General features: G+C 27.5%; 6 protein-coding genes across 6 annotated transcripts in view; 4 read left to right on the plus strand and 2 right to left on the minus strand.

Annotated features, from left to right (window-relative positions):
• Positions 1–22,423: 22,423 nt before the first annotated feature.
• On the plus strand, positions 22,424–58,914 carry LOC113380567 (helicostatins; the record flags this gene model as incomplete). The annotated part of the gene is made up of 5 exons (XM_026619753.1): positions 22,424–22,626; positions 43,249–43,441; positions 46,884–46,972; positions 51,517–52,158; positions 58,902–58,914. Coding segments are annotated over exons 1-5 (1,140 nt in total), but the record flags the coding sequence as incomplete, so codon positions are not given.
• A 3,081-nt stretch (positions 58,915–61,995) lies between these two features.
• On the minus strand, positions 61,996–98,856 carry LOC113364062 (solute carrier family 22 member 13-like). The gene is made up of 9 exons (XM_026606520.1): positions 98,014–98,856; positions 87,125–87,335; positions 83,601–83,859; positions 66,751–66,943; positions 65,980–66,085; positions 63,230–63,557; positions 62,986–63,161; positions 62,740–62,912; positions 61,996–62,669 (listed from the first exon to the last, which is right to left on the minus strand). Exons 1-9 carry the CDS (start codon positions 98,412–98,414, stop codon positions 62,162–62,164), a joined length of 2,355 nt encoding a protein of 784 aa, XP_026462305.1. The 5' UTR covers positions 98,415–98,856; the 3' UTR covers positions 61,996–62,161.
• Positions 98,857–105,481: 6,625 nt separating this feature from the next.
• LOC113380576 (facilitated trehalose transporter Tret1-like) lies at positions 105,482–109,400 on the minus strand. Its single transcript, XM_026619764.1, has 4 exons — positions 109,283–109,400; positions 106,850–106,954; positions 106,058–106,731; positions 105,482–106,003 (listed from the first exon to the last, which is right to left on the minus strand). The coding sequence occupies exons 1-4, from the start codon at positions 109,398–109,400 to the stop codon at positions 105,482–105,484; spliced, it is 1,419 nt and encodes a 472-aa protein (XP_026475549.1).
• A 6,549-nt stretch (positions 109,401–115,949) lies between these two features.
• LOC113380585 (facilitated trehalose transporter Tret1-like) lies at positions 115,950–120,169 on the plus strand. Its single transcript, XM_026619771.1, has 3 exons — positions 115,950–116,050; positions 117,755–118,428; positions 119,636–120,169. The coding sequence occupies exons 1-3, from the start codon at positions 115,960–115,962 to the stop codon at positions 120,167–120,169; spliced, it is 1,299 nt and encodes a 432-aa protein (XP_026475556.1). The 5' UTR covers positions 115,950–115,959.
• A 2,950-nt stretch (positions 120,170–123,119) lies between these two features.
• On the plus strand, positions 123,120–132,449 carry LOC113373257 (solute carrier family 22 member 13-like). The gene is made up of 9 exons (XM_026613560.1): positions 123,120–123,545; positions 126,630–126,840; positions 128,506–128,764; positions 129,792–129,984; positions 130,303–130,408; positions 130,566–130,893; positions 130,962–131,137; positions 131,198–131,370; positions 132,116–132,449. The coding sequence occupies exons 1-9, from the start codon at positions 123,247–123,249 to the stop codon at positions 132,312–132,314; spliced, it is 1,944 nt and encodes a 647-aa protein (XP_026469345.1). The 5' UTR covers positions 123,120–123,246; the 3' UTR covers positions 132,315–132,449.
• A 5,898-nt stretch (positions 132,450–138,347) lies between these two features.
• LOC113380596 overlaps positions 138,348–144,179 on the plus strand; it is a 10,293-nt gene continuing 4,461 nt past the window's right edge. The window contains exons 1-2 of the mRNA XM_026619777.1: positions 138,348–139,047; positions 140,403–140,638. Coding sequence (XP_026475562.1) covers positions 138,481–139,047; positions 140,403–140,638 — 803 coding nt within the window. The 5' untranslated portion in view covers positions 138,348–138,480. The remainder of the gene's footprint in view (positions 139,048–140,402; positions 140,639–144,179) is intronic.

The following is a 144,179-nucleotide window of genomic DNA, read 5'->3' on the forward strand; positions in this document are numbered from 1 at the left end:
ATTATCATCAACACAATTCTTGGTTATGTAATAATGGAATGGATATATGGGGTCGCAGGATATTAATTATTTTTATGGATAATGGGAATTAAATTTAATGTTGCTTATTTATTTAAACAATATTTGATATTGGTAAAATTATAAGAAAAATAAGTGTATAAATATTCAAGTATGTCCTAATTGTGCTGCATAAAATATTTCAAATAAGTAAAACAATATTATGCATATTATTTGTACACCATAGAAAAAAATTTGTGGAGTACGGCATAGTGCCTTAAGGCGAATTGCTAGAACTTCCCGTACCGTAACGAAATGTTCGAGGAAATGCTTTCAAATAGATTTAGAAACTTTATTAGTATAGAATGTAAATAAATGTTGTAGGTGGCTAAATGCTCAGAGTAAGCGAAGCCAAATAAAATTTTAAAATTAAAAAAAAAATATATAAACTTTATTGCAAAGTTAAAATTGTTTATTTAAAGTATACAGGTGAGTTTTAGAACTTTAGCCAGAATAAAATTAAAATCTAAATTATGTTCGATGTACAAAAACTATGTTTTTTTTTAATATTGAAATATTTTTTTTCCAAAAGCAATTGTTTCGTCAGCACAAGCAAATAGTTTTTTGAATCATTCAAATCGGATGTTTAGTTCTCTCAAAAACTATCACTTTTTGCATATTTAGCTCCGTATCTTTGAAATGTCTGTGTACCTACCCTTGTTGAAAACTAATCACCACTTTTCCAAATCATTACAAATTGAATGTTTTCTGGATCATTCAAATCGGATAATCTGTTCTCTCAAAAGCTCGATTTCTATTTTTTGCACTCTTTGCTAATCTATTCAGCACATCTCCTTATCAATAGGAATCGACGTTTTTTTTAAATGTATTTTATTCAAGTGGGGGTGTCTACTGTAATCAGTAGCTTCGTACGAAACACACACAAGCATACTTATTCCAAATTTGACTTCATTTGATTTAGAATGACTTAAAATTTCAAGAAAACATAAAATTTCGTGTTGAGAACATAAAATGAACTGTCTTTCGAGCAGGTAATGAAATAATAAGAAAAGGTTATTATAAAATTTACTATTTAATTTAACTACGAACTTAAAAATTTGAAGAGCAAAATATTAAAAAAACTAAAAATTGAAATAATAAAAAACAGCCCAAACTTTAAAATAAAGAAGATTTTATTAGCTTCCCATAGGGCAAGCTTTGTAATCAACCAAAAATGGAAATTGAACATTTTTACTCTAAACGGCTCTTTTCTAAACATTTTGGTATACCTTATGAAAAATGGATGTGTGCGTATGTATATAGAGATACAATTTTTTGTCGAAGTTTTCGGGCTGGATTGATAGGGAGATGTACTGTTAATTTTTGGCAAAAGTCTGTCCAGCCGTTTTGGAGTTACAGAGCGGAGTATCTGATTTAAATGATCCAAAAAATATTCAAATTGTAATAATGTGGAGAAATGGTGATTAGTTTTTCGCAAAGACAGGTAGAGCCATTTCGGAGATACGGAGCTAAATGTTCAAAAAATGGCAGCTTTTGAGAGAGATAAGCATCTTCGAATGATTCAGAAAACTGTCTGCTTGTGTTGACAAGCTTTTTTTGAATATCGGAAATAATTCGAATTTCCAAAATTTTATTTCAGTACGGGAAGTTCAAGCAATTTGCCTCAAGGCACGATGCCATATACCACTAGTTATAATTCAATTCAACAGATTGAGAGGTTTACCATGTCATATGTGTTACTACGATCCTTTACATTCGTATTACAACATTTCAGACATAGTTTTCTATTATTATTTCAGAATCAATTTATAGAAACCTATCCCTTATTACCATCCCCATGCGTTATAAAAATATATTCTCACCTCGTACACAAAACGGGTTGTATAAGGAAAAAAAGTTGACCGTAATAGGGCATGGAAAATAACTTTTGTATTCGACTTTATCCTCCTACGGAAAATTGTCTTCAATTGAGTTAAAGACACCTTTCATGAACAAATTTCAAACAGTTCAATTGTCTATAAACTTCGCTAACTTTCACTGTCATGAATTCAAAACACTTAGGGAAATAAATAGAGAGGAATTTTATGTACTTATGAAATACAGGAAAATGACAGTTTTGAATTGGAAGTTTAACGGACGTGGTTATTTGTTTATAAAAATGATAAATGACCAGATAACTTAATATGTATGACTGAAAACGACTATATATAGTATTTAAATATTTGGTATAAAATCCAAAAATCAGTCAACCCAAACATTTATAATAACTGTTGAAAATTATTTAAAAGTTCGAGGATAAAAAGTTCATTACAGAGATATCTCAAAAACAAGAAAAGTTAAGAATTTTTTAACAACAATATTTGAAAGTAAAGGGCAAACATTGTATAACCTGCCACCATCCTAATTTTTGCGACGTTGCTATCAGGAGTTAAGCGGCAATGTTCAAAAATCCATAACAAAAGTATTTTCTTTCGTTGTTAGTTTTTTGATTGTGAGCACTGTTGTTTAGTTCACAAGACCTTAATATAATTTTTAGGTCTACGTTATTTAAATGTTTTATAAGATGCATTGCTATTTTTAAGTAAGATTCAATAGTTTTTTTTTTATAACAACTATAAAAGCTTACACGTGGGTGGGGTAAAAAGGACCAGATAAACTTTTATTCTGGCAAATGTATAAACAAGAAAAAAATAGCAAACAAAAGAGTAAATTAAAATGAATTAAGCAATTTTAAAAAATATAAATTAATTAATAGTTATTCCAAGTATGCCCATAATTTTTTTGACAAAGTACTAGATCAAGGTTATATACAGTGTTATTTCTGTAAAAATATTACCCATTAAATTTATATATTGCATTGGTTGAATAATGTAGATTGTAGTTCGTAAAATTTCTTTGAAATTAAAAATAATATATTGCACCAGTTTGCCTGTTGGTTGTTCCATTTTATCACGCCCATGGGGTAAAAAGAGACATATGGAAAATTTTAGAAAAATAATAAAAAAACACATTTACGACAATAGTTAAATAATGTGAAAAGTTTATAGGTAATGCAAGTAACACCAGTATTTTTTATTTCACCCATTATCGAACACTTACACTTTTATTATAATTGCTTCATTTAATGATTCCATTAACAATCTCAGCTTGAATTGACAAACATTAAGTAGTAATTTTATTTTATTCTAAATGCTAAATAAAGCAAATAATGTAATAGAAATATAATACCCCATGCCGATAGTAAAAATTCCGCAATAAATCTGTTATTGAAATACAGAAATGATTTTCTTGTAATTCAATTAGCAGCACAGTGGCAATCGCTAATGATTCATTAAATGGATATTTATAGAATCTATAAATATATTTGATGGAGTAGATAAATATTTATTCCACAACATCAAAAAAGATTTGCCAAAAGTGTAATTTATTTATATCTACGTTTGTACGTGTAAAATTTACAATCCAAAATAGAAATATCAAAAGGCACTAAAGCTTTTTCCGAAGCAACAAAGTAGAATTAGAATGGATTCTGCAAAAACTCTAATGGAAAACAGATAGATTCCAATGAAATCCTGCTGAGTGTGGAAATCAGTGGAAACTGAACCCTGATTTGCCCTGCGAAAATTTTGCATACAAATGGATGCAGTTAAATTGTACCCGAAAGGAATTCTGCAATGGAAATAATAGTTAATTTTGCATATTTTACCAATTTCATCCAAAATCTGTACTTTAGGATTTCATTACTTAACTAAAATATTTTAAGTTGGAAGAATAAACTCCTGAATAATTCGACATATAAGATATTTAATTATTAAATAGTATAATTATTTACCATTTAGATTTTTCTTGTTCTTTTAAACAAACAACTACTTAATATATAATTCATATTTGATTATGTTTTATGTAAAAATTTAAATAAAATAACAATGAGGCTGTGGATAAAATTCTCGTTCAAAATTATATTCTTGCACTAGATATTATGTTTCATTCGACTGATTTCTAATCCAATTAAACAATTTAATAAATTATTATATTATATGTTTTTAACAATTATTAATTATATAATTAATTATTTCTCACAAACAATAATATATTTTAATTAAAATTTATATTCGTTGTCAAATCTAATCGTTTGTATTAGTTATTGATTCATATAGTTCGTACTACATGAACCAAAAAGATTTTTCTATAATAGGATTTTTGACTAAGGTATGACATTTTGATTTATGGTAAATGTCTATGATTAATTGTTATTATATATTATATATAATAAAATATAAAAACATATATAAGATTAATAACAATTTAATTTGTTGCACATAAAAATGGTTTGTAATTTCAATCGCAAAAAACAAAAATAACTAAAATAATACAGGTTGTTGCAAAACTTTTAAAATGCCAGTTTGGAAAAAGTTTCAAACTTTTAAAAATGCTTTCATGCGGAAAATTCTTTAAAATATTGAATTTTGTGTGTAGTTTAACTAACAACATAATTTTAACAAATTATCTAACAAAAAAATTTTTGAGTATTGCAAGAACAGATATGATTAATACAAGGGTATGATTAAAATAGTCTATTTTAATAGTAACTTAAAAAAAAAAAACTTTTTATATAAATGCTTAATTTGCATAATTTGCTTAATTTGCATAATAAATAATATGCAAAATTACAACATTATAGCTAAAAATTAATTATATAATTTTATTATGCGAATAAAATTTGTTTTGAGATACCTTGTTCAAAAAAACAATGATAATAAAATTCATATAAATTGAATCAGATATTTTAGAATCATCTATGAAATTTTAGAATTAATAAGATTAATATTATTATTATTATTATTAATTTTTAAAATTATTATTAATTATTCAGAGTATTATTTATTTAAAAGATAGTATGATTTATTTTTTAATCCTGATCACATGTTGAATATTATTAAATTAATTTAATTTTCCCATTTTCGGATTTCATAATTTTCAGCTCATATTGCTTTCTCTCGGGCAAAAACATCAGGTGATATAATAATGACTTAAAATGGAACATAACAAGACCATTTTAAGTGGATAATGACCTAACTTTGGTATAATATTACAATTCTTCACCGTTTGTATAGTAACTTGAGTAATTTTAATACTAACAGCACTGGGTTATGTTTTGGATAAATATGTATTAGTTTTGTAGGTAAAATTTAATTTGCTCATTTTTGGTTCATCCAAATATTAAGTACAAAGTCTTGAAAAAATTAATTTGTCTCTTAAACAATAATTCTCAATAATAAATATATTTTGTAATAAAATTACTATATATTTTGTGATTTTTATTTTATATTTCTCATTATTCTTATGAATCATTTTGAAGTAATTGTAATGTAAGTGGACAGTTTATAAATGCAAATTATTTTTTTCGTATTTTTATTTTACTTACACAACCGAGCGAACTTTAATAATACCAATTATTAAAACTTAAGGTCCTAAAATATTTTAGTCGGATTTTTGGACAAAGGATTTAAAATTAGTAAGTTTTTAAATTTATCAAAAATTCTTATAAATTACAAAATGAATTATATAACTAAAGTAACTGTAAAAAAATCTGTAGAAAAACTGTTAGAAAAAATTTAATATCCTTATTATTGAGATCCCTGTAGAGAGTTTATTGAACTTTACCCCAAGGCCCAATGTCATACACCACTAGTTTAAATCCTATTGATTAATTGCCTAAATTCCTTTACTAAACCTCTGAATGGATCCTTCATTTAATTTTTCATCCATACAACTCTCTCTTGTAAAATTTTCTTTCATAATATGCAAAGTCACGACGCCGAATTGAGTAGGTGTATGAAAAGTTCGAAATTTTACAATACAGGTTGTAGGATATATCTTTATTTCATATATTTATCAAAAAATAAAAAATAAAAAACAAAAATTCATCATACCGTTGCGTTTTGTTTCATATGAGGCATTTAGAAAAATTGTGTGATGTTTTTGCTCTATCGGTGAACAAGATGTAAAAGTTTTTTGATGCTTTTGTCGTATATTTTTAATTGAAAACGTTTTTGTGTGAAATATGTTGCAAACTAGAAAATATAAGCGAATAGAAAAATCAGATTTATATAGAAAATAGCGGGGTTTGAAAGTCCGCGGGTACTAAGGTCCGCAACCAATATTTCAAGTAAGGTTTTAAAGACTTTTTAACAACAATATTTCAAAGTGGAGAGTAAAATATGTGTTATGAGCCATCGCCTTGAATCAAGCATCGTTGCTATCAGTAGTTGCAATTAATATTTATAACAAAAGTATTTTTTGTTAGTTTTTTGGTTGTGAGCACTATTGTTAAGTTTTTGAAACCTTAATATAATTTTTGAGTATACTTTATTTAATTGTTTTATTGGAAAATTGACTGAAATAATTACAGAACACAGATGCAGTTGAACAAATTAGACAAAAGGGATTGATGATAGGGGTAGTAAAGTAAATTAAGCACATGACCATACATAATAAAATCTTCAAAATAGCTGGTGTCGATGAATAATTTTAAATTTAAAACATGTGGTGCATGGGTTCCTGCTTTAAGGCACATTGCTGGAACTTCCCGTATCGTTATGAAATATTCAAGTAACAATAAATGCTTTCAGATAGATTATCATTATTTGTATTTGACAGACAACATACAAAACGTGGAGATAAGCAAAAATTTTCAAATTAGATTTTTGAACAAAAGATAAAATAATCTCTAAAAAGTCACAGAATGCCGATGATGGGACGACTTGAAACTTTCGAGGTAATTTTTTACTCTTTCTAAAAATAATATTAACTTCCCGAAGGAGAAGTTTATGTTTTCATGAAAAAAAATCCGATTTGCTAGTTTTATGTTATCTTGACGTATCAAGCTATTCTGAATCGAATGAGTCCAAATTTGGAAAAAGTATGTATGTGTGTGTGTACGTGAACAGATTTTTTGCCGTAAATCGACGTTTTGTCAAAAAACGGCTGGACCGATTTCAATAATTTGAAAGCCATTTGATATATCGCGGTGAGGACTAGCGTTTATCAATTTTTCGCGACGATCAGCCAAGCCGTTTCATTATACATAACAGAAAAGTGAAAAAATTTTCGTCCACGTTTTAGCCCGCAATTCTGAATCGATTTTCAAAAGCCGTTCGAAAGATACTGGTTGGGAATCGTGCTGAGGAGTTTCTGGTATAGATCGGCCGGGCCGAGAAAAGCCCGTTTCTTGTAATAAAGTGTTGAAAAATTTTTTTTGACTATTTTTATTAATATTTTTTTGACGGTAGATACCACAGGCTTTTAAATCATACTAAAATATTACAGCCTTACGACAAGTCGTTTAGCTTTAAAAATTCGTCAAAGCTTGCTTAAATTAGTATTGTTTTTTTGGAGTTTGTAAAAATTGGACCTTTCATCAACGTTTGCTCAAAAACGCCTGAACCGATTTTAGAAATTTTAAAACCATTTGATGTGCCTCAATGAGTACTATCGCTTGTCAGTTTTGTGCGACTATCGGTCGAGCCGTTTCTTTCTAATTTGGAGAAAAGTGTTAAACTTTTCATCCACATTTAAGCTCATACTACCGAATCGATTTTAAAAAATCAAAAACTATTCGGAAGTTATTAGTTGGGAATGATACTAATTAGTTTTAAATGAAAATCTATCAAGCCATTTTCTTCGTAATTAACTGTTGAAAAAAGTATTTGAGCCGATTTTTTGATGATATATATCATTGTCTTATAGAACCTACTGAAATATTGCGGCCTTACGACAAGTAGTTTAATTTTAATCAAAGTTTGAGAAATAGGTAGTTTTTTGACGCTTGTTAAAGTTAAAATTAGACGATTTACGTGGTATAACGATAGAGTACTTGGACTTTATGGACATACTAAATCATTAAAGTTCTATGGAATCTGATTCAATTATAAAAATTATTGATTTTGGAAAATTTGCTTCTAGAAAATACTCCTAGTTTTAACGTGTTCGTTCGTTTTTAATTACGTGTAATAAATCTACTTCAAATACTTTTAACCGCTCATAAATTAATTTATTTTTTATTGATTAAGTCGATTATTTACACATAACGGGAAGGTCATGTAACTTACCCCAAGGCAAAATACCAATACCAACTAGTTTTCTATCTATTACCACTATCCCAACCGACTTTTCCATTTTTCCTATTTTCCATTTTTCTCGGCCCTGTCCCCTCGAACGCCTGTTGAACGCGCGGCACGACACAGAGGACAGAGAGCCATCCGCCGCCGCGGAGCTTTCCCTACGCCCCCTACGATCGCCGCTTCTTATATAAAAGCTTCGGGCGGGTTGTTCGCCGTGTTTATACCGCGACAGCTTTCACGCGAACATCACACGAAAACTGTGAATACTGGATGATCCCAATTATATTATAATACGAGTGATTAAATAATAATTATAATAATAATAGAAACAGTTGAATTATTGGTTTGGACTTGTTGGAAATTTAAGTGGTGAAGGAGAGTTGTCTCTTTGCTGTTGTGCACTGGAGTAAAGGATTTCAAAAAAGGTTGGTGGTACATGTAGTTTTTTTAATTAAATAGGGATAGGTGATTAATTTTTATGTTTTATTACTTCAAGAGTTATCCGAAATCACTGATAGTAAATCGAATTTTGTACAATTATGTTTATTTTTTTTTAGTTCCACAAATAATATTTATTATACTAATGCATTATTACAGGAGTAAAGGAATTAATATAGTTTTTGTAATTAATTAGGGAAACGTGGTTTGTTTTTTCAATTTACCCCAAAGGTTGGTGGTAATAATAGTTTTTTTAATTAAATAGGAATAGGTGATTAATTTTTATGTTTTATTTATTCAAAAGCTAACCGAAATCACTGATAGTTAAATAAATTGTGTGCACTTGTATATTTAAATAATATATTTCTTTCTAAGTTCCACAAATAATATTTATTATACTGAGACATTATTATAGAAGTAAAGGATTTAAAAAAAAGTTGGTGATTAATACAGTTTTTTTTAATTAAATAGGAAAACGTGTTTTATTTTTTTATTTTATTTAGTCAAAAGCTAACCGAAATCACTGATAGTTAATTAAATTTTGTGCACTTATATATAAATATTTTTTTTTTTAAGTTCAACAAATCATATTTGTTATACTAATACATCATTACAAAATTAAAGTATTTAAAAAAAGATTGGTAGTAAATATAATTTTTTCTTTCATTTAAATAGGAAATCGTGATTTTTTAAATTTATTTATTGAAAATCTTACCGAAATTTCTAAAAAAATATATTTTGTGCACTTATATATAAATACTATATTTCGCTCCAACTTCCACAGATAATATTTATTATATTAATACATCATTACAGAATTGAAGTATTTAAAAAAAGGTGGGTGATGATTATAGGTCTTTTATTTAAATAGTAAAACGTGATTTTTTAAATTTATTTATTGAAAAGCTATTCGAAATGACTAACAAAACATTATATTTTGTGCACTTATATATAAATAATATATATTTTTTAAGTTTCACAAATAATATTTATCATACTAATACATTCTAATAGGAGTAAAGTATTTATTTAAAAAATGGTTGGTGATGAATATAGACTTTTCAATCAAATAGAGAAATGTGTTTTTTTTAATTTATTTATTTAAAAGCTAACCAAAATTAGCATTATGATAGCACAAATTATTTTGTTCACTTATAATGAAATAATACATTTTTGAACCATTTATTTTGACTTTAAGAAATAATAGTTATTATATTATTATTTTATTTATTTATTATTTTTATTATTTTTCGTTATTACGCTATTATACCTATTTATTTATTTAATTATTCCTTATTTAATATCAGTTTCAATGTCAAACAAAAAAATCGAAAATATATTTTTATTATAAAGCTCATTTATATTATGACGCTAAAAATATATAGTTTTAATTCAATAGTTTTGTCATAGTATATTTTCAGAAATTTTGAATTATAAATTTTAAATTTTACACATTTCCCTAACGAGTACTTATATTTACAAATAATAGTTTTAATTTTTACAATATCTTTAGTTCTTTTAATTTATTTAGAGCAAGTAGTACCTACTCAAAATAACAAATATTAATTCATACTTCATGCTTTTGTCAAACATGCGATTTTCAGCATACTTAAAGACAAATTTAACAATCATACTGATTTTTTTCTTGTATTTTGTAAAATATATGTTGTATGATTTAAGAAAGTTATACGCCATATAGTTTTTAATTAATTTGTTAACTTTTAGTTTCAATACTTACTTTCCTATAATTTAAATAAAATAATTTCAAATAGAATGTTTTTTATTATTTTTATTATTTTTTATTTTAATCATTAATTAGCTAGCCGAAATCCATACCAGTCACTTGGTACTTGTCAAGAATATAATTTTCAGAATATTCTTAATGAATTTAATTGGTTTTAATCAATTTCATATACTATAACTTAAATTCCTTGTAAATACAGTATGCTACATACATATTTAATTTTATAAGTAGTACTATTTCAATAGCTCCAAAATAAAACAAACTTTTAAATAATTAATAAATACACAAAACATTCTTCAGTTCAGTCTCAACTTAAATATATTTTCATTTAAGATGAGAAAATAAAATCTTTTACTAATATCATAATCGGATTATGATAAGAACGTTCGGTAATTTAAATATATTCTGTTGTATATATTTTGCACCATTATATAATATATATATATATATATATATATATTATAAAGATTATTATTATATGGTGACAGATGGTTTTACAAAATATAGATTTTTGTTTTATTTCAAATCAATTTATATCCAATTTAGTATTGAAGACTCACGACTTTAATATGACAAATTTATTAACATATATATATATATATATATATATATATATATATATATATCACATGCTTATTTAAATTTAATTGCATGTTTGTATACTATGGTTACATGTCAGTACAAATAAATATTGTTCTTGTTTCTGAAAACATCTTAAATTTCAACCTATGATTTTACAGACGTCAAAATATTTTCGTTCGGATGCGAATATTTTTATTTTTTGAATATAAACATAAACACACACTATATATGTATATAGAAAAAAAGGAGATATATATTCAAGTTATGTGATTTTAAGTATCTTTTATATAAAATCTGTCGTCTTAACGAAATGCCTTTTAAAGATATTTGAAAATCGCGCTATCAGTAATAAAAGCTGACGAGAAAATGAAGTGACATGATTAATTGAAAAATGTCCACGGATGATTTATCTTGACTTTAGGGATTTATCAGAAAACCAAATATGTATTAAGTGCTTTTTGAGTTCTTTTACTGCAAAATATTGGAAACGTATCATTTTGGTAAAATACAAGCTTATTAACCTATAGTACAGTTGTTGAATAATTTTTGATTCTGTTGATCATATTACTCAACTTTTTGTTTAAGACTAAAATATAATTGTTAAATTATAAATGTAATTGGTACTAAATTTAATTCAAGAACACAATATAGTTTAAAAAATGCAACTGTGACTATATAATTAATTATTATTAATCAGAAGGCTGAATTATTATATTGATTTTACAACTGAGCCTCCATCGTTTCAAAGTTTCCAAGAGCCAAAATGGAAATTTTCTCGTCATGATTTAACGCAAATCATTATAATGAACTACCTTATTACAATCTAAATGAAACCTCAAATCTATCCTTATTTCGTATGAATGAAACTGTCTGATTGATCAAAGTTAACCCTTTACTTATGTTATAATACTACGAGTCAAATTTCGAATAGGAGAATTATTTTAGATGTCTACGAAAGGTAGATTTTGCCTAAAATTGTGCTAAAATTAAATACATTAGAAACTAGTGGTATATGGAATTGTGAAGATAGAAAGCCCTGTTAATAAAATATTGGAATATCATTATTAATCCAATAAAGAAATATTGGATGGATAAACGAGCAAAGTGTAAAGTTAGCATAATATTAAGAATTATTAAAGGAATTTAAAATATATTTTTGTATCCTAAAATTACTTGATTATAATATACTTAATATTTTTTACTTTGTGCAATGGTTCAGGACCCTGAATTATTTAAAAAAATTAGTGTTCAGTTACAAAAAAAAATAAATTTTTCTTTTAAAAATTTTACCACCTCGATTTTGCGTATGAAATTGAGCTTTACAAGTTATCAATATTTGTGTGTCACCATTTATGGAATCACCATTTTTTTTAATCAACTTTCTTGAAAAGAATCAGAGTTCAGTTACAGCAAATTTTAAAGTTTTACTTAAAGATTTCACTACCTTGACTTTGAGCATTAAAGAGAGCTTTACATCTTTTAAATTTCTGTATAAAACGATTTATGAAATCAGCATAATTTTTTTAATCCAACTTTATTTAAGAAAATATCCAATATAATTAAAAAGAATCAGTGTTAAGTTACAATAAATTTTAAAGTTTTACTTAAAAAATTTACTACCTCGATTTTGAGCATTAAAGTGAGCTTTACAACTTTAAATTATTTGTGTGAAACGATTTATGAAATCAGCATATTATTTTTAAACCAACTTTCTTGATTTATTTTATCCAAATTATGCAATAATACAGGTCTCCAAATTATTAAAAAAGAATCAGTGTTCAGTTATAACAAATTTTAAAGTTTTACTTAAAAATTTTACCACCTTGAATTTGAGCATTAAAGAGAGCTTCACAACTTTTAAATATTTGTGTGAAACGATTTATGAAATCACCATAGTTTTTCAATACAACTTTCTTGATTTATTTTTCCAAATTTTGCAATGATAAAGGACTCTGATTTATTTAAAAAGAATCAGTATTCAGTTACAACAAATTTTGAAACTTTACTTAAAAATTTTACCATCTTGATTTTGTGCATTAAATGAGCTTTACAACTTTTAAATATTTGTGTGAAACGATTTATGAAATCAGCATAATTTTTTTAATTCAACATTTTTGATTTATTTTCCTAAATTATGCAATGGTACAGCACCTGGAATTATTTAAAAAAATCTGTGTTCAGTTACAAAAATATTTAAAAGTTTTACCTAAAAATTTCATCACCTCGATCTTGTGCATTAAAGTGAGTTATACAACTTTTTTTTATTATGCAAAACGAATTATAAAATCAACCTGTTTTTTTAATCCAACTTTCTTGATTTATTTTTTCAATTTATATCTCAGTTTTTCGTTATTTTCTCGTAGGTGTATTTTCCGGAAATCGAAGAAATGTGTCAAAGACTGATGTTGACGTCGGTTCGATTTGTTAAAAAATATTATTCATGCACTTTATTTTATTTAATTTTATAACATAAAACAATATGGTAATTTATTTATGGTAACAATTTTGCAGCTAATGATCATATGCAGTGTTTATATTTATTATGACATTCAGATGGAACAGTACATGTTTTTAATTGATAAATTTACGTGATGGGATTAATTGGATACATTGTATATATATATATATATATATATATATATATATTTGACTGGACATATAAACTGTCCTGAATAATATTGTAATATCTACTGTTGCATAGGCCATCGCAGTAAACAGAATTGTGCAAGAGCGTCATTTTTTATTAGAAATTATTTATGTGAATTCTAGTTTAATTAATATAAAGTGAAAATTTTGGTATGTGTTCCTTCTGCTAAAATAAAGCAAAAGATTTAAAATATATGTTATAGTGATATTAATAATTATATCATACAGTAATTAATTTGTTTGTTGATAACAATCACTGAATAAAAATATCTAAATAACTAAGTAAAAGTAACACTTTTTTTTTTAATTTTTAAGTTTTGAGACTTAATAGTTTAATTTTCAAATTAAGTTTTTAGTAATAAATGAGCAGAAAATATAACTTGAAACAACATTACTCAAACAATAGATAAAATGCAAAAATGAGTGTGATACTTGATAAGAATATTGAAAAATCCTTGACACAACATTTTATAATATTTTTAACTTAAATACAACAGGTAGATAGATGAAAAATAAATAACATACCTTTGTCCTTTACCCCGTGTTTACAACAAAACACCTCTATTTTCTCTATCCTATCGAATGGCAATTTTATTCAATGTTGCTTCAAATTCGCATGGTGTAAACCGATATTCGATGCAATTCTAGTTTGATTGCATTCTGAGATGCCATTTTGCACCTAATGAATCCAATTAAAATTCCAATTGAAATTCGTATTATTGTGCATCTTTTAACTTTGACATCAAACGACACGAGCTTGCCAATTATTCGCAATAAAACTACATTTTCATATATCATTAAAATTATTGCGAAAATAATTAATATTACAAATTGCCTATCGTTAAAAATAACTAACAATGATGAATAATTGGATTAATTTTTATGTTGTAAAATAAAAATGCAATAAAACGTGTCTACATATTTTTGATTGCAGAATTTTATGAAATGCCATTTTTTAGGGGATTTAAAAACTTTAATTGCGTTCAATATAGAATAGAAATGTACAGAACTATACATAATAAATTATATTGTTTAATTTAATTTTAAACTTTTCGAATTTAAAATTTAATCAAAAGTTAATCATTCTCTTCAACAAATTTTTACGTATTTTGAATGCTTAAATGTTAAAAGTGCACTAGTGGTGTATGGCATCGTGCCTGAAGGCAAATTGCTCGAACTTCCCGTACCATAATAAAATATTCGAAGAATATTAAATGCTTTCAAATAGATTATTATAATTATTTGAAGTATTATAAGTAATGCTTAAAACTTTAGCTAAAATTAGTATTAAAATACAAATTATTTTTCGATATTCCAAAAAGCTTTTGAAAATTAAAAAAAAAGAAAATTAAAAAAAAATTACCCAAAAGCAATCGTTTTGTCAACACAAGCAGAAGGTTCTTTAAACCATTTAAATCGGATGCTTTGTTCTCTGAAAAACTGCAATTTTTTGCACTTTTAGCTCTGTATCTCCGAAACGACTGGATCTGTCTTTACCAAAATCTAATCACCACTTCTCCCCATCCTTATAAATCGAATGTATATTTGGATCATTCAAATCAGTCGATCCGTTCTCTCAAAAACTGACATTTTTAGTAGTTTTTTCACCATATCTGCAAAGTCGCTAGACCTGCTTTTGCCAAAAATTCCCTATCAATAACAGTTCATCCATGCGCCCAATTTCGTCGACGAAAAATTGTCTCCACACATACATATATACATCAAGTAAGTATTCCAAAATGTTCAGAAACCTCTGAGACGTGAAGATATGGAAAAATTTTCATACTCGATTTTTGGTCTATTACTATAACTTACTCTACGGGAAGTTAATTATCTGTTTCGACTTAGTTTCAATTTATTATGTATAACAACATATTTTTGAATTAAAAATAATTAGAATGCTATTGATTCATTTTTACAGATTTAAAATTTTTCATGAAAACACAAATTAAAAATTATGAATGAAAATAAGCATCTTCATTTTATATGTCAATTTTATACAAATACGAGTAAAGGTGTATTTATCTATATATTTTTTAAGTTTTTTGCAAAGCTAATAAAGCTTAATAATGTAATATTAATATAATCCATATTGTTATACAAAGCTGTATATTCTTGCAATGCAATGGTTTCAAATAAATAAATAAATAAATGTACATAAGTAAAAAAAAATCTAGAACATTTATGAATGAATGGAAAACCCGCTTCAAAAACAATATCAAATGAATGCTCGTGTCTGTTTTTCATTAGAGCCGCCTTCATAGTCACAAATTGCGAATGAAGTAAAATCGGATTAAAATATTACGAAAATCAACCCTTTCATTGATTTCGTCGTATGCCTTTTTGTTTTTTAATATGGCCTAAATAAACAGCCTTCGTATTTTGAATTCGGAAAATGATATGATTGAAATCAACAAACACGCGCACCGGATTGGAATATAATTAGATGGAAATTTAGTAAACAGTGTGCTAGATTTATTTATTTTTGATAGAAATACTGAAAATCAGCGTAAAAATTCTCTATAAACTATAACTCGTTATATCTATCTTGCAAATTTTCACTAAAATTTTAAAAAAAAAATAAGGTCCTTGTGATCAAAAGCTCTGGATATTCATTTGTATTAAATGTATTGAATCTGAAAATTACACAAAATAAAAATGATCTATATAATATATCTATCTATTTATCATCCTAGAAAGATTATGATTTCAATATTTAAGTTAATACTTAATAAAATTTAATTTTACTCTCCTTTTTACGTTTATTCAAAATAGTTTAAAATGTCACATCTTCTATTTACATAAATTCTAGAGTTTGTCATTTATATTTACAGTTGAAATTACAACTTTATTCTGAACACGTGTACTCAACTGTAAACATAAAAATATAATATTTTCAGTTTTATTTGTTTGTAAATTCATTTTAATACATATGTAGAAAGTTCTGAAGCGCGATAAGTCGATTTATAAATTTCCACATTTCCAGAAAAGCTCTATGCGATTAATACTTTGAATGAATGCGATTTTATGTGATATTAATTTTTCAAATAATTGTGAATTTTTAGAAATGAAATTATAGTAAAAAAAATTGAATAGAAAACAAGATAATGTAATAGGGAAAGACGGGACATAAAGGTCCAATTTGACTTTAAGCATTTATTGTAAAATCCAAATTAATGATATCACAACAAATAACACATATCAAACAATGCAAAATATGTATTTCATGGGTGCATTTTTCACAGAGATAACACTGTATATAACCTTGAGCTGGTAATTCGTCAAAAATAATTATCAGTAGAGTTAGAATAACTGTTTATTAAATTTATCTCTTGAAAATATTTTTTTTAACTTAATCTGGGTAGACGTCCGGTGGTAGACGTCAGTGGTTCTTTTTCGTTATTGTAAAATAATACATCTTATCTAATGTTTTGTAAGTTTATAAAATGGAATTTAATTCCTTAAGCAGAAACTGTGTCAATTGATATATATATCCTGAACTGCGTATTTTGTGCAATACGAGGACATTAAAGAAACTATGCCAAAATTCCAAAACAAGAAGAAATACTAGATATCTATTCAGTGACATTTTAATAGAACTAGAGAGCCACGTGGCAAATAAAGATCAAAGTTTAGTACAATTGTAAATTACAGACAATAAGAAAATACTTCTAAAATGATTTGTCTCTATGAACTAATAAACATATTTTTAACAATTAATACTAAAAATTATTTCATTATTATTATTTTTTATAACAGCAAATCTACTCGCAAAATTGTTTTAATAGGATATTTACATAATCTCTTACCTTCAAATCATTTTAGATTATTATTTATATCGACTAAACAATACCTCGAATATATTAACTATTTTTTCCCACATGTATTTTGTTCATATTTCATCATATTCATAATTAATTAATGTTCTCATTTTGACATTAAGTTTCAATGTCAAGTATATATCACTAGGTCAAGAATGTGCAAAATAATTAATTTGATCCCCATATAAACAGCTGTTACCTTAATTTTCAGATTAGAACAATTTTCTGGTAAACATTAATTATTCAACTAACATGTTTAAGAAATCGTAAATCAAAAATTTAGCTCTTCACTTTAGTACTGGCATGTTTTATTATTATTTTTGTTTTGTGTATCCAATTTTTGTTGATTGATATTTATATTGAAAACAATAAGACACTACTACAATGCTTCTGTAAAACTTAATTTTAATTATTTACTCAAAAAGAATAATTATATTGAGAGATTTATAAATGAGAATTTCTATTCTCTTTGAATAATTTTTGTTCGACCATGAACTTAATCCATTTTCAAGTAAAAGATATCATTTTTCTAAGACGCATCTTAATAAATCTTGTATAGTCTTCCATTTTAATAAAATAGAGTACACTATAATTTAAAGTGGAAGCAAGCAATGGATTTTCTTCAAAGAAAATATGGAAATTATGTTATATATATTATATATATATAGGGATTTTATAATTTGTATCTTGGTGGGAAAATACAGAATACAATTTTTCACCTAAACCTAATTTATAAAATTAAAATTAATCAAAGCTAATTCACGACCTTTAATCAAAAAGTTTATTCCACCGAACTTTCTTACACTTTTCTACGGTTTTCGTAGTAACTTTTATAATTTTTATTTCATAATTTATAGTTTGTAACTTCCTTAATAAGTTTGCAGATGCTCTGTTACTAATTACACTTTAATTTCATATCTCTTGCAAAAAATATGTGAAATTCTTTAATTAGTTATTCAAACTAAATCCTTTAATCAAACGCTATTGAAGATAATAACATAAACAAGGTGTAAATGAAAATTTTCCTTTAGGTGGGATTAACAGAAATAATTTTTGAATAAGAAAGATTTATTTATGAACAATTTATTATGAACAATGCAAAATCAACATTAATTCAATTGGTCCTTCAATTTTGCAAAATTGTTTCTGAATATTTGTGAAAACATCGATCAATTTTTCATTCGAATGATTATTATAAAAAACGGATCATGTGAATTGAACTAAGTCATTTTGAATTTAATAAAATAAATTTTAAATATAATTTATTTTCAAAATTCATGGCAAAAGTTTCAGATTGGCCCGAAACGTCGGAAAAGCGTAAAATTATTCCAAACACAAATCTCCATGTTTCATTCAATAGTTAAATTTAGATCATATTTCCTAGTTTAGTAATTATCTTGATCGAATATTATTTAAGACATTGTTATTTTTGACATACACTTACTGTTTTGATAACCTTTGCATTCTTACTGATTAATTAAATTTTAGGTCAAAGATTAATTCAAGAATTAAGGGGTTTGTTTATTTTCGTGACCGCTTTTGTCCTTTGATGTGTGGGGTAGTTAAAATAAATACGAAGTCGGTAAACTATTATATATATATATATGTATATATATATATATTCCTGTTAGAATTCAACTGGATAATCCGACGTCAAATTGGATATTGGAGAATAAGAATCACATACGCAATCCTAGATACGCAGAGAGAATATAAAATATGTTTTTGAAGTATATTTTTTTTTCAAAGGAATATATTTTTTACAAGAAATAACAAACATGCTATTATTCCAAAAAACTATCTCATACAAAACTATAAAAAAGTTTTTTTATTTTACGGTTAGTGGTGATTAGAAAATCTAAATAGATAGAACTATTTCTTGAGAAGAACTTAAATATTCATAACAAAGCAAAGGTAAAATGGACATCACTAACTTTAATACAAATTTTAATTTTATATCAGTAGAGTAACTTCATTGCTAAATTAATAATAATGGAAAACAAGATTTTATTAGTAAAATTGATGACTAATAATCTACGTTTTTCTAACTTAACAATGAATAAGCAACTAATTTCATAAAACTCTTGTTAACAATTTATTTAAAAAAAATGCAAATTTTCACCGTGTTTTATTAAAAACAACGTTTCAAATACCACTTTACAAATTCTGTTAACTTTTAAATATGAGTCATAAATATAAGTTAATTTATTGATTACAGAAACTCATTTCTATAGATGAAATTAACGTGATTCTTTTCAATTATTATTTTGACGTAAGTAAAATTATATTTTAATAATATTTTAGAACAAGTCGAAAAAGTCATTTAACCTTAAGGCAAGTTGCATAAAATTCCCGAAATGTGTAAGAATTGTAAAAAAAAAATTGAAAAAATTTAGAAACTTTTTTTTCCAAAAGCAATTATTTTGTTGAAACAAGCAACAAGTTTTTTGAATTATTCAAATCGGACGCTTAGTTCTCTCATAACTGCCATTTTTTGCACATTTAACTCTGTATCTTCGAAATGGCTGGACCTGCCTTTGCTAAAAACTAATAGTCTTTTCTCCCAATCATTACGTCATCATCATGAATGTTTTTTAGATCATTCAAATTGGGTACTTCGTTCTCCCAAAAACTCAATTTGTATTTTCTGCACTCTTTGCTCCGTATGTCCGTAACTGCTGGACCTGCCTTAGCCAAACACTAATCAGCACATCTCCCTATCAATAGGAATCGAATGTTTTTTGAACCATTCCAATCGTTTGATCCATGCGCCCGAAAACATGGAAGGAAAAATGTGGACATACAAAACACACACACACACATTCATTTTCTTTGAAGTATGCCAAAATGTTCAGAAACCTTCAAAACGTCTATAAATGCAAACTTTTCATTTTTGATATTCGGCCCATTACTATAACTTACCTTAGCTAACAAAATTTGACTACTAAAACTTCACCTACTAGTATAATTGAGGACTAATAATTTACGTTTTTTTAACTTAAAAACGAATGTGCAACTAAATTGATAAAACTATTGTTAACAAATACTTGGAAAAAAAATTATAAAATTCCACTATATTTCATTAAAAATAAAGTTTTAAATACAACTTTTGAAACTGTTAAATATTAATTGTTAACTGTTAAATATATGAGGTAGATATAAAATAATTTATTGATTTTTAAAATTAATTTTTATAGATGTAATTAACTTCAATCATTACTCGTGGATATAATTAAATTTAAATAATATTTTAGAACACAATAATATTTTATGCTAAAATGTGCATGATGTAAGTTATTTCTATGAATAATCTACAGAATTTCTAAATTTATTAGATTTCATCACTGCATAATTGCATTCTTTATTGATTTGCCAATAGCATAAATTAATTTAATTACTAATTTTTGTAATAATAAACTATATATTAAAATTCAGGGCGACAACAATTTAGAAATCTAGAAACAAATTTATACCCAAATACAAACAATTAAAAATCCTAAAATTTTTAAATCAATATAATAATTTTTATTGTAACAATTTGTTTTTGGCAACTGAATCGAAAATAGTTTTTTTTTCGAAAAAAAACAGAGAAAAACCAAAGAAAATAGAAAAAACATAAAAGTTTATTATGAATTAAAACTAGAAATGTGATACAAAAATGGTCAAAAAAATAAATTAAAACGTTCGCATTCTATTTGTATTACTATTAACTTTTAATTCCAAATAATGTGCTACATCATGTATTTTTTCAATTTACCACCATGGTTCATTTACCAAGACGTCACTAACATGGACAACAATAATTAGAGTATCCATTTTCGAGTTTCAACTCTAAACCTATTAATCACTCGGTTCCCTTTGTGGGACGCGCTCTCTGGTCCACATGTTCGAGTTTGCACATTCGTAATTATTCCATGAGAGCAATTTCAACTTAACACTTCTTGTCGTAATAAATCTGAATGAGAAGATTTTAGTAGAAGTCAGGAAAGATGAGATTGAAGACAGGATGACAAGAATCACCTAAACAAAAAAAATGGATTGACGGCATGGTAATAAATGATAGGGGGCGTCCATTAATCACGTGAGCGAGTTTTTAAAGATTTTTAGACCCCCCCCCTCTCCCTTGGTGATACATGGTAATATTCAAAATTACCCCCCTCCCCCACGAAACATCATGTGCATTTTTAGTTACGTGATAACACAGTATATTATTTTAATTTTTTAGAAAATGTTTGAATTTTTTATAAAAAAATCAGTCAAAAAATAAATACACGTGACATCTTACTATGCCCCTCCTTACCCCACGTGATTTTATGGCCGACAAGTATTACGTAAGCACTATAGGGGGGCGGGGGGTTGTTGATTTGCTTATTTTGGGTTGACATGGAGGGCAGGAAAGTCTGGATGATGATTACGTCATAGGTAGTATTTTTATTTTTTTACATTAATTGCAAAATATTTACTTAAGCATGGGGGTAGGAGGTAAGAGCTTTGCTTACTTTTGCTGACAAGGGGGATGGGGGGAGGGTAAATAATTGTAATAAATCTGCTCACGTAATACTTAAACGATCCCTTTCCGTGACTTTTTGTCAAATCCCTCTTTCCCCTGAAAGCCTCACGTGATTATTGGACGCCCCCTAAAAAGTGGACACATTTTGCAGTTTGCATATCTGTATTTTTCCGACGAGAGCACTTTTTCTGTCGTAGCAAATCTGTCAATCAAATCATCAAAAATTCAGTTAATGATAAGATTTTGCCAAAATACAAGAAAACGATACGAAAAACTCCTAGGATTCGGAGACGTGGACTCTAAGAAATGGTGACAAAAGTCTCCAGGACAGTCTCGAAATGATGAATAGAAAAGACAAAATAGACCAACAGGTTACATATGGTAAATATTGCATATTCGTAGTTTTCTTATGAGAATCTGAATGAGAAGATTTTTTCAAAATCCGAGTAAGCCGATACTGGCATCTCTCTGGTGACACAAGTCTCCTGGGCAGTTTTGAGATTGTGAATAAAGAAAAGCAAAATAGACCAACAAGTTACTTATGGTAAATAGTGAACATACTTCAGAGTTTGCATATTCGTATTTTTCCTATGAGAATCTGAATGAGAAGATTTTGCTAAAATCCAAGAAAGACAATCCTGGCAACTCTCTAGAATTTGAAGACCTGGACCCTAAAAAATGGAGAAAAGAGTCTCCTGGACAGTTTCGAAATGGTGAACAAAAAAGACAAAATAGACCAACAAGGTTACAAATGGTAATTAGTGTACAATTTCAGAGCTTACATATTCATAACTTTCCTATAAGAGCAGTTTGATTTTAAGACTTCTTGTATCAAAGAGAATATTTTACCAGAAGACAAATGAAGTCGATGAAAACGAAGACTCTGAGGAGTGATGACTGCAATCACGTGGACAGTTTTGAGATTGAGGCAAAATGGACCGACAAAGTAAATTTTAGAGTTTGCATATTCATATTTTGCCTATAACAACAATTTCATCTTAACACCTAATGTCATAATAAATCTGAAAGAGAATATTTAACCAGGAAGACGAAACTGAAGACTCTGTAGGAATAGGAGACGTGAACTCTAAGGAGTGGTGACTGTAAATCACCTGGACAGTTTCAAGATGGTGCATAGAAAATACAATATATAGCGACAAGAAAAATTTTAAAGTTTAGATTTTCGTATTTTGCCTATGGCAGCAATTTCAACTTAGCACTTAATGCCTTAATAAATCTGAATGAGAAGATTATGCCAGGAGTCAAGAAAAACCATAGTGAAGACTCTATAACATTCAGAAACGTGGACTTTAAGGAATTAAAGGAATAGTGAAAAGAATCACCTGGAGAGTTTCGAAATGGTAAATGGAGAGCACAGATGGCAACAACAAATTTAATTTCAGATTTACATAATCGTATTTTTCTTCTGGCAGAAATTTCAACTTAACATTTAATGTCGTAATAAATCTTAAAGAAAAGATACTGCTAGGAATGAAGAAAGGTTATCTTTATCAGACGTCGAGAAAAATTAGTTCAAAACTATACAGGATACAGAGACATGGACATGATGGGATTCACCTGAATAGTTTCGAGTTGGAGAAGATAAAATAGACATACAAGGTTACAGGTGAAAAAAGCTGTATAGAAAATTAAACTGGATTGAACTCACATTGGGATAACCTGGGTTATCTGTCTTCTGTACGACGTCATTGGCAAAAAATTAGAAGATACTTATAGAAAAGTGCAGATGTAAACGACTTGATCGAAACGAGAAAGCCCAGAAAATTAGTATAGAAGCAAAAGTTTGAGAAGTAAAAAGCATACAATAAAAAAGGCTGTTATTTGATAAGTTGTGTTAAATAATAAATTTTTAAATATTCTTACAAACAAAGCACTAATAATAATAATAATAATTAGAATTAAAAATATATAATATTATCGTTATGCATTCATAACTCAATATAGCTGTCAGTTTTAAGTTTTAAATTTTATTTCATAAAAATGTCAGTACATATATTTTATGTGTTATTATTTTGCTTTTTCCTAAATTGTTTGTATGAATTAGCAAATATAATCAAACAAGATATCGAAACAAAATGATTTACTACAAATCTTTTCACCTTGTGTTCATTTAAATAACTCATATAAGAATTAGTCCGCTAAAAATACATCTCACAAAATCATCCCTCTCGATGTATTTTTAACTCAAGAACATTCATCATATCTCGTTTTAATTGTGCCGCAAATTGGTCAGTAAATAAACACAAAATGCAATATATTTGAAAGCACAAAGGTCTCGGAGTATTAATAACAAGTCGTTTTATTGCCCCCATTGTATATTTCTTCGGTAAGTGGGTCAATATAGAAGTCTCATTCAATAACTCCGCCAAGGAGGAGGGTGAGACGACTTGGCCGATACTTTGCCAGTATTGACAAATGAGGTTTGCGGCATATCCATATGCAAAGGTGCCCAAAAACAAAATAGATATAAACGAAAAATATTTGGTTTTTCTCACAAGAGAATTTAGCCGGGAAGTACAATATTATTTAGTCTTTTTATTTTTGTACAACTAATTTTTATCTACTTCTTTGCACAAAAAGCCAAATTTTGAATTCTATATATATTTTCGATGTAGATTTTCATGGGAAATCTGATTTCACGACAAATTGCCTTTAATCAGGGTTCGATCCTTTTTAAATGGCAAAACAAAGTTATTAGCTAATTGATATATTTTATTATGAAAGTTTGTTTTATTAGAAACTTTTAAGATTTGTGAATTTTTTTATTAAAATCTTTTAAGATTTGTGTAATTTTTTTTATTGTGGTATATTATGTTTGAAAAAATATATAAAAAATAGTTACCTAATATCAGTACTCATTTTTTCGCTTATGTAACATAATAATTAATTGTGTTCATTTTATGTGTATGAATTTTGTAGCTAAATTTTTTAAACAAATAATGAAATAATAATTAAACGTGTTAAGTTTCATAGCTTTACAGAAATTTTGTGTAAATCTTTAAGCTATTTTATTTAAAAAAAATAGATAATAATTTATCTTGTAGTATATTATTTTTACAGGAATTTTTCTATCATATATAGAATTATTTTATATAATTAAATAGCATACAAATGTTTCTTACTAATGATCATGTATTGAGTCATGTAATGCTGCTTTTCTACATTTCTGCTTTTTATTTCTACGTACTTGTATATTATTCTTATAATAGAATCTTTTCATTTAGCGAGTTATTATCTTACTAAAAAAAAAATTTATGCTTTAACAAACATCATTCATTCAATATTAGCTTATATTGATCTAACCAATTTCTTATATAATTTAACTAATAGATTTTGAGATTTAACATTGAAAATTATGCTTCAACAAACTTTACTTTTTCAGTAATTTTTAACATTAATTTAATTATTACTTTATATAAATTATCATTCAATTTGATGCTTTAGCAAACCTCATTCTTTCAATATTTGTTGTATAAATTTAATCATTTTCTTATATAATTCAACCGTTTATTTTGTGATTTAAAATTGACAAATATACTAGCAAACTTTATTCTTCCAAAATTTGCTTTTATGAATTTAAGCATTATCTTATATTATTAAAACCATTTAATTTGTCAAAAGTTCAAAAGTTTATTAAAATACCACTTACTTAATTTTTGATTATTTCATTTATTGATAATATACCTACTTTATGTAACTTTAGTTAATTAATTTTATCTATATTAAAATATTCATAATTCGAGATATTCAAACTATTTAAAATGGTATAAAATAAATATAATTTTATAAAATATAATAGTAATAATATAATAATATAATGAGTCAGAAAGAATTTATAAATTTCTTTTAAATTTTAATAGAATCATTATGCCACCAAATGTGGGTTTCGGTTTGGTTCTTCAAAAGCCAGAAATTTGGCTGTTCAAACGCCAAAAGTTTTCGCTTTTTTTCAAAAACATAAAATAACCCAAACAACCGAAAAATCAAACCAATTCCATTTGTATATATTTTATAATAGGTTTTTCGATTTTTCGAAATGTATCTATATTTTTCCCTTGGATATCCCTGTTTTACTCCTCCAGAACGCGTGTGGAAATTCAACAAGTCGAGCAATATTCCGAAGTTTCAGGTCATTTTGGCTGCAGGCAAATCTAACTCAATTCAGAAACCGCAACAGCCAAGAATAGAAGTAATTAGAGGTCAAAATGTGACCTTTTGCTAAAACTATATCAAGTTTCGAACTTAAAATGAAAGTCACGTCATAGTAAATGTAACTAATAACGTTCTATAATATTAAAAGACGCTCTGGATGAATAAAAAGATATATTCTGAAATTATTTATAGTACAGCGATTTTATCCGAGTTTCTATAAATAAATTGTTAAAAACTTAGTAAGATAGAGCGAAGCTTAAATTTTATTGGCTAAATTTTTTTTTTTTTAATTTTAATTTCAATAGCAATCAGAATACATGACAATCCTATAGCTATTTGGCTTATGTCATTTGCACACATACACACATATAAATTTATCTGATAAATATTACATTGATATTTAGAGAATCACTTTAATAAGTGATTTTACTATTCTGATTCAAAAGATCCACCAGCAATAGATAAAAAACAAGTGAACTTCAGACTTTTTGAACAATAATATTTGAAAGTAGAGGGAAACAGATATGTAATCACCCATCACCTTAGATAAAGTAACGTCGCTAATAGGAGATAAGCGGCTACTTTTAAAATCTATAACATAATATAATATATAACAAAATTATTTTCATTTGTTTCTAGTGTTTTTGGTTGTGAGTACTATTATGTAGTTTACGAGACCTTAATAAAATTTATAAGTAAAGGGTTTTTAATTGTAATTAATTAACGGTAATTTTAAGTTAGATTCAACTGACGATTTTATATAACTTCTACAGATTACATGTGCAAGTAAAAAAAAAGCCATTTGGCGGTCAAAAATGATTAGACATATGCACATCAAAATATCAGATACTTTATAGAGATTTTAACAATAAGCATAAATTTTGATTACATTCCTATGGGTTCCGTACCAATGTTTATCCGTTAGACGGCGACGCGGCGCTTACGCGCTTCGATATTTCGTCTCTATGCAGTTAAAGCAGTACGATTGCTTTGAAAAAATGTTCTAAATTTCCAAAATATTTCAAAATAAATTTTTCTACAAAAAAAATATTTTTTTTTTCAAAAAAAAGTAAATTTTTGTCAAAAAATTGTAGTATCCCAAAAATCTTATTTATTTTTATATAAATATATTTATATAAAAAAATATATTTATTTTTTCAAAAATGTTAATCTTTACAGAAAAAAAAAATTTTTGGTAATTTTTGGCCCCACTAGTTTTTTTAATTTTTTTATACATATTTTTTCCAACTCTGCTGATGATTTTTTCTGACAAATTACCAGATCAAGGATATATACTATAAAAACTAGGCTCATTAAATCTATATTTTGTATTGGTTGAATCTTTTAGCTATTAGTTTGTGAAATCTCTTCAAAATTCAAAATAAGACAGTTGACCTGGAAAACCGCTTATGAGGTGAAAATGGACAGATAACAAATTTTAGAAAAATAGTAAAAAACACTTTTAACCCTTTCTACTTTTACTTTGATATATCTTGTGATGTAGTTAATTTGGTTGAGACAGTAAAAATACTTAAATTCAAATTGGACCTTTATGCCTCGCCCTATACCAGAATATTGATTTTTTGTGATTTTAATAGCTTACACGAGAGTAAGTTATTAAGTCTAAAACATACCTACTAATATACACCAAGTATAAATTAATATACTTCAATCAATATTAGCTTTCATCATATTAAATTACGTATTTTTCCTTCCTTTCAGTCATCTATTACGCGTCCCACATATTTTACTAACACAGGACAAAGATATATTAACTTGCATACATATCCTTTGGTAATAAGGTTTCGCGTTACTATTACCTTTATTATATCTAGTCATTTGTTATATGCAAAAATAAATATTTCCATGTAAAAGTAAAGCTGAACTCGTGTAGAGAAAATGGAAAAAATAAGAGCTATATGAATCGGAAAATGTGAAAAGAAAATTGTAGTAAATACGTTATTTAGATCAAATATCTGAATATTATATCTTAATTATTTCGATCCGTCTATATATTTTATTAAGGCACAATGTCAACAACCTATTACCTGTAAATATTTTATACAAAAATTCTAAAACCGAATTTACTTATTACATTATCCGCCTACATGAACTCTTCGAGATAATTCTCAGGGCCTAAAAATTCTCCTTTAATATAAAATCAAAGGCACAAATCAAACGCCCAAGATTGGATTGGAAATCGCAAACTGATGATATCAAGTCTGAGGTTACTTATTCGTCTCTTTTTTACGAGAAAGTAATAAATATCAAACGAATTTTTTTACGTGGGTCCATGATATATATTGGTAGTAATTTCTACTATAATAACATTGACTGTGAGGTGTATTTATAAAAGCAACAATATTAGATCAAGATATACGAATTGATTCAATAAATATTTGATATATGTACGAGTATGTACCACTTGTAAGTGTAATCAAATATAAAATGCTGAAGAAAAATTTAATATTCATTTTTTAAAGAGTTGTTGAATTGCTAGTAAAAATGTATAATATTTGTCCAATAAATATATACAGATTATATATATTATACCTGGCAGCTTTTCATTTTTATACATATTATTAATAATCGATTATTAATTTTAATTGTTTGCATCGATTTGAATATTTTTCCAATCAATTTCAGAATTACAATTATAAAGTATGACAATTATTTTCCAATTCAGATTTTGTAATTAAAATTATTATTGAATGAAATTAAATTATTATAATTATGTTATTTAATTGAGTACACTTCTTGTTAGTTAAAAATATATATAACTAGTTGGTATTGGTATTTTTCCTTGAGGCAAGTTACATGAAGTTCCCGATATGTGTGAATAATCGACTTAATCAATATAAAATAAGTTAATTTATGAGTGATTAAAAGTATTCCGAGTGGATTTATTACACATAATTGAAAACGAACAAACACGTTACCTCGGAGTTATTTTCTAAAAGCAAATTTTCAATAATTTTTATAATTGAACCAGTTTCCGTAGGACTTTAATGATTTAGTATGATCATTAAGACCAAGTACTCTATCATTATACCAAGTAAATCTAATTTTAATTTTAACAAACGTCACAAAAATAACTCATTTTCTCAAACTTTGATAAATATTAAAATTAAACTACTTGTCGTAAGGCCGTAATATTTCAGTAAGTTCTATAAGACCATGATATATATCGCCAAAAAAAATTTCATGAAAATCGGCTTAAATTTTTTTTCAACAGTTAATTACAAGAAAACGGCTCGGTAGATTTTCACCTAAATTTTATCAGTATCATTCCCAATTAATATGATTAAAACAGTTTTTGATTTTTTAAAATCGATTCGATAGTATGAGCTTAAATGGACAAAAAGTTTAACATTTTTTTCCAAATTATAAAGAAACGGCTCGGCAGATCGTCGCACAAAATTGACAAACGAACACACATACAAATACTTTTTCCAAATTCGGATTCATTCGATTCAGAATGGCTGGAAACGTCGAGAAAACATAAAATTTGCGAATCGGATTTTTTTATGAAAACAAACTTCTCCTTCGGAAACTTAATTAATTCGTCATTTTAAAGAATTATTAGGTAAGATCAAAAAACAAAATTCGAAACACTAGGAAAACTTGGCAAATGGATGTCAAATCTTCAACAAAAATATATATAAAAATATGTCCTTTATAAATGTGAAATACCTCTAAAACGATATCAACTACTGGAACGAATCCCACAATTTTTCCGAGAAAAATCTCGCTCAGTTCAGCTATATGAAATCTTATAAAAATATAATAATTTTATTATCATAACTTTGAGCCTTAGAAGTTATGACTGTGATATTACGATTCGGCTTTAAGGATAATCCCTTCGACAGAGGTATAAAGATCCTATATACGAAAAATATCATATCGGTCATAAATTTAAACGACAAAATATTATGATATGATAGTCAATATAATCTCGGACGAAATCGTTCGGACCGTTTTTATTTTGCCACTTGTGTCTAATGACCTCAGAAAATTTTGTCGAGAATTATTGGATAAAGATACCCGAAAAAAGGGAAAATATTTAAATAACTTGACTAGGGTAGAGCGGGGCTTAAAGGTCCGCGGGTAAAAAGGTCCACCACCGACATCTCAAAACCCAGAAAAGATAAGAATTTTTTAACAACAATATTTGAAAGTAGAGGGAAAAAGATATGTAACCTGCCATAACCTCGATTCTGGCGACGTCGCTATCAGAAGAAACAAATGGAGAAAAATCCATGAAAAAATTTTGTAGTTAATTTTTTTGGTTGTGAGCACTGTTGTTTAGTTTACGAAACCTTAGTATTATTCTTAGGTAATTTTAAATTAGATTCAACAGTTTTTTATATAACCTCTATTAAAGCTTACACCTAAGTAGAGGACCAAAAAGGACCAACTGAACCATTACCCTAGCAAATGTGTAAAAAAGAATCAATAGTACATAAACATCTAAATTAAGTTAAACAAAGCAATTTTACAAGAGATAAATAAATATTTATTCCAACTCTGCTGCTAAATATTTCTGACCAAATACCAGATCAAGGTTATTTACAGTCTTATCTAGGTAAAAATGCATCAATGAAATTTATATTTTAAATAGGAGCTAAAAAACATTTCTATAATGACGGAGTAGCTGACCAAATACCAGATCAAGGTTATTTACAGTGTTAACTCTGTAATAAATGCACCCTTGAAATTTATATTTTGCATTGTTTGAATAATGTAGCTATTATTGTGTAAAATGTCTTTAAAATTAAAATAAAAACTTGGATCTGTTCGCTCCCTGGCCATTGCAATTTACACCGCCTATGGGGTGAAAAGCACCAGGTTACATATTTTTGAAAAACAGTAAAAAAAATACATTGTTACAATGTACCTCGGAGTTTCAATATTGTCAGATAATTAGATAAATAAAATTGAATGGTTCTCACAATAAATTTGCTCAAAGTCAAATTGGACCTACCCCACCCTACTCTATACTTTGTGTTTAAACTAAATAGATAAATCTAATTATAAATGTGTATAAAAAGGGTTTATTTCACTAAAGTTAATTCAACATGATAATTTTTTCCCCTAACCCGCATCTCAACTTATCGAGATGGAAAATCGCATTCGCGTACCAGATTGTGTGCCTGAAGTTGCAATGTTGAAAACTACGTAAAATGTTTTTCACTATCACAAAAGACGACAGACGGACAAAAAATAAATAAAAACGAAATAGTACGGCAACTACGAAGTAGTTCGTAGGAAACGGTTTTATTGTCACTGATAATAAACTGTTTCCCATTGTGATAAACTTACAGAGATATGCACTGGAACTCGTATTAATTTAAAATACACCCACAATAGTAAGTGAGTTATGGAATTGAAAATTTTGCTATTTATTTGTTGGATGATAAATTTACTTACGACGAATCAAAGCATTCAACAAAATTTTACTCTTATTCTAGTCCATTTCATTCCAATCCAATTTTTTTTTTTGTAATTCAAAGTTTTATAACTTGCTGATTGTAAAGCAACTTAAAATTTGATATTAACAAATTTGACGAGAAAACGTGGTGATTAGTTTTTAGCAATGGCAGAACTAGTCGTTTCGGAGATGCGAAGCAAAAATAGCAGTATTTGAGAGAAAAGAGCATTCGATTAGAAATTTTCAGAAAAAAATTACTTGTATTGAGGGAAGAATTAATTAGATTTTTAAGACGACTGGTTTAGAAGTTTCAGATATGCAGAAATAGAGAAGTTAGAAAAGTTACCATTTGGTGGTCAAAAAATGGTCATTGAACATATGCTTATCATATTATCATGTCATTTTATAAAGATATTCTATATTAGATTGGATGTATAAAATACGAATGATAAAAATTCCAGAATTTATATCTTTTTTTTTTAAATTTCAATATCTGTTATAACTGCTAAATAATGTAACATCTAGTAACATAATTGAATAGTAACATAAATATAAATAAAATGTAAATTTAAAACAATTGTTATTAATCATTGATCAATTTTCATTGATTATTGAATTTTTTCCTCAAATATTTAATTACTGTAAAAAAATTTCTAGTAATTTGTTTAATAAAACTAGTTTTATGAAATTTCACTATGGTTATTACAAAAAAAATAGAAATTTTTTAGTCAGCTTTTAAAATACAACAAAAATTGTAGATAAGATAGACATGAAATTAAAAAAAAATGATTTTGAAAATTGATTTGTATGAAATCTACTTACAACGTACTAAAACATCCATCAGAATTCTGCTTTCATAATAAATCTAATCTTATAAAAACTTTAGTTTGAGAATTGCATGAAACAAATAAATTTAACAACTATTACCACCAAATATAAAAAGATACACTTGATCAAAATTTGGTATCAACAATAAATTTATTTAATACTGAATAATTTTGCCGAGGATTTTCTTTCCCTCCTAGATTAATTTAGAAAAATATTTGACACATGGCTATTAGCCAAAAATTTATTTTGCAGAAGTCAGGTCACTTTTACTCACAGCACAAACCTGGCAAAAAAGTTTGTTTGAAATTGAAACTACATTTTTAATAGTTGATATGATCTAATTGCAAAATTCATTGCCTTAATAAGAATTAGCTGAACATCCAACAATTATCAAATTTTCTAAAGAATATGCCAAAATTTATAACAAAAATCTAATAATAATAAATATTTCTATTAGCTCTTTCACTACGAACTATTTGAAAGTTTATGCTCTACGTGATCCTATTATATTTCCGTTGTGTACATTTGAAACTGTTTCATTTTATTAATTCTGGCATATTTTGGCTCAGTATGCCAACTATTAGACCATTTCATAAGTAAATTTAATATTCTTATCATTTAATTGAAGACGAAAATGAGCACGACTTGTGCACTGATTGCATTTCTGCAAACGTTTGCATTTAAAATCAGAAGTAAACATAGAAGAACCAGTCTTGATGCTGTTTTTGTAGGTAAACATAATTAATTTTGTAATTCTTGGTAAAGTTTTATCATTGAGAATGGGTTTAGTTAGAGCATTTATTGTTTAATAGCTTGTTGTCTCTAAACTTTGATTAAAATAGAGCAAGGTGTATGAAGCTTGTCAAAATTCATCATTTCGATTTGTATCAAATAATTTGTATTCATCAGGAAGCCAAAATATGACCTTTTCCTTGAGGCAAATCTGAGACTACTGTGATGTAATCTTCCTTATCAGAAGCTTTGCAGTTGGTATGCGAAATTATGTTTGCTAAGGTTTTAGCTTATGAGAATTATTATTGAGGATAATAAGTACGAAATAGGGTACTATGTAATGGCTTTATCCGGAATAGAACATACATATACACATACACAAATACACAAACACACACACATATATATATTAAATTAAAATGATATATTTGAAATGAACCCAGAAAGAAAAACAGGAGAAAGCTCCAAAATATAAAATGGAACTCTATTATAAGAAATTGTTTCGTGACCTACGATATTCTCACCTAGAAAATTCGGTCATTGATGGCTTTTCTTGTCCACGTAAAAAGGGCAATAAATAAACCGAATTACTCAAGTTGAGTAAGTGGATCTTGGTAAAATATTTATTAGTCCCGATAGTGGATCAATAATAAAACAGTCAAATATTTAGGTATTGATAAGGTGCAGAATTGGTAGGAGCAAACATGTGCTGAAAGTAACCAACTATTAGTTTAAAAATTCCAAATATTAAATTTAAAGTTCTATATTGAGTACACAAAATGCTGCGTATCAATTGCATCTGGATTATCAATTACAAAGTACTAAGTTTATTCATGCAATTTGTTTATACTACTGGAACGTTCCAGCAATTTGCATTAGAAGCAATGTCATCCACTCATAGACTTTATATTACATGAACTGCTAGTCGAGCGCAAATCAAGTGCTCAAAATAAGGATATGTGACGTCACATGTCTGAGCGAACATTGCCGACGACAATCGCGGACTTTCCCGATTGATTAAATGCCACATATCATATGTTTTATTTTAATAATATAATGGCAATTGTGATGACGGATAAATATATTTATTTATATTTAATATCAAATCAAATCTGTGATAGTTTTATTTCATTAATATAATGGCAATTGTGATGACTGATAATTTTGTAAGAAACGATATTAATAATATTTCCCTGTGAAGTAAATGTACATAAAATCTAATGCACATGTTAAAATCGGTTTATATATTATAAGTACTATGTAAGGAACATAACATCTGACATATACCATTTGATTAATCGGAAGAGTTCTGCGATTGTCGTCGGCAGTGTTTGCTCAGACATGTGACGTTACATACCCTTCTACGTTTGAGCACTATATACAACGTAAAACATATGAAGACTAGCAGCCCATGTAGTGTAATGTCTGTTTATCCACCACTAGTTTTTAATAAATTTAAAACAAATGACCAATTTCTGTTACCTTGGCAAATAAATCTTAAGAGTATACGTTTAAGATATCTTAAACCCCACCCAATGGTAGCTAAACAATCGAGCCCATAAGAAGCAATTTATTTATTTGCCGAGGATATTATGTGAGCAAACAAACCGTTTTATATTACTGTTACTTTGTGTTTGCGGTGGAAAATCTTTATATTTTCCTATTCTATTTCACTTCACAATGGCAGAAGTATCAGATTATACCAAAATATTAATAAAATGTCACGTTTTTTCGGTTGCTTATTGGTAATTGTTCGAGATTATTAAATTTGGAATGGAAGAGTATGGAAAATTGAATGACATTTATTTTTAGAAGAAAAAAAAATAAATGGGACTTGTATATAATTGTATTTATGAATAGAATAGTAACATCAAAAATATTTGATATTTAAAAATAACCGCAACCCCCACGATCTTAACAAGATGACGTTATTGGAATTAAGGGTTTAAGATGGAATTATAAAATATAATATTTTTCAAATATAATGCAAACTAATTAACTTATATTGTGATATATGTGAGATAATTAATACTACATAACATAAGTAAAATTAATAAATTAGTTATACTAAAATTAGAAGTAAATTTTGCGGCAACATAGCGTTGTTATGGCAACGATCAGGCGTATTTTACATATAAAAAAAATTAGGGAGAATGTTATGATAACTGCATCTTTCTGATGCGCATTTTTAACTTACGATTTCATTAAATAGCAATTTCACAGGTTTTAGTACCAAAAAAGACGGATAAAATCCCGTTGCCATAACAACGATATGTTATCGTCAAATTTACCGTAGAATTGCCCCCTTAATCTCTGAATACAACTTTCGATTTGAGTTTTGAAAAACGTATTGTCATTTATAGTTGTAAAACCATAGTATTATAGATTTACACCAATGTAATCCGGTAGTGCTATTAATAGCATCACTCAAAAATTATTGGAGAGTTACTTGACAATGAAAATGTTCAAAAATAATTCAGGAAGTTATATAAATAGTAATTTTCAACGACATCAATTTATCATCATCAGTCTCGAATTTATATATAACTTCCACTCAATTATAATAGAACACAACATTAATTTTATGAGCCAAATTTGTACGCAGTACTAATAATAGTACAATTAGGAAAGAATGGAGAAAGGCGTTGGAGTGAATTATTGACATCACAAATCATTATAAAATTTTGACATAAATATAATATTATAAAGCAACTACATTGACATATGTACTATCAACCACCTGTGATAAGGAAAAGTCTTTAAAATTACTTATTATTTGTAAAATTGAAAAAAGTGTAGAAAAGCTATCAAATATTTCAAAATATCTATTTTCAACGACAGTAATTTCCCGTCATCAGACTCGAGATTTATATATAATTTTCGCTCAATTTCTAAATCCGTATTACCATTTTACCAAACAGAGAGTAATGTGCAGTAATTAATAAAGAAGACGAACCAACGCCCACGCCTCAAGGTTCATCACCTCTGGCCGGCGTCTTTTCCTGTGCAAACATTTGTCGTTTACGTTAGACAATACCGAGTAATTGTATTTTATTGGCTTATTAAATTGGTTTTGTTCGCGTTGCGAGAATGAGTTTTCAATTTTATCGGACCCACAAGGAAAATAATATTGAATTTAAGTGATTACTAAGAACAAAGTTAAATTGCAGAAGAACAAACGCTTTGAGAAATAAATAATGACGGGGCAAACGGGTTTGATTAGGATTTAAGCGTTGAATGTTGCTAAATGACTTTTTAATAAGATTCCTGTGAAATAAATTAGTTTTTAGATATTTATCAACTCGTGTTAATAGTCTGGTCTATAGTACCAACAGTATATAACAACAACCTAATCTGTATGACAAACACTATTCAATCATCAACGCTAACCAAATAACATTTTTTTAACAACATTTTAAACGACATGGCTTTAAATTATAAAAGCTGTAAAAGTTTTATTTTATTTGATTGTATAAAATTATACGTATAGGACACAATTTTTTATTTTTTGTCAATAATGTTATAAAATTTGGTTGAGAGGAAATTTTTTTGCCTTACTATCTCCCTCTATAGTTCTCGCCTACCCCTTTCCCATTTTTTGCACTTCATAATGGTGTGCATAGCATCCGCCCTAGTCGCTCCACACAAGCAATAGCAATTAGGATCGGTATTGATTCCAATTCTACTCAGGTGAAACAGAGTGTATGTATGGTTAATTCTAAGTCGGAATATTGTGAAAAAAAACACCGATATCCAGTAAACTAGCCATACCATGGTTTGATAGGTATTGCCATATATAATTCTAAGTGAAACTCCATGTCACTTCTGCCTGACATCAGGCTGTTCGAAGTGAGTGTCAAATCTGGAACCTCCGATTCAAAGTCGATTACTCTAACCGCTAGGCAGCGTGCAAACCCGTTTTGAAAAAATTAAGCGCAATATCAGAAATCAGTTGGAAATTTTTTTGTTGATAAGATTATCATGAATAAAATAATTTTTCTTGATAATAAAATCGATATTAAACAATGTGCACATTTTTACATCTGCTCTTTGTAAATATTTGCTCAAGCTAAAAATAGAGAATAGTATCATTCTATATTTTATGATTGTCATAGAAAGAAAAATTATGATTGTCGTGTATCATGTATATCTTCGATAATTCAATTAAATTCACAAACACACAAGTATAAGTTTTATATTTTTTATTGTTTGTTTGTCGAGGAAAAGTAAAATAAAAGTGCTGAATCTGACGTCTGCTTAACATCCGATGTAATAAAATAGACGAACTGTTTTGGTATAATATTTGTATAAGTTCTTGTCTACTTTCTATAATCAATAATTGAAAGAATAGAAGTTTTTTATACTGTACTAATTAATATATATAGACATCTGTATAGTATGACACGTATATTTACTTCACATACGATCAATTTATAACACGATAATTACAGAAATTCTTTAAATAAATTCATGAGCCAATGGTTGTTATGGCAATTACAACAAAATATGTTACGCTCCTTTCTTCATCGAAATGCTACGTAGTTGCTGTGCAAACAGGCAAAACAACCTAAGTTCACGTATGTGTTATAAATGCACATCACAAAGATGCAATTATGATAACATTCGTTTCAAAGTAGCTATTTTTGTAAAAATTATTGAAATAAAAAGCAACCCTATTCCTCCCACTGCTTTACTCGTGTCTAAAAATAAATCCTGTCAACTACAGTTATAAAAGAATTTCATTTGAAGAAAATGTAGTTTATTTTTACAGAATGCCAATAGAAATAGTTTTGAAAAAAATCCATGATCGTATGTGACAAATCTAAGTTTCCTTTATTTTCAACATCAATTAATTATTATTTTTTTGCTAAAACTAAAGGAGTTAGTATTCGGCAAAACCAACAAACTAGTCATACAATCCAAGTAAGTAAAAAGTAAAATTCCTACTTTATTTCATCCCTCGAGTTAATTATATTTCGCTACACGAATGTTTTTGTAAGCTCCAAGACGTTGCTTGTTCTAATTAAGAGACAATATTCGGGCACGAATGTGTTTTCTTAATAAATTATATGTTTAGGTAACAAAATCACAGGCTGAAGGAACACTAATTCAAGATAAAGTAATATATACCATGCCAAAAATTCATAAACAACCTGAACATACTGCACAAGTCAAATAAATGTAAATGGAGTAAGATTTGCTTAATAAGAAAAGTAGTTGCCTTAATTATGAAAAATAATTTTCACACTTTGATCTTGGAAAAAATCTTACGAGAAATTATTTATCTTCTATAACCTTCTGAGCAGTAATGAAAATAGAAAATTCAAACAAACTTCTACAGAAACTATGTCGCAGCCTTCAACTTGTTTTTGAAGTAATGAGCTCATTTTTACTTTTAATTTATTTAATTTTATTCTACGCATAAAATCTCATAACTCCTTTCTTGTTATTAATAATGACCTTTAATCTGAACAAAGTTTTACCAAATATAAAATCTGGGAAGTCAAAAGGAAACCGATACACTTGAATTGTATTCTCATTACAAGCAACAGGTATTAAAACTTGTTTTAATTAAAAGTTTTGAACAAAGTGAATTAATTTGAAGTGAACGTCCTTTATGAGACAAGGGCTTAGGATTAATTATGAACCTGGTAGATCTTTGAAATCTCATTTTATTTCCTGGTTTCACCCAATTGATACTATCAATTTCCTTCTCATGGGCGAATATCAAGAATGCATTTTCCATAGATATCGATTTTTCTACTGTGCAATTTCTTATTATTCTGTACAAGTTGTTCATTCTATATGTGTTTGGTATTTGTATTTGCGTATCGGTAAACTTTACAAATGGCGAGAAATAAGCTTTTTTCCAAAGTGTTGTATGCAAAACACGTTTTCTGTGACATCTGTACAAGGATATTAGGCCACGTGGTGGACTAGTAACAAAGCTTATGGATGTTGTTTTAAAACAGGGTTGGGAAAGGATTTAAATAAAAAAATATAAAATGAAAATTCAGAGACGACAGAAATAAATTGTATATGGTACTACATAACTAGTATAACCTTCTAATACTTATGGGTCATTCTTTTACAAACCGTACACCATCCAGGCCTTGACATTGTAGAATTGCCTGAATTTTTTTACAGATATTACACATAAAATCATTTGACACGTATTTCAGGATTTTGCTGAAAAAAAAACTTTAGTGTAAATATTTACTATTGAAACATGGATTTATTGCTCAATTTCTATGAACATCATCTGAACTAAATTAATTATCTCCAGTTGTGCTGATCGGATAAGTATTATTATTTTTTCATTACAAAGGTCCAATTTGACTTTAATTATACTGTTCAAACCAACTAAATCCTAAACAAAAACACGTATCATATAAACAACTATTGAACTATGTTCAGTAAAACTCCTAAGTATAGAAAAATATATTTTTTACTATTTTTCTAATTTTGAACAAGGACAGTCAGAGAGGAAACAGATTCAATAATCATTCCTAATTATCAAGAGATTTTATGAAATAATAGCTACATTATTTAACAAATGAAAAATAAAAAATTCAAAATAAAATATACACATTTTGTACAAAAATTACAAAAAATAACCTTGAACTGGTACTTTGTTAGAAATATTTACCATTATAGTTAAAACTCTTAATTGAGTACGCATTATATTATTATATCAATATCATAGTGACATTTAAACGCTAATATGTGCAACTTTAGATAATTTTTGATCACCCAATTTCTTATTCAAATAGTAAATATGATATTTTATTTCTAAACAATTTATTTTAATGATACTACATTCTCGATAATTTCAAATTACTCGACTTATTATATAAATGATATATGTAAATGTTACTAAATAAAATACGACAATCTGTAATTGATTTTATTAAAAGTATTTTTTTCCATTCTGACTTACTGGAATATATAATTTATGGAACTTGTTTTTTATAAAAGTGATAAGTGCTATTCAAAGATATATAATTATAAAATAATAATAATTTATTTATATATTGAATAATTATAATTATAATCATACATATTATTTTATAAAATAATTGAATTAAGTATAATTATCAAATTGAGTAGCAATTCAAAAAACAAACAATTAAACAAAAAATTTAAAACATTTAGCTTAAACATAAAACCACGCAAACCACATATTAAACTCAAATTACATTACTGCAATAAAAAAAATAAACAAAAAAATGTGGTTATATATATTAACTCTTTCCACTCGGAATCCGCCGCTCCGGCGGCAAAATTCATATAAATCTCGGTATTCGCGAGTGGAAAGGGTTAAAATCGTTGTTCGAAGAAAACCTTTTTTTATTTATTTCATACGCCCGATAGCCGTGAAAATTTGGGAAACTGCTAGATATATTCACGCACAGGTTTTCGGATATTTTGACGAAAACCAAGTGGTAGAGATTGGCCGCTCTGAAGACTTTTTTTATTTTTTCAGTCAATTTTTTATTTTTTAATTCTTGTATTTTTTTATAAAACATATATTGAAAACACACATAACCCTAATTTTTCAACCTCCTACTACAAACTCCTATTGTGCAAAAATTATTATAGTATTTACACCATTTTGTAAAAACCATACATCCGTTCAACGTGAAAATTTGGAAAAAAATTAAGTATATCTCCGGACAGGTTTTCGTGTGTTAAATGCTGTGATGTATATATGCTATTGGGTTTATACAATTTAATTTCTGCTGATATGCTTATAAGCCTATATTATATCTATAGGGATGCTGAATGGGATACTTCACTCGAAGATGCATCTAATACAGCTTAACAATCAATCAGCGCTATTTTCCATCTTAACTAGATGTAACAGAATCGAATTTTTGTGTACATTTTTATTAATGGGCATAACATAGCAAAGCGTGATTAGGTAGAGCTTGTACTAAATAGATATTTTTTCTAATTATTCATATATTCCCAATTATTGTCGTTGCAGAGTATACGAACCATGTTACTTGTTTCCAGTAGAATCGATACGTACTATTTTAAATAACGCTGATTATTTATTAAATTGTGTGCAAAATACAAAGATAAAATGAATAAATCTCAGAATTCATCTAGAACATCAGACACATTGACAGAACATCAGGTTTTTGACTAGGACACCTGGCCAACTTCATATTACACATGCAAAACTAAAAATATTTTTATTTAATGTAACGAAAAATACAAGAAATTTCAGTGACATGAATAATATAAATATATATATATATATATATATATATATATATATATATATATATATCTGTTATATTTATATATATTACCCTTTTTTACCCCTGTTTTAGAACGAATAGAAATTTTCACTACTTTACATACAGCTCTGGGCATAAGTAGAACTGTGAACGACTTTTATATTACACCGCCTACGAAAAAACGGAAGATTTGACACAACGGAATTTCTTATAAAAATTCAAAGAAAAACGATTCTGGTTCGATTCCTTGTGAAACGCCCTATTGCCTTTATAATAGCTACAATTTGGAAAAGCAAAGCCAACCATGTAATTCAAATACGAGAAACCAGATCAAATGGAAATGATTATTCAGTGATTGAAAGAATGGCTGAAATAAGAAGAAATATTTTGTATCAAATGCAAAATGTTTTAGAACTATGCTGTATACTTCAGATAATATCTTATAATTTCTTGAAGTTAAATTTGTTTTAACACATCAATAAGGTACTTCTGGTGACTAGATAATTATTAAATACTTTTAACTTTTAAGAAACTTTTTTCATATTTTCATAAAGGGTGTTCCAATGGCGTAACGGTTAAACGCGCTGTCTCATGTAGACATTGTCACTTGTTCAAACTCTCGCCCTGAACAACCTGATATCAATAGTCCTATCAATTTTCGCTCAAAAATAAAGATCAAAAATATGTTTTCAATAAAAAATAACCCATGTCAGGCACTGAGGTGTCAGAAAAAAATCTCACACAATTTTTCCCTAAATCGAATAGTAGTTTATCTCAGTTCTGGACCTGCCTTGGGCAGTACTACCCATTATAAAGATTACTATGATTATGGACTATGATTTTTTCACATTAAAATTAACCTTTAAGTATATAACTTCTATTTGTTTCGACATTGATGAACAAATTCAAATTTTATATTTAAGGGAGTATTCTGATCTAGAATAAAAAAAACAACAATTTCTTCTTTATTGGATATGGTTATATGTACGGTAAGTATTCTTGAATTGATTAAAATTTAAATTATTTTCAAAATTTTAGGGGCTTACCACAATAATGGTCTGTTTTCTTCGAAACTCTCTTTTTTAATACAATACCCACGATTTCTCAACTTTTACTGATTCGATCTTCTTGTAATTTCTACAGTGTGATGAACTACTTCCATCCTTAAATTCCGATTTTTAGTATTTTTAAAAAATTCAAGAATATCAAAAAAAAAAATGTTGTTTTTTCAGACAGTCGCTACTTTGTAAAATTATATTATATTAGCTTGTCTGTAGTTCGTTTAATTACGACATTATTCTAGATGGAAAATATATCTTTTTTCTTCTTGAGATTATTTGGCTATAATCAGGGGTATAGTAAGGTTCCAATTTTTTGAGATTCCCCAGTTCATTGCCTTGAATTAAAACTTTATGGCTGATATTAATTTTTATTTATTCTTATTCAAAAATCATTAATTAAACTTATAGAAAAAAATATAATAAAAATTCTGTTTGCCTTTTTGTCTGCATTTCAAGCATTGCTCAAATTTCATGGCTCTACCCCAGAATATCCTGTTAATTCAATGTAGTTATTTTATTTCTACATAATATTTTATATATTTTAAATGATTAAATCTTTTAATAGTTTAACGTAAAACAACTAAATTTTACTACGAAATCCACATCACATGTAACTATTGAATCCAAATCCTTCCAAGTTAATTTACTGTTTCAGCCATGTTTACTAACTAAAGATACAATTTCCCATTTATACGATCTTGCGTGGGGTTACATAACATGTATTGCTAAAAGCTTACATAACATTAATTTCAAAATTGAAACCATATCTTGGAATAATAGCATTAAAGTACAAAACGGATTTTCTGAACAAGTAACACCTTCGCTCATAAACCACTAGAAACCTACAAATTTTATGTAATTAGTAATTAGTAATTATTTCTATTATTTCTAGGAGCAGTGCAAAAATGCGACTTCTAGCATCGTTTTTGCTGCTCTATGCTGCACTTACGACAGAAACTGCCGCTGAAAATGAGTCGGCACCTGTGGCCGCCGATGACCTCTTAGTCGCCGTAGACAGAAAGCCGACGGAATCGCGGGAAGAAAATGACGCCGACGAGCTCTTGCACGTGGCGAAAAGACAGGCGGTAAAAAGATTATGATGTTAAAATATAATAGTGCTAAAAAATTAATACTATTATATTAATAAATATTAGATTGATACTATTGAATGTCAATCGAAATTAATATCGGTTAAGCTTCTGTAAAACGAATTGATCGATCGATAGTATCCCCAAATGCCAAAGAGACGTCTTGCCCTAATCTTTTATAATTAAATGATATTACCTTATATCATTCCTTTTAAATAAATGATTTTGAAAACTAGTTGTAAATAGCATTTTGACTTAAGGAAAGTTGCGTGAACAAAATCAACTTAATCAATAAGAAAAATTGAAATCTAGCAATTTAGGTAAAATGTTTAACAAATCATTTTGAAAAACTACTGGGGTGTATGGCATCGTGCCTTAAAGCAAATTTCTGGAACTTCCCTTATCGTAACGAAATGTTCGAGAAATATGGATGTTTTCAGATAGATTATTATAAATATTGTAACATTGTCTAGCATTGTAAGAAATATAAGAATTATATAAACTGAATTGCAAAGTTGAAATTATTTGTTTAAAGTATATTAGAACTAGAGACAGAATTGAAAATGTAATCTGAATTATTTTCAATATACAAAAAAAAAAATTTTTTTTTTTAAAAAAATTTGAAAGATTTTTTTTTCAAAATCAATTATTTTCTTAAATCAAGTGAAAAGTTCTTTGAATCATTTAAATCGGAAGCTTAGTTCTCTCAAAAACTGCCATTTTTTGCACATTTAGCTTTGTATCTTCGAAATGGCTGAGACTGCCTCTGCCAAAAACTAATAACGACTTTCTCCCAATCATTATTAATTGAATGTTTTTTGTATCATTTAAATCGGATGCTCCGTTTTCTCAAAGACTCGATTTCCGTTTTCTGCACACTTAGCTCTTTATCTCCGTTACTGCTGGACCTGCCTTTGCCAAAAACTAATCAGCACATGTCCCTATCGATAGGAATCGAATATTATTTGAACCATTCAAATCGGTTGATCCGTGCGCTCGAAAACGTGACTGGAAAATTGTATCCATACATACACACACATCAATTTTTTCTGAAGCATGCCAAAATGTTCAGAAACCTTCAAAACGTGGAGAAATGCAAAAATTTTCAATTTCTATTTTTGGACGATTGCAATAACTTACCCTACGGGAAGTTAATAAGGATTTTGCCTTCACTAAACATAATCAATTCTACATAATCCAATTCATGTCATTCAAAAGTACTTATACATATCTGTAATTGTATAAAAATAAATTGTTTTTTTTAATGCATTTTATCCATACATTTTGTGTTATAAAAATGGATTTTATTTAAGAGGGGCTGACTTTAAACATCAAATGTGATCTGTGCACGACGGGCATAGATTCTTATTAGAATCGTTTAAGTGCGCGGTGCGATTCTATATTAAGCTGTTTTCTTTATAATTCAACCGTTTATCTTATGCCTATGATATATCAAAAATATATAACGTTTACCTATAAACAAATCTCATTACTTACGTAAAAAACTTCGTACACTTGTAAAGTATATTGCAAAAATAACTCTATTGTCTTATGAAATATGTTACCCGTTCATCTAGCATTTCTTTACTAAATTTTCACTACTGATGTTTGGTCTACATATTTTCAATGCACATTTTCAGTTCATAAATTTTTATTGCGCATTTTTACTATTTCCACAATACATACACTTGTTTATATTTTCAAAGTCTAGTTGTACATTTTCATTGGAATCGAGTAAAAGATTCGTTGTAAACTTAATTTTAAGTTACCAGTATATTTGTATTTTCTTGTTTACTTCCTGAACTGCAATTTATTATTTGCTTACTTGTATAAACAAAGTTTGAAATTAAAACTATAGAAATAAGAAATCTAATATTGAAAAGATAAATCACAAAACTTATTATAAAATTATGTTATGAATAATTACCAAACGTCACTTTTATGAAAACAGCTGTGAAGTTAGATATAGCGACAAGATGGCGACAACTATTTGGCGGTCTTTTTGAATGTAAATTCAAAATAATAAATAAATAAATTTAATTTAAATAAATTAATATACATAATAATAATGATATACATATTAGATATATATATATTATATTTATACTATTTAAAACCATAACTATATTGTATTTACATGAATGTAAATATTCAATTATTTTTGTTAAATATTATTTAATCTCAGCATGATTTTAAACACATTTTTAATGAATATGCATTGTTAGTATTATAAAAGTATTACTGTAAATTAAAATAAGTGTTTCAAATAATTCTGATATTAATGGTAGTCTTTCCATAATTTTTCACTGAATTTTAATGCATACTCGTACTATAATGTTTTATACTAATAGTATAAAATTTTAAATTTCAAGTCAAAGCCAAATTAACAAATTTAAAAAAAAATTATAAATTAGGAAAGCTAGGAGCCTGTGGTAACAGTTTTTGTTTTAAATTAGTATATTAGTACAGTTTTTGTTTTAAATTAGCATATTAGTATTAGTATATCTCGAGATACATATCTTTGTACATTTCTTATGGAATCTTACTACGAAATAGAGATAGATAGATGCTGTGACTATTCCTCTACTAAATTGAGTAGAAATAATTTCATGACAATTGTTCATTTTTTCATAATTAATAATTTTCTAGAAAAAGTGCCGCGTTACAACTTACCCCGTATATGGGGCTAGTTTTAACATCTGTTGGGGCAAGTAGTAATGTTAAAAAATAGACAATAATATTAATGATAATTTACATTTTACTTTGAAAAAATAGACTTGCCTCTAATAAGTAATTCTCTTATAAGTAATTCATTACATAAATCAACTATGACTTATACATTTAAAATATATAGTTTCTTCCGTAACATAATTTGCATATGACCATCGCAGAGATAGAAATAGATAGAAATCTGAACTATACATTATACCTAATATTTTTATTTGAAATTGTATAAAATTTGTGTCTGTTATAACATACACAAATATAATAACTCCAAAATGTTATAATAACTCCTTTTATAACTCCAACTCCAAAGTTTTGTTTGAACTAACCCCATGTTAACATTAACCAAGACTATTATTTAAATAATTTAGCAATTTCAAAAATTGTTGCTCGTTATGATAAATTTGAAACGAAATAAGATATATAAAATTAAAAAGTCGATAATAATAACGCAAACCGAAATTTCATGATAATACAATTATATATATTACATGACAAAAAATGACGGACTTGCACAGTTCTGTATATTTTGTCAGGCAGTAGCTATGACTGACAATATTTTAATATCGTTGAATTGAAAAACCCATGTTATACTTGCCCCTGTTACAATAAGCCCCTTGCTTCCTCACTAAATACTATGAATGATAAATGTTTTGAGAAATATTTATAATAATAAGTAAAATTATTTGTTTATAATTCAAATATTTCTATTTAGCAACCGAGCCTGCCCAATACTGTCAGGACCGAATTCAAGCGCCTACCAGTCTATAATTTCGGCTTGGGTAAAAGGGCCCCCTTGGCGGCCGAAGGTGACAGATCGAACGACGTTACAGGACACCATTATGAAGATTTTAGCGATTACGATAATATTTATCACTATGACGAAGATGGATTTGATAATGATGAAGAAGATATGGGACCCATTAACGAATATTACAATTACGACACGATCAAATGTGAGTATGATATTTTTATCATTTGGAGGACTGGGGTTTGTAATTTTGCAATTGAATATTGATATAGTGATTTTTTAATAGTCGGCTACGATGATAGTTTCTATCGAAATAATCTATAATTTTTGGAAAGTAAATTTAATGAGAGACAAAGGCAATAGTTACAAAAAAGCTTGAGGCTGCGGTTTCTAACTTGTAGGCTTGGAAAACTTTCAAAATGATATTAAAAAATAAACAAAAAATAATTTGCCTTTATGCATATTTTTACATAATAATGCATATTAGTTTATAGTCTGATAATATCAGGTGAATATTTATAAAATTAAATTATTAAAATACTATAAAGGGTCAGACAATTTTTTTATTAGAGCAGGGAGGCGCGGTGCAAAACAAAATTGGAAGTCACTGGCACTAAAAATGGAAATAATTGGATTAATGGGTTATTTCCGTCTAGATACATATACATTTCATGCAATTTTTGAAAACCCGTAAAAACGGCTGACAATGTTGCTTTTTTTACAAGTTATTAATTATAGTTCCGAGAATCTAGTCAAATAAAAAAAATAAAAAAATGGCACCCGACCATATCCTTGATTTCAGCATCCAAATAATCTGAAGAAAAAAAAAAAATAGTTAAAAGTGGGATTTTTCAACTAAATAATAAATAAAAAAAATAGCAACTAAAACTTTTATTTTTTTTACTTTTATTGCTTAAAGCAGTATTTTATTCAAGAGTATATTTATTTTAGAACTATATGCTTATATATGATAAATTTTATTAGTTTATTACTACAAAAAATTGAAACTCCAGTATTTTGATTATACCTTGAATTGTTATTTAATTATTGTTACTCATTATTGCCCAAAGAATTTCAATAAATTTATTTTAATACAATATGGTGAATATATGACAAATTTTACTATTTCATTACCACAAATAACTGAACTTCCACTATTTTGTTATACTTATTACTTGAAGGATTTTTTTTTAATTTCAATAATTTTAATTAGTGCTTGACCTCTTTTTAGTTATTGGGATTCTAATTATTTGAAGTTTTTTATCAAAATTTCAATAAATTTTTCGAATAAAATATACTGATATATGAAAAATTTTAAAATTAAAAATTTCTTTAAAGATAGTAATGGAAAACAATAAACCTTACTATGTCTTTGTTTCATTTTTTAATAGGTCCTTATTAAAATTTGATAAAACGTTGCAAAAATACATTATGTTAATATGTTAAATTATACTACGAGGGGACTGTTATAAAGATTTAAATATATTTAAATTTAATGTAGTTGATTTTACGATATCGTTACTATTATTGCCTAAATGAGTACTATCGTTTTCCTTCGAAGTGATATTAAATTCTACAAGAGAATTTCAGGCCGATAGATATATTCAGAGTGAATCAAATAAGCGTACTTGACTTAATCTGAATAGCTTCCACCTTCTATTTTCCAGCATTTTCATTATATATATATACATACATATATATATATATATATATATATATATATATACAGAGGTTCATAAGTGAAAACTCCTCTGCTGAGTGTTACGATCCTAAGAACATTAAGACGTGCTCAGGCAACTGAAATTGTAGTTAAATAACATGCGAGAAGATGTAATCTCTTGAACCGCTAACGCAGATAAATGTTAGAAATTGTTACCATTTACTAAATACAGGAGGAAAGGGTAAATAGGTACATGGATGATAGAGCCAAGACAGAACGGTGAAGTTCCTTCCAAGAACTATTCAACCGATTTGAGTGATTCAGAGGGTTATCGACTTGCGTTGAAATTTGGTTCTATTTAGTATATAGAGGAGAAATGGGTAAATAGATATATAAGATCAAAGACAGCATGACGACTCTATTCAACATCTTTTGAACGATGACATTTTTTAATTAATAATTTGATTAAATTAATTAATTTTAACTAACTTTGTACTTTGTGGACGTAACTATATAATATTATAAGGTCTATCACTTGTCCGGAAGTACGACTGAACCGATTTGAATGATTAACAAAATTATTGATTTTTGTTGGAAAATACGTAGAGTCTACATAATAATAATAGACAAAAATATTAATAAATATAATTTCATAGAAAGAAATTTAGAATTCTTCAAAATTGAAATTCTTGAAATTTTTCAAATTTAGATTCTTCTATTTTTTGCAAACACTGTTGGAAGTTTTGTACTATTTTCTTGTGTATTGTAAATTTTAATATTTTTGTGAATGACAAAAATTTAAAATTTAAATGAATAATATTTTATTAGTCACTCAACGGGCCAATTGTCTGGTAAAATAGCTCGTTGCCATAGCAATGCTATGTTACGGTCTATTTTATCGAAGTATTGCCCCCTGAGTTACAAACAATTCTTTTTCACATGAAATCAGTATGCTTTGGAAATACGCAAAACCACTTAATAATAACAGTCTTAAAAATTGCAAAAAATATTTAATATTTTTATAATACACATTAGTAGCTGTAATTTTAAGAACTCTTGAAACTTGAAACCTAAAACAAATGCATTTTGTGATTGCACTATTATCTTATGAACCACTAATCAATAATTATTTTTTATTATCTCATTAAATTTAATAAAACATATAGTTCATTTGAAAAAAAAAACTACTATTTCTTAGAATATTTTACAAGTTTGATTCAATCTTACAAATGTACCACAAATAGGGCACTAAAAAAGGTGAAATAGACTATAAAATAGTATAACCATTATCAAAAGTACCCAAGTATCCTCTATCTTTAACTCTGCTAAATAAACCGTAATTCCCATCAAATATTTGAACTGCCAAATGTTCGCGAAAACGGCAAAAGGTCAAAGTATCTACTGTTTTGTTTTCTGTTTATTAATTCTTGTTCTGTATAATCAGCAATAAAGACCCAGAGTTTTCTTCCTCTGAGAACTTTTATTCGAATACATAAACAGAAAGTGGTATGGTTGAAGGAATTGAAATATTTATATGGAAATGATGTGATAATAATAATAATGAAATTTTAGTCAAATTAGCACAGCAGCTTATTGGGTTATTAAGTTTTGATTACTGTTCAAAAAAAAAAAAAAAATATTTAAAAAAAAAAAAATTATCGTGGATAATTGAATTGATAATAATTGCTAAAAGGCAGCCATAAAATAATAAGAATATATATAGAATATATAAGAATATAGTTAGAAGTTTGAAAGCAACAAGTTTTAAAGTTAGAAGATAAGATTTATAAAATAAGAAGAATGAAGGCATGTGAAGAACAATTCATATATAAAAAAGCTATTGTAAGTGTACTTAAAAAAGAATACACTGCTAATTTTCTTAATGTGTCTAATAAAAATGCTTAGAAATAGCACAAAGTCATTTGAAGCCCGAAATAATATAAAAATATGAAAAAATATTTTAAACTCCAAAAAAGTTATATAGCACAACTAAATCAATTTTCCTTTTTTATTACATTATTTTAAAGTGCATCCCCGAATTGATTGATGCGTCTGTTTAAAATATAACCAAGTTACCATCATCCTTCAAAGAATATCAAACAAAAACATTCCTGAGAAAATGTTTTACCGAAAAGTTTCTAAAGTTTTTACAGGTTACTACGGCAACCGTCCAGCCTGTAAAGAGAAAGTTGATTTGCATGCTGGAAAATTAGATGAATTTTCTGAAAAAAGAATATTTCATAATAATATTCATAGAAAAAACTAGAGACTGTCTAAAGGCAAGAGTTGAGATGAGAACTTATGAGAAAATGCGAATCCGAAATTATGTTGTAATAATTTACATTTTTATTTACTGTCTGCTTTTCAAACATAAGTTTATATGAGATTGAGATAATATTGTCCTAATTTTTATTTCTCTGCTAATGGTATTCAAAAGAAATAAAGTTATTTTTTCCTTGAATAAAAGAAAGCCAAGGAAATATAAAGCTCTAATTCATTGGCAGACAAAAACTTGGTCATTTAGTATTCATTGACTGTTATCATTGATAATAAAAAGACTATTACGTAGGGCGTCAACATAATTAGTTTCTGACGTGATGAGAACGTGATGAAAATGGTAATCATATATTTTGGTATGAATTGCGACTAAAAATAATTTGTTTCATAAAAAGCATCTGATGGTGTTACGGAATTCATATTCATATCTCTGATTCCGCATCTCATGGTACTTAGGTACACAATTAGAATAAAATCCAATTTCATACAAAGTGTTTGAATCTCTTGCTGCGACTTATTATTATTAGTATTAATATTAATATTGTTATTATTATCAAATATTTCTATTACTTTTTCAGCTGACCATAATCGACAAACGCCATTGGATGGCGGCAAAAGAGCCCGCGAGATGTTCAATTTTGGCTTGGGCAAACGCACCAGAAATCTTTATGAATTTGGGCTTGGTAAAAGAAGTATGCGAGAATATGCTTTCGGCTTAGGCAAAAAATCAGATAGACCCCAACTGCGATCCCCAATGTACGAATTTGGACTCGGCAAAAGGACCCCAGGATATAATTTCGGTCTAGGAAAAAGATTGAGGACGTACGAGTTTGGATTAGGTAAACGAGTACCAGGATACGATTTTGGACTAGGAAAAAGGATGCCGAGTTATGACTTTGGTTTGGGAAAAAGGACGCCGAGTTATGATTTTGGTTTAGGCAAAAGGACGCCGAGTTATGATTTTGGTTTAGGCAAGAGGTCGCCAAGTTACGATTTTGGTTTGGGCAAAAGGACGCCCAGTTACGATTTTGGTTTGGGCAAGCGAGTGCCGAGTTATGATTTCGGATTGGGCAAAAGGAGTCCCAGTTACGATTTTGGATTGGGAAAAAGGAAACAGTACGAGTTCGGATTGGGTAAGAAGAGATTGTATGAATTTGGATTGGGCAAACGAGTTCCCAGCTACGACTTTGGTTTGGGAAAAAGATTGCCAGCACGTTACGACTTTGGAATGGGTAAACGATTGCCATTATATGAATTTGGATTAGGCAAACGATCCGACGATTTCCAGGCGGAAGATGTCGAGTACGATTCATATGATGATTTAGATAAAAGAAATCAAAACTACGGACACAAGAGGTTACATGAATTCAATTTCGGTTTGGGAAAACGGACGACCGACGTTTCGGAAAACGATGACGATCCTACTACTAGTCAATGAATAAATCTATTTCTAATTAAGGGTGCGATGTGTATAGTATTCTTTCATTCAAAACAAATAACAAGAAGTCAATGAAGTGGTATTTATATGTTCCTATAATGTTTTAATGAAGATGCCATGCTTTTCCAATTTATAAGCAAAAGAAATATGATGATTTGGCAAACGATGTATTTGAATCATTTTTTTGATGATAATGATGTATTTATTGTTATTAATATGCATGTATATAATATAACTAAATAAAGCAAATATATGTATTTTTAATTAACATATTTTAATTCTGTGTTCTTTATAAACACCAACACCATAACACCACGTTTACAGGTTTAGTAGAATAAACAAAGATTTTTTATATTGCTCCAGAGATCCTAATTTCAGGAATTAATTAGTAAAATTGTTTCAGTAATTGTCTGCCAATATGACCAACTGTTTATGTGAAATCATAATTTTTGTGAAAAATAAACTTCAAGATTAATAGCAAGTAACTATGTAAGGTAGAATTTTTTTTTATTATTAATTAATAAACAGCAATCAAAATTACATAAAATTTTTGGTAGAAATAAATAACAATACATTTATATTTAGTTAGTTTAATCAAAATATTTATTGATTACACTTGAATGAGTCTATAATGAGATATATGGATAATTACCGATTCATTGGTTTATAATTCCATATCTCGTATAAATTTAATGTCAAAATTTCATTATTCAAATGATATGATATTTTAAGTGGCGGCACTTGCGGAAGCTTGATTTCTGTAAAAAGATTTTATTATTGAAGAATTCATGTTTGAATCCATTAAATATGCGTACAGCATCAAAGGTTTATATATTTGATTCGGTTTATATATGTGGTCCGTAGTTGCTTTGAAACTACAAACGTGGCAGTAGCATTTTCAACGAATAGCAGAGAATTTGTGTGAGTAAATCATCCACATAATAAAAATAAAATAAAAATATTTTAATATTAAAGTCTAACCTAGATAAATTACCTTTTTAAGCATGGAAATTCCCAAAACTTCTGACCTTTGAAGAATGTTTCACCGTCGGCAAGTGTTTGAGGCAATTCTCTTCCTGCAGTTTCAGGAAGAAGTAAACACAAAAATGCAATAGTTATTGCTATGCCACCCAATATAAACAAAGGCAATGCGAAGAACACATCAGCCTGCAAATTTTACAAATTTTATAACTGAAGACATGTTGTAGAAATTTAGTGATGTGCCGACTGAAAAAATTCCTGAATCGAATGATTCAAACCAGAATAAAATCTGATTTAAATTATAAGTCGAATCAACTCAAAAGATGATTCAAATCAAATCGAATCAAGCCTAAATATGGACAAACATAATCTAAGACAAGAAAAACTCAATTGGTGTACTTATTTAGAAAACGTGATCAAAATTTATGATAAAAATTGGTAAGTTTAAACATAAACTCTCAAAAAATATTTTATAAAAATTTTGATAACGGTTGAAATATATTTTCAAATTAATTTACAATAATGGTTAACCGAACATACTTCTGCATCACTAAAGCATGTAAAACAGGATTTAAAATCTTGCTAGTATTTCATTGTTGTAAATTTTCCATTAGTTTTGTAATAAAAAGTTACGTATGAATTATGTTCCGCCTTCTGGTGTTTATTAAATATTTAGAAAAATTATATATTGTAAAATTTAAATTAATTTCATTGTCTTGAGTGGCTTATTGTGATAATATTTAAAATCTATACTACATGTATGAAAAAAAAAACAAAAATAAAAGACCGATTCTTTTGCATAACAGACCAATGTTATGGCAAGGCTATGTTATGAAGAACTTTCCATACAAGTTCGTTATAAATATTGACAGGAGCCATGTGTGCAGTCAGGCTTTTTGCTCAGGTTGTCAGATAGAAAACCTAACCTAGAAACCTCACAAATGTAAAAAAAACGATCTTAGATAACAGGGTATTTCTGATCCAGCTTCATAATATATGACAGGGCCATGCAATGCCCCAACTTCCATACATTATACTACTAAATCATACTGAATACTGTCGAAATGTCATGTATTTGCTGTGCATTCAGGAGTTTTATACATAAACTGCAACGTCACTCGTATGTTATGAATCTGAGTCAGAAAGACCTGGTTATCCAACATCGTTTTTCAACATTTTTATGGTTTCTAGGTTATGTTTTCTATCTGACAACCTGAAATAATCGTCTGACTGCACAGTAACCGCATGGCTTTTGTCAATATTTAGATCAAATTTGTATGGAAAGTTCTTCATAACATAGTCTTGCCATAACATTGGTCTGTTATGCGGCAGAATTGGACTCATAATCAAAAGTTTGAATGTAATGCAATAAATTTAAAAAAAAATATTATTAGTACCGATTGTGATATGAATGGCGTCACCATACTGGCGGTGCTTCCCATGACCATAATAAAAGTCATCCCTTGGGCTCGGACTACAGTGGGTATCAACTCAACGGCATATTGTAAACCGATGTTGAACGTTATGTTTATGAAGAATCTGCTAATTATGAACAGACTTGCCGAGGGCACCCCTTTGAATAAAAAATTATATTTATGAAAAATATAGTATTTGCTATTTAATTTGCAATGTAAGTGTATTACACATCATCCATGACATGATTCTTCTATTCTGAAGTGACCATTATTTTGATTTTTTTATGAATAAATCATTTACTCACCAATTGGAACACAAGCAGCCAATAAACCAAATACAGCGCAACCCATGAGCGTCACAAAATTCATCCATCTCTTACCAAAATAGTCGAGAGTTACAATTAAAAGTAAATCGGCTGGAGATTCCGTAGCAGATGCTATAGTAAAAGATAGGTAATATTTCCAACCTGTATTTTCTAAATTTTTCACATGTCCATCATAAACTATAGAAACTCCTATCCAGACAATTATTATTAGCAATACATTTTTCCTTAATTCTGGAGCGCGAAATAGATCTAAAATTGTGTATTTATGTCGTTGCATCGATTCATCTATTTGTTGGCCAGCCTAATAATAGAAAAATACATATTGTTTGCATAGTATAAAACAATAATTAAATTTAATAATAATAATAATGTGAGGTATTTAAATATATTGTTTGTTGGATACACACGATGAACTCTTCGTAAAGACGTTCATCAACCACTTTTCTATTCACTCTTGCAATTCTTCGAATTATTTTCATTCCTCTTTTTACTTTTCCTTGGGACAACAGCCATCTGTAATGGACACAACAATATTATTAACTTCCCGAAGGAGAAGATTATGTTTTCATCAAAAAATTCGATTCGCTAATTTTATGCTCTCTCGGCGTTTCAAGCCATTCTGAATCTAATGAGACCAAATTTGGAAAACGTGTGTGTGTGCGTGAACAGATTTTTCACCGTAAATTGACGTTACCTCAAACTTGATTTTAAATTGATTTTAAAAACTCAAAAACCGTTCGATAAATATAGGTTGAGAATCGTGCTGGTTAGTTTTTGATAAAGATTCGCTGGAACACGTTCTTATAATTAACTGTTGAAAAAATTGTTTTAGAGGATTTTCATAATTTTTTTTGGCGATTGATATCATGGTCTTCAAGATCATACTAACATGTTACGGCCCTACGACAGCTCGTTTAACTTTGAAAATTTGTCAAAGTTTTAAAAAAATGGTCGTGTTTTTTGACAGTTAGATTTTTGATACAATCGGGTGAGTCGTTTTTTTGTAATCAGCAGAAAAGTGAAAAATTTTCCATCCACGTTTTAGCCAAAAATTTTGAACCGATTTTAAAAATTTAAAACTATTCGAAAGATATTTGGGAATCGTGCTGAATAGTTTTGGACAAAGATCGGTCGAGCCGTTTTTTCGTAACTAACTGTAGAAAAATTTTTTTGATAAAACTTTTTATGTTAATAGATATCATGGTCCTAAACAACATACTAAAATTTTACGTGTCTACGACAAGTAGTTTAATTTTAAGAATTCATCAAAGTTTGAAAAAATATTATAGTCAAAATTTGTATCAAAAGGTGCTTTTGTGATGTGACGAGTCAAACATTATCAATTCATTAAAATTAATAATAATGAGCTACTAATTTTAGGACATACAAGTGTCTGTGTACTATAAAATAATTACATGTTTAGATTCAATTGATAGCAATAACTTTATTTTCCAAATAAATAGTTGAAAATTTTATCTAAATATCTCAAATTCAGTTGATTAAGTCAATTATTACACATTTCGTGAAATTCGTGCAACTTGCCTTAAGGATACATGTCACTTTCAACTATTTTTTTGTGTTAGAGATTTTGATCTATATTACCTGGCCGACTCTGGTATAATGAAAGGAACTAAAAATCCAAAAGCCATTGGCATAGCCGTTATAAGAGTAAATTTGCGCCAGTCGTCAATGTAGGCGGCAAGCCATGCCATTGAACAGGTGGCTGTGGCAAAAAATACACCAAGTGCCATATTTGTTACAAAAGTACGCCATTTCGGTCCGGTGTATTCCAATACTAAAAACGAGATTATTCTATTAATAAGACACTGAATCAAATCAATTTTTTACTTTAAATTTTAAATGATCAAATCTCACCCAGTATATACATTATATTGAAACAGGTATCGCTAAATCCGCATATGAACCGAGAAATTATCAATTGCGTAGCATCCTGAGCATATGCCGTGAACAAGCTTGCTACAAATCCGACCAGGGTGCTAATGGTCAATGCGATGACCCTGCCAAACTTGTCTGCAACCCATCCGAACAACAAACAACCGAGAGATGATCCCAAAAAGTACACGGCATGTACAGTAGATCCTAAATGGCTTCTTTCACAAACCAATTCCATCTAACAAACAGAAGAAACGATTGCTAAGTCAAAAATTTTCATCAATATACATGTATTTCCACGTATATATGCATCATATCTTCATTATTTACTAGGGTTTATACAAAAACCGACATTTCAGAAAACCGGTTTTAGAATTTTAATTTTACTAAAAAATGTTTTAGTCGGTTTTCGAATTTTATATAGAAAGTAAATTTTTGCTCGAATATTCTGTAATTTATCCGTAAATTTAGTGTGATTTAGAGCAGTATTTGACTGAATTTATTTAATGTTCAATTTTATGGATAGTAAACAAAATTATTTTAATTTTAATTAGTAGAACTTAAGATTAATAGTTTATCTTGATTAAATAACTTTGAAAATAATTATTCGTTATTCATCATTTTCACATAAAAGAATGAAAATATTTTTATGATAGTGAAAGGAAAGTTTTCGAATAAATAAAAATAATTCAATTTTAAATAAAAAGCATTCATTAAACAAAAAAAAATAAAAAAATGTTAGATACATGTTGATACATACTTGTTAATATCAATTTTAGTTTTAAAAACAATTAAGCTAAACTTGGGTATTGTCTGTTCTAAGCAATTTTAATTAATTAATTTTGAACATTCTAATTGTTTTTTTGTTTAATAAAATATGATTTCAAAAAACTTAGAAGGTCTATCGAATTGCTACTTATTGATATTGATCACAAATTTTCCTGAAATAGAAAATACTCTCATACTTGCGACCGAATTATGCTTAATTGTTTTTAAATCCTGATATAATAATTCTTAGTTTTTGTTCTTTTATTTGTGGGTTGTAGGGCTTAAAAATCTTTTTTTAACTTTGAGTAGAGGAAGTTACTTCTTCAAGAAAAAGCCACACTGATTTAAATTAATATATACACTGGTATAAAAATCTAAATTAATATATATATAATCTTTCTGGGAACCATTGCAGAATGATAAGATATCAAAACGCTTTCATCTATCTTTCATATTTGGCTATATTTGCCATATTCCATTTATGCAGTAAAAACCGACTTTTTTCACTAAAAAACCGGTTTTCGAATTCCAGAATTTTTGCCAAAAAAACGGATTTTAAAACCAGTTTTTGAAAACCGACAAACCCTATTACCTCGACACCTGCTGATGGATAAGTAATATCACTAAAATCGTACTCCCACCCATGATTGCACGCTATCACTGGCCATGATGTATTGGGAGTCATGATCATGGTTCCATTTTCATCCACATTTGCTGTAAAATTGACATCATATCTTAAACAATTTTCGTACTCGAAAACAACGTCAGAGTCATCACGAGGAATAGCTAATTTCAATCTGCAAAGACAAAAATCTGACGAGAACTGAAGTTTTACTGATAAAAACTAAAGTTTTATAGAAACAGACAAGTTTCATTTCGAAAACCTTTCATCTGGTGTGAGATGTCCTAATTCAGGTATACGACACCAATGTCGATCGGGGACAGGTACAATAAACATTATGGAAAAATAACCGTATGCTTGTATAAAACCGTATGGTAGCATCATGAAGAAAAGTATTATTTGGCAAAATCCAAATTGTCCAATATGAGGCAGAAGTTCGTCGAAATCCATTGGGCGACCTCGTGCTCCTAAAAATTAACAAAAATGCAAAAAAAAATTAAAACCATTCATTTAATAATTTTTGATAATAATACTTTGACCAGCTCTACTTGCATCTTCAGCCATAATTACTAGTCAAATTATAGAAAAATTAATTAGTTTAGTTCACATAAAAAAATAATAGTTAAATTGTAAAATGTGATTTGACATTTTAAATTTCCGTTGATTTTGTTTTGATTTTAGTGTATAATTTAATTTTAATTATATAAAAAATTAAACGCTAGTGCTTAATTATAGATCGTAATATTTGCTTGTATAGTGATACAAATAGCTATGCTAACTTGGTAACATAAAAGTTAAACCATATTTAAAACATGCAATCAAAATTTAGTTTCTAATTAATTAATTAACTAGTGGTGCATGTCATCGTGCCTTATGGAAAATTGGTGGTACTTCCCGAAACGTAGAGAAATGTTCGAGGCATATTAAATGTTTTCAAATAGTTTATTATAAATACTGTAACATTGTCTAATATATATATAAGAATTATATAAACTGAATTGCAAAGTTGAAATTATTTATTTAAAGTATATAAGTGAACTTTATAATTTTAGAATTTTTTTTTGCCTTAAAGCAATTGTTTTGTACAAGCAGAAAATTTTTTGAATAATTCAAATCGAATGCTTAGTTTTCTCAAAAACTGCCACTTTTTGTAAATTTAGCTCTGTATTTTGGAAATGGTTGGACCTACCTTTGCCAAAAACTATTCACCACTACTCCCAATCATTACAAATCGAATGTTTTTTGGATCATTCAAATCGGATACTCTGATTTCTCAAAGACTTGATTTATATTTTCTGCACTCTTTGCTCCGTATCTCCGGACCTGCCTTTGCCAAAAACAAATTAGCACATCTCCCTATCAATAGAAATGGAATGTTTTTTTAACCATCCACACATACACACATCCATTTTTTCTGAGGTTTGCCAAAATGTTCAGAAACCTCTGAAACGTGAAAGTATGCAAAAATTTTCATTTTTGATGTTTGGCCCATTACTATAACTTACCCTACGGAAAGTTAAAAATACTAATTTGCAATTATTAATTTTAAGGAAAAACGACTATCCAAGTAGCTAACTAAAATAACCCAAAAATGATTCAAAAATTTAAATGTAATTCTGAATGTTGATCTCAAATGCACTTAATTGATAACTATTTATAAATATTACTTAAATTAAATTACAAAATAAATGCTGTATCAAAAAATTACGAAATAAGATAACTTATAAGATAAAATGTTTTCAATTAAGATAAAATGAGATGCATGCACTGAATAAACTATTTACCCTTTTTATTAAATTCCACATATTTTTCTAAAATAGAAGTATCATAAGGCCAATTACATAAGCTTTTTTATACATGTAAAATGTTTATGTTTATAGGTATCAAAAATATATATTTGTATCTTACAAGAAGACAATCCAATTCTATTGGAAGTTGTCTACCAATGTTGTTTTTATTATGTTTGTCATGTTTACATTTGTGTAGACGCAACTACCTGATTCTCTGCTGATTCTGCCGCAAGGGTTTTAGGGTCCCATCTATGATTCCAAAAATTCGATGTCTTTGTTTCTGCATTGTCTCCAAGGCACTGGTCGATGCAAGAACTTTTGGGGAAATAATATCTAATAGCACGCAGGTCTTGAAATTGACTCTTTTAACTACGAAGAAGAGACTGAATCTCTGATTAAATAGAAATGTTGTTTTACGGGTCTATGATGGTATGGATTGGTAGTCACGAACTGCCAAAAAAACTGTATTTGCTCTCAATCTACTACTTCTGGGCCGGCGGTGGCGATATCGGTTAGAGCGTGGACTAGCAGCCACTAGTTCCAGGTTCGCTGGATCGATTCCCGCTACCGCCGTAGCCCGACATCAGGCAGCTTTGATGTCAAATTTCCACTTGGGATTATAGATCACAATATAATTCCAAGTGGAAATCGTCCTTCGTGGACATAGCTGCAACATTCAATCATATGCAACTATTAGACGTAAGAGCTAATATCAAAAATATCCCACACATAAGAGAATGGTTAATCGATGGATTGCCTCTCAAGAAATAAAGTAGTATTAAGTCGTTAACCAACAGCTTATAGAACATATAGGAGTTCTGATTGCTGTTCAAACAATAAATAAAAAAAAAAAAAAAAATCTACTACTTCTAAAACCTAACCTCAAAAAAACTACACTTTACGCGTGTCAGTAGTTTCACTTCTGATAAAATTGTTATGTGATATATGTGGCTTTTGGAGGTTAGGTTCATATCCCATAAATTTATTGAATGTTTTAATTAAAGATAAATGTAAGCGTTATTAAATTTAGGTTGATTTTTTGTGTATTTTTTTAACAGTTGAAGAATATCGTAGATGTTCGGAAAACCACATGGACAATTCGTTCACCGTGGATGATAATCTACCAGCCTCATCTATAATTGGAAATACAATGTACCAGAAAATTTGCATTTGCAGGGTGAGTGCTTTGAATATTATAGATTTGATGGTAAAGTGACTTGCTAAAATTTATTCCACACAAAGTAACATTACTTTAGAATACTAAGTATCTTTTATACTAAGTATCTAAATAATGTTTCTTAATAGCTTAAATATTTAAACACTGTATATTATTACATTTTAATAATTAGATTTTTATTCTTAAATTCAATACACAGCACATCAATATTTTCACTAACTATTTTATATCTGTAATCATATTTACATTTCAATGTTCGATTGTACTTACACTTAGTTTAGTTTAGTACACATTTTTAGATAATAATAATTTTTCTACATCACAATATACAAATATTTTTATATAATATATTATACGATATTTATTTTAATAAACTTATATAAAAGTAAATTTGCAAGACATTTAAGGCACATAAATTAAAACAAAATTAATATCAACTTGTGTTTGAATTCAGTTTCAATTTCAAATCGAATACGAAAATGTAAACAAAGTAAGGGCACAGTTGTTTGAAAAACTGTTGTCTAAAATAATATGTTCACGTAAATTTTTCAAATGGACGATTATATATAAAATATTTGATTGCATAACTATAGGTTAATTACATTGATTATTCTTTTATTACTAATGATAAGAGATGGTCTCCAGCCATAAGCATCTAAAATTATTTATTAGCATTTAAATTAAAATACGTCCAAATTTAAATTAAAATTTAAATTAAAATATGTCCAAATAAATACTACGATCTAAAGACATACATATTTTTTCGTTTTTTAGTATATATTATAGTATATAATAATTTTATTTTTAATTATACCGCGGTGGTCAGAAGTAATAAAAAATCTAAACTAACCTAAATATCACACTACAAATTGTATCAAAATTAATTTGTTCTAATTTATTTTACTAAGTCGCTTATCGTTTTGGCACCACTTTCAATATGTTTATCTGACACTAACCCTGAAGGTTTAACAATGGTGCTTGTAGGTGCATGTGTATCATTTGCCAAAGGCGATATCGTATGGGGAATGTTGTGACTATGATAACTGATTGGATGATCAGTGCATTTGTCCTCAGATTTCATCGACTTTCTGATTGAAGTGCTTCTTTGTAGAAGACTTGAACGCATTTCGCCTTTGGTAGAAGCCCTAAGTGATGCTCGGCCGCCTCTGGTGAATCCAATTTGGCTCTGTGGATTTGAACTGTCGTGGCCTGAATCGTCAGATATAGCCGATTGGGTAGATTTTATAGACTTTCCAGATCGGACAGATGATCTGTGTAGCAAATTGGAGCTGAGTTCTCCACGTGTTGACGCCCTCAAGGACGCGCCGGTATGGTGAAGAGATGAGAAGTCAGAACGCTTGAATGGTATAGGAGGTCCTTCTACGTCTTCAGCAATATCTTTCCTACAAAACACAAAGGATAAATTTAGCAATGTTAAGAATCTATGGGTGTAAATGAAGAAAAATGTCTTACTTTCCAATACATGGAAACTCCCAAAATTGCTGATCTTTTCCAAAGTTTTCTCCATCGTTCAGCGTTTGAGGCAACTCTTCACCTAAAGTCTCTGGCAGGAATAGACATAGTGCTCCTCCAATAATTCCCAAAATTCCCAGAATAATCAGAGGCAAGGTTTGCGAAATTGTAGCCTTTGATGAAAACAAATGTAAATACCAAGATTGTACTAACACACTAATTTCTTGCACAAATTAAAATATTTACCAAGTATACAACAAATGGTGCAACTATACTGGCAACGTAACCCATGATGTGGATGAAGGCAACTCCTTGAGCGCGGACAACTGTGGGCAATAATTCTGCGGCATATTGTAAACCAATGTTGTAGGAGACATTCACACAAAATCTTCCTATTATTGCCAAACTTGCAGAATAAACACCTGGATAAATAAAATAATAATTTGTAGAAAAATTGTTTGAATTGGAATTCTATTATGATGTTTCATACCTGAAGGTACAGCTGCTGCTGCCAAACTGAACAATCCACTAAAAACCATTGTGAAAAATGATAACCATCTTCTTCCCCATCGGTCCAAAACCAGAGTCAGGAAAGTATCAGCTGGAAATTCAGTTGCTGATGCCACAGTAAATGTAAGGAACAAGTCCAGTCCTAAAGATCCAACGTTTCTTACGTGTCCATCAAAGACTAAAGATATCGCCATCCAGATTAGAATAAGCAAAATTGTCATCTTTCGAAGATGAGGGCTTCGGAACAAGTCGAGGACTGAGTAGTTTTTATCAGCATCCTCTTCTGCTTGAAGTTTGGTACAACTATCCTGAAAGCGAAATGCATATTTCAAAAACTTGCTTCAGTAATTTTATTAAGCAATCTATTACTTCTGATCCAAGTAAACGTACAATAACTTTATCTATAAAATCCAGCACAAGTAATTATTTATCTCAATTTCAATTAAACATTTAGTTGTTTTTTCTTCCTATACGAGTTATTGCAAATTATGACAAAGCTAAGATATAAATCTATTATAAGTAAATTGAAAAGTCCTGTACAATCTCTATTGATTTAGCAATATTTATGAACCAGGCAATAGTTCATAATCAGCCTGAGTCATAAGATTAGTTACTGGTGACTTTGCCGTTTGCCAAATGGTATGTCCTTGGTATTGGTACTTTCAATTCGGGCGAACGTGGAAATAAATAGATAATATCTGGTGTTATCATATAAATATTATAGGTATATCGTATACATGCAAAAATTTGGATCACAAGAAGTACCCAAAATTGGGATTTTTTCTAACATTGTGCAGTATTTGCCTAATGATTCATGTAATAGTTACGCCAGACTTTGTAGATTTTAACTTTATTATAAAAGTAAACATATAATATATACTGTCTGCATGCATGTCAATAAATAGAATATTTATCACAATCTATAATAGCATTTCCATTTTTATGCATGGTTGTATTCCTAAGATAAGTTAATTGATTTTTGACATGATCTAATATCAAGCATTTAATTTCTTCAAGCTATGCCAATCAATTTTCCAATTTTTTTTTTATTCTGATTGATTTTATTATTACTTGCACATATGTGTTTATTATACACATGTTAATTTATTTCCATGATATATCTATTTTGACTTGTTAATTGACTAAGGGTGTTGACGCATTACAAATAAGTGTCTTTGTCTTTATGTTGTCAAACAGTCTAGGTCAAATTATAGTTTGTCCCTGACAATAGTACACATGGTTAGTAAAGGAATGTCATGATTAATGATCATTAGTGTATAAAAGAGTGGTATAATTGCTAAGGAGTTTGTAGTGCATTACTATTATTATGATCACGCACGAATTAGTCAGAGAGCTGGAAGAAAGATTCTGGAATGGTGAGCATCGATATTTGATGATCTTTTTATTATTAGAATTTATCTAATAGGGCTGACATTTTTATTGGTGCAGCAATGCCAGATTAAAAGCTATATTTACATGGAAACATATTGCTATTTATATTTCCAAGTGAAAATCGTTATCACTGCTGCCTGACAACAGGCTGCTCGAAGTGAATATCGAAGCCGAGACATCTGAATCAAATCTAATTGCTTTTAGTATCTCCTGATTATCATTTTTTCTAGAATATTCTATATTTTATATTATGCATTAGAACCTTTGCACCAGCCTGCCTGATTCCTGGCAACACGCATACTAATCGAGTTATTTCATGCGTGATTTGATTTAATGCACTACAGACTTGCTGTCAACAGTAATGACAGTAATAACATGTTGCTAGGTGATATTATATTCTTTCAAAGATTGCATCTCATTTTCATTTAAATAGGCCTACATTATTGCATTGATTAAAATAAAATAAGAACTGCTTGAATAAAATTTAAATTTGTAATTTATCCGGAACTCATAGTAGAATTGCATCAAATTGTTGCATCAAAATGTAAGGGAATAGTTATCTTTTAACATTTTTAAATTTGATAGATCCTTAGAAGGTAGTTTTCTCAATATATGGGCCAATTCTTCGATGAAATGAAAATGCTATGTTTCGAGTTCATAATCACATGAGTTGCTCGTAACAAACTGTTCAAAAGCTATGTATTTGCTGTGCGATCAGAAGATTTATACATAAAACCTAACCTACAAAAGTCTAAGCATTATAATTATTTAATTACTTATGTGTTATTAAAAGTGACATCTGAAAATTGCACTTTTGATATTTGACATTTGTGCCTTTTGGAGGTTAGGTTTTATGTGTAATACAACTGATCCCACAGCAAGTGCTAAGCTTTTTGACAGTTCGCTACTACCACCAGCCTATATGATTATGGACCCGTAACATAACATTTTAATTTTATCGGAGAATAATCACCATATTAACTATTTTATAAAAAAATACAGGTTGAAAGACGGCTTGTAGTCATCTAGAAGTTGCACGTCTTTTGATTAAAAAATTATTAATAGAATTATTAATGAGTTCAATTATATTATTAATATTTTTGAATAAACTAAATCATAAACCAATGATTTTCTGGTACCTACCTAGTGAATTACAAAAACAATCTTTCTCAAAAATAGACGACTTAAGATTTTTTTGAAACTTCTTAACAATTTTCATATTGGTTTATAATGCAATATATGCATCTCATAAATATTACAATATATACATATATATATATATATATATATATATACATTTAATTTTAATATACTCTTTCCTCAGTTTTTTATACTTACGCTGAAATCTTTATAAATTTGTGGGTCCACTTTTTTGCCATTGATTTTTTCAAATTTCTGCATAATTCCGAGTGCTTTTGTGACTCTGCCTTGAGAAACCAACCATCTGAAATTTAAAACCATAATAACTATTTATTTTCTAATAATGTTGTATAAATTTTAATACAAATAATAACAAAACTCTATAGATTGGCGTTATGTATTAAACCGCATTGAGATAAGAATTATAAGTTAGAATATAAATTATTATGTAACAATAAAATATGTATTAATTTAAATATCTCTGACATTTTTTATTGATGTTAATTAATGTATTGGTTTCCCTAAACTACGTTTGTTTTTAGAAAATTTATCTCATTTTGTTAAGTACAATTTATCTAGTTTTGATGATTTGTTTACTATGATTACTTGGAAACATAATTCCTTCCTTGGAAACATATATTTCCTAGTGAAAACAGGTATCACAACGGTTGGTTTAAAACTCCTAGCTCTAACCACTAATACACAGTGGATTTCTATTTGTAAAATTAAATTGCTTGAGGCTTATCTCAATTTGTTAAATACAATTTCTTTAGTTCGGGTCAATTTGTTTACTATGTTTACTTGGAAACATAATTCGATATATATTTCCTAGTGAAGACAAAAGTCACTACGGCTTGACATCAGGCTGCCCGAGACAGGTATCAATGTTGGAACTTCTGTTTAAAATCTCCTAGTTTAAAAAAAGTTGACAAGAAATCACTAAACTAATAAAATAGATAATATTATTACCTGGCAGATTCTGGTAGTACAAATGGCGTAAATATGGCAATAGCCAGGGGTGCTGAAGTGACGATACAAAGCATCCTCCAGTCGGCTAAATAATAGGCAATCCAGGGTAGCATACATGTGGCAATCGTGAAAAATATTGCTATTGACATATTTGCCACGAATGTCCTCCATTTTGGCCCAACGTATTCGAGTACTATAAAAAGAAAAGAAAATAATAATAATAATTAAAAAAAAAATATTTCAAGTCAATTTTTAAAGAAAATTGCTGACGTTTTAGCTAGATGTCAATTAAGGTAAATACAAGATTTTTTTATGGTTCCGTATATTCATATGTATAATCAATTTCCATATTAAGTGCAAGTACTCGTATTTTTTGTTAGGTTTATAGGAGATAAGATTATTTTTTATATTTCTATAACTACAAATTGTAACCAAAAAAGTTTCAGAAGATTGCATAAGACTCAGTGGTACTTCACACCTTATTGAAAAAAAATATGCAAAAGGTTAAATATGCTATTTTTAAAAAGTACATGAGTGGATATTGATATTTCTATTAAATCTTTTAACAAGATTTATGACTTATATTTAAAATAATAGTCGTGATATGCAATAATTTGAAAGTTCTGTTGTGCATTTACTGGTGCAATTGAATGCACAAGATTGTAATATCATATTTCCTTGTCACGATGTTAAATAAAATTAATGTTCTCTTCAATAAAAATTAATTTAGCCGTAATAAATTATGTAATTAGCCTTATTCATGGCAGATATAATAGAGTGCAAATGAAGGATAAGGTTATTATTTACAGATATATTCATATACTTATATACACAAACGCATATACACACAAACTTATGAAAATAATATATATATATATATGAGTGAGTTCTTGAGGGCGATACATCAAACAAAGAAAAGCCAAAGATTTATAAAATAATCTTTATTTCCAAACGTTTCGACATTCAATTTAATGTCATCATCAGTGGATCTAAAAACAGTATGAAAATTAGCATATCTAGGTAATTATAATATATGTGGATTGGTAAAGTAACTATACAATAAGAGAAAAATTAACAAACAGCAACACTTAACAACAAACCAAATATAAAAGATAGGAAAGGTAGTAGAGACTAGAATTAAATAAATAATTAAAAAGTATAGGCAAAAATATTTAAGTACACTCATATAAACCTACGCATATATACATATATATACATACAACATATACACACATATACATATATATATATACATATATATATATATATATATATATATATATATACATGCATATATCCATGTACACACATGCATAGTGCTGACAAGTTAGTTGCATAAATGTTAGTGCCAATCTCTAGTGCTGTGTACACTTCTCTATATGTACTAACCAACGTAATGTAAGTCCACTTTTATTTTATATGTATTATCCATCTTCATAAATAATTTGTTTGCTTTACATATATACGAGTTTACATATATTGTATGTTTATATATATATATATATGTATTTGTATGTACGAGGTGTGTTCAAAAAGTACCCGGAATTACTAATAATCAAATTTCGCGGGTCTGGAGTGTCTGATTGTCAAAATTTTTTTTTATTGTGTTGGTATACATGCCCCTAAAGTATGATGAAATTTTCAGCTATATTCACTGTTTACTTTGTCTGTGGTAGTCGCTAAGGTTCGACGTGTTTTTCTGAGCTCGGCGATTTTTACAATGGAAGAATTGAAAAGTCAAAGAATTTGTATTAAATTTTGCGTAAAAAATGAAATAAAGTGTTGCAAAGAGCAAAAATTCACCAGATATGGCTCCGTGTGACTTTTTCCTATTCCCAAAGTTGAAGAGACCCATGAAAGGACGGCGGTTTACCTCGATTGAAGAAAATCGCTGAGAGTGCTCAAGGACATATCAAAAAGTGAATATCAAGGGTGCTTCGAAAATTGGAAAAAACGCTGGCATAAGTGTATTATATCTGGGGGGGACTACTTTGAAGGGGAGCACATTAATGTAGACGAATAAATAAATATTTTTTTGAAAAAACGAAAATTCCGGGTACTTTTTGAACAGACCTCGTATGTATGTATATATATGTATATTACTTATTTACATGTATGTTTGTATGTATGTGCATATGTATATGTGTATACATATAATTGTATATACGTATATATGCATGTATGTATGTGTATATATATATATGTATATGTATATGTATATATATATGTATATATATATATATATATATATATATATATATATTTGTGAGCATTTATGTACATATGTATATATATGTATTGTGTGTATATATATATATATATGTATGTATATATATGTATATATATATGTGTGTATATATGTATATATACATGTTTATGCGTATATGTATGTGTATACGTGTATAGCTATAGTTACATAGATAGGTATGAGTATATGTATGGTTCATACATGTACATGTACGTCGTTGTGAATATGCATGCACGTTGCATATATGTATATACGTTTATTTATATGGGTATAGTCTTACATGTATATGTGTACATATATAGGTATATATTGTTGTATCTGTATATGTATATGTGTATTATATGTTTATATGTGTGTGTATATGGATATATGCATGTATATATATATATACGAGTATATATGTATATATATATATATGTATATGTGTGTATATGTTGTATGTATATATATGTATATATGCGTAGGTTTATATGAGTGTACTTAAATATTTTTGCCTATACTTTTTAATTATTTATTTAATTCTAGTCTCTACTACCTTTCCTATCTTTTATATTTGGTTTGTTGTTAAGTGTTGCTGTTTGTTAATTTTTCTCTTATTGTATAGTTACTTTACCAATCCACATATATTATAATTACCTAGATATGCTAATTTTCATACTGTTTTTAGATCCACTGATGATGACATTAAATTGAATGTCGAAACGTTTGGAAATAAAGATTATTTTATAAATCTTTGGCTTTTCTTTGTTTGATGTATCGCCCTCAAGAACTCACTCATATATTTCAACATCAAAATTAACTACTAAATCATATATATATATATATATATATATATATATATATATAAACATACAAATAAATTATTTACACTATTAATTTATTTCTAGTGTTTTTATTCATCATTCTTTTATTTATTTACTTGCATAATTTTATTCGGCAATTCTATATATAATATATAATATATAAACATACAAATAAATTATTTACACTATTAATTTATTTCTAGTGTTTTTATTCATCATTCTTTTATTTATTTACTTGCATAATTTCATTCGGCAATTCTTAATTAATTTCTTTGTGTATTTTTACCAGTTATTAACTTCTATACATTTACTTTTATTTTTAATTTATAATTTACTTATTACATAATGCCACCAAATTATATCCGTCCACTTAATTATTTATTTTTTAAAATAACAAAAGTTACACAAATATATTAATTTGCTTACCATATTTGTGTTGCCTCATAGATTTTTTTAATATTTTAACAAATACTAGTAATTTAAAAAAAATATTTTTTAAAATAACAAGAGTAAACAATATAAGCTTTGCCAGAAGTGTTATTGTTGTTAATTCAATTCAAATTTCGACACAAAAAATAATATTGTAAAAGTTATTGATTTGATTGAAAGTAAGGTTGAAACTGATGCAATTAAGTGACAGTATTTTGTATATATATACACTTGTCATTTATCTACATCTAAGATTTTGCTACAATTGATGAATTACCAGTATACTTATAAGATTCTCACTAAAAACTTGAAATAGGATTAAGTCATATAAGAATCATTTCAATTTTTATCACACATTTTTGAATAATAATAAAAAATTTTTTTTTAATTACTATTTCTAATTCAAAGTTTTAATTACTAGTGAAAACTGTCACAATGCTATGTATTTGCTGAGCAATCAGGTGTTTTACACGTAAAACCTAACTTCACGTATGTGTTATGAATGCACATCAGGAAGGTGCAGTAATGATTTCGGTTAAGTTTTTTTATCATTTTGATCATTTCGTATGTCATTAGTCTATCAATTTTTTTAAAATAATTTTATATATTTTTTTTTGTAATCAGTTTCAAAAAAGCAAAACATGTCTTCACCTTATTGTGCAATACAAAACACCACCAGAACAAATTGCATTTTATGCGGTAAAGCTCAAAATAGGTTTAAAAATTCAAAATTAAAATATCACCCTAAATATAATATACATGTTTAAATATATTAATATTTATTTTATATATTTTTCTGAATTCTACGACTAAATGTAGACGTCATGAACCATAAGTCGCGGTCATAACCCAATGAGCATTTGAATCAAGGACTCGTAACTTATTGTATTCACTTTCTATACAGTTGGAAGAATTAACATTAATGTGTAAAATACACAATTTATAGACATTAACGAGACATTATATTTGCGTGTTAGTGACTATTTAAAATTTCATATAATCTGCTCAGAAAATAGTCGAAGAAATATTTGGAAAATCTGTAAAATGCTTTTGTAATAATTCATATTTTCTTGCATCTGTAGTATAATTTTTTCTTCATAATTTTAGATAACCTTCAAAGCAGATGAAGTAATAAAAAATATCGTCTTAATTGTTTTTAAATACTATTATGTACTATTCAAGATCATTTTGCAACCTTAGAGATTAAATCGACAACAAATTGCAACTGCAGATTTATCTTAACATCTTAAATCAGAAGAATAACTTTTTTTTGCTAGATTTTTTTACATTGTATTACCTTTGACCAGATGAAGATATTAATATATATATATATATATATATATATATATATATATATATATATATATATTTATATATATATTCTTGATTTGATGCTCCATTTTCTTTATATCTCAAATCTTGTTTTAAGATTTTCTTAGGACAAAAGTTATCCTTTTTCTATGATTTGATTACAATGGCAATATTTAAAATACTATTTTTAATTTTATTCCATATTGTAAAACGCATTTCATGTGGAAATACAAGATTTTAGAATGCTACTCAGCAGTAGTCAGTTTTGGTTTGGAAAAAAATTATTAATATATATCGTTTAAAACGCTATTGAAAAACGTCTATTACTAATTACCCCTGTTACAGATAGGTCCCAGCTCCCCTATAATATATAAGTGAATAGGTCATAGTTTAGAATATGACTTAAAACGAACCAATGACCTAAAACTCCAAAAATCCAAAAATCAAAAAATTCAAAAAATATGATAAAAATTCATATAAAATAGAACTTATTAATTTTCCTATTTCTCTTATATACTAGAAATTCTACAGAGATAACATTGCTTTTCAACAAGTTCATAAATTCACTTCGACTCCATACAGGTTTAATATGAAACTGCAATAATAATAAATTTTTAAATAAATGCCAATGTATGCATTTCATTTCAAAGTGTTAATAGTACTTGCCAAGTTTATTCTGTCGTAATGTATCATTGACTGTCAATGTCAAGGTTCGTCGAAGAAGTTTCTCCAAAGGAGGAATACGTATTTTGTTAAAGAAATATATATTTAAAATTAATTTTAATATTATTTTATAACCATACGTTAGTTTTGAATACAGTTTTATATTAAATGGTTTCAAATAGATTATGAAAAATACTGATTGTCTAATATTTATAAGAGTTATATACACAGAATTGCAAAGTTAAAATTATTTATTTTACCCAGAATTCAAAATGAAATCTGAATTATTTTCTATTTAGGTACAAAAAATTTTTTTTTTTTGGAAAAATAAATAAATTTTGAAATAAAAAAAATCAAAAGCAGGCCCGGGTGGACAGGTAGGCAGATGAATTGGTAACTAGGTTGGCAAGTAGGCTGATAGATGCCGTTAGACAAGTCCAAAAGGTAGAAGAGTCAGGCATTTTTGGAGTTGCAGGTAAAAAAGTTAAAGAATTGATATTTGGTGGTATGAAATGATTATTACGAATCACGAAAAGTACGAAAAGTGTTTCGTCAACACAAGCAGAAAATTTTCTGAATCATTCAAATCGGATGCTTAGTTATCTCAAAACCAAAAATTTTTTGCGCATTTAGCTCCGTATCTCCGAAACGGCAGGACCTGCCTTTGCCAAAACCTAATCACCACTTTTCCCTGTTATTGCAAATTGAATGTTTTCTAGATAATTCAAATCGGATGCTCCGTTCACTCAAAAACTCTTTGCTCCGTATCTCCGTAACTGCTGGACCTGCCTTTACCAAAAACAAATCAATACATCTTTCTACCAATATGAATCGAATGTGTGGGAACCATTCAAATCGGTTGATACGTGCGCCCAAGAACTTGCCCTAAGGAATATTAAAAAAGAACCTTAAAATTTCGGCTTTATATTTTAGTATGAAAAATTCTCCATTACATACAACTTTCTGAGAAAAAAAAATACGACAAATTATACGCCCAATTGATAAATTTACAACAAAATTAGATACATAGAATTATAAGTTACTTAATAATAATAGTGCAAACCGAAACTTTGTGATGGATCATTTTATACTACCTATGAAAATGACGGACCTGCACAGTTCTATTAATTGCCTGCGGGACAGTAACTATGACAATATTATGCAATCTTGTTAAAATTTTATCACATTAAATAAAGTACATCTATAAAAGCGCTTAAATGCAAACAGGTGTAAACAATATTAATTAACCATATCAACAATTAATTAATTTAATTACACGTTGCGCAAACGCATTATGAGCGACTTTGTAACTTGTTACATTTAAACAAACATATAAATATATATTTTAATTTGAGTAATTATGCAAATTTTTGAATAAATATACTATAAGACTTTATAACTAGCCACAAGTATTTTTTTAAAGCTTGCAATAATTATTATAATTAATAGCATCAACGGCCTATTGCCTTGACTACATGATATATCATGATGGATTGAATTTATTCATTAATTATGAAAATATAATATAGCACGTGATTATGGATGACAGAAATCATAAATTACTGGAAAATCTATAAATTTAATATATTAAAATAAATTGTACCTATTGACATATAATTTAAAAAAATATTTATATTCTTTTATATCGAAAATAATTCTGATTTTAATTTTAATTCTGGCTGAAGTTCTAAAGCTCACTTATATATTTTAAATAAAAAAATTCAACAGTGTATATCAGTTTATATAATTCTTGTAAATATTAGACAATGTTACAGTATTTATAATAATCTATATGAAAACTTTTAATATTCCTCGAACATTTCGTTACTGTACGGAAAGTTCGAGCAATTTGCCTTAAGGCACGATGCCATACACCACTAGTTCCAAACGCGTTTATGTTAAGATTGTATTTATTATCTTGACCAAACACAAAACTATCAGAGAACTCTACAATCAATGCATAATAAAAATCTTAGCCCACTGAAAACATGCACTGAAAATATTATGAATTCCTTACACCACGCAATACATGCCATTACCTCGTCTAAAGATATGAATATAAAATTTGACATGTTTATTACTATGGATAATAAATCTATTGCTAATCATAAAATTATGTTCAGTTTGCGCATTAGCTAATTGCTGATATGTTGCTGACGAGAATTGAGTATAATGCCGTGTCTATTATTGGGTCAAGATCTCGGAGTAAAGATCTTAAATGATCTAACGGTGTGAGAGAAAACACGTGCTGAGGATTAAAACTGCACGCGATAGTAAAAAAATAGAAAAAATAATAATATTTTTAATTCTTATCATAAATAATAGTTTTTCTAAATTTTGGGTAAGATGAAATTTGTTGATGACTCCTGGAATGGCCAGAAATTGGTGGCCAATTCAGAAGTTGTTTTGGTTTCTGGTAGGAGCAAGTACATGCGTGACAAGTAGCTTCTTTGTAAAAATATTAGGGCACTCTAAATTATTTTACATTGGGATATTTTCATAATTTTTTTCATCCCTTTCTTAGTCAAGTGGATCAACCTTCTGAATTTTCTTTTGGTACATGAATAAGCACTTAATAATTGAGAAATTTTCCATGGAAAAGAAGTGGAGGCAAATTTGGACTCTTTGGTGACTTTGGTGCTCTAAAAACTTTTTTACCCATTTTTAGTAAGTTGGATCAACCTTCTAAATTTTTCTTTGGTATAATAATAAACTCTTATTAATTGCGAAAGAACAACTGGAGACAAATGTGGACACCTTGGTGACTACAAAATTTCGTCAGGAAAACTCACTTAAAGGACTAGTTCTAAGAATAGTAGGGTACAGTTACCAAAGTGAATGATTCAAAAAATATTCGATTCCTATTGATAGGAAAATGTGCTGATTAGTTTTTGGCAGAGACAGGTCCAGCCGTTACGGAGATACGGAGCAAAGAGTGCAGAAAATAGAAATCGAGTTTTTGTGAGAACGGAGTATCTGATTTGAATGATCCAAAAAATATTCAATATGTGATTATTGGGGAAGTGGTGATTAGTTTTTGGCAAAGACAGGTCTAGCCATTTCGAGGATATTGATCCAAATGTACAAAAAATAGCAGTTTTTGAGATAACTAAGCATCCGATTTGAACGATTCAAAAAACTTTCTGCTTGTGTTGTCAAAACTTTCTGCTTGTGTTCATAAAAGTATCATTATACATTGAGAAATTACCAAAAATCCTTCATCCTTTTTTGCCAACAATCCTTCATATAATTTCTAAAGAATTCTTCTAATTGCTTAATAAATGCATTAGGTAATGATAGTAAAGTGGATATTAGTATATTGTCTAGGGTGGATACTTTGAAATTACGAACGTTCGTGTCAAACCGCAATCAGGTTAATAAACAAATGCATTAATTAAACTATTATACTGCGATTTTATGCAACTATGTGATCATATTGATATTCCATAATTATTATAGATTAATAACAAATTTGCATGTTTGCAAGTGTTGTCATTAAGCAATTATCGATTGGCGAAGAGAGGAGTAAAACATTTTTGAAAATTGTAATAAAAAGATGAAAAATACTAATTTATATACGGTAAAAAATACTTGAACGATTATTTATTCCGATTTTTTTGGTGATCCTACAAAATACTAAAAATTGGAAAAATTTTAGATCAAGTGGGTATTTAACATATACCGTCTTAAATTTTGCTAGCTTAATATTAAGTTTTATCAAATAAAAAGGAATGTTTCAAATTTGCATCGTATATATAAGTTTTTACTAATATATAACGCATATAAAATTTAAAACAATCGTTTTTTAGATTCTGTTAGTGTTTGAAATTCAATAAAACCAATATACACTATCAGGTCTATAAATTAATTTTATTTATCTAGTATTCATTAATAAAAAATTCTAGAATTTTGTTCATGAAAGTAACTTAGTAAGGACAGAAATACTAAAACACGGTTTTACGATTTTATGATTTTATTAAAATCATAAACAAATATATTTATTTATATATATATATATATATATATATACGTATAATATCCGGAATAAAATAAAATAAAATTGAGTTATTAATATATTCATACAAGTTGCTAGTGTGAACTATTCAATCAAAAATATCAAATGAATGCAAATGCATTTGTACAGGAATTTATAAATCAGCAATTTATATCATTTCATACATATTTAAATCCTGTCGTTAAAATAAACGACTCGTTTTACGACTGAATTTATGTTCTAGGAGAAATACTAACTACTAGGTAATATATATATATATATATATATATATAAAATTTACGAACGTTTGGAGACTCGGTTTGACTAATCAATAATTGTTAATGTACAATATTTTATATTTAATTACTAAAAAATGGCCCAGGACGTCCGTGTTATCTGATGCACGTACCATCAACTTAGTCAATACAAGTGAAATTTTGTTTTTTCGGCTTAATAATGTTAAAAATTATGATACATTAAAAATAAATATTATTAGGATATATTCATGTATTTTTAGTGATTAAATATAAAATATATTGCATTGATGAGACACACCGAGTTTTGAAACATTTGTAAAATTTCAAATATTTAATAAACATTGCATAAAGGAGTACTGTGTTCATATTACATACTATGAACTTATATATTCATATATATATATATATATATATATATATATAAAGTAAATTTAAAAAAAGTCTAAACAAATATGTTCAAGCTTTCCTAGGAAGATTGAAGAAAATTACTAATCGAGTTCTCTGTAAGTTTGTAATACTAATTACCTCTAATGTCTTGTAATAGATAGCTATTAAATTTATTACCTAGGCTTCTGACATTAAATGTGCATAAAATATTAAGATGTCAGATGCAATTGCACCTGCATTTGCATTTATTCTTTGTGCATCGTACAAGGTTATATCGCTTATATAAATAAATGTAGATATATTGCATATATCATATTATTTCTTAGAGGGAGAGTTATGGATAGAGCTTTCTAGGTCATTGAGCATTACTATTACTTTTTTGTAAATGTTCATACACATATAAAACCATACACAATCACACACTAATATACATATGTATATATATATATATATATATATATATATATACGAGGTCTGTTCAAAAAGTACCCGGAATTTTCGTTTTTTCAAAAAAATATTTATTTATTCGTCTACATTAATGTGGTCCCCTTCAAAGTAGTCCCCCCCAGATATAATACACTTATGCCAGCGTTTTTTCCAATTTTCGAAGCACCCTTGATATTCACTTTTTGATATGTCCTTGAGCACTCTCAGCGATTTTCTTCAATCGAGGAAAACTGCCGTCCTTTCATGGGTCTCTTCAACTTTGGGAATAGGAAAAAGTCACACGGAGCCATATCTGGTGAATTTTTGCACTTTGCAACACTTTATTTCATTTTTTACGCAAAATTTAATACAAATTCTTTGACTTTTCAATTCTTCCATTGTAAAAATCGCCGAGCTCAGAAAAACACGTCGAACCTTAGCGACTACCACAGACAAAGTAAACAGTGAATATAGCTGAAAATTTCATCATACTTTAGGGGCATGTATACCAACACAATAAAAAAAAATTTTGACAATCAGACACTCCAGACCCGCGAAATTTAATTATTAGTAATTCCGGGTACTTTTTGAACACACCTCGTATATATGTATATATATAATGATTCCTAAATATCTAGTGTTTTATCAATAAAAGTTTGAAAAATTTCAACTTATAATTCTGGCCATCATACTAATGAATATACATCAATTTCACGAGTATACATTATTGATAAATTGTTTTTTTTTTTAATTTAATAGTATCATAAATAACTCAATCACATTTAATGAGAATAATTTTATGATGATTTTGAATTATTGATGATAAATATAAAGACAAAAGGACCATTATCACAAAATTTGTATAGGTAGTTTTTTATATAAAAAATGATATTAAAATTACTCAACTCTTGGGAAATTAGTAGAAATATAAATATAAATTCTCTATTTCAATTTACATCAGTTATTCAGTGACTAGGTTAGTTAGTGCACTGTTTTTCTGATATTTCATAATTCTGAATGTTTGTGCCATGCTATTAATAATTTATTTAGTTTTAGTTAATTAAATCATGTACCTATGTACATTAAAAACCTTTACTATTTTTTATTGATCAGATAAACTTAATATATATATATATATATATATATATATATATAGGTGTGTATCTCCAGTTATAAAAACTTGTGCCATTTATCAACTATTGCATATGCTAATGATAAGTTTTACTAACCCACAAATAACAAATCATTTATGCATTATTCCGCATTTTAGTTATTCAAGTCCCAAGATCAATAACCGACTTGAATAATATCACTTTCAAATAAACAGAAAAAATCTAATGAAATCATTCATCTAATTCTTTTTATTTTCGCTCGTGGCGGCAATTACAAAATAAATTCACACTTGTGATTTGATCAACTTCCTTGATTTTTTTTTCAAGGAACCTTGAAGAACAACTTGCTGGTATGTCCGGATATATACTTCCTTTTGTCAAATTAAAGATTGTAAGATTTCTGCATATTTATTGTACATATTCACATATTTAATGTATATTAACTAGGTGGAAGTGGCATTTTACCTAAGGGCAAGTTGACCTAAGACTTAAATTGCATGAAGTTCCAATACGTGCATGCAATTAATCGACTTAATAAGTTGATATTGAGCAAAGTTTAAAATAGACATTTTAAATTGTTTTTTTCTAAATTTTGAATCGCTACCAAGAATATTGTTCTTTCATAAAAAATAGTTCTTGACAAAAAATCATGTTGATGGAACGTATCTAGTTTCAAAAGGTAGTAAAAAATCTACTATTATCTATAAAGCTAATTGTTTTTTTATTTATTGTATTAATTGTTCGGAAAAGCAACATATATGTATTTATTAGAAAGGGTCGATTTGTATGGGTCAAAAAAGTCACTTAGGCCCATTTGATTTTTAGATACTAGGGGTCAAAACAAAATACCCCGCTGGAAAAACGATACATTTGAAATTCTGATGTCTCGTGCATTTGCCGAAAAAAGAGTTAAAATTTAAAAAAATACCATTTTGACCAAATCAGAATGCCCCAATTGCGTCCAAATGTATGACTGACCCCCACTAACTTTGGAAGGCCAATCGACTCATGCCTGAGACCATCCTGAAAGGTTTTTCAAAATTTAACCCTTATCTTTGGGTCAATGCACGGAACATCTGAATTAATTTTAGAGGTATGATTTCTTCAGCAAAGTATCTTATTTTTATTTCTAAAATCTGAAAATCATATGTGCCTAAGTTTACCTTCCTTTAAAGCACACCCCTAATATATATGTATATACGTGTATATATATATATATATATATATATATATATATATATATATAATATTTCTGAGCAATCTAATTGTATATAATTAATGCTAGTATAACATTTGAATTATTATCCTTTATAAAAAAGTGAATGTTCGCACACATTACGATTAAACAAAGTTATAAATCTTATAAAGACATTCGATTCTTATGATAGATGGTTCATAGCAGTTCCGTATGACTTTAAATTATGTAATTATGTTAATCATAGCCTATAAAAGTATTTTTTTATAAAAAACATTTGTCTTGAAAAGAATCGTAATTACAGATCGACGGAAAGCAACTATTGACTGTCTATAGTGTTGCATTTAAATTAAATCTGCATAGTAACTGGTTTGATATTAGAACTAAATAAATAAAGGACTTGAATGCGAAAATTGTTTTGTCCTCGATTGCAAACTTTGATATAGTTTATTATTCTCATCGGTATATAGTACAATCAATAAAATGTTTGAATTTTGAATAAACACACACTTTAAAAAATATTTAGAAAATATATTTAGTAAAAAATTTTGTATATTATTAAAATATTTCTTAGTTATAATAAGTACTATTTCTGAATTACCTTAAAAGTTTGAAATAATTTTTACCAGATTTTTCCTCTAGGCTATTATATTTTTTATTAACTTTCCCTAGGGTAAGTTATAGTAATTGCAAAAAATATAAAATGAACATTTTTGCATATCTTTACGTTTCAAAAGTTTCTGAACATTTTGGCATACTTTAGAAAAATTAGTTGTGTATGTGTGTGTGCGTGTGCTCTATTCACATATGTATGTGTGGATACAAATTTTCGTCGACGATTTCGAGAGCACAGATCAACCGATTTGAATGATTCAAAAACATTCTATTCATGCAAAGATGTGATAATAAGTTTTTTGAAAGGGCAGTTCTAGTTGTTTAGAAGATACGAGGCAAAAAGTGCAAAGTGTCATGCACCACTAAAATTTTATTTTTGGTTTTATACTATAACGTATATTATGTAGTGATTAATGCATTTTAAAAATCCAATATATATATTAATATAATAATATATTTTTCATGATTTTTTATTGTAGGTATATTCAAGTAAATTGATATCCAACATTTCATATTAATAAATTATTTTTATAGTGAATGATGCTAAATATCAATATATTTCTTGAACACTAATGTTAAACAAAAATCTTAAAAGCATATGTAAATATAATTAATTTTTAGTTTACTTTCCTAGATTCTAACTGCATTATTAAAAACGCTAAACAAAAATTCAAATAAAGTCCTTAGAATCGAAGTAACATTAATTATTATACAATAATTTAAAATTGTTATTAAAAAACGATTCTTTCCTATAATTAGTCATAAGTAGGTATTTTAAAAAAACATTTTTATATATTACTAAGTGGTCATGTTTTTCCCATTGTCATAGGTCTGCAATGTCCTTCTATTTGCACATAATTTACCATAAAAATACGATAATTTCATATGTAAATTCAAAACAAAACGTATGAAAAATTATGTTAATTTTAATATTCCAGTACTTGCAGAAACGTGAGTGGGTTGCACCTTATAGTTATATGGGATTAAATAGATACTTTGATTGAAAACGACTTTAGCAAGTAATCCATTATATCCGAAGATAATAATCTGATAAGTACTATTTTCTGATATAAAATCCCATTCGAAGCAGATTTGTCGGAAATAGCACAAGGACAAAATGTTTTTTTATCGGCATATTCAGGATGAGTAGAATAATTGACGTAAAACAATTTATTTATAAATAAATAATTTCTTTACATAAAAAATGAACTAAGATTAAATCACATAAAGAGGATTTGTATAGTTATATTGTTATCTATTAATTATAATGCAGTGGAAAAACGACCAAGTCCAACTAGTAGGTATTTAATATTTATTATTAACTTCCCGTAGGGTAAGTTATAGTAATCGCAAAAAAATCGAAAATGAAAATTTATATATATCTTTACGTTTTAGAATAGTTTTAGTTTCTGAATATTTTGGCATACCTTAGAAAAAATGGATGTATGTGTGTGTGAGTGTATGTGTGTGTGTATGTGTGCGTGTGTGTGTGTGTGTTCGGATACAAATTTTCGTCGACGATTTCGAGAACACGGATAAAGCCATTTGAATAATTCAAAAATCATTCGATTCGTATTGATAAAGAGACGTGCTGATTAGTTTTTGGCCAAGGCAGGTCTAGCCGTTCTGAAGATATGGGGCAAAAAGTGCCAAAAACGGAAACCCAGTTTTTAAGAGAACGGAGCGTCCGATTTGAATAATTCAAAAAACATTTTACTTGTATTAACAAGATGAAGAACTGATCAAATTTTTATAAGGATTATAGAGATTTTAACAATAAGTATAAATTTTGTTTACATTCTTATGGGTTCCGTACCAATGCTTATCCGTAAGACGGCGGCGCGGCGCTTACGCGCTTCGATATTTCGTCTCTATGCAGTTAAAGCAGTACGATTGCTTTGAAAAAACGTTCAGAATTTCCAAAATATTTCAAAATACACTTTTTTTCAAATAGTCTTTTTTTCAAAAAAAAAGTAAATTTTTGTCAAAAATTTATAGTTTCTCAAAAATCTAATTTTTCAGAGTAAATTTTTTTCAAAATGTTAATCTTTTGAAAAAAATATTTTTGATACGGGAAGTTCCAGCAATTTGCCTTAAGACACGATGCCGTGCGCCCCACTGGTTTTTTATGATTAAATCGATTGCCAAATTCGTATAATATTTTAAGACAATTGGAAAAAAAGAAAAAACTGTTCGATGGATCTCTATTAAATACTGATCAGCACGATTAGAAACAGCTAGATGATCATTGCCAAAAATTGATATGTTTATTTATATTTATAAAACTTTTCTATATGACAATTGAATTTTTGATTGACACAATTTAATTGTTATAATAATAAAATAAACCTGAATTAGCACAAAAAATATACATTTTCACAAACCTGTCAGTACTCCCCATTATTTTATTAACAACCTATTTATTAGCACTTTTTCTAATAATATAGTGATATGTAGATATCGTTATAAACAAACAAATCACGTAATAAAACGACAATTATTTGCATAAGTGCAAATCAATTGTAACACAGGAAAAAATTGTAGTAGAATCTATAAATAACGACAGGTTTCCACATATGAGTATTTATAATTACTGTATTTTATTAACATTTTTTTTTTAAATAGAAGCATAAATAAATAACGGTAAACAATTTTTTTAAAAAGATGTCATAAAGTGGAGGTGTGTCCAGTGACGTAGAAATAATTGATAAAAAAAACCTTGAAGGAGGCATTCAGAAGATTGCAAATTCAGTCAGTACCAAATTTTCCTTATAAATATTACTATTATTTTTTTTAATAAAAAAAAATTGATTTTATATAATAAATATAGTTGATGATTTTGCTGATTTTTTTAACGATATAGTGTTTTATTTAATGACATTGCAAAATTTAAATTGCAATAAATAAATTCGAAACTTTTAATTTCATTCATTTCTACATTTGGAATTTACTTTCATTTTTAACGACAATTTCAATACCGTAAATGTCTCTAAAACATGTTTATTTATTTGCATAAATCATTGAAACATTTTGGCCATGGGTAAACATAAGCATTTATCGATAATTTGAATCGATAACAGAAATAATTAGAATTTGTTGTTATTGGGACATATGTTTTTCGAAGAAAAATAGCCATTCGCATAGAATTTATATTTAAAACTTTCACGAAATAATTAATTTTTAAAATTCAAATAATTATCAATTTTGTGGAAAAAGCAATCTAGTTAACTAATGAAAATGAATATATCCACATACCATATATCTTAATTTAGTTATATAGTACTCTGACAAGTTCATATGTTTATATATCACACAAAAAATTTTATTTAAATAATTATTTTATATATATATATATATATATATATATATATATATATATATATATTAATCTAAAAAATCTTTCTACTTACCAAGTATGTACATCATAGTGAAACAATTATCGAATGCCATTCCAATGAGGAATCGGCACAAACAAAATTGCCAAAAATTGGTCACAAAGGCAGTGCCCATTCCTGCCAAAAATCCAACAACATTGGTTCCGGTCAGGGCCGGAATTCGTCCATATCTATCGGCAACCCATCCGAATAATAGACCCCCAACTATGGCACCACAGAAAAAAATGGCTTGGGCAAAAGAGGGTAGGGCCGCATTTTGGCAAACCCATTCCATCTGGAAAGAAAAATATATTTTTAATATATATATATATATATATATATATATATATATATACTAGCTGTCCCGACATGAAAATTTGCGGGGTTTTTATATATTAGCTCTTATGTCTAATAGTGTGCATATGATTGTATGATGCAACTATGTCCACGAAGGACGATTTCCACTTGGAATTATATTGTGATCTATAACCCCAAGTGGAAATATGACATCAAAGTTGCCTGATGTCAGGCTTGGCGGTAGCGGGAATCGAACCAGCGAACCTGGGTCTGGTTGGTGCTAAACCACGCTCTAACCGATTTTGCCACCGCTGGCCAAAAAAAAAAAAAAAAATTAAAATAAAAAAATGATCCTAAAATTTAAGAAAATTGTTAGGGTTAGATAACTTTTGATGCAAACAAAATGCTTTTTGAAGAAAAGCTTAAGCCTGTGGTTTCCAATCTGTGAGGCGCCAAGCTATTCTGGGAAGGCGTACATCAGTTTCCAAAATACTATTTTCGAAAATAACCAAACTTCTGGAAATGATATAAAATAATAAACCAAAAAGAATTAGTTTACACAATATATTAATTACATAATACTATCATTAAAATATGGTCTGATAATATCAGTTGAGTATTTATAAAATTAAATTGTTGAAAAAAAAGTGGGAAACCACTGACTTAAGCTCTTTTATAAGCTCTAGTGAATCAGAAATAAAATTAAGTCAAAAAAAATTTATTGACTGGAGCAGGATGAAAATTTATGCGATTACTAAAATATCTATTACATAATAGTTTTCTGTGGTAAGAAGGTGAAAATTTAGGGCTTTATGTGTTTTTATTTAATTTTTTTAAATTTTGTTTATAATTATGAAAAAATACTTAAATAATAATAGTATAATAATTTTGTCAAAAAAATAAGAAAAAATTCTTGAGAATGGCCAAACCTTATCATTCAGGGTCATGAAAAATAGATGTTGACCTGATGATAAAATACTTTGTAATAATCATAGTAAAATAATTTGGTTCAAAACAATGAAAAAATTTTGAGAATGGCCAAAGCTTGCCATTTAGGGGTACAAAAAATAGATGAGAGCCGATTCTCAATCATACTGAGCATGATTACATGATTTAATAAAAATCGGTAAAGCCGTTTCAAAAATGTAGTGCGACGATCATTCTGGCATGATAATTTTATATACAAATAGACAGATATATAAATTAATTACTGTGAAAAATTTTGTATTTTTTGTCCTTTTTAGTCTTAAAAAATATCATATTTCTTAGATTTTTTTCTATTGCCAATGAATCATATGTAACCTATCCTTTATTTTTTATATTTTTCCAATCTGTGCCAAGTGTACCGCATTGATTTAATTAATTACTCTCATTATATAAAACTATATCGCGCATAAATTAATATGAAAAACGTGAAAATATGTTATTGATGTAAAATGTAGAACACATTCGGATGTAATTACATATAAATAAATCGTAAATAAAACCATTCTAATTGCCTACGTTTACTGGAAAATGCTGAGTGATCGGTCAGCTTTCAAAAGACTATCGGATAATTATTTCTATTATAATATAATAAGTAATATGCAACGTCTAAAAGCTTAATAATGCCTAACATAATAAGTGATGTTAAAAATCTTATAAAAATATAGTATTTTGAGGTGCTGATCTGATAAAAATCTGGATAGCAAATAAATGTAGAATGTGAAGTAGGACCTGTTAGATAATATTACAACAAAAAGTTCTTAGAATAGTAGGTAAAATTGTCTATAAATAAATGATATAAAAATAAATTGATAAAAAATATTAGGCCATAATACCTTGGGACCATCTTTTTATTAGGTACATTTAATATGCTTTTTTCATATTTAAAGATTAAAAATTGTCCTTTAATATTTAACAAGGTACAATTTGAGCTTTTATATGTCAAAGGCATGTCATAATTAAAATATGCTATAAAAAGCAAAAAAAATCATTGAAATAATGTATTATTATTTAGTAATCATACCTTGAAGAAGTTGACATGTCTGTAATGATCTCATTAATTTAATTATCATAATTGCTATATATGCCTTTGTAAATAATTTCGGTTTATTTTGTATTATATATATATATATATATATATATATATATAACTATTAAATCAAAATTATAAATATGTAAAGACAAATTTGTCACTACACGTAAAGGTTAACTGGCTTATTAAGTAATTTCATAATTATATAAGTAGGTGTTTGTCCTTATGTAGTTCAATGAAATCTTGACAAATTATGAAAATAAATTTGATGAAGTTCCGGTATATTTTGCAATATGCAACTAGTAAAATATCTTGAGATTTTGGTTGTTGGAAGTAAGAAACATGGACCAGAATTTTGTGACGCTTCAAGTTTGAAGATTTTATTACGATGATATTTTTAATTACATTTATTGGTTTCACATAATATTTTAAATTATCAATATTAATATCTCAATTTTAAAAATAAAACACTCTGACTGTTAAAACTAAAGAACCTTCTATCAACCAACTAAAGTAGGTATCAAATATAGAATTTATCTTTGGAACTAAATCGAGTAAATTAATTTAGAATCGCACTCATTGACTGATTCATTTTGTTTTGACAATCATGTGTTATGTTAAGTAAAAAGCAAGGTTATTTTTTATAGACTTATATTCTACAAATCAAAAAAAAATATATATAGTGCCATCATAATTTATATTAAGGTATCTGACAGATAAGAGAGCAAATTCAATCGAGAGTATAACTGTCAGTTTTTAATAATAATTATTATAGTAATTATCCTATAATTTACATTAGTATTATTTTTTTCATATTTGTACTAAGATATTTTTAAACCAATTTGGACATACGGTATACAACTATGGGGATCAGCTTCCAAATTAAACTTAATAAAAATTCAAATGCAAAAATAAATTACTTAAAGAAATTTTGAAAGCCGCTTTGGACCAGATAAACTATGAAATACAATACATTCAAATAATTATAAAAGCCGCTTAGAGGATCATCCAAAATCACTTCCCAGAAAACTAAGGCACAATTGGTCATAACACTACTAGGGCAAGTTTGAAAAAGAACTTCATGTTTCAGTGTTACAAAAGACTGTTATATCCCAATTTTTATAATCTCTGACAACAGTCAAAAATTTTTATATTCTTAAAGTCATTTTTTCTACAGTTTTACCTCCTATCCATTTTAGGTGTTATTGTAGATTAATTGTTTTAAAATGAAAATTTGTTTTCTTACCTCAGCCGTTATTGAAGCATAAGGTATTTCCGAAAAATCGAACTCCCATCCTTGGTCACAAGGCCTTACAGGCCAGTTTGGATTCGGAACCAAGTCTAGGGTTCCATTTTCCAAAAGTTCTGTAAAATTGACATCATACCGGACACATTGTGAGTACGTGAAGGCTTTATCGCCTTCGCCCGGTGCAGCACGGGGTATGGCCAAATTTAACCTGAAATAAAAAAAAAAGAATAATATTACATAATTTATAAAGAAAATTCAATTAAGAGTATATAAGAATATAAAATATATCTAGGGATTGAAAATTATATTATTATTATTTTTTATTTTTTTTAGTTTCATTCGAGACCAATTTCCCTGCAAACAAATTAGAAACCTTGATTCTGACTTTGATATAATTTACATACATTTCGACGGCTCGAAGAATAATTACTATAATGATTTTTTAGAAATCTAAAGTTGCACATGACCTTAGGTTGCTAATTCCATATTCATTATTTACAAGAATCAGTTTATTAAACGATTAATTAATTAATTTAATCATATTAATAAGGTACACGCTACGGTATTTAATTTTCTAAAAATATTGTCACGGAAATAAAATTTATCTTATAATACTTATGTATATACATATATATTTTTAGGAGTAATTTTAAAAATGATTTCAAATTAATACAAAAAACATTTTTCATTACATGTACACTTAGGTGTAATGAAAACTTGACCCAATTATTTTTTGTACTGATAGGATTATAAAATAATCTTTGTATAAGATTTTTAATCAATTTAAATCACATTTTTGTCTTTCAACACTTATGATTTACAATATTTACACAATTTCATTCAAATGTTTACTTTAAATGATAACAAATGTCATTACTGAAAATAAATATTTGATCACATAATTCTCTTCGTCATGATGATATGAGGTAAAATACAAATTAAAAAATGAAAACTCGGTGAATTTTTGTTATTTTATTTATGGAAATTATTTATTTATTTTTAATTACTATATTTGTTACAACTGCTGAATAATTAACATTTAGTAACAGTAATGAACAATTATATAAGTTTATTAAAAAGAGTACAGAATAAAGAATAAAATTTTCAATAATACGATATCCGTAGTATGTAGATTTAATATAAAATAAAAGCAAATAATAATAATAATAACATTAATAAGTAATATTAATAAAATTTCTGAATAATGAAAATAATACTAGAAAAACAATAAAGTAGAATAAAAACAATAAGTGATAGATAATAATAAATATAACAAAATAACAATATTAGAAATAATAAAGATAAAAATAATATAATAATAATAATAATAATAGTAATTAATGATAATATCAATGTTAGCGTTTACAAATGGCTATTTATGAGATCATAAAAATAAATATAATATTTTGTATGAAAATAATTCAATTACCAATTAATTAATATTGCTAGAATTTACTTTTGATATATTAGAAGTAGATAATGGTTTTATAAACAGACTGTATTTATTACTTATTGAGTAAGTATTTTTCATTTTCTAATGAGTTTTTTTTTATTTTTAGATAGAAATAAATGAGGCTGATCTGTGACCTGAGTTAAACTCGCAATTCGATTCAGGTGAGAATAGTGTGAGAAATTTCCCATTGCCAATTTGCAACACAGTGCCCAAAATGTAATATTTTCAATTGGAAATCTATCTTTAATCTATATTTTCAAGTAAAAATTGATATCACTACTGCATGATGTCAGGTTATCAGAGATATATTGACATATTTTTTTCTCTCTATTATGATTTTGGCGATTTTTGTTTTTAATTGAGCAGTTAATGTGCATATGTTCTATAATTTTTTAAGTTGCTTATGATGGTCCTATAATATTTTCGACTTTAGTGGATTCTAGAGAAATTTAGATTTGAGTATAAAAAAAATCTGTTTTTGGTTAAATATCCAGATGTTTCTTTTGAGTAGATATCTAGTGCTCAGGGTTTTGAAACCAGGTTCTGAGTTTAAATCTCCGTTTTGTACACCCTGATATCAAAGAGTTGTGATATCTGTTTTTATTTGAAAATATAGATAGCCATGTGCTTCCAAATGAAAAAAAAAAAAAAAATAATTAATTGGGCTATATCACAATTGATCAAAAATTAATAAGCACACACCCTAACTTATATCCTATATCCTACCAATTGATAAATTTCGAATAGTTTATAAACTATCAAAATCTTTCAAAAAAAGAAGACAACTAATGAGTCTTATTAAGTTACATCTATTGTCTTTTAAATTTTTTAAATCTAAATGTCAAGGCTTGTTTGTGGTAAGTAGTTAAAGCGACTTGACCTGAATCATTGGTCCTGGGTTCCATCGCGCTTCGAAAAGCCTGATGTCAAGCAGAAGTGGCATCAGTTTTCACTTGGAACTATATATAGCAAGATGTTTCAAAATCAAAAGAGCTCTTATACGACATTGCTGCATCAATAGAATATCCTACTGAATTCTAGGCCTATCACAAAAATTGTAATAAAAACAAATTTTCACACAGAGATGAGACAACCGTTTAGGTTGTACGAAGCAACCGTAGTATTATGTCAAATTAGCCCCGTTGGGACTCTTGTAGGACTCTTAAATACTGACTGTTGGTCAAAAATAATGAAAAAATAACAATATTCACACACAAATCAGATTTTTTGGCAAAAACATAAACTTCTCCTTCTGAACGTAAATAAAACCTTACCATCGTTCACCAAAACTTACAGAACATCTAATCTTCATTGCTATTTACAAAAAAATATTTCATATACGCACTTTTAGATATATTATTTGTAAACAATGTCTAATGATAAAATCGGAGATTATCCTCGCGGTAAATGGTTATGAGGCCAATAAACTTACACATAGATAATAAATATTAAGATAAATGCATTTCTTACTTACAGACACGCAATGTTTATTGTATTTATCTATCAATGTGACATGTAATTGTATAATACTTTATAGTTATTTATTAGCACATTGTGGTTTATCAACAATGAAACGGCAATTGCGTGATTTTTGCAATTTTGTGCTAAAAGTATATATACTCTCTGTCTTTATTTACACCGGACGATCATTGTAAGGTAACTTAAACATAATTTAAATAATACACTCATATATATATATATATATATATATATATACTAGGTGACCCGGCAGACTTTGTTTTACCAAGTAAAGTATCTATAGGAAATTTCTAGAGTAGCAAAAAATTACTAAATTACTGTAAGCAAAATAGAAGTTTGTGATAGGAGTGTTAAAATTTAGGAAAATATGTGATTTTTAACTACGCACTATAAAAAAATAAAATAAAAGTAGTACTATGTAACTTCCCGTACCATGATGAAATATTCGAAGAATAAAATTTAGTACAAAAAATATTTTTTGGATATTAAACAAAAAAAGAAAAAAAAATTCTCTCCCAAAAAGCAATCGTTCCGTGAACTAAAGCAAAAAGGTTTTTTGGATCATTCAAATCGGAAGCTTAGTTCTCTCAAAAACAGCCATGTTTTTGTATATTTACCCTACGGGCAATTAAAAAATAATCAATAAAGTTAAAATAAAAAAAATTCAATAAACTCAAGAAATTCTGAATGCATTTTCAGTAAAAAAAACTTTCACTGACTGAAAGCGCAATGAAAAATTAATGAATTACGGAAATGCTTATTACAATATAGGTATTATTAGAAGGAGAGTTAATATTTTGTGTTATTTATATTAGTCAATTACTCAGTATAAAAGAAAATAATTCAAGAAAAAATCAGAAGAAATGTTGAGGGTAGACTATTCTTAATATTTTTTAAAAAAGAGTAATATTTAAGCTTTTTCATAAGCTGAAGAAAATCCGAATCAAAATTAAACATTCATGGCTGAAAGCGTTTTAGAAATCATTCCAATACTAAAATGATGATTATGTAATAAGGATTTGTGGTAGAAGGGTGAAAATTTAGATCTGCATACGCTTTTTAATTACAAATTATAAAAAAAGAAAATAAAAGATATTGGTTCAAAAATTTTTATAAAATCTTAGGTGTGACCAACCTTAATAGGAATATAAATATCAGATTTCTCATACTAAACGTGAATATAAAATTTCATAAAGTTGGTTAAGCCGTTTTGCAGATATTATAACACGAGAGTTATATATGTATTTATATATATATATATATAAATTGTTAATTATTTAGATGTTGATTGTGAAGTCTATATTGATACTTTAATTGCTTCATTTGTTGATTTTATTAATCCATACATAAATAAATACATACACACATATTTATATACATATATACATATATACATATATATTATCATTAACTTCCCCGAAAAAAGTGCATGTATAAAAACGGTTCAGTAGTATTTCTTGTTACATTTACATTTTAAAATTCTGTTGATAATTTTTTGGTAAATTTACACATAAAATATTTTTCATGAACAATTTAAAATTTAATTTTATAATTTCACTTCTCATTAATCAACACGGTTTATTTATATCTTATTTATAGATGTTTTTTCGCGATGACCGGTAATGAACTTCAATTGAAACGCCAAGAAATCATTTATATCAGTACTAAATTTTTTTATGTTCATTTTTTTAATAGCAAATGATCGAATCAGATGCTAATTGTTGATGGTTCCGGTATTCTTAATTTTTTTTCTGACGCGATGCCCCTGTAAAATGAAAGTAAAAACGAACGACTCGTAGGCGTAACTTCCGTATTAAATAGCACGTAGACACTAATTTGTAATATAGATTATAAATATTTATGTTCATTTAACATTTAAAATAGAAGATGAATATAGTTTACAGATTTACGTTTGTTTATTATATCGTCTCGGACAATCTGATGTCAAGCAGCAGGGACATTGATTTTCACTTGGAATTAAATATGAAAGCAGGATAAAAATTATTATATTACTAAAATGATGTAATGAGGATCTTTTTAATTACAAATTATAAAAAAAATAAAATAAAAGACATTGGTACAAAAAATTTAAAAAAAATATTTGTTGTGTCTATTAGGTATTACTTATACAATTCATTATATAGTAGGTATGTAACCATTTATAAAACCATGTCAAAATTTTTTCTCAACATTTAATTACTACTAAAATTAGCCAATCGGATTTTTGGTCAAAAACATGAATTTCTCATGAATTTGGGAAGTTAAAAATCATTTATTACTTGAAAAGTCTCATTGCAAATTTATATTTTTTCACCGAACAATATGCAACTTGACCATTATTACATTTCTTTTACTATTTTACTTTTTTATGAAAACGCATAAAGAAACTTTCTAACAAGCGAATGATTTGAATACAAATCAGCCAGAATTATTTGCGTAATGTTCATGATCTCATGCATTGCATTTTATTTTACGTTATTTGTTTGTAAAATAATGTATTTTCTTGTAAACAAATTAGTTATTTATAACAATGCACCAATTGCATTGGGTATCCAATTATTTAAACTTTTGTGCGTAAACACTTTAATTTATTTTATGGTAATGGCAATGGTAATACAAAATTGCTGGAAAATTTTGAATGACTGAGAAATTTAGTAATGCTCGTATAATAATACAGAGAATACTTGTTTGTATTTTTTTAAATTAAAAAAATATAATAATGAGAAATTGAAAATGAATTTATAAAGTGTTTCAATTCACCAAATTTATTTTAGAAATGAGCAATTGTACACAATTATGAAGGCAGACAAAGATTATTTCTTTAAAATTGATTTTTTTATGAATTCGATTTTTTATTATTGTATTTTTATAAAATGTATGTAAAACTGGCCAAGGAAAATAGGAACAATTCACAAAAAAATTTGATACATTTACATTTAGCACATATTGCAAACCTCAATGATTTTAATCTATCAAAATTTAAAATAACACATGTGCTTTACTTTATTCTGCAAAAATAACTTTTTATTGTCAAACTATTTGGAAACATATTTAAGCATAGAAAAATTACATTTTGTTTTGTGAAACATTTCTAGTTATTTCTCTACAATAAGATTAAGTAAAAAAAAATAATAATTATCTTAACTAAATAAAATTAAACAATTAATATCTATATAAAATGATAATTTTGGTTAAGGTGTTTCCTGGCAATTAGTCATTACCTTTTTTATAATGAGTATGAATTCAGAAGGTACTCAAAATTGTATATTTTGACTGCTAGTAAAATTTTTCCAAAATTTACATTGACATAAAAAATAATATAAAGCAATTGAATCATAAAACCACTTTTTATTATCTAGAACTCACGAGAAATTTTTATACCTTTATAATCAAAGTTACATATGACAAATCCGGTTTATCTAAGTTACAATTTGTAATAATTAATTGCATTTTAATGGCTTAGCAACAATTGCATATATATATATATATATATATATGTATATGTATATATATATATATATATATATTTCTAAGTGGAGACTTATTTGAATAAATGAACGCATAAAACGATTATTAAATCATGCGTTTGTTTAATAATTGATTTTTACATATATAACTAGGCCTATAAAAATACCCAGACAAGTTTTTTTTAATTACTAATTACATTAGAAAATTACGCAAACTTATGTCATGGATTTAATTAGACGTTGAGTTATATCATATTGTAGGTATTGATTAAACATTTTTGTAATTTATGCGTAATGATTCGAGAACTTTATAAAATATATTATTAATTAATTAATTGATGTAAGAGAATACATTTTATGTTAAATTAGGAAATAATTTTCATTTATATATTTTTATCTGAATTATTTTATTCGATTTTTGGTAAACTAGAAGCAAATGGTACACTCCATAAACATATTCATTAATAGAAATGAATTAATAGCAATTCAATTACTATTTACAAACTGTATTTAAAATGCTTCTGAATTAATTATAATACGTAAAAAATAGATTTTTGTTTTAATTTAATATTTATTCTTTATGATTATTATTGGGAAATATATTTGACAATAATTGATAACCTGATATCAATTAGTAAAGATTGTACGAGACATTTCAGTGGTTAATAAATTGTTGCATATTTTTAAAAAAATCTGTAGAACTTCTTTTATTGATAGTGTTCATGGTCTTAACAAATATAGTAAAATATTATAGGCCTACGAGAAGTGGTTTAATTATAACAATTTCTTGATATTTGGAATAATAGGCCTTGTCCAAATTTCAAACTCTTATCGTCAAAATTTTAAAAGTTGTTAAATTTCATTTCTTTTGCAAGTTGTTTTAAGACAAAATTATACTTGGTCAATATTATATTCCTCAGAGTCTTGAAAAATAATAGATTAATGCAATTTAAAGCAACAATATATAGTTTCTAGAATGATTTTTTTTAATATTAATGTATCAAAATCGTTCAAAATTTGAGTCTTGGAAAATAATAGATTATTACGATTTAAAGCAGCAATATACTATACTTTCTAGAATGATTTTTTTTATTATTAATGTATCCAAATCGTTCAAAATTTGTGTCTTTAAGTCTGGGAAAATAATATATTATTAAAATTTAAACTAACAATATACTATTTTTTCTAGAATGATTTTTTTATTATTAATCCATCAAATTTGTTTAAAATTTGTATAATTACTCCATTATAAATTGCCTAAAAATAAATAAGTAAAAAATATAGGAACTGAATAAATAGGTAAATAAAAAAGATTCATCAGTATTACGAGTACTAGGTATTTTGCATGAATTTTTTAATTAAACTGATAAAAACGTATATTTTTAATACTTCTATTATGTTTGAAATACACAAAACAACTATTATATTTGATTACCTGCAAAATATTTTTGTATACACAAATTGTAAATTCCCAGAATTATTTATAATATCATGTCACGGTTTGAGTAATCTATATTTTTGTTAATAACTCTATTTTCTCATCACCGAATTAAAATTTATATATTTAAATATATATATATATATATATATATATATATATAATTTAACAAAATTGAAATTTTAGTGTAAATATTATTATTATCTAATATACTTTACTATATAAATCTCGTGAGAACAAAAACAAGGACATAACAAATAATAATGTCTCTATACTATTTATAGGGACATGGGAAATAATTTAATCATTTGTGGTCAGAAAATTCATAGAAAATGCAACATTAAGAGAAAACGTTAATTTTATATGTCATGGGAGTAATGGATTTATTTGAAAAATATTACATAACATAAATAATAATAGTACATTTTTTAAAACAAAATTTGAATAAAGCTTTTTTTTTTAACTTCTCATATTGAAATACAACGATTTTCGAAGAAAGTTTTTTTCTTTAGAAGGTCCAACCAATTTTCATCATTACTATAAAGTTATATGCCATAGAAGTAATGGATCTATTTGAAATTTATTACATAACATAAATAATAAGAGTACATTTTTTAAAACAAAATTTGAATCGTGGTTAATCTTTTGTTTTTTTAGCCTCCCATATTGAAGATTTTCGAAGAAAGTTTTTTTCTTCAGAAGGTCCAACCAATTTTCATCATTACTATAAAGTTATCAATTGCATTAATTCAATAATGATTCCCAAAATAAGTAGTTGTAGTCATTTTTATCCAACCAGTTTTAATTTTTGCAGAAGGCAAACTACGCAATTATTTTTTGATTAACATTTTCAAATTAGAGGTATTTGCAAACAAGTACTCTCCAATAATTAATCGTTAATATAAATAAATTTTATGATTCATTAAAACCATTTCTTTGTTTTCGTGTTATCGATAAAGTGTCACGAGTGTGCTTTTATTATTGGTAATATTATTAACATGCTTAATTGCGTTTGATATTTTGGCAAAGAAATTAATGTAATTGTAAAGTACTACTTCATATATATATATATATATATATATATATATATATATATATATATATATATATTAGATTTTTTTCTTCGACGTTGAAACATAATTTGAAATATTTAGTTACACCCAGATATTAGAAATAAAAAAAAACTATTAGTTCATGACATCGACAATGTTGAGGCAAATTGCTGCAACTTCCTGTTTTTGAGATTTTGAAAATTTTTGAAAAAAATTACCATTTTGAAAAATTTGATTTTTTTACTTGAAATATTTTGAAAATTGTTACAAAACCCATAGAAAGTAAACAAAATTGGTTATAATGATAAAAATATCTACAAAGTATGAAATAATTTGATACGCATATGTCTAATGATTATTTTTGTCTGCCAAATGCCATTTGTCACTTTTTTTATGGGTTATCCGAAACGGCTAGACCAGTCTTTACCAAAAACTAATCATCAAGTCTCCTTATCAGCAGGAATCAATTGTTTTTTTAATTATTCAAATCGGTTGATCCGGGTTCGCAAAATCGTCGATGAAAAATAGTATCCGCTCATACATACACATACACACACACATTCAACAATTTTTTCTGAGGTATGCCAAAATGTTCAGAAACCTCTGAAACGTAAAGATATATAAAAAATGTTATTTTCAATTTTTTGCAATTATTATAACCTACCCTACGGAAAGATAATTAACTATAAATATGTACGTTTTGACACTGTATGTGTGTCATCATTTAGCAAGTTAACAAATTCGAACCAGGAAATTGACACAAAATTTAAAGACTAAATAAAAGAAACAAATCATTGAATAAAATAAAATATTAAACTAGTAATTAAATTAAAGAATTATATTATATATTTAGTCACATGATTACTACATTCTACATTGTATAATCAATGTCTCTATTACTACCTATATTACTCGTTAATTTCATTTATCAAAATGTTTCGACGATCCACCAATTTTTGTATGCTTTTATAATTTACAACGAGAAAAACCCTGTAGTGCAAATTGTTGGAATAATGTTGCATGTAGTTGCATTTGTTTGCAAAGTGCATTAGTTGGGATAAACCAGTTTCTTTCAACTAACTTGTTTGAAAAAATGTCTCTTCACATTGAAATATTTATTAAATCAAATATGAATTTATTAGATAATTTAAGTAAATCAAATTATATTAAAAAAGATAAGATTAAAATATGAAATTAATATTATTGGTTAATGTTACAAGTTACAAATATATTTTACCCTTCACACTTTTTTACAAAAGTCCAGTCCGGTGTTTGAAAAATTATCTTTGAGAGGAAAATATTTAATAAATTAAATATTAATGCGATAGATAGTATTGTTATTTTAAAATATTAAAAAACATATGTTTAAAATTCAAAATTGAATTTTATTATTTATTGTCACAACTATTTTTTGACTCTTCTGACTTTTTTTATATAAAAGTCCATACAGTTTTAAAAATAGTCAACCTTATAATGAACCAATCAAACAATATCTTTCTAAATGAAATTAATGTCTGTAATGTATACAATTTTTAACATCCCATAAAGTAAGTTGAAGTAATTGCAAAAAATCGAAATTAGTTCTTTTTGCATACTTTTGCCTTTCAAAGGTTTCAGAGCATTTTGGCATACCTTAGAACAAATGGTTGTACGTGTGTGTTTTTTTTTTGTAATTTTTTTCTATAGCGAAGGAAATGCTTTTATGCATCCCAGACTGGATGTAAGTGTGTGTGTATGTATATTTGTGCGGATACAATTTTTTGTCGACAATTTCAAGAGCACGGATCAACTGATTTGAATGATTCAAAAAACATTCGATTCCTATTGATGGGGAGACGTACTGATTAACTTAGTCTTTGGCAAGTGCAAGTCCAGTCGTTTCGAAAAAGTCCAGATGTTTCAAAAAATGATAAAACTTTGAAAAAATTTAGCAATGGTATCGGAAGTTCTAGCACAACTAGTTTGAAATTTGATTTTATTTTAATAATTTTGCTCACCTCTCTTCAGCAGTCAAATGCGCCAACTCCGGAACATAGCACCAATGTTCTTCCGGAGCCACGGTTATAAAAATCTGCGTAAAATACACAAACGCCACAAAAAACGCATAAGGTATCATCAGCAAGAACAGAACTTTTTGATATACCCCAAATTCTCCAATGTGCGGCAATACATCATCGAAATCCAGAAGCTTCCCATCGTCTTTGGATTTTTCATCGTCATTCAGCGGGGAAACCTTGGGCAACTTTCCTGGAAAATCGCCGACGCCTTTTTCGAAGGCTTCATTGATGTAACCGGTTTTTCCTATTGGGGGTAAACTCAGGGCACCACAGGCACCGGTTTCTGTGTCTTCTGTGCTGGTATTGACCGGTGGTAAGGAATTGGAACCGTAGGGCGGCATTTTTTTGGCACTTGGGGTAATGGATTTATTTAAATGGCTTGGGATTTGTTGGTTTTATCACAAAATGGTAGCAGGGACTAGATACACTTAAAGATTAACTTTAAATAATAATTTTATATAAATCACAAAATGTACTAATTATACCAGGGGTCTTTGCTCACTGTTCTATATAATTCACTAAAATCTTATACGTGCTAATGAAATGTCTTGTATATATCACAATTGGTAGAATGCAATATAATACTATAATACAAATTTCTATAAAGTGTTCACTCAAATCATAGATTGTATCCACGATGTGTCTCATCAGCACCTATTTTTTTTTAATTCACTAGTTTACCCGGATTGATAGGAAAAATGAATTCGATCATCGATTATAATCGATTGCTTTACAGGTGTCATGTTAGTGTGTTTTCCATATGCAATTGTTTCGATATGCGCGTACGCCGGACGCTTTGCTGGTACTGAAGCGCTTATTATGCGGGAGCGACGTCTTATATAGAGTGAACGGTTCTGACAAGGCCGATGTGCGTGCGTTTACGGTCATGAGAAAAAAACCGAAGAACCGAAGCCAGGAATTGTTATCTTAACTAGGAATACTTGGTAGAAAGATGCCCTATGCAGTACTTGGAGTACTTGGTATAAAGATGCCCTATGCACATCATCAATTACTTTTTTTGCCTTAGCAAGTTGCATAAACTACCCGAAATATATAGGGTTGAGCGTGGCACAAAAGTCAAATTTAAATTTGAGCACTTATATTATGAAACCAATAATATAACAACAATCATTTGCCTATGTTCAGTAAAACCCCTAGCTAATTTATCATTATAAAATGAGGAACAAACTATAAAATTTTTGTTGTTTTTCAAAGAATTTCTACCTTAGTTGGGGTAAAATAAAACTGCTGCTGGACAAATATATCCACCGTTTTATTTTTAATTTAAAATTTTTAACCAATGCAAAATATACATTTTACAGACATAACTGCTAGAGGACAAACATATTCATTGTTTTACTTTTAATTTAAAATTTTCAACCAATGCAAAATATACATTTTATAGACATAACACTGTATATAAACTTGGTATTTTGTCAGATATCACTGATTTATATCTTGTAAAATTGCATTTCTCAGCTTAATTTACCTCTTTATTTAATATTTTCTATTGATTACACCTTTGCCATGGTAAAGGTTCAATTTCTCTTTTTTGCCCCACCCACGTGCAAGCTTTTATAGAGGTTATATAAAAAATGTTGAATCTTACATGGCGAAAGAATCGAGGTGATAGATTCTTCTCCCTACTTTCAAATATTCTAGTTAAAATTTCCTAACTTTACAGGTTTTTGAGATATCGGTAGTGAACCTTTTTACCCACAGACCTTTAAACCCCACTTCACCCTAAATAATCAATAAAGATATAATTTTAGCTATTAAAGTAAAAGATTTAACAGTTTATTCCGCAAATCAAATTTTTGCTTTCAGTAAAATACTCTTTACAATTGATAACTTTTAAACATACCTATAATATCTGTTATTGTATAAATTATATTAATTTGGTTAACGAATTTTATTTCATCTATTTCGGTTTTTAAAAATGTATTTTTATTGAGTTAGGTTGTCAGCTGTAATCAGTAGCTTACCTATGAAACACGAAATGTATACAGATGTTTAGCATAGAATCGGACTAGAATCGTTTAACTCCAAGGCGAAATAATAAATCTTGAAGAATTTTTATAATTCAACCACTTATCGTAGGACTAGACTACTTTAGTATGCTATTATAGACCACAAAATCTATCGATATACAAAGCTTTATCAAAATAATCAGAAAACTTTTTTCAACATTTAACTACGAAGAAACATCCCGGCCAATCTTTAACGAAAACTAATCAACGTGATTCTCAGCCAATATTTAAAAGATTGAAATTGATTTAAGATAATGGGCCTAAAAAGAGACGAAAAATTGTACACTTTTCTGCTAATTATAAAGAAACAGCTTGGCCGATCGTCGCACAAAACTGATTTATTTTATGTAACTAATTTATGTTTAAATTACGTTGTAATTATATATTATTATACTAGTATACGTTTTGTGTTTAAATTTGAAGATCGTCAATTCTATTTGGGGTCTTTCATTTAATGTACAGATTATTTTTAGAATTTCTCATTCATGATTTATGCAAAGTGGGTTTTAAAAATAAAAATAATATTACTTTATTTTATAACACTTCTTAGAATCAATTTTCAGTCCGAACAAATTGAAACTTCATAAAGTACGTTTTATGAGGTGTTGTAAAATATATTGAAATGCAAAAAGGCGTTCATTTTCATAGTCAATGGTTATATGGTAATATCAATTTGCATATAAATTTGCTTTGTAATAATATTTCACCAGGAAGGGAGAATATAAAGCTAGGTGTACATCATTGCAATAGTACATATATATTAGATACATTTTATCGTTTTGTTTAAAAAGGACGAATTAGACATTTTTGAATTATAATATGTTTGAATTTTCAATAAGTACTTAACAACACGATAATCTAAACACCTGATTAGCCATAATGTGTTATTTTTTCTTTATGAAAACAATTATGAATCGTTGATGTTTAGTAATAAAAAATATATAATTATTTGCATTTATCGAATTTGTTGCAAAGCATAAAACTAGTAATTATGTGGGTACAGAGCAGGTTTTATGCAAGTACGTTCTTGTTTTTATATTTTTCCACATTTCATTTTAATTATGAAGAATTTTGCGGTAATAACAGGATTTCCAAGTGAGAAAATTGTATATGAGATTTATTTAAATAATTACAAAAATATTTATTCATGTTAACATATAAAAATTATTAATGAATAGAAAATGCAAGTGATTTTTTCTATTTATTTAAACATCGTCGATCACAGAAATTGTTACCCATTATCAAAAAGTGATAAAATTAAAACAAAATAAGGTATATAAAAACAAGTAAGTCTGTAATAATAACGCAAGCTAATATTTTGTGATAATACAATTTTAAATTACCCTTCAAAAATGACGCACCTGCACAATTCTGTTTACTTTCTTGGACAGTAGCTATGACAATATTAGAACGGTTTACATGTCTAATAAAAAAAAATATTTTAATATTGTTCAAGATCCTATTAAAAAAAACTATTATTACCTACTCCTTACAATAAGCCCCTAGTTCTATTATTGAAAAAAATATATATTTTTTATAGTTTGAATAAAAATTTTAAAATTAAAAGACTGGTAAGTAAGAAAAATATTTAAATAAGTTTGTTAAGATTTGAGTTATTGAAAATTGTTGTGAAGAATAAGATACTTGCAATAAAATTGCATTGGTCGATACAAAATATTTGCATACATGGTGATGAATGGAATGGATATTTTTAACAAATTTTGATAATTTGTAAAAAGTACACATTGAATACATTAAAATTAAGAATGAATTTTATTTTCAATATTTTACTTTATCCTTGTATCTGTTATCTAAGATTTTTTTTCTATAAAAATACAAAATGCGTCTATGTGCATCTACGTCATTAGGCAATTTAAAACAGTTATTACCAAACCTGTTTGTATGCAAAAGCAATATTGAAAGCCGAAAATAGGTCTCGTTTCTTGCATCTTACGTCTTGTATGCACTTCTATAAAATTGTTAGCTTTCTTCCATACCAGTTTCCTAATCTACGTCACCAGAAGCTCTGGGAATACCCATTTGTAGCATTAAAATAGTAATTGAAACCCACGTAATCATTACGTTTCATTGAATTTTCATACATTCTTCCAGTATTTTTACATTTTAATTGTTACAAACTTGGTTGACCAGGCAATTGATAATAATATATCATCAGTCATTAGAATTAATTGATAATCTTGAATTGTTGCACTTAATTTTATCTTTTTTTCAGACTTGATAAAATTTATTCCTATATAAAATTTTATGGATAAAATTCTAGACTTTTCTCCATGGGGTGAATTCAAAATTATTATTTTTTCTTCTATTCTAATTTGTTTCCCCTCTTTCCCTGTAGCAAAATTTCATGAAACTCGATAAGTACTCGCGTTGATTACTTTTTAAATATCGGTCGAGACGTTGCTTTACAGTTTGGTTGTAAACAAACGTTCATGTTTTAGCCAAAAATTCTGAATGGATTTTAAACATTCAAAAACTGTTCAGTTTTTGGCATAGATCGGTCAGAAGTTTCTTCGTAATTAAATGATAATAAAATATTTTTTACGATTTTGATAAAACTTAACATGGTGATGTAGTTTATGGTCCAAATATAAATCCTAAAATAATATAGTCTTACAAAAAGTAATAGAATTGTAAAAATTCAATAACATTTGGAATAACGAGATGCTTTAACACATTCAAGTTTGTGTTTGTGCACTATTATTAGAAGAATCACAGATCTTATAATACAATAGTCTGTTAAAAATATATTAATTAGGAATCCCATTGATTTGTTTTTATTGAAATTAAAAGAATCACAGATCTTATAATACAATAGCCTGTTAATATATATTAATTATTAATTAAAATTTTATTTTCGAAATAAACCGTTAAAACTTTGAACTAAATCGCCAACCTTAAATTTTTACTCAAAGTCGATATACAATTTACACATATCGGGAACTTTATGCAACTTACTTAAGGGCAAAATGCCACTTATACGTAGTTTTGCATAAATTTATGACAATTAAGACTTTATACATAATTGTTATCATAAGAAATATTCCTATCGAAAATAAATAGCTAATATTAGCTTTGAAATTATGATGATGATAACTTGACAATATTCATTAACGCGATTTATTGTCAGAGATGTAACTCTGAAAATTAATAAAAGACTTTTCCTTAGTAAATACTAAGAAACAAATTTAATGTTATAGACATTTTAATACTCTATTACATATATATATATATATATATATATATATATATATCTTTGCATATTGAAACCGTAATCACAAAGACAGAAAATCGTTTAACATGTAAATATGAGATTGTTACAATTTTGCATAATTGGATTGTATATTACGAAATTATTCTGTTTTATACGCCTAGTATAATAATAAATAATATCGAACATATTTTATAAGTTTATAGACTGGGAGTAAATAATAAAGTTTATTATTCTAATCAAAACCTACAATAAATTAACATTGATTTTTAATATAGGTATAAAATCATATAGTCTCAGATAAATTTGTTTTCACAGAACAGTTGAAATAAAAATAATTTGAATATATTCTGAAAGGAATTATACTGTGATAGTAATTTGTATTATTTATTAAGCTTTTCTCAAAATATTGTAAATTCAAAAATAAACCACCAACACAAAATTATTTTGAGAGTAGTTTTCTGTCAATATAATCAGTTTTGACAAAGTCTTTCAAATATTAATTTTAAACAAGATCTGTATACTAACAGAAACAGTTTACTTTGTATTCATATATCAAATATAAACTTAATTTAGCTTTAGTATATAATTTATAAAATTGTTCGATATGCTAATCCATTTACATTTATGCAATATACTTAATAATACATTTCATGCAGTTCTCGTTCATTTTTCTTAAGGCACAATTTAATATTGATTTATTCAAATCGTTTCCACATGTTCAGCTAATTAAATTTTGCATAAATTACATATAGTTTGCACAAATTACTTCTGTTGACAGTTAAGATATTTATTTGTGTTAATCTTATAATAGATTTTCATTTGAGGCATGTGACTTTGTGTCAATGTTTGACTTATTTTCTTGCTGGGAAATGGCTGAACAAATTAATTTAAATTGAATAATATATTAAGTATGAGTCAATTCATATTGATAATAAGTTTAATCAGATACGATATACAATTTTTTAAATATATAAAAGTTTGATGTAAAAGTGAATTCAGTAAAAAAATGATCTTTTTCCTAAATTTGAGTCGTACATTTTATTACATGTAATTAATATATAAAGAAGGCGAAAAATCAATCATACCAGAAATTTTAACCAAATTTGTAAAAATTATAATATTATTAGAAAATTAATACATGGAATTAAGTTACAAGAGAACTATTAACCGCTAATATTATTATCAGATTAAGAATTACTTTTTTCTCGAATAGAGTGTATAAAACTAAAAATTTTTCTAGATGCGTTCTTGCGTAATATCTATGATATAATATTCAATATTTATCGATGATAAAGTTATAATAACTAATTACTTTCATTTAATTGACTTCACCTTGACTGCATCTACCATTAGATGATCCTTTGGTCAATAAATGATATGTGTAATTTTCTTGAGTAATATTCTTTTCAATATTATTAAATGCAAATTAGTCGCAAAATCATCTAGGATCTATATAATTTCAAGAGAATCATAATCATAATTGATTAGTTTTCGTATAATACGATTTTAATATACTAATTTATTAAAGCAACAAATTAGGAACACGCAGATGATGATTTAAAATGACATTAGATGCAATTCAAAATAACAATATTTTTATAAATATAGATTGTTTATTTTATAATAATTATTTTCTACAATGACAAATTCGTTAACATTTCATTCGAAATGACTTTTATCCGTTTGTTGTTTTTTGTAAAATTAACCTCTAATCAATCAAGCGAATAATAGTTTTCGTTAATCGTCAATGTTCAATGATTAATTGCTGATTATTTCCTAGATAGATTAGAAATAAGTCATTTCTAATATATATTTTATATGTTTTCATTGAAGCGAAAAATTGAAGGTTTTAAAATGCAGTTTTTAGGAAGATACTGAATATTTGATTGAAGGATTTGGCTTGACCATTCACATGTCAATCTTTGGAGCTATGAAAAAAATTACTGGAAGCCATATTTAAATTATCAAAATTTTTTTCATTAAAAAAATGACAAGTTATGTCTAATTTATTGATTGCTTATCGGAATCATACATAAAAATTTTCGTAAGGCATTAACCATAAAAAACAATATGGTTCTTGTTAAATAAACAATTATTCTAGTTACAGAATGTTTTTATTTGTACAAAAAAAAATTTCCTAATTCATTCATCTTCTTACTTTGCCACACATTTTCTGCTGAATTTCCATCAAACTCTTACCTTTTGTCTCTGGTACAAGAAATACAATATGCAAACTAGCCAGAACCATAAATCCAGAAAATATCAAAAAAGTCGAACCCATTCCAAGAAAACTATTCAAAAATGGAAAACTTTTATTAATTCCAAAATTTAGAACTGAAGTCAATACCACCGAAGCTCCAAAAGCATATTGTTTAGCCTTTGGTGCAATCAGTTCTCCGGTCAAAGTTGGACCTAAGGCGCTAAATCCCCAAACAAAACTTATCGAATGCACCATAAGACAAACTATGGGTAGCCAACCAGATTTGAAGTCTAATAAAGATTGGATACCCAAAATTCCTAAGGTTATGCAGGATATGACGCTATTTTGTAAGAGAAGATGCTTTCTGGGAAACCGTTCAATTATAAAGAGTTGGAGAAATGCTGCTCCAAATTGAACTGCAAAATTGATAATTGCTGCTGTCTTAGGATCGACCGCACTTCCAGCATCCTAAAAAATATACAGGATTTACTATAAACTTTGATAATGCACACGTTATTTTACCTTAAAAATTTTTTCAGCGTAGGACATCACGAAGTTCATTCCGCAGAGTTGATATGATGCGACAACCCCCATGGATATAAAGAATCCTCTAACAAAAGCCTTGTCTTTCATTAATTGCCTAATTGTGGTTTTTTCAGCAACAGTAGTAGATTCTACCAAATTTATTAAATCTTCCAATACATGTCTGCTCTTTCGTTCACCATGCAAAATTTGCAAGGACCTCCTTGCCAAATGGTATTCTTCCTTTATCACATAATAGACCGGTGATTCAGGAGCAAAGTAGAATATGATAATGAATAGCAGACATAAAATATTTAAAGCTATTGCTAATCCTCTGTAATCTAAGATTGTCGATAGAAGTAGACTCATCAATGCTCCAAAGGACATGGATAGTGGAAATAATGCTCCAAACATAGCTCTGTTTTTGGGTTCAGAGATTTCAAAAATATACATCGGGATCACAACACATGCTCCTCCGAGAGATACTCCTGCCAATATTCTTGCAATGTAGAATAGCCAGGCTTTTGTACCCAATATTATTAGCATCCAAGATGCTATGAAAGGAATAGCGTCGATTAATGCTGTAATTCTTCTGCCAATTCTATGAACTAAGAAACCAGAAATAAATGCGCCTGGAATTGCACCAACTGCTATTAGGGAGACTATCCATGAACCTGAAATGTAGGCAAATAATGATTCATATTTTACGTTGGGAACGTTCAATAAGGCGTATATTATTTTCGATTATTATTTTATTTTTGACTTTTGTATAATAAAGAAAAACATACTGACCTTCTTCTTGGGTAAAGGTGATAGTGGAATTTGGATTCTGTAGTTCTGGTAAAGCCGAAGCAGGCCACAAGAGCATGGCTCCGACAACAACATCCAAAATACATACTACAAAAAATAACAATAATAAATTAATTTATTTTGAACTTCTCGTAGGGCAAGTTATAGTAAACGCAAAAAAATCGAAAATGAAAATGTTTATATATCTTTACGTTCCAATGGTTTCTGGGCATTTTGGCATACCATAGAAAAAATGATGTATGTGTGTTTGTGTATGTGTGTGCAAGTGTGTGTGTGTGTGCGGATACAAAATTTTTGTCGACGATTTCGGGAACACGGATCAACCGATTTGAAAAATTCAAAAAACATTCAATTCGTATTGATAAGCAGACGCGCTGATTAGTTTTTGGCAAAGGCAGGTCTAGCCGTTCCGAATATATGGGACAAAAAGTCCAAAAACGGTAACTCAGTTTTTAAGAGAACGGATCGTCCGATTTTAATAATTCAAAAAACATTTTACTTGTCTTGACAAAATGAAGAACTGATTTTTGGGAAGGCAGGTCCAGCGGTTATGGCTTCTCAATAAAAATAAGTTTAAAAAATGTCATTTGGCGGTCAAAAATGTTTATTGGACTTATGCACATCAAATTATCAGATATTTTATAGAGATTTTCATAATGTGTACACATTTTGTGTTTTTTGGGGTTTCGTACTAAGATTTATAATTACGGTACGAGAAGTTACAGCAATTTGCCTTAAGACACGATGCCATGCACCCCACTAGTTTAATATTGATTTACTGTGATGACGAACAGAATCGTCTAAGTGGATTCTGGATCATGAACAGAAATAAGAGTTGGTATGAAAAGAGTCTCTAAAGATATCGGAAAGAATTCAATTAACTTGAAGATGTGGAGCACTTCCAGTAATAGGGGAGCATCTTAACTCTGAACTGATTTAAAGATCAGGGTAAGAATTATTTCTCCAATGCAGTACAAAAAATGTGGGCGGCTGAAAAAACTGAGTGGGCACTTCTTGGATAAATTAGAAATGTTATGGTAATGCTATGTTATGGATCTATATTCGTATGAGGTGGTAGTAACGAATTGTCAATATCCAAGTATTTGCTGTGTTATCAAATATTTGCACATATAACCTAACTTTACATATGCACATAAAACGTATGCGTTAGCAAGGAGTCATCAGAAAGATGCACTAGTGATAAAATTGTTATTGGACGTTTGTGTGTTTTGTAGGTTAGATTTTATGTGTAATGGCTAAGAACATACTGCTATAGATTTTTGAGAGTTTGCTACTACCGTATTATACGAAGATAGACCCATTACAGAGCATTACCTTAAAATTTCTATTTTATTAGACAATTGGCCTTTCAAGAGCCTAGAGCAGTGATTTACAAAGTGGTCCACGTGGACCCCCAGGGGTCCATGCCTACTTTCGAGGGGTCCACGGCAATAAAAACAAAATTTGGGGTCCACGGCATATTTAGAAATAATTTAAACTTTAAATGTTAGTATTGAGAGCGGAGCCAGCGACCCATCAACCTCGCATATATCAGAAACTATTGAATGTTCCAACTTTAAATTTTTGTCAAATATATAATAAAGTGTACTTATAATGTATGTCAAGTTTCATCAAAATCGAATCATGCATTTTTGAAAATGTACAATCTGTTTCAATACTAGTATTGAGAGCGGAGCCAGCCATCGATCAACCTCGTATATCTCCAAAACTATTGAATGATCCAACTTTAAATTTTTGTCAAATATTTAGTGTGAAGAAACTTTTACCAAATAATGAGATGATAGCCGAATTTTGTGGCACAAACAAGTTTGGGAACCTATGGTCTAGAATGATAGAATAGCTTTTTTAGTTTGCTACTACCAAATCATACGAAGATAGACCCGTAACATAGCATTACCATAACATTTCTATTTTATTCGAAAATTGGCTCTTGCATCGGAATTGATGAAATACTACAGTTTTTTGGATCAGACACGTGGATACTAAGAAATTGCAAGAACAACTAATATAAGCCTTTTTCATTTGTACAGCTATATGGATCAGACACATGGACTCTAACGAATGCCAACAAAAATTGTTTAAATTATTGTGCAATATAGAGCAGGAAAAGTTTACAATACTATCGATCTATCAAACATACATTTTGCAGGCAAACTCAGTTTTTCTCTATTCAGCAAATTTCTATTGAATTTTACAACATTTCCGTATACATAAATTACTTATTTCACCATAAATTCCTGCCTTGTCACATAAATTGAATCTTTGAATATTCAAATCACGAGTGCGACAATTATTTCAACATTATTCCGTTTGCGTATAAATAAAACAATGAATATTTCACATTCGTACTAAAAAACGTTTTTAGATTAAGAAAAATTAGTTCAACGTACTTACTGGATATCGCAGAAAGCAACACAGGTATTATATCAGTTTTTCTCGAAAAAACTGAACGTTTTTGAAGATTCAAAATTTGTAAAGCTATTTCTTCATCTTGTGTTTGTTTTTGAACCATTTTGAAAAATAAATGTGGATACTAAGAAATATATAAAATTTGCTTAAACCATAAATCTTATTGCAACAAAAAATATAAAAGTTGATGTATTTGAATACATTTTCGCATATTTTTTTAACTTTTACGTACAGCAATACGTCAACAAGTTAATTGAACTTGAAATTTCCCTACAATGTGTAATAGTTTTTTTTAGATGAAATCTGGGTGAAATAGAACTAAAATTTCTGATTAAAATATTTATTGTGATTATTAATACATATAGAATGACTAAAACATTCTTAATAATTTTATAAACATTCGTTTTCTAACTCTATCTCCAAAACGGCTGAAACTGCCTTTGACAAAAACTAATCAGTACGTCTCCCCGTCAATACGAATAGAATGTTATTTAAATCCCGGAATCGTAGACGAAAAATTGTAACCCACAATATACCCACACAAATACATACATTTTATATAAGACATGCCAAAATATTTAGGAGGTCTTGAATCATAAAAATATGCAAAATTCTTCATTTTAAATTTTTTAGTGATTTTTATAACTGACTACCTTAAGTTATCAAAATACATTTGAATTATTTTTTTATTTCAAATATTTTTTATTAGATTTTTTCACAATTTTCTTTATTGTTTTGAATTATATTTATGCTAGTAGATTGCAGTCAAGGATTAATCCACATTTTTTCACATTGACCCAGAAAATCTGCACATTGATGGTTATATGTCATATTGTTTATAAATTATCTGGAATAACAATTAATTAATTTATTATCTATATCATGAAAGAGAAGTTTAAATCAATAGAAACACACGTTTGTTGCAGAAAATAATTATTTTGTATCATCTATTTTAATGATCTTAAGTATATTAAAAACTATTTCAAAATAAGTAATATTGCTTGACATTTTTTCCATATTTATTTACTTATATTTTAATTATTTATTAATGAATTATTGATAAGTTATTGATTTTTATACTCATATATTTATTCAGTTATTTATTCATTAGGTTATTTATACATTGACTTCCTATAGTTTTTATTTAATTAGTTTATTTATATTTTAGTTATGGATTTATAAATTATGTTTCTATATTAAACTATTGGTTTATATTTTTGTTTTTTACAAGTTTTTTAGTAATAAGTAACCCAATGTACTCTATTTTTTCTACATTATTACACATTGTTTTCTGAATAATTTCGAATTGCAAATTTAAATTTGCATAAATAACTGTATTTATTATAGTTATTATTTTACTATACGCCTAATGTTGATAATTTTTTATCTGAACACGTTCTTCATTGATAGTTAGTTTAATGAGTTTTAAACAAAAAAAAAATCATATCATTAATCAATTGAATTATCATATTTGATATTCATAAATCATACATTTTGTAGAGAAAAAAATGACATGTAATTTTAAAATGTATCGAAAAGCAATAAGAATGTATGTAATAATCATAAACATATATGTAGAAGTAAGTAGATACTTCTTGGTAGACAGTAGAGTATATGAAGTACAGAATAATGGAACAAATTGGTATAATTTTTACTTGAAATTATATTTTCTGTCAAATTCTTATTGCTGTCTATTAAGAATTGCAATAATTTTACGAAGTAGAAACTACGAAAAATAATCTGTGTAAACAGTGTGAACTAATCAAGTGCACAATATCACTACAAGCAAAAGTTTTTTGAATCATAAAGTAGGTATTATACCCCGGCGATATTGACATACCCTTACAAAAGACCTAGTCTGAGATGCCTAGATGCATTTCCTTTGCTGTACAAAAAAAGAGCGCGCGTAAGGTTCACACGCGATTGAGGTAAAACTTACTCAATAAACTCTACTGTACAAGATGCCATTTAAGTTAAATTAAATACATCATATAACAATTTTGAATAATGTTTATTAGGAATATGGTAACACTCGAAATGCACACATTTATTAATGTCAACCATTATACTTATTTATATAATAATAAATTATAAATTATATATTTGTAGTAGCATTCAAATATTTATAATATTTGAAAACAAAATGTAATTAAAGTCATACCTCAATTACGAAATCGTGGTTTGTCATTGTACTTAACATTTAGGACTTGAACCTTCTTTAGAGAAATGAAGTAATTGCTGATTAATAAATTCTATAATGTTCGTTAGTGAGTGGATTATGTTAAACAACGCCTAAACAAATATTGTTTTCGCAACTTCACTCATCATGCATTTGTGTTTTAAGAACTTCATGTAATTAAAATTCATTGACTGATGGTATGTTTTTACTTTTTCGCTGGCAATATAATCTCATTCTTTGAACAGCTGTAAAATTTATTTTTTGCCTAAAAATATTTTCCATTTCAATAACTTGAAAGATTTATAGAAATTACGAATAATATTATATAGATTAATATTATATAAAAAGAAATAATTTCTAAGGAACAAGGTAAAATATTAAGGAATAGAGTAAAATATTCTTCTGATTCAGGCATTTTTCATTATATCAAGATTTGTGCTACGATGTAACTTCAAAATGTTTATTTTTCACGCCGATTTCCTTGTTGATATCTGTACGCATACAACGTCGATGCCGGTACGCATACAACGACAGATCTCTATTCACATGACGATTAATCACAATCGACCCGTATAGAAATGATATCATCATTGGCACTCGACTCTTATCTTATCTCCAGTAACGCACTTCCGTTGCATTTGTGCGGATTTACACCCTAGTTGCGCCTAAAGAAGTTTTACTTCAAAAAACATACACATTGAATGTTCAGGAGGTCATAAAACAAAAATTTTAATTTTTGATGATATGGAGATTAGTAACTAGACCTTTTTGGAGAAAGCATGAACTTCCTCTTCAAGAAGTTAATAAAAAAATCTGAAGGTGATAATTGTAGGAAATTGAAAGACTTGACACAGGGACTAAAAGCTTGGGAAGAATTGAAATGTAAAATGTATGAAACGAATTTTCAACAAAAAAGAAGCAATCTTATTATCGACTTATGAAAATTTAATTTGTAGTAAAAATCAATGTGAAAAGATTGTACACTGCATTCCTGAATTATCTTCAACCATATGTAAATAAAATAGTTAAGAAGTTTATTTGTGTTCAACCTGGATGTCTTTTTGGTTAATATTGTTAATTTACCAACTAACCCCAATTTCCTCTATTTTCTCATCACAAATCACTGATTTTTTATTATCAACTAACCTTTGACGTTGTTCCATATGTAATAGTTCGTGCTGATTCGTTTAAGATTGATTGCTCTTCCTCGCAAATGATAATTTTGTTCGAACTTTTCGATTTAGATCATCATTTCACGGCCAACGGTGAAATGGTACGGTCGTGAATCCTTAAAAAATAATTAAAAAATCATATTTGGAAAAAGTTACATACCAATTTTGTTTGGTTTGTGGAAGTTATGCTATAAATGTGAAAATAAATCATTTCTACTAAATTGTTCAAAATCCTTTAAAATCTTCAAGGTGCTAAAGTGTTCAATATTTATTACCACTGTATACTCATTTTAATACCACCACAGTTATATAATAAAAAATTATTAGTAGTGTTATTGTTGTGGTTTTTATATTAATCAAATCATATATTTAAAAGCAAGTGCATGAACATAATTTTAAAATCTTGGTGGAATTAGTGTGCATATAAGTTTATTATAAAAATTTATTTTTAATATATTAAAAATGGATACAAAAGAAGAAAAATTAGCAACAAGTATACCTCTACTTCATGTTCTCGAGAGTGAACAGAAAGAAGTTGAGAAGGATAAAAGGATGCCACAATTGCTGTGTACATTATCTAGTAAGAACTACTATTAATAAAATAAATTTATATACATTCATATTTATTATATGATAATACATTAATTGCTTAATATATAGGGATTCAAAAAAAAGATTTTACCTGAGAATTTGTCAATTTGTGATTTTTATGTTATCATATTTCCTTGAATTTTCTTCCTAATTTTTCCTTAAACTGACCAAATTGAAGAATATTCAATCAATTTCCAAATACGTTCCATACCTTCTTCACATCAGCCAAAAACAAATATTTTTCTAACAAACACGTATCACTAACTTTAAATCAGTGTCTTTTAACAAAAAAAATAGGAATTTACTTCATTTATAATAATTTTTTTTAATTAATAAAAAGCAAAACAATTCTGTCTATAAAAAATCGAGTTACTCTCATTTTTATTAAATTATTAAGATGATACATTGTAAAGTTTATATATAAAATGAGTTATTATAAAGTTTGCATATACATATAATTTAAGTATTATAATAAAATACCTACAAAAAGTTAGTTGTTTTTGAAATCGAATGATCATAATTTCTAATAAATTAATTTAAGTTAATTTATAAATCAGTTAAATATATGTAAAATATTTTAATACATATATACATGAATCTCAATATTTTATATGTATATATAAAAAATGAAAATATATAAAATATTTTAACATTATTTAAGAAGCTATTTTGAAGTCAAAATCAAATAAATATTAGTTGAAATTAATTAATAGAATGTTTATGTGAAATATTTTGAAATATGCATGTAGGTATACTAAATATATAAATTTATTTTTAAAAAGTTTATAATAAAGTTTTTTTTACTAAAAAGTAAAATGGTGTACTATCACATCGAATATTAATAATTTAAGTATATGAAAACTAATTTGAAGCATATATAAATAATGGAATATATATATAAAATGTTAATATTTTTATCATAAAAATCTCTTTTGAAGTAATATCAATAAATTAATGCAATGCATATAAAATATTTTAAAATAAGTAAACAAATTTCATAAGTAAGAATATATAATATACAAAGATCATTTGTTTTATGAAATGGCATCATTATTATATTCAATAAATTAATAAATCATCAATATGCTGAAAAATTAAAGCATATACAAAAAATATTTGTATATGCTTTTTATATACCCATATGTTTATAAAGAGCATATATAAAATATTTAAAAAATTATATAATGAAGCACATTTAAAATAAAAATGAAATTTTACTTACTGAGTATGTAAAGTTTTTATTTTTTTTAATATCAATTAATAAATAACAAATTAAAAAATAACGTGAGTATATTTTTTATTGCGATTATTTTAATCCAACACCAGTCATTAATTGCGGCGTTTTAACAATGAATTTTTTTGTAATCTTATCATATTAAAATAATTTTGCAAGCATATTGCTGTAATTACGATCGATTAATATCATTATTGCAAAAAGCCTTAAAATTTGCACATTTTATCGCACATGTGTATTATCATTATCATTAATTTGTCATTGGGAACTAATGACAATATAGATTATAGTAGAGTGAATTGATTTATGAAAAAATCATTAATGCACTAATATACACACACATGTATATATATATATATATATATATATATATATACATAGAAAATTCTAGATGAAAGCCTCTGTTTTTATTTAAAAAAATGTTTATAAATATTTCTATATTTCAAATATTTGAGATGTTTTCTTCCTCAGAAAATGTTAAAAAATCTGTTTTTATAAATTACCTAGGTCTTACTAATTAATTTTTGAATTTATGAAAAATTTTAAATTCATTTGTTTACTTATACTAGTACACAGGTACAAGTGCTTTGAACAATATAAGTTCTTTGAAAACATTTTTTTTTTTAAATGTTACCTTACTTACCTATTTTAGTATGATCAACATTGAGATGTTCATGAAAAAAAAAATCATTTATATTCATTTATATTTACAACAATTTAATAATCTTGCCACTAGTATTAGCTAATGTTATAGCTATTTTATACAAGAAATTATCAAGTATATAACTTGCTATTGATAACATAATAATTTTTAGTTTAGATAATTTTTTTTATAAATGTGTTGTAAATATAAATAGTAGTTATGGCTTTTTTATTATAGAATAGATAAATAACAATTTAGAATCTTGTCCTTCCATATTTATATAGTTACTAAATTTAAACCTGCATTAAAATATCTGTTAATGTTTCTGTGAACGGTAATATAAATATTATCATATCATAATGATTTATAGATAAAAATTTTATGACTTTTTTCTGGAAAATTGAGTCATAAAGTTTGAAATCAATCCATACGTAATATAGCGTTACTGTGAACTTTTATAAAATTTCAGGAATTTAGCAATAAATATTATTTATATATAGTTGTATTTATATATAGTTCATTTATTTTCTAATAATATAATAATAAATATTTTTAATGTTTCAAAATTGTTTAATGCTTTTAGAAAAACTTGAAATATTTTAATACAATTTGGTCCCTGAAAATATTAATATATAAATAAATATAAATTAATTTATTAAATAACAATAATTCAAAAATTATAATAAAGACAAAATATGCAAGAACAGATGTAAAGCTATTTTATATTAGTAACATTATTAGGTTAGTCCTAGTGTTCTGGTTTCGGGATGATAATGATAATAAAAATGATTAATAGATAATAATTTTAATAGATATTTGTTATTTTTAGTATGTCTTCTTGGAATGTCTGGAGGTGCCATAATGTGTTGGCCAGCATCAGCTTTGCCAGAAATTCAACACCCAAATTCAACCCTCACCTTGACGATCACTGAGGGTAAGTATTGCAGTAAAAATCGCATGTTTTTGTAAATATGTAAATTTTTTTATTATAATAAATAATAATATATTATTTTTAAATTATATATTGGGAAATATATATATATATATATATATATATATATAATTAATTTCTCTGTTAACATTTTTTAACTTTCCGAAGATGTTTGTTTATGCCAGAAAATCAGACATGCTAATTTTATGTTTTGTCGATGTTTTAAGTCATTCTGAATTATTTGAGACTAACATTGAAAAAAATATGGGTGTCTGTATGATCACTACAATCATTACAATTAATTAAATGCATCTTCAATAATTCTACAAATGGCACAATGGATTTACTATATCTACTATATTTCATATTTTTTATCAATTCAGGAATAACTGGTTGTAAGTATCATTTTGCCTTGAGGAAAGTCGCACAAACTTGCCATTTGGTTAAACGTCAACTGTAATCAGTAGTATTTTTATTGTATTTTTAACTTCTCGTAGGGCAAGTTATAGTAAAAGCAAACAAATTGAAAATGAAATTTTTTATAAATCTTTACGTTTCAAAGGTTTCTAAACATTTTGGCATATCTTAAAAATGGATGTATGTGTGTGTATGTGTGTGTATGTGAGTGATGTGTGTGTATGTGCTAAACACAAATTCTAAACTTTTTCATTGTTATACCACTTATCGTAGGCCTATAATATTTTAGTATTTAGTGCATAATACAAAATCTATTGTCATACAAAGTTTCATCAAAATCGTAAAAATAACATTTTTTAACTTCCCGTAGGGCAAGTTATTGTAATGGGCCGAAAATCGAAATTGAAAATTTTTACATTTCTCGACCTTTTGAAGGTTTCTGAACATTTTGGCATACCACAGAAAAATGGATGTGTGTTTGTGTATGTATGTATGTATGGACACAAATTTCCAGTCACGTTTTCAGGCGCAGGTATCAACCGATTTGAATGGTTCAAAAAACATTCGATTCCCATTGATAGGAAAAAGAGCTGATTGGTTTTTGGCAAAGGCAGGTCCAGCCGTTTCGGAGATACGGAGCAAAGAGTGCAGAAAATAGAAATCGTGTTTTTGAGAGAACGGTGTATCCGATTTGAATGATCTAAAGAACATTCAATTAGTAATGATTGGGTAAAGTGTTTATTAGTCTTTGGCAAAGGCAGGCCCAGCCATTTTGAAGATACGGAGCTAAATGTGTAAAAAATAGCAGTTTTTGAGGTTCGATTTAAATGATTCAGAGAACTTTCTGCTTCAAAGAAATTCAAAGAACAAAATAATTGATTTTGAAAAAAAATTTGTTTCAACTTTTTTTTTCAAAATTTTTTATTTTGTATATCGAAAATATTTCAGATTTTATTTTTAATTATGACTATAGTTCAAATATACTTTAAACAAATAATTTCAACTTTGCAATTTAGTTTATATAATTCCTATAAATATTAGACGATGTTACAATATTAATAATAATCTATTTGAAAACATTCAAAATTCCTCGAACGTTTCGTTACGGTACGGGAAGTTCCAGGAATTTGTCTTAAGGCACGATGCCATACACCCCACTAGTTCAATATTAAAATACGAATTAACTCTTTCCTCACGAACGTGAAAATAGATAAAGTTAGATAATTTATAACAGATAAAGTCAGAATTCATAACGTTTATTTAATAAAAACATGTCTATTACCATTTCAGGGTCATGGGTAGTATCATTGATAGCAGTCGGATCAGTTCCAGGCGCATTTCTTGCCGGTTTTCTGGCAGAAAAATTCGGACGACGTGCTACCGCTTTATTCCAAGCTGGTCCAATTTTACTATCCTGGATACTAATATCAGTTGGACACAACGTTTGGTTCTTGTATACAGCACGATTTCTTGGAGGTACCTCTGTTGGAGGCACAGGAGTCATTGCTCCAATGTATATCAGTGAAATCGCTGGACGAAAACGAAGAGCAACTTTAGTAGCTTTGTATCCATTATCCTTATCCTTAGGAATGCTTTTATCTTTAAGTTTATCCACGATTTTAACATATAGATTTCTATCAATTGCCATAGCTAGTGTGGCAGTATTTTTTTTAATGACGTTTTTCTTCGCGCCTGAATCTCCTGTTTACCAAGTTTTGAAAGGTGATCTCACTTCGGCTAAAAGATCTTTAGATTTTTTCTATGGTAAAGCAAGATCTGGAAGAGTTTTAGAAGAAACAATAAATATGATTAATTCTACAAGTTCGGGTGAGAAGTTGACACTGGGAAAGTTGATCAAGGATAAGGCTTTTGTTAAAGGTTTGATAATATCTTTGGGAATTATGGCTGAACTTCAACTTTGTGGAATCAACTTTATAACTGCATATTCGGAAAAAATATTCAAGGTAAATTAGATAATATGAAAATACAATATATTCATGGATCACACACTGAAAAACTATATTTTGCATTTATTAACTTTTTATCTTAATATCCATGTCTGAGTAGATTTTACGCCAGTGCAAGTTTCGTATTAAATTAGTTATTTGCATACCTAATTTAATATATTAGTTCCTATTTATTACATTATATTATTTAATTACTGGTTTTTGTATATGTCATTTCAATTAACAATACAATTGCATTAATTTTATGACAGCATAAAATGTGTATTGTTGAATGAATTTAAAACAAAAAGCCATGTAATATTGGATAATTAAATTTAGTGAATAATTATAAATTTGCGATATTGAGATGACTAATTACAACGTAAAATGGGCATTTTTATGATGGAATTATGATTGCAAGCTTCATTGAACAATACTTCAACTAGTAATTACTTTTCGACAGTCAAATGTAAATTTTCAGTTCAATTTGACGTTGAAATTATTCCAAATTATTTGACTCAAAATTGGTTAATGAGTGTTAACTAAAATTTTATAGAATTTTGAATTTTCTACAAAAAGCACTCAATTAATTTAGAAATTTTATTAAAACTTAAATAATGACCTGTATTGATTAAGTTTAATCGGAACAAAGATCGGTGTAGCCGTTTTTTTTTATAATTGACAGTTGATTGAAAGCTTTTCTTGATTCTCGTATTTACTTCCAAATAGAAGTTTTTTTATTAATCAGCGCAATTTTTCATGTTTTTGGGCGTATGAAGTTTTACCAAATACTTCGACACAAAATTGAAGAAAGCACCTGGTTGTTCTTTAGATTTCAAATTGAATTTTTAATTTTTTACAAAACGAGTCAACAAATTTCCAAACCTGGATCCTCGACTGGTTGATTAGCTATGATCAGTATAAAGATGGGTTAAGCCATTTCTTTGTAATTAACAGTTAAATCAGCATGTTTTTGTCAAGGTTTTTACTCATGATACTAATAAATGTTTTGTTATTTTATTTATTTTTAGATTAAAATTAAATTTATTTATTTAGGTTAGAATTTGGTTAAAAATTTGAACCAGATTAAAATGAAGTGAAGGTAGAAAAAATCGTGTGACAATTTTCAAAATTTAAAAAGCGTTTTTATTCTGCCTTGGCACCAACTATACTCCTAGTTTTATAAAAATTGAAAGTTTTTTAAGAAAAATCTTTTACCTTTCAGGAGCTGAACAGCAGCGTGGACCCAAAACTAGCCTCCAACATCATCTTCGGAGTCCAAGTATTGGCAGGATGTACCCAACTCTTCATAATCAACAAATTCCCTAGAAAAGTTCTACTTCTCCAAAACAGCATACTTGCATTTACCACTCTCACCATCCTCGGCCTCCAAAATCTCCTCGGTTGGGAGGCAGGATGGTTACCAGTGGTCTGTTTGGTAGTTTTCTCTCTCAGTTTCATGTGGGGTTTTGGAGCCCTCTGTTTCACAGTCATGGCAGAAGTTTTTTCTTCAAAAGCAAGGGAAATTGCGTTTTCCTTGAGCATTGTTTTGATGTGGTCGTTGAATTTTTCGGTTACTAAATCGTTTCCGATGCTGCTGACTACTATAGGCATTGGATGGACTTTGCTGATTTTTGCTGGTTTCATGTTTGCTTCTGGGTTTCATATAATTTTCATAGTTATAGAAACTAGAGGCAAAACTTTGAAGGAAATTCAGGATGAACTTTATGGAAAAGGCAAACCTACTCAGAAAACGTGATTATTGTTTTATATTAAACTATAAAATAAGCATGAAGATATTACAATAAGTATTTTAATTATGATGCGAGATTTTAAAGATTTTGAAAGTAATCTTACAAGATGACTGCAAATTTTGCACAAACTAAATAACTCCTACTTTCTTTAACATCTACTTATCTTAAAAATCCTACTTTGATAGGGAAAGAATATAACATTAGGATAAATTTAGTTCTAAATATTGCATTTATTATTTCTGGAAATCTGCCTATTATATAGGCAAAGATTATTTTTTATTTATACATTATATATCTACGGGTTAGGCTTATTAAGCATATAATGTAAGTTAGAAGTTAAACTGATGAATTGTATATAATAAAAAAATACTATGACCATGTTGGAGTGTATTTATATCAGTTTTCGTAAATTTATTGAATTATTGTGAATGTATAGTTTTTATTATACAGATTTTTTATGTATTGTGATTTGATCTAAATTAATTTGTTCTAATTTTGTTCCAAATTAAATACCAAATAAAGTTAACTTATTTACCTCTTTCTTTGAGTTTTATGAATTTGTTAGTAATTTTTGACTAAGCCCAATAAATATTGATTTATTCTAAATATGTTAAGTAAGTACCACGTTAGTTTTAACTGCAAAATTAGCTAAATTTCTCACTATTTTGTTAAGTTTTCAGGAAATTTTCTTTCAAGATGGAGCTACTTGAATCAGGTACAACAATATTTTTCCAGTCCATAATTCCATAATCCATAATTACTAAATTATTGCCTTTAAATTTCCAAAAACATGGGTATCTCAAGAAACAAAACTTTTGTTTTAATTAAATGCTAAAATACCAAAATAAAAATTACCAAAAAAATAATTTTTATATTATATATAAATACTTTTATTGATAATATAGATTAGACTTTATATAACTTTATATTATATATATATATATATATATATATATATTTATATTTATAAATATAAATATAAATATAAATATATACTGGTATGAAAATTAAAGAACATATTAATTATCTTTAAAAAAATATTAAAATGAGTTGTTTGTAAATTTATACATTATTATAAACATAATAAATAATGATATTTACACCTCAAATATTCAACTCTGTTGTATCGCATTATGTTAATAATGAATTTATTCTTAAATAGTGAAAAATAATAAAATTATTATAAATTAAAATTATATAAACAAGCACAATACTGTTATATTCTAAATAATTAGAAAAAGAAAAAGAAAAAATAATTGAGTAAGTCATTATTAATTTATTACTAACAATCTTTTAAAAATTAGAACAAACATTATAATCAAATTTATATTTAATTTTAATTTAAAATAAAACTAAATATATCACTTTCTTATTTTCGAGAAAAAAAATAGTAAGTCATTATCAATTTATTACTAACAATCAAATAAAAATTTAAATAAACATTATAATCAGATTTATATTAAATTTTAATTTAAAATAAAACAAAATATCTCACTTTCTTATTTTTGAGAAATATAATTGAGTAAGTCATTATCTATTTATTACTAACAATCAATTAAAAACTAAAACAAACATTATAATCCGATTTATATTAAATTTTAATTTAAAAGAAAACATAATATCTCACTTTCTTACTTTTGAGAAAAAAAAAGAGTAAGTCATTATTAATTTATTACTAACAATCAATTAAAAATTAAAATAAACACTATGATCATATTTTTATTAAACTTTAAATTAAAATAAAACAAAATATCTCACTTTCTTATTTTTTCTCCAATAATTTAAAACAGTTAAAATAATAATATGTAACAAAATTTTTGAGTCACACTTGATTTCACTATATATGATTTTGATAACAATGAATAAAAAAATAATATAAAAAATTAATGAAATTATTCAATAATAATTATTTTATGTCCAATTTATTTAAATTTTGTATAGAACATGATTAGATACTAGATATATATATATATATATATATATATAAAATATTTCACGAGTTTAAGTAGTAAATTAGATAACTATAATTAAAAGATTGAATTATTCATTATTAAAAATGAATTATTGTTTTTAATATTACAATAATATTCAACTAAATAAATGAATTAGAGACCAAAATTTCATCATTATGATTATAATTGAATTTCTATGATTTCATCTAGTATTATTTTTTATCTGAAAATTACTATAATGTACGTAAAATGTTTCATATAGTTGAAATAAAATGGACATATGATCTCATAAAAAATGTCTATAAAAAATATATATAAAAAAGATATCTCAGAGGAAAGTATTTACATGTATTTACACCCAGCATATTCTCTAAAAAGTGTATATTTTTTTGATCGGCAATAAATCTATGCATATAAATATATATATATATATATATATATATATATATGAAATAATAAATTAGATAACTATAAATGACTAACATTATTTTCCCATAAATAATTATACAATAATTATTAAAATATTGAAAAAATATTATTAATTCAATATAATATTTATGTTAAATCTAGTTTTATTTAGTTAATTATTACAATCAATCAACATTAATGCATTAATAATTATTTATGCCAGAAATTAACTAATAATTAAATTAGTCAATATAAATATAATTATATCTAATATCTTTAGGTAAAATTTAATTTTATTTTGAGTGATTTTTTGTGTAAAACTTGATTTTCTAAAAATCAAATATTTATTTTACCAAAAAAATTTCAATATTAAATTTGATTACTATAAATAAAAATTTTTGATGTAAATAATTAAACAAAATACGTTAAGCAATATTACTTTATTATGAACTGAATTTACTTTATTATGAACAAATGTAAATTTGCTATTTAATTAAAATTTTATTTCCTAAATGTTACCAGCATTGTACTCCAATCCATTTACCACTCCCGAACGATGGCACAGCCCTGAACGTATTCTTTGTTGTGAATTTACGTAACACCAGACATTGGCACAATCGTAGTCGTTGAAGAGCCAGGCAGACATCAGTCTCGTTCGGCTCGTGCTAAAACTCACTTTATAACCACTAAATCTACCATCACCGAATGTCTCCTTAGTCAAGATGGTCCATAACACATCTAATTCCATACCAAATTGGTCCAGCAGTAAAGATAAAGATGTTACATCGGATGGTGTCAAGAAAAAACATGTTGAGGAAGAACCAAGAAAGTTGCTGGATTTCGAGGATATGTTGCCTCATATAGGAGAGTTCGGGTTGTATCAGAAGGCTTTGTTTTCTTTGATGTTTTTGGCGTCTTTTTATTTGGTTTTTGTGTATTTTACGCAAATTTTTATTACGGTTGTGCCGGAAAGACATTGGTGCAAGGTGCCTGAGTTGGAGCAATTGACCCAAGACCAGAGGTAAGGGTAATATTTTTTTTTGTCAATTAAAACTTTAAAGAGTATAATATAACTGAATTTGTGAGAATTCATTTTTCTAAATATGTGTGTGTGTGTTTTAGTCTCGAATTTATTTAAATATTAATTAAATGATATTGTTATATTCAATAATTTTTATTTATTTATGTGCAATAAAATATATGAAATACGTTAAGTATATCTTTTATTTTCCGGTATCTCAATCATCTTATTAAATATATAAAAAAAATATTTGAAGAAATTTAAGTTTAACATAAAATTGAAATGAATTGAACATAAAAATTTGGGTGGATGGCATCGTGCCTTAAGGGAAATTGCTGGAACTTCCCGTACCGTAACGAAATGTTCGAGGAATATTAAATGCTTTCAAATAGATTATTATAAATACTTCGGGACTAAAATTATTTCATTATCTAAAAAAATAGATTTTTTTTAGAATTATAGTAGTAATATAATTAGTTGTATGAATTATTCAACAATTTGTTCATTATTCAAAATATAATAAAATACCAAATATTTGAATAATTAACTTGTTTGTTTATACTGATTTTTATGATAAAAGTCAGGTACTAAATTAAATTGAATATTTGTAGTACAAATTACAAATTAAAGCCAGTTACAGCAAATTTTGACGAAAATGAAAATGATTTATTGGATTTCGAAGCTAAAAATGGGATTAAGATAATAAATTATCCAAGGGATAAGGGATAATAAAATATCCTATGATAAAGGGATAATGAAACTATTATGAAACAAATACCAATTTCAAATATATATATATATATATAAATGTATTTATATTTCAATTATAAGTCCAAATTATCCTATTAGTTGCAGTATTTACCTGCAACAGGTAAATTAGTAGTCATTGATTGCACCTTGTTTTGTATTGAATTCCATAGTAAAATTCTACTTTCAATTTCTTTTTCATTTACCACTAAGATCATATTTTCAAGACAATTTATTCACTACAAATTTTAATAGAAAACAAATAGAAAAACTGATATATTATATACCCAAATTATTTCATTAGTTCCAGTGTTTACCTGCAACAAGTGCATAATAAAATTCCACTTTCTATTTTTTTATCTTCTACTTCTCAGATAGTATTTTCAACACATTTTGTTCATTAGATAATTTAATAAAAAACAATTATAAAAATCGATTGATAATACTTCCAAATTATTTCATTAGTTGCATTGTTCTACCTACAACAAGTAAATTAGAAGTCATGGAATTGCACTTTGTTTTGTATTAAAGTGCAAATTAAAATTCTACTTTCAATTTTTTTCTCATTTACGTCTCAAATAGTATTTTTAAAACGATTTGTTCATCAGATAATTTAATATTAAACACATACAAAAATCTATGAATTATACATCCAAATCAGTTGCATTATTTTACCTGCATAAATTTGTAGTCATAGAATGCACTTTGTTTTGTTTTGGAGTGCCCAGTAAAATTCCAATTTCAAAGTTCGTTTTTATTTAACTCTTGAACAAAAAATTTTCTTATCAATTGGTTGTTACAATAAATTTATTAATAATTCGATTACAACCAGGAACTTGTCAATTTCTAATCAAGGCATTTATAACATCAACATTTGCATATAACATGGAGCACCTCTTCTCTGATAACATCAGAATAAAAATATAATAAATTGTATCCAATTTCTTTAATTTATAGCAATTGAGTTTAATTGTTTGGCAGATAAGAATTTATGTCGTCATTAAAATTATTGAATTGATTTCTACAGGTAAATTTAGCAAGGTATTAATTTGCTAATGAGCGTGTTGATTAATTTGTAGACGTTTGCAGATTTTTTATTTAGTTTCGATGTTTTAGTGTTTATTTTTATATATATGCAATTATAGTCGACCAAAATATGTGTTATTAACCTGTATTTATTTGGTTGTACACATTTTGAAAGGTTTTATAATAATATTGAATTTTTAGATTCAATGCACTTTAAAACACTTTCTCAGCTTCCTTAATGCTTTCCAGATAAGAAATTATCACTTCTAAATTAATGAAGAAAAATATTACTTATAAATTATCATACCACTGAGATTGTGAATTAAATATGAATTGTGAATTATATATATAATGTTTAATTAATCCAATTAATAAAAAAAATGAATTTTAGATTTTCCATAAAATAAAAAAAAAAATTTTAAATGCAATATTTTGGTCTCAATTTGACATTTTTTTCAATTTAAATATTCAATAATTTGAATGAGTTTTCACTTCTAAATTACACAAAAATAAAAAAAAATCAAATGTAATATAATTTAAAAAAGCCATATTATTGAAATCTTTGAAATTTGTTTATAATTGTAAATGTTTATAAAATAGATTAATTATTCTTAATATTTCTACAGTTGTAACACATACGTAACTATGCTAAATTAATATATTCAATTTTTTTTTAATTTTACCATATTTTTTTTATTTCTATTTAATTTTAAAATTTAAAAAATGATTTTACTCCTTGAACAATTTTTTTCTAAATATTTTATTTAAAACGATAAATATTTTCAGTCAATCTTAATTTTTTATATGTTTTGACATAAGATCTTATGTCATCAGTGGATATAAAATAGTAAAGGAAAATAAACACTATAAAATACATTAATTAAGGATTTTGCATAATTAGCAAAAATGTTGTTTCAATTTTGCATAATTAGAAAAATGTTGTTTATATGTAAATAACTAATAACATTGATTTTCACGATTATAAATCTTGTAAATACAAGATGAATTTGATATTTTTCGCAAAAATAATAAACAAAGTACTAAATGCAAACGAACAATATCTTAACTGTAAAAATTGATAGCAAACGTGGCTCATAATTTAGTAATTAGAATTTATTTTTAACTGGGTCTTAAATATTCTAATTTTGCTTTTTTATGAAATAATTGACCTAAGTAATTATTTTGTTTTTCAAATACGAATACATAAATACATAAAATCCGATATATATTTTAAATAAATTAAACTATTTATTATCTACGATACATTAGTTTTTATTTATATTAATTCACGTTTTGTTTTTCTAATTTCAGATTAAATATAGCAATTCCCAAGGTTGTTGCTCATGATCACGATAAAAGTTTTACACATTCGCAATGTACGAGATACAATGTGAATTTTACGAAATTAATTTTGGAGAATAATCTACCTCCATATCCTGATCCTAATTGGCCAGTGATCAACTGTGATCATGGTTGGGAATTTGATTACTCGGAAATTCCTTATATGTCCATCACAGCTGAGGTAAGTCATACATGCAATTTTGAATTTTGATAATTTATTTTTTGGTGATTCAATTTTTAGTGATTAATGTTTTAGTAGTTTATTTTCATGGTAATTCATTTGGTTGGTTATTCATTTGATTACTTACTTATTTGATAATGCATTATCTGCATTATGTTGGTTCTTCAAATTACAGAGTACACTTGCAATTTTTAATTTTGAAAATTTTTCTGTGGAAGTCGATTCTATGGATTTAAATTTATAATTCTATGAATTTAGAAATTTGTATCCTTTGTATTTCGAATTTTGAAATCTATAGATACTCCGATTGTATTTTTTTAGATTTCATATTTTGAATACTTTGGAGATTGCATTTTGAATTGTGTGGATTTTGTATTTTTAATTCTTTGGATTTATATTTTGAATTCTATCGATTTCAAATTTCGTATTTTATCGATTTTGAATTTCGAATTCTATGCGTTTCGAATTTTGAATTCTATGGGTTTCGAATTTTGAATTTTATAGATTTCGAATTTTGAATTTTTGGCATTTCGAATTTGATTTTTTTGGGATTTCGAATTTTGAATTCTTTTATGGATTTCGAATTTCGATTTCGGAATTTTTTGAATTTCGAATTTTGTTTTTAGAATTTGTTGGATTTCGAATTACGATTTTAGAATTTTTTGGATATCAAATTTCGATTTCAGAAATTTTTGAATTTCGAATTTCGATTTTAGAATTTTTTGGATTTCGAATTACGATTTTAGAATTTTTTGGTTTTTGAATTTTGATTTTTTTGCATTTCGAATTTTTAATTTTTTGGATATCGAATTTTGAATTTTTTGGATATTGAATTTGGATCTTTTTGGATTTCGAATTTTAAATTTCCACTTCTTCAGATATTGAACTTTTTGAATTTTTTATTTTTAATAATTCAATTCTTTTATTTTCTCAATTAATTGGATTTTGAATTCCTCAATTTTGTGAATTATAAATTTTTCAAATTGGATTCTAAATTTCTCAATTTATTGGATTTTGAATTTCTAAATTTATTGAATTTTGAATTTCAAAATTAGTTGTATTTTTGATTATCCTATTCTTTCATGATGAAGGTGCTGATCAAATTGGCAATAAAGACTACGTTGATTTTTCCCAAAACGCCATTAGATACTTCCCATAAAAATCTCTGCTAAATTAATAAAATAATCTTTGTGCATCACTTTTAATTATTTTAAATATTATCTCGTCACCATGAAATTATATTCTTATCTTCACACTACGAATACTTTTAAATGTTTTAATTGACACACAAGTTATTCAAATGATCGTGTCTTTTAGATGGTCGTGGACACGAACGACTTAATCATAGACTAACATAAGAAACATCTAGTAAAATAGGTCAACTTATTTAACCCGACGTCTTGTTGTAATTATAACTGGTACAAAACAATATGCAAAAGAATTCAAATTTATTTGTTGATCTTGAAATGTAATAAACTGTAATTGGTTGTTGAGCATAATAAAATATTGACATCTATTTGATTAGACAATTTTAACAAATTTCATAAAAGGACACATTTTATAGATCAAACTTTTCGGCAAAATATTAAAAAATATTATCAAAGTACTAAAAATTATCTATAACTTAGAATGTTTCACATTTATTTTTTTATTATATTTTTTCAGTTGGAATGGGTTTGTGAAAAAGCAGCCTTGCCATCAGTGGCCCAATCAGTATTTTTCTGTGGTGCCATCCTGGGTGGCCTGGTATTTGGATGGGTTGCTGATAGATATGGACGAATTCCGGCCCTGACTGGAACCAATGTAGTGGGTTTTGCTGCAGGAGTTGGAACTGCTTTTGTCACCAACTTTTGGCAATTTTCATTATGCAGATTCCTCGTTGGAATGGCTTTTGATAACTGCTTTACTATGATGTACATACTTGGTAAGAAAATGATAATACATACTATTTTTCTTGCTATATAATACTACTGATAAATTTTCAGTAAAATCAAAAATTTTATTTTTGAAACAAACAGTTGAACGTCTTACCTAAAATACCGATTTTCAAGGATTTTTGGAGCTCCTTGGGTGTAGGTGGTAATATTTAAAATTATTTTATCTTTCTCACCCACCAGACACCATGTCTATTTTTAGTACCAAAAAATGTATTTTATCTATGAAGTTTCGTCTTCCATTTCTAAAATAATCAGCTGTAGAAACCGTTCGTCATCCAAGAATTTTTATTACAATTAATGTGCGTAAAATTATACAAACAGCAATAATTGCTAAATTTGCAACTTTTATCTCCCAGCATGTGTCAGAGATCCAATGTTAAATTATTTAAATTTAACATTTAGTCATTAAAAGATTAAATACATTCGCGATAATGATCTATTCAAATTAGAGCGCAGAAATGATAAGAATTTTAAATGTTTACTAGTTAGTAATTCAATTCAATACGTTCAATTTCATTTATGAATTTTAGCAATAAATCAAAACTGTATTTTTGTTGTTGTTATAAATTGTTGGAAAGAATTATGAGTCAAATTGCTAATTAATTTTCTTTTCTGATAAATTTATTAGTAACGTCGTATTTTAGTTTTAATTATGCAAAGTAATATATATATAGTAGTTTGTATTTGGAATTCAATCAATTGAAAAATGCATAATGCATATGACGTTCAGATTTATCAACTTCTGATGTTATAAACAAGCAATCTATATTTTTATTTAAATTTATCATACATTTATCCAAGAAAATTTTAATGATTTTTAGCAAACATGTTGACAACTTCGTAAAATTCTGTAATGCACATATTTATTAATTAACATAAATAATTAATTACATTAAAATTAATTTTCAAGTTTATTAAAATTTATACTAATTTCTAAAATAAATTTGTTAATTATGATCAAACAAATGAATTTATTATGATTTTTGAAAAATCTATTTCAATTTTTATTTTTAGTTTTGGAGTACGTTGGTCCTTCATGGAGAACCTTTGTAGCAAATATGTCAATTGCCATATTTTTCACATTTGGAGCATGTGTTTTGCCCTGGATGGCCTATTTTATCAACAATTGGAGATTATTGGCAATAGCAACATCAGTTCCAATGCTTCTGGTCATTTTGGCACCATTTACTGTCCCGGAATCAGCTAGGTAGATGATAAAAAAAAATTATATTTAGTAGAATTTTAAAATTCATTATACGGAAATATTTAAAAAAACATTATCCATTTTATTCTTACATTTTTTCTTATTCTTCCTTATGTTTACATTTAAAATATTGCATAAATAATTCAAAATGCCAATGGCATTGATAAAATATCAAACTGCGGAATGTAGTTACTATAAACTAAAGGTCAAAAGAACTATTAAAATGTATAATCAATTGAGGAAGTGACCATTAATTTATTTATTGCTTTCACTAGTTTTATGTGAATTATTGGTAACAATTAGTAATGAACAATTTTCCAGGTGGTTGGTATCACAAGGAAAAATCAACAAGGCTATAGAAATCATGAGGAAATTTGAGAAAATCAATGGACGTAAAGTTGATGAACAAATATATAAAGAATTCAATGTAAGTGCTATACTTCTTATATAAATTTGTTCCAAAAATTATGTAGTTAGGTAATACTGAGTTGACCTGGGTGATGCAGAATGAAATTTATCTATAGTTTACTAGTTGGATAATGGTTTCGTAGCAATTTGTGAATTATCAATATTTTTGTCCACAGTATAGCTGTGAGCAATTGAAAAAGAACGAAGCCAACACAAAGCCTTCATCCATCATAGATTTATTTAAAACTCCAAGACTTCGTCTGATCACCATCCTCCTGATTACAATATATATGTGCATAGCCCTGGTTTTTGATGGTCATGTCAGGAATGTTGGTTCCTTAGGTCTAGACTTTTTTGTAACATTTACAGTAGCTTCTGCTACCGAAATGCCAGCTGCTATTTTTGTTACTCTTCTGCTGGATAGATGGGGAAGACGATGGTTGGCATTTGGTTCCTTGATTTTGAGCGGAGTTTTCAGTTTGGCTGCTACTGCTGTTCCACCAGGTTAGTAAAAATACTATAAACCATCATTATAAATCCAAATTCTTACTTAATACTTTCAATTTTTTTAGGTATTTACTTTGCAACTTTTGCTCTAATTGGTCGATTATGGATCAACATTGCATATAATATTGGTATGCAATACGCTGCAGAACTTCTTCCTACTGTCATCAGAGCCCAAGGAGTTTCTTTCATTCACATCATGGGATACGTTGCTACCATTATAGCACCGTTTGTAGTTTACTTGGTAAATATCTGAAATTATCAAATAAAATTTTGACTTATAGTAATTGTGAAATGTACATAGGCTACAGTATCACCAGCTCTTCCCATGTTGATCCTGGGTGCTGTTGGTATATTTGGTGGTGTTCTTTGTTTGTTCTTGCCTGAAACTTTGCACCAAGATTTGCCTCAAACTTTGCAAGACGGTGAGGAGTTTGGAAAGAATCAGGACTTTTGGACATTCCCTTGTTTCTCTAAGTAAGTCACATAAACACTTTGAATTGTTCTTTATAGTGAAACCATATAATTTTAGCACCGAGCAAATATTTTTATATTTAGTATTTGAATTTTTACACCGTCTACAAATTTTCCAAATCCAAACTGGTATTCCGACTTGTTATCAGATAAGGCATTATTTGTTCAAGCATAATTGTATTTATTTATAATTGCAAACAATGGATTTTAAATCATACATAAGTATACCTTGTCAGCTATGTGTAATACTATAATAACTATTTTTAATCTAAGTTTAAATATAAACATTTGCTAACATTTTTTTCTCAATTTCTCTTCAAGATGATTAGGCATAAATAAATTAAGATTCATTAAATTGCGCAAAAATAAATTATGCGTTCAAAAACTAAATTTGAAGGCTACTTTATGCGTGTGTCACTATCTTAATGGAAATTTACACATTTGTCAAATTTCTGAACAAAATTAAATATGCAAATGATCTGTTGCCTTCAAAACTATTAAACTTAGAACCAAACGCATATTTTGATAAGATGTTTTTATATACGGTTTTTATTTTTGTGTTCAGTGAAGTAACCAATTTCTAAACAATAATTAATTATAATTAATAATTAATAATCAGAATAAAGACCAGCTTAATATACATAGAGGACCATTGCACGATTTTTTCCCTTCAAATCTGCTTTATCTTCCCTGATTAGTTACCTTTCCAGTTGTCATTCTACTTCTTCAATCTATATTTATTTTTTAGGCCTAAAAACGACTTAACCGATATTCCATTCGAAAGGAGAAGACTTTCCGTCATTAGTAATCCTGCAGAATTGCGATCCAGCATGATCCGTAGATCAGTCAGATCTATGAGTTGTACCCCAGCCAAAATTTTCCCTGTGGACGAAGAAAAAATGACAGAAAAAGTTGGCAAAGATAATCCTACGTTTACTGAAGAGTAATCTATAAATTATTGATAGATTAATCAAGATTCAAGAGGATGCTGAGGAGTCCCTTGTTTTGTTATCAGAGATCTGTTGAGATCTGAGTGAAATAGTTACCTTTGTATTTTTATAAAGGTAAATTTGTAAATATTTATATTAAAGATAAATTATTCGAGTGCATTTGGTGCAAATCTAAGTATTTGGCTATGCACTTTGAAATAAAATTCTAGTTATACACAAATCTAAATAAATTTATCAATTTATCACTAGTTTCTGAATTAAACAAATTATAGATATAAATTCGGTGATACTAACAATATTTTATTTATGTTTTTTAATTATATATTATATATTCTTAGGTAATCACTTAATTATAAACTTAAAAAGTGCCTTAATGATGAAATTGTGATATTGTCATATTTGTAAACTATTTAGTATTTAAGATTTTTGTATAAGTCATAGAAATAAATATATATGGACAAAGAAACTTCTTTGAGAGACTTATATAAACTGAATGAAAAAATGAGATCTGCATTGAACCCCTAATTTAATAAAACTAGTAATTAGTAATTTGGGAATTGTATTAAATTGAACTTCTAATTATTGAAACTAGTTTAGTTTCCTATGAAAATAATGATCTGATCTTAGCTTTATTTTGAAGTATGTTGAAAATTATATGCAGACATGTGGATCGTGTATTCAAAATGTATGAAAAGTACTAAAATTTGGCTCAAAAACTTAAAATTTGGTAAAGCTTTTTAGAATTTGTATAAAATATTATTTGAAGTTGTAGAGTTAAATGCATGTTGTTTGTTTTAGAGGTCCTGTAAGTCCTTCATCAAAGTTTGAGATTTTTTTTTTTTTTGATAATCGCTAATAATAAAATATGGTCCACTCTAATAAAATTCTGTTATCTATAAATAAATGATATATAAGTTGAGTATAAGACTAATAAAGCGTTGAGAAGAATACGGTTTCATTCTTAGCTTCAAAAGTGTACATGGTATGAAATAGAGGTCTGCAGCATATACTATTTGTGAATTTAAAAATATTTTAGAGATAACCATATATGTTTATTAAGTTTTATTTGCTTTAGGATAAGATGTCTAAATCCTTGAAGAGATTCACATCTTCAGATTTTCAGGAAATCCAAATATGAAGATGTGGATCTCTTGTGAATCCCAAAGACTTGTGGAACATCTTACTGAGGACCTTTTCTGCTAGACAAAGTCTCAGCAGAAATAAAATAAACATTACTAACGACCAATCTGAGTCCAAACTTGCGGAAAAATCTTTGATGAAAATGCTAAAGTAGGTATTGTTGACTTGGACTTTAATGAAGGCATTAAAGAAAGTAAACTAACTGATTTTGCATGCCTTCCAGAAATGTGATACTGAAAAAGAATAGGGCCAATGATATAGACTAACATTTTAGCAGATGAAAAAAGTAGTCAAAGTCTCAGCTACAATGAAAAGGATATTACTGACGACCAATCTGAGTCTAAACTTGCGGAATCTTTGATGAAAATCCTATAGTAAGTTTTGTTGACTTGGACTTTAATGAAGGCATTCAGAAACTACGTGTGGATTTTGCATGCCTTCTAAAAATGTGATACTGGGGAATAATAGGGCCAATGAAATAGACTAACATTTTAGAAAGTGGGGAAACGTCTACGACAAACTCTCAGCAGCAATAAAAAGGACACCACTGTCGAGCAATCTGAGTTCAAACTTGTGGAAAAATCTTTGCTGAAAATAATATAGTAGGTATTTCTGATTTGGACTTTAATGGACTTTAGTGGTTTCAAAAACTAGGTGTGAATTTTGCTGCTTTCTAGAAATGTGATACTGGAGAAGAATAGGGCTAATGAAATAGACTAACATGGTGGCAGCTGAAAAAAAGTACTGCAAGAAAAAATAAATCCACTATCTGAAGTCATATTAGAAAAAATTATTTCTGCAAGACTAAGACCTGCAGATCGTTGACAACTTGTACAAGAAGAGAAAACATGGTAAATGACCCCAAAGTATAGAAGTTTTTTTTTTTCTTTTACTCATTCAATATTATACAACAATGAGAGTTATTGACAGAACTTCATAAGTTATAGGGCTGAATTACCCAAGTCACAGTAAGAGATAAAGGAAAAGAAACAATAATAATAAATAAAAAATAAACAAATAAAATTGAATTACAAATAACGAAAAATAAATAAATAAAATGAAAAAACAAATGGTAGTAATTGCTCCAATAAGCAATTGACTATGGAAAACAGTTTTTTATATTAAGCAGTTCCTTGTGTAGTTTTTTTATAGGCGGATTATCAAGCAGAAGAGTCATTGTTGCATTGATTATAAATTTTTGCATGATGTTTAGTACTGATATTTTTTATGACATCCACTACAATAGGGATATTGAGGTAATCATGTATGATTTTGTTGCTCCCACGTTTGATTTACTACATAACCCCCACAGTTGGATTCCATAGGTCCATACAGGTTTAATTATGGTCTTATAAATTAGATGCTCATTATCAAATGATAATTTTGAGTTTTGACCAACAAGCCAATTAAAATCAGAGAGCTTAGGATTAATTTGTCTTCTTTTAGCATAATATTATTTTTAAAATACTTTATAATACATTTATGTTACTGCGCTTGTTATGAACTACTTACATGAACCATAAAGTCAATAATAGCTATTTAACATCTAGTATCATGTTTATTCATCACATTTATTTATAACTATCGATGCACGCGTTGAATCAAGGTTGATTTTTCTCATTTGATGATGGACATATGGACATATATGCACGCTAGAATAAATTAGTTCAGAAAATCTAATAAATTCTCCTACTTCTATATTAAATTGGAACTTCCAAAAAATATTTTTCGGCTCATTTTAAAAAATAATAGTTACATCTATTATTCAAGACACAAATGCAGTCGTGGTATATTATATAATGAGATTTTTGAACTCGATCGAAATTCAACTTACGGAGAACAATGTATTACTTAATCACTATTCGTGTTGAATAATATGAACTCACTGATGCCCAAATTTGGCAACACGGATAAGACGACAGTGACCAAACAAATGTACATATAAAAGTGTATTTGTATTTGTAATTTGAAATCTGAAGATGCAATATATTTTGGGCGTTGTTTGAAGGTAATATTTAGAAAATATTTTTTCTACTAATTTTATTGAAACTAACTCTATGAAACTTTGTTAAGAAATGTGAAACTCAGTTTCTACAAAACGTGAGGATTTATTTTATTATATTTCTCCTACCCATAAGCAACGTAATTACCTAGGTGTTAACAACTAGGATTATCCCAAAAATAATCCGTACACGTGGTGTCAATGCCCTCTCTCCTAGTTTTTTTATAGTATCCAAATTTAAATACAGGCCAGTAATCTGTTTACCCTTAAATTAAAGGTAGGAAGTAGGTAAACTCCACCAGCTGAAATGTACACATGGTTCAGGTGCGATACTTTGGATGGAGATCTTTATAGACCTTGGTAACTATTTACGAAATAGTGGTTGGAAGAGGATGAATAGGATTTTCGACATGGTAAATATAAAAATTATTTTTTTTATGATAATTATTAGTGTTGAATGTAACTGTGGAACATCAGGTTTTCATTCACATCATTTATCGGGTATCAATCGATTTCTTTGGATGTTTCTATAATAAAAGGAAACTGTAACTAGTCGTGCATGGCATCGTGCCTTAAGGCAAATTGCTGGTACTTTCCGTACCAAAAAAAAAAAATTTAAAAGATTCAATTTTCTTTTAGAACTCTCAAAAAATCGATTTTTGAGATTTTTAAATTTTTGAAAAAAATTTACCTTTTTGAAAAACTGCATTTTTTTATACTTTGAAAAGTTTTGGAATTTTTGAACTATTTTTTAAGACAATTGTGATACGTTAGCTGTTCAATCGGTTCGACCTGCCTTTACCAAAAACTAAATTATTTTCAAAAAAATATTTTTTATCTCCTGTGACCTTTCTATAATGCTCCATTTTAGACTATTACTAATTGTCCTTACAATTATCTATAACAATAAAGTTAAAAGTCGATTAATCGATCATTTATCGATCCCAGCCACTAGTGGAATTTCTTTCTTTGGGGCTCAGAAAACCAGTTTGTTTGAATGTCAACATTATCGTTTGCGTACGAATGGGATGGTTATATTCTAGTGGGCTTCATTGTGAAAAAGTGGGTGAAGTTAGAGCGCTGGTGATAAGTTTATTCACAAATTTTAATTCATGTTAGATTTTGCGGGATATATATATTTAAATGCAATGCATACTCAATTCTTTTTCATAAAGTACCTATTTATTACAATATGAAACAATCATAAGCTAAGCGTATAAGATATTTATTCGATATGTATGTACAGTTGTGTTTGAAAAAAAAAATTTTTTTTCAGGCGTTTCGATATTAACTACGTTCCATCTAACTCAATGGAAATAATTTTACTTTTTAATTTCTAGAAAAACTTTTACGTTTTTACTTTTTTTTATCTATTGCTATTCTCTAATTTATTTTTTGCATTCATTGTTCATTATATTGTGTGATAAAATGTACCTACTTACATAATTACTATATTTCAAAAACTTTTTCAGTTTTAATTGAATTTAATCTTCTCATAACTAGTTTAAAAAATCTAATATATAGGCCCTTAGTTAGTGACAGAATTTTTGATTTTCTTAAAACTATATTATTATCAAATTCATTAATTATATTTATAATTTTATGGGAAAATATAATAACTATTAATAAATATATTACACTTAAAGGTTAATAAACATGCTCTTCATTTATAAAAAATAGAAAATGAAAATTTTTATGAATATTTTGGCATACCTTAAAAAAATTGATATATGTGTGTGTCTAATGTGTGCGTGTATGTATGTTTGGATACAAATTTTTGTCGACGATTTCGGGAACAGAGTTTTTGGCAAAGGCAGATTTAGCAGTTTTGAAGAAACATTTTATTTGTATTGATAAAATGAAGTGCCGTTCCAATTTTTGGGCATGCAGGTCTAGCGGTTTCAGAAATCGAGTAAAAAAAGTAAAAAAAACGCCATTGCACAGTCAAAATGATCTTTAGACATATGCACATCAAACTATCAGATATTTTTCAGAGATTTTAATAACAAGTATGAATTTTGTTTACATTTCTATGAGTTCCGTACTAATATATTATCCGTTAAATCCGTGGATATTTCTTCTGTAAAACAGCCATGCAGCACAATTGTTTTGAAAAAAATTCAAAATTTTTAGAAAAATTTGAAGTGTAAAAAAAACTTCAAAGTATTAAAAAGCAAATTTTTCAAAAAAGATTTCTATAATCTCATTTTTTCAAAGTTTACAAAAATTTTATAGGTTTAATTTAAAATTCAAATTTTTGATACGGGAAGTTGCTTTAAGGCACGATGCCATGCACCACCAGTTTTATCAATACATTCAGAAATGTATCTTAATATTTATAGAGAGTAGTAGATGGGGTAGTAAATTATTATAGTTATCCTTTATATTTTTCATTTGAAATAAATAAACACCCAGCTCTCCCTCTATTATTACTCAGGTACCTTAGGCAAGTTCTGTTCCAAACGAACGCAGCACATTGCGCTGGTGCAATGCCGTGAAAGAACATTTCTTGCTTCGAACTAAAAACTTTCGGAATGTTTGCGCTTCGTTAAATGTTAATAAAATGATTTTTATAAATGAAAAGTGCCGGAAAAGTCGTTAGAAAATGTAGATAGTTCTGTGTGCTAAGTGTGTAAAAGTTTTAGTTTTAATACTCCATTTAAATTCGAGCGTTTTAGTTTAGTTTCAAGGCATGATTGTTTCATGTTGCCAAAGCCTATAAGTATTTTTGTGTTACGTTTTTATAAGTTGAGTAATATATTTTGTGTTATTTTGAGGGTATTGGCAATTAGTATTATAAAGCTATTAATTATTCTGCAAGGTTCATTTTAAATAATAACGACAAGCGCTAATTGCCGTCTCGTTAATTTTAATAATAAGTTCTAATTGTTTACAATTGTGCGCGCGATGTGTAATTATTATATGTACTTGTGACAAACAATGATACAGATTCTTCTTCTCTCAGTGACCAAGAAAGTGATTTCATTTGTAGACGTATGAAAATAAAATACAGTTTCAATCATGGCTCCGCCGGATTTAATAGACTTGAGAAGTCCTGATGGATCGCAAAATCCCAGGATCGTTATTGAAAATGTAGACGCGAACAAACATGAATCCGACAGCGAGGATGTTTTTATGACACCATTAAATTCCTTGTACATCGACGAAGAAGCGTTTTATTCCACTCTTCCTGAAGAAACCGATGTAGTTCCTCCTGCAAGTGCTGACACGTCTGGTGAGATCGAGCAGTGTCTCATGGAATTAGATAACTATCTCCAAAGTTTAGATAACGACGAACCTGCAGGTAATGTCAATCAAGGTTTCGTTTTGGATGAAACCAGACCTGTGCGACCCGAAAGACGGAGACCGGCGTCTGCTGGTCGAGAATCTAGGAATTTTTGCAGAAGGAATCCTTTGAGATCAACGTGGACGGCTCCTAATGATAGGTTGACAGGATCGGATCAGGATTTGCATGTGTCTAGTAGGAGGGATTGGAGTTGGATTCAGGACGTGGCTGTGCCAGACGTTGTGGCGCAAGCCTGGTTGAGGAGGTCGATGAGGAGGGCGCAACCTATTGTTCTTCAGGAGGTAAATATATCGAAATGGGACTTCAATAAAAATAAAATAATTCACTATAAAATAAATATATATAGCAAAATGTAGGCTTAGGATGCGTCCATTAACCACGTGAGGTTTTTAAGGGGAGGGGGGAATTTGACAAAAAAACACAAAATATCACGTGCGGGAGAGAAGGGTATAGTAAGATATCATGTTTATTTATTTTTACCTGATTTTTAACTTTCAGTAGGGTAAGTTATTGTAATGGGCCGAAAATCGAAATTGAAAATTTTTACATTTCTCGACGTTTTGAAGGTTTCTAAACATTTTGGCATACCTCAGAAAAAATGGATGTGTGTGTGTATGTATGTATGGATACAAATTTTCAGTCCGGATCAACCGATTTGAATGGTTCAAAAAACATTCGATTCCTATCGATAGGGAGAAGAGCTGATTAGTTTTTGGCAAAGGCAAGTCCAGCCGTTTCGGGGATACGGAGCAAAGAGTGCAGAAAATAGAAATCGAGTTTTTGAGTGAACGTAGCATCCGATTTGAAATATCTAAAAAACATTCAATTAGTAATGATTAGAAGAAGTGATTATTAGTTTTTGGCAATGGCAGGCCCAGCCATTTTGAAGATACAGCCATTTTGAAGAGCCAAATGTGCAAAAAATGGCAGTTTTTGAGAGAACTAAGCGTCCAATTTAAATGATTGAAAGAACTTTCGGCTTGTTTTAACAAAATTGATTTTGGAAAAAAAATTGTATCATTTTTCTTTTTTAGTTTTTTTGTATATCAAGAATAATTCAGATTTTATTTTTAATTCTGACTAAAGTTCTAATATACTTTAAACAAATAATTTTAACTTTACAATTCAGTTTATATAATTCTTATAAATATTAGACAATGTTACAATATTTATAATAATCTATTTGAAAACATTCTGTATTCCTCGAACATTCCGTTACGGTACGGAAAGTTCCAGCAATTTGCTTTAAGGCACGATGCCATACACCCCACTAGTTTTTTAAAAAATCAAACATTTAAAAAAAGCAAATTTTACCATTTTTTGTAACTAAAAATACACGTAATGTTTGGTGCGAAAGGTGAATGAATGAATGAATATCACCACGTATCACCAAGGATGAAAGGGGTCCAAAAAACCTTAAAAACTCGAACACGTAGTTAGTGGACGCCTCCTAAATAATTCTACATAATCAATGTTTCCACAAAATTTTGTATTTCAGTTATTAAATAGCACATGTGGCAAATTTTTCCATCACTCACTTTATCATTTTCATCTTTCAATTTATTCTGAAGTCCCATTTCAAACAATTCCGAAGACCATTTACCCTAGATCAGTTACCATCAAATAACCAAAACAGGACGAACCAGTATCCAATTTGCTATCTATCAACCCAACGACAAGAACCAATAGTAGGCCTATGAGTGCTCCAGTTCAAGTTAACAGTAATTCCTTAGTAGCAACAGCAATTGGCCAAAGGCCGAGAAGTAGTTCGGCGTCAAGTAGATCGAGAAGAGCAGCAAGTTTATCTTCGACAGACACCGGCAGCGACACCAGCGTCGAAAGCAGTTGTGCAGATTCTGTAGATCAATCAGGGTAAGTGGATAGAGGATAGTTGTTTTTAATAATTAAACTAATTTTTTTTCATAAACGATTTTACACGTTTATTATTAAGCAGGTCAGTTTTATCTCCCCAGCATTGTATACACAGATATGAATATTTATTTATTTAAAACGTTGTATATCTACAGACGGTTTAACAGATGGTACAAATCTCTTCTTTGCACAACTGTTAAAACTTTGTTATTTACAGTAAGATACCATACGTTGTAAAATATTTTTGATGTAGGTTTTGACTAGAAATATATTATTTGTGAAGGTTGTTTTTAGACAGATTTCAAGAACCACATAAATTCTCAGACATTTATGGCTCTTACAACATGTTTGAATGATTTGATGAATCAGATTAAAAATCAAGAGGTTATATAATCAAACTAGTTGTGTATAGTAAGGCAAATTGCTGTAACTTCCAGTTCGTACACAAATATCAAATAAATGATAAAAATTCCGTTTATCTTTACGTTTCAAAGGTATCTGAACATATTGGCATGCTTTAGGAAAAATTTATGTATGTATGTGTGTGTGTGCGTGTGCGTGTGCGTGTGTGTATGTATGTGCGAATGCAATTTTTTGTTGACGATTTCGAGAACACGGATCAACAAATTTGAATGATTCAAAAAACATTCGATTTATTTTGATAAGGAGATGTGCTGATTAGTTTTTGCCAAAGGCAGGTTCAGCCGTTCCGAAGATACGGGGCAAAAAGTGCCAAAAATGGTAATTCATTTTTTGAGAGAACGGAGCGTCCGATTTGAATGATTTAAAAAATATTTCATTTGTACTGATGAAATGAAGAAATGATGGGATTTTTTAGGATGGCAGGTCTAGCGGTTTCGGAAATCACAAAAAAATAATTTTAACAAAATGCAATTTGGTAAACAAAAATGATCATTAGACATATGCACATCAAATTATCAGATATTTTATAGATATTTTAACAATAAGTATAAATGTTGTTTACATTCCTATGAGTTCCGGACCAATGTTTATCCGTATATTGCGACGCGGCGTCCACGCGCTTCAATATTTCGTTTCTACGCAGCTAACGTATTACGATTGCTTTGAAAAAAAAAATCAAAATTTCCAAAATTATTAAAAGTATACAAAAATTTAATTTTTCAGGAAGATAATTTTTTATTTTAAAAAAATCTACTTTCAAAGAATATTTTTTCAAAAATTAATTTTTGGTAGTTTCGGCAAATTTGCCTTAAGGCACGATGCCATGCAACCACTAGTTCAGATTCTGATAACGTTTAAGTAAGACATAAAGTGCGACTTATTTTTTTTGTTAGAACTATCCGTGACATAAACCAGATTTAATTACATTTAAAAGGAAATATAAATCCAGATCAGATTAATGATCACTAATGAAATTTAATTATAATTAAATATTGAGCGATTACTGCCTATAATATTTTTTGCTTGAAATATTGTCTTCCCATGGTTGATTCTCGGAACTTCTTATTAGAATCCTTTACTGTGTTCCATTTAGATTCTCTTGATTACATCAAATAATCATTTCTTATACGAAACCGATTTGCATCCAAGATAAATCTCATCGGACACATGGGAAATGTCGATGGACCAGTTTTGCTATATTAATACTAACTGTTCAACTTGCTTGGGACGAGTTATCTCCGAAGATAAGATGATGATAGAATCATAATTCTTCGCAATATTAAATTTTTATTTACTGTATTATGCTTTTATGACTTGCGCATATAATAAAAAGATGTCAATTCTGAACTTAACTGTATGCAAAGTCTGGTTCTCGTAATAAATGAAAGTTATTATCTAGTGACACGATCTATTGAAATGCATATTATAGAAAACTCGGCCATTGTTCTCAGTTGTAAAATAGATGCAAATTTTATTCTGAAATGAAACTACATCTTCCTTTGGAGATTTGTTTCTGAAGAGTATGTGGTCTTACTTTTATACAAATCTAACAAGTGATAAAAATTATATTCTAAGCATTCATTTTGCCACTATTTTTGTATCTAATATTTTTTTACATTTTTATTAAATTTATAAAAAGAATGGTAAAATATTGTAAAAATATAATGAACTCTTTATTTGCAAACAGTTTATTTGAAGCCTTGATGAAAATACAAATTTTCACTCAATGCGTTTACAAGTAGATAGATTAGATTAGAATCAATATATCTAATTATATAGATTCTATATAATTTTTGTGCATTAAGTAAAAACAATGCATTTTAATATTCTATGATTATATAGTTGAGCAAAGGTCATCTTTGTCGAAATTAATAGAAATTTTTCGATAGACAAAATGATCAAAAATTAAGCATCGTGCCTTGGGGCAAATTGCTAGAACTTTCCGTACCGTAAAATAAAATTTTAAAATGCTCTAAAATACTTTGAAATGTTTGAAAAATATCTGATAATTTAATGTTCATATGTATAATGATAACTTTTATTCGCCAAATGAATTTATCTTAATTACATTAATACAAGTGATATTTTTTGTGTTTTCTCAAAATTGCCAATTGTATTACTTCTTATCCCGTATCTTTAAAACGGCTGGATTTGCCTTTGTCAAAAAGTAATCAACACGTTTCCGCATCATTTCGAATCGAATATTTTTTGAATTACTCAAATCGGACACTTGGTTCTCTCAAAATTGCAATTTTAGTTATTTCACCCCATATCTTTGAAACGACTGGACCTGCTTCTGCCAAAAACTAATCAGCACGTCCCCTCATCAATATGAATCGAATGTTTTTTGAATCATTTAAATCTGATGATACGTGCTGTCGAAATCTTGGACGAAAAATTGTATCCAAACATACACATATACATATACTATACACACACACACATACATTTTTACTAAGGTAAATGTTCAAAAAGTCATAAAAAATATACGGGAAGTTAATAATACAAATTACATTACAAAGTTAAATATAATATTTGTCTTTTTCATTTAATAAATTTTCAACAAAAAAGTCTATGCAATAGATATTTTTGTTTGTTTTGTACTTATCTTCTTCATAATAAATAAGAAATTAAGTTATAAAATAAATAAAATTTAAAAGTAAAAAACCACAAGATACGAACTATTTAAGTATTGATTTAGTCTTACAATTAGAGTATAATACATATAAAAAAATAACTAAAAATCGTAAAAACGTCTCACAGAATTTTTCACATCATAAAAAATCATAATTTATCATTTTTTCTGAAGACTTGTAATAAATTTTTGTCGAAATAAAAATAATCTTCGCGCCTCTCAAAGTTTCAGCAAATTCGTCACGACGAACATCAAATTCTTTTTTACAATACATCGGCATAATAAAATTTAAGAAATATGACGAATTTAATCCCAAACCATGAAACATTTTAATTGTCTCGAGGAATAAAAAAAAAATTGAAGTATGCCACATTTCTGGTTTATGAAAGTTATAGGTTAAAAACTTATATGTGAAATTTTAGGTATATAATCAGTCCATTAATCCAATATTAATCTAAACGTTTAATTAATAGAAAGTGTTCT

Source organism: Ctenocephalides felis, unplaced genomic scaffold (genome assembly GCF_003426905.1).
Source record: "Ctenocephalides felis isolate EL2017-DRISC unplaced genomic scaffold, ASM342690v1 CF-g0.4_SCAFFOLD_00845, whole genome shotgun sequence".
Lineage (NCBI taxonomy): Eukaryota > Metazoa > Arthropoda > Insecta > Siphonaptera > Pulicidae > Ctenocephalides > Ctenocephalides felis.

Bases quoted from the DNA above. Each gene is read 5' to 3' on its own strand.
- LOC113364062 (XM_026606520.1), bottom strand. From the start codon at position 98,414: ATGCCGCCCTACGGTTCCAATTCCTTACCACCGGTCAATACCAGCACA. The intron at 63,558-65,979 runs GTAAGTATAAAA...TTTCGCTTTCAG, and splicing joins AAATTTATAAAGATTTCAGC to GATAGTTGTACCAAACTTCA. The intron at 62,913-62,985 runs GTAAATATTTTA...TTTTCATCAAAG, and splicing joins CACCATTTGTTGTATACTTG to GCTACAATTTCGCAAACCTT.
- LOC113380576 (XM_026619764.1), bottom strand. From the start codon at position 109,400: ATGGTTCAAAAACAAACACAAGATGAAGAAATAGCTTTACAAATTTTG. The intron at 106,732-106,849 runs GTCAGTATGTTT...CCTACATTTCAG, and splicing joins CACCTTTACCCAAGAAGAAG to GTTCATGGATAGTCTCCCTA. The intron at 106,004-106,057 runs GTAAAATAACGT...TATATTTTTTAG, and splicing joins ACGCTGAAAAAATTTTTAAG to GATGCTGGAAGTGCGGTCGA.
- LOC113380585 (XM_026619771.1), top strand. From the start codon at position 115,960: ATGTCTGGAGGTGCCATAATGTGTTGGCCAGCATCAGCTTTGCCAGAA. The intron at 116,051-117,754 runs GTAAGTATTGCA...TTACCATTTCAG, and splicing joins CACCTTGACGATCACTGAGG to GGTCATGGGTAGTATCATTG. The intron at 118,429-119,635 runs GTAAATTAGATA...TTTACCTTTCAG, and splicing joins ATTCGGAAAAAATATTCAAG to GAGCTGAACAGCAGCGTGGA.
- LOC113373257 (XM_026613560.1), top strand. From the start codon at position 123,247: ATGGTCCATAACACATCTAATTCCATACCAAATTGGTCCAGCAGTAAA. The intron at 130,894-130,961 runs GTTAGTAAAAAT...CAATTTTTTTAG, and splicing joins TGCTACTGCTGTTCCACCAG to GTATTTACTTTGCAACTTTT. The intron at 131,371-132,115 runs GTAAGTCACATA...TTTATTTTTTAG, and splicing joins ACATTCCCTTGTTTCTCTAA to GCCTAAAAACGACTTAACCG.